The sequence below is a fragment of the Amphiura filiformis genome, chromosome 2, assembly GCF_039555335.1.
Source record: "Amphiura filiformis chromosome 2, Afil_fr2py, whole genome shotgun sequence".
Lineage (NCBI taxonomy): Eukaryota > Metazoa > Echinodermata > Ophiuroidea > Amphilepidida > Amphiuridae > Amphiura > Amphiura filiformis.
This window is the reverse complement of record NC_092629.1, coordinates 36358889-36492305: the sequence shown is the minus strand read 5'-3', so window position 1 is coordinate 36492305 and position 133417 is coordinate 36358889. Positions and strand designations below refer to the sequence as shown.

Genomic DNA, 133417 nt, shown 5'->3' with positions numbered 1-133417 from the left:
TGACATGACACGTCCTTAACATACTAAAAGTTGAAATTAAAAATGTCACGGGAAATCTCTTGTCGAACTATATATTTTTCTGAACAATGTACGTCTTCCAAAATTTCATGACAATCGCCACATGTAAATTTTCAATGGGCATATATTATTGCTATCTTCAGTATAGATAGTAAAAATAATAATCATTTAAAAAAATCATTAAACATAAAGAAAAAATGTATATAATTTATGAAAAGATGTTTTTAACAAATTCCGCTGGAGGCATTTATTATTTTCTTCATAGGCCCTAAATGCTATCTTCAGAAAATAGCAACCCAAAAACATAAAAAATAATAATGTTCCAAAAAACATTGCCTAGCACCATAACACCAAAATTGCTATCTTCAGAAGATAGCAAGCAAAAAACATAAGAAAAAACAAAAAAGAAAAACATTGCCTAACACGCGTTGTAGATGATGATTCAGTACGGCGCGAAACGGCAAAATTGCATTGACCGGGGCTGCGCGCTTAGAGAAAAATCGGCATTAGGCCGAATGCAAAGCTATAAAGAAATGTTAAAATGACGAAGCTGACCAAAACTTACAACGGCACGTATAAAGCAGAGATTATCAGGAACACGAAGGAAAAAAATAAGAAACAAAACAAAAAAGAAAACAAAAACAAAAACAAAAACAAAAACAAAAACAAAAGCAAAAACAAAACAAAAAACAGTAATGATTCAGTACGCAAGAAATTACATTAGCCTTGTATAAACCCGCGTTATTTGCTATCTTCAGTAGATAGTAAAAATAATAATCATTCAAAAAAATCATTAAACATAAAGAAAAAAATATATATAATTTATGAAAAGATGTTTTAACAGATTCCGCTGGATGTATTAATTATTTTCTTCGTAGGCCCTAAATGCTATCTTCCGAAAATAGCAAGCAAAAAACATAAAAAATAATAATGTTCCAAAAACAATTGCCTAGCGCGCGTTGTAAATGATGATTCAGTACGGCGAGAAACGGCAAAACTGCATTGACCGGGGCTGCGCGCTTGAGAAAAATCGGCATTAGGCCGAATGCGAAGCCATAAAGAACTGGTAAAATGACGAAGCTGACCAAAATTGCTATCTTCAGAAGATAGCAAGCAAAAAACATAAAAAATAATAATGTTCAAAAAAAAAAAAAACATTGCCTAGCACGCGTTGTAAAATCAGTACGGCGAGAAACGGCAAAACTGCATTGACCGGGCTGCTCGCTTAGAGAAAAATCGGCATTAGGCCGAATGCAAAGCTATAAAGAAATGTTAAAATGACGAAGCTGACCAAAATTGCTATCTTCAGAAGATAGCAAGCAAAAACATAAAAAATAATAATGTTCCAAATAAACAACAACATTGCCTAACACGCGTTGTAGATTGTGATTCAGTACGGCGTGAAATGGCAAAACTGCATTGACCAGGGCTGCGCGCTTAGAGAAAAATAGGCATTAGGCCGAATGCAAAGCTATAAAGAAATGTTAAAATGACGAAGCTGACCAAAATTGCTATCTTCAGAAGATAGCAAGCAAAACACATAAAAAATGATAATATTAAAAAAAAAACATTGCCTAGCACGCGTTGTAGATGATGATTATCATCGAGCACTACTATAACATCAGAGAAAAATCGGCATTAGGCCGACTGCAGAGCTATAAAAATATGTAAAAATGACGAAGCTGACCAAAATTTAAAACGGCACTTATAAAGCAGATATTATCATCTGCCTGTTTCTCTATTTTTACCTCTTCCCCCCCCTTTTTTAGCGCCATACTGCAGTTACTGTCCGTTTTCCTATACACAATACACAGTGCTCTTTCCCATTGACGCGTGACCTCTACAAATAGCCTACGTTAAAAGTATGGGGATATGCCTAGTTAACGTCGCTGTGTGAAAAATAACCGCCCAATATTAAAAGTACTCTAAAGTTCTAGAAAATATAGTTTTGTAACATGTCCTAAATTTCTAGCTAATTTAGATGTTTGGAAATATGCGTACTTTGGTGTTTTAGTTAATGTTATAAGTAATAGTACATTGCCTAGTTAACGTCGCTGTGTGAAAAATAACCGGCCAATATTAAAAGTACTCTTCTAAAATTCTAGACAATATAGTTTTGTAACATGTCCTAAATTTTTAGCTAATTTAGATGTTTGGAAATATGCGTACTTTGGTGTTTTAGGAAGGATATGTAAAGGACAGATAACACCAAAAAATATGAAGAAATTATTTCCAAACCGTGTTAAGTCTGCAAACCACCATGTTTCTCATTTTCAAGAACGCTGGTTAACAATAAGCACGTATTGTCTCATTTCGTAAACAAAGACCACACACAATAATTCTCTAGCGCTCGCTTTATAATCGTTCACCCAACTGAAAGTATAATCCCAGCGCATTGCTCCATTGTACGTGTAAAAGCAGAAACATATGATGTGTGTATTTAACCAGAGAAGATATGATTTAATCAGTTGAGCTGTTTTCAATGAGTGTTATCTTGGTTTAATAGCTTTTAATGGGGTTTAAGTCCTGCAAAGGTCGAATTGAATTCTACTGTAGACATGACTGCATCATGCGGCATAGGCCGAGTGCCGATTTTTTAATTCGGGCAGAGTAACCGTGCGCGTTTTAGGATTTTTTTCGCTATATCTACTGAAGATAGCATTTAGAATCTCATCCCGATTCATTGCATTTTTCTACTCTGGATGTAATGTTTTACATTATTTTCTCTAACTTTTTACTTCATCATGTAGCAGCGAGTTTTTTCTTTATAATACATCAGTCCCGATCAGAAAGTTTAAAGCGATATTACAGACTCATCACTTTCCGCATCTGCCTGTTTCTCTATTTTACCTCTCCCCCCTTTTTTTTTTTAATGCGTGGCATATAGGCCGAATGCCGATATTTTTTTATTCGCGCAGAGTAACCGTGCACGTTTTAGGATTTTTTTTCGCTATATCTACTGAAGATAGGCCTAGCATTTAGAATCTCATATAGTCCCAAATTAACGCCTATAGTCCCAAATTAAACCAAAACAAAATGTCGCAACATTTGAAATTTTTAATTTTATTCTCAGTAGATATAGCACCAGTAGGCCAATTCGATTCGAACATCTCGCGCAGGGGACAATGAAAACAAAGGCCTGCATTTTATTTCAGCTATACTAGTATTCAGTAGGTAGAACAAAAAAACCACATGCAATTAAAATTAAAACCAAAACAAAATGTAACAACATTTGAAATTTTAATTTGATCTTCAGAAGATAGCACACCAGTAACATGATTCTATAAAATATCGCTTCAGGGTTCATATACCACTAAATCCGCATGTGAAGCGGTTTCTGGTAAAAGTTTATCACGCCTATAGTCCCAAACTTTGCATAAAAATTCTAGAAAATCGGTACAATATTAACAATTTTAGTGTTGAAAATCGTGTTTTACTAGAACGTGTGAATGTGATCTCTACAAATTTGAAAAGAAAATGCGAAAATTTGAAAAAGAATATTTTGATTATGTAATTATTGTTCATGTTCGTTGGGAACTGATGGCTCATTATGTATGTCTTTTCTCCCTCCATCAGTTCCAAGCACAGGGAATTAAAAAAATAAAAATGCGAAAATTTGAGTGATATTTACGATTATGTGCGCATGAACAAACGAGGTCAGAACGCGGTTAGCAGTCGGATGTAAACACGGGAAAATGTGGCCTTTTTAGAGGCCGGTCGACTGCATATTCGTCTTTACACGCTTTTCAATACGGAATAAAGGCTAACCTCTCGTGACATCATCCAAGCAGCAAAGTTCATTTTCCATTGAAAAACGTGTAAAGACGGATATGCAGTTTACCGTTCTGGAGGCATAACACTAATTTTCTCAAAATTTAGTCGGACCTAAAATGTGTAGTCATTTTCAGAAATGTTATGCAGAATTTTGTTCTAGTTAAGATGATATCAAATATATATTTCAAAGTTGAACAAAACTCGACTTATGGCCAAAACGAGTATTTAGCACGTAAAGTCTACGGAAAGCTTTTTTGTGGTATGTACCCTCGTTCAGCAGACAAAAACGACAACCAACGGGCATTTAAATTTGAGCTATCTGCAGTTGATAGCAAAATCACACGAATCCGACAAACACCAAAATGACATAAAACAGATAGAGAAATGTAAAAGCTTTATTTCAAAGTTTGTTTCAGTGTCATACGGTATTCGGTTCTTGAGATATTTCAATTTTAATATTACCCATGTAAATCAATGCAGGAGCTCTATAGACACCGGCACTAGAATCGAGCAAATTACGGCGTGTCTCGCCACATTTTGTTTTAGTATAAAAATCGGCACTAGGCCGAATCGGGGGCCGAATGCAAAGCTATAAAGAAATTAATGTTAAAATGACGAAATTGACGAAATCTTCAGAAGATAGCAAGCAAAAAAAATAAAAAATAATAATATTAAAAAATACAAAAAAAAAACAAAAAACATTGCCTAGCACGTGTTGTAAATGATGATTCAGTACGGCAAAACTGCATTGACCGGGGCGCGATTGGGCTGCGTGCTTAGAGAAAAATCGGCATTAAGGTTGGTCTGAACCCTGGAATTATGGAAACTTTTGGGCCTCATAACTTCTAAATTGTTGGTCTAAAGTATATAAAAGTATTCATGGTTTTTGGCCCACTTCTTTTTTGTGCACCGTAACAAAAAAATTCTTGGGCCAAAATTTTTTGAAACTAATTTTTAAAAACTAGATCAAAATATCTGGGACCAGTTTTTTCATTTTTTTGAATTTCAACTAACTTTGAGAAATTTGCGCCAAAAATGTTCAAAAAATGCTGATTTTTCCAAAAAATCATAAAAAAGCTCGATTTTGGCACACATTTCAAATATTATTGAATTATTTTTTCTTTTTTAAAAAAAATGAAAAAACGGGTCCTAGATATTTTGATCTAGTTTTTCAAAATTAGTTTCCACAAACTTTTGGCCCAAGAATTTTTTTGCTACGGTGCACAAAAGAGAAGTGGGCCAAAAACCGTTATTTTTGGGATTTTGGGCCAAAAGTGCCATTTTGGCCCAAATTTGACCTCAAAGATGAACTTATCAAGTCTTTGCCATTCTAAATATGTATACTTTTATATACTTTAGACCAACAATTTAGAAGTTATGAGGCCCGAAAGTTTCCATAATTCCAGGGTTCAGACCAACCTTAAGCTGAATTTATACTCGATCACTTTTGCATTTATAGGCCTACTTTTTACGGCGATAGCGATTGCAGACTACAATTAAAATATTCTAAATGCCACAAAATACATTTTTAAAACATCAGTTGCTGTCAATAATTATTGCTTTGAATTAAGGGATCTAAAATGAGCGTTTATTGCGTTTCGACAGTATTTTTTGTGGGACATGAGAGCACCTCAGACCTATCAAATTGCATTCTGAATACGAAGCATGTCTTTCTGATATCAAATAATTTTCATTTTTTGAAAATCACAATATAATACAAATTTTATGACAAATTATAAAAATTTGATATTTTTTCAAATTTTGATATATAACAGTCCTCGAAGTAAATTATATAAATCTAATGACATATTCTTAAAGTGTATGTAGCAGGGAGGAAAAGCCGACGGTCAATTGAAAATTTTGACCTTTCATATTGAAGATATGGATTTTTCCCCAAAAAGACCTAATTTTTTTTGTGTTTTGGGAAAAAAATCCATATCTTCAAAACGAAAGGTCAAAATTTTCAATTGATCGTCGGCTTTTCATCCCACCTACATACACTTTAAGCATAAATCATCAGATTTATAAAGTTTACTACAAGTACTGTTAAATATCAAAAATATCAATTTTTAATGATTTGCCATAAAATGTGTATTAAATTGCGAATTTCAAAATTATTTGATATCAGAATGACATTCTTCGTATTCAGAATGCAATTCGATATGTCTGATGTGCTCTAATGTCCCACAATAAATACTGTCCAAACGTTCATACCCCAGCCCTTAATTCAGCCCCAAAAGTTAATAATCGAGAAAGGTAAATTAATTAGCAAAATAATAAATCCAGATGGTTGTATATGATTGGTTAACGCACTCACGTGTCAAGCGATATCGCTGGGAAGTTGGGATTTCTTCAACTTGCAAAAGCGACGTCGTTTTTGCCTCCGCGATTTGAATCGATTGATCGGCTTGACCATATATTAATATATCTGTTTAGGTGGCTGTGTACTCTCAGACATGCATGTAGTAAAAGTGTAATAACTTTGTAATTATTCGCGCAAAACATATAAAAGTATACATTTTTATGAAGGCAAGACATCAATAAATCTTAATATCAATACAGATTTGGGGTAAAAACAACAATTTTGAAGAAAATCACAAAAAAGTGAGTTTTTGGCAATATTTGTTAGGTACATCATAACAAAAAACACTCTTTCCAAAATATTTTATTTTGTTTTTAGCTCAATCTTGAGGCTCCATTCCAAAAACAGTTTTTTTATTTTTTTGATATTGGCCTTATTGTTTGAGATATTGACCATATAAGGCATCAAAATGAACTTTTTAAAATTCAAAAACGACTATTTGCACAAAATGATGCCCAAAATCGGAAATAGACCAAAATATAAAAAATGAGAAAACCGTTTCTTGAGTCGATCATGCTTTTTACGATGATCATATTTGCTTACCTATAGATGCTGTATTTATTGAGTTATCGTGTACCTAAATCGTCATTTTACCGAGAAAATGAACATTGAAATAATGGCCGTTGAAGTTTAAAGTGGTCACATTTTGCACTTTCATCGAATCTCACAGGAGAATGCGTCAGTTTTCGTTTTTGTAACTTATATTACGTGAACATCGGGTAAATCCACAGCCCCTTGAGAAGTTTGAGCGAAATCCATTCATAACTTGATATTTAAATCGGGGAAAGAACTTGGAAAAAACCCACATTTTACGGAGCCATTTGACCACTAGGTTTTTGTGAAATCAGCGCTTCCGTGGTGTTTCCATAAGATGCGCCGCGCATGCAGATAAGCGTCGCGTATGCGTCGCGTATTTGTGCGTTAACAAATTGCGCGATACGCAACGCGATGAGTTGTTGCGCGCGTGTACCTTGCTGGTACAACAAAGATTTTCTTTCCTTTTCAATTTCAAACACGGGTGGAATAGTGAAATAAAATCCTTAAAATATTGCAGTTGGAGTTTACAAATCTGGATTTTCATTCCTTGTATTTATAAAAAACACAACAAGGTACAAACATATCAAAAAAACTCAATTTTGAGAAAGAAACAATGGCTAGAGTACACAGCCGCGTTAAAGTGAGCTTCCTTGTTGGTCAAATATCATTCGCTCACCGCACGCGGAGTTTAAATTCAGCTTATTTTGTAACTCGGCAGCCCGTGATCTATGGCTTGACGGTGCTATTGCAAATCCACGTGATTCGCTGCAGGGCGTATTTATATTTATTGGTTCTTTTACCGCATGTACAAAAATAAAGTTTACCTGGCGTGGACGCTGTGTGTTATGACTTTTTTTAAATCGGTGATAATTTATACACCTGAAACAATCTGATTGGCTAAAGCTTTCCTAGAAACAAGAACAGACTGTCCCTGGTTCACGCGGCATTTTAATGTGATAGCGAGGGAGTGATAAATCACATAAAATCAGCATAAATTGCAAGCCGTATTCAGAAGATATACTTCGTGTTGAGACATCACAATCTACCAGCCCTTTACACATCAGTCGGACCGAATTTGAGGAAAGTTCCTTGCCTGCCCAGTTTGAAAGTGAACTAAACTGGTAAGAATGATCTTCGTATCTTTATCAGTACTTAATTTTGTAAGGCGACGAATAAAAGCCTGTTCTACGGGTGGACGAACCATTCAAAAAGGGTCGGTCGGTCGGGCGTTTTTCTTCTTCTTCTTCTTCTTTTACGTACCTGGAGGCTAAAATTACCCTTAAGCGGCTGATTTTACATGATTCTAGCAAAATTAACTGTGGTCATTTTCTAACAGATAATGGTGATAAGCTGTGATGTTAAAAGAGGCCGAGCATTTTTTTTCAAAGTGTTCGTGACTCATCCAAAAATGAATGAGTGATGATGCTGTAGTACCGTTTCACCAACATTGGTTACAAATATGGTAAAAATCGGCTGATGTACGAGCGTATCTGTATTTTTTCCGAATTGTTCCACGTTAGTGGGGATTATGCACTTTCAGTTTCCCACGCGTTTGAACGGGAATTGGATTGCGTACTTTTTCAATGTCTAGTGAGCAAATTTCTTCAATATTTTGAGAAAATGATGTCAAATTTTCTATTCTATATTGTTTGGTAATAATGTCTTTTGCCAATAGTATGTTTAAAGTTGTAATTTTTTGTTTTTGATCGCAAAGATCGGATATTTTCGTTCCCGATTCGAATTCTGAACCCTTCGCAAGGGTGCCGATTTCGGCAGAACTTTGACGATAATTTTGCCTTAATTTTGTTTCAACCGAGTCTTAAATTAGCAAGCACAATAAGGTTGGTACCACTTTTATATACATTGATGAAATTTTAAAGATTTTTTTTCAAGTTTCTAACCGGCGCAAATCGTTAAGTGTGTATTTCCCATTGACATCCAAAATGGCGTAAGCCAGTCCTTAATATACATAGGTACGGCGTATATAGGACTGGCAAGCGAGTCTAGTGCACGTGCCATTTTTTTTACCTTGCGACTAACTCACTTATTTACAATGTATAAATGTATCTACCAAAAAAACGTTGACAACGTAAAGAAATCAGCAAGTTTAAAAAACCCACCTCGGCTCACTTTTTGAAACTTGGTCCCATTTGTAAAAGGTACTGATTTAAACTTTATCATATTTATATAAATTTAAAACATTTCCAGAAGTGTTATGTATCTTTAATGTGCAGATGCGATATTAATTTGTAAGCTTTCTGGAACGACCTGAAAGGTTATTATCTTGTTCTTGCACGGTAAGCCAATATCCTATTGTGTTTTGTTTTATAATAATCATGATTGATGATTGAATTAAACAAATAACACGTAGGCTTGTAATCTTGTTGGAAACGCTGTGTTCTGTTGAAATAAAATAAAAACACTGATTTGCTGTTGGTGTTTAAAATGGGACCAAGTTTCAAAAAGTGAGCCGAGGTGGTTTTTTTTAAACTTGCTGATTTCTTTACGTTGTCAACGTTTTTTTGGTAGATTTCTTTTCTTTTTATGAATGTAGCCAAGCAGCTCCAAGCTTGGAAAGTCATCAGGTTAGGATGTGCTCCATAAAACAAATAAAACGAAAAATAGATGTTTGAAGTTGCAATTCTGGATTCATGACAATAAATAATTAAACAAAACTTTATCAGTCGTGTATTTTTAAAACTTGCTTGTCACACGTGACTGAAATGTTAAGAGGCGTACACAATGATCAATATACATTTTAATATATTTTAATTATTCAAGGCAACGTAAATATGTAAAGAAAATGTAAATATGAACAACACACACCCAATGTTGACAATGCCAGAGAGACACAGAGAGTAAGTCCGATTTAGGCCTACTTCAAGTCGGAACTGGTAAATGCGCATTATATTTAAGCCTATACTACGGAAGCGTCTAAATGCCCCGAGTAGGCAATATAATCGTGTTTTAATGTTTGTGGTTCTTTGTAGCCCTGCGGGGCAACCTAGTTCGATATTCCTATTAAGCGGCGGTTGTCGGCGATCTTTCGTGGTTTATGGTTTTCATCAAACCTGCCCTCTATCGGGAGCTAATTTATAGTTTAAGCTTGTTGGATATCCATATTTCGTGGTTTCTGGTTCTTTGTAGCCATGTGGGGCAATCTAGTTGCATATCCAAATTTCGCTGTTTGTGGTTCTTTATAGCCCTACGGGGCAATCTAGTTGGATATCAATATTGAGCTGCAGTTGTTGTTGATCTTTCGCGGTTTGTGGTCTTAATTTGTTGGATATCCATATTTCGCGGTTTGTGGTTCTTTATAATCTGGCTTGTTGGATATCCATATTTCGTGGCTTGTGATTCTTTGAAGCCCTGTGGGGCAATAGTTGCATATCGAAATTCCGCGGTTTGTGGTTCTTTATAGCCCTGCGGGCAATCTAGTTGGATATCAATATTGAGCGGCAGTTGTTGTTGATCTTTCGCGGTTTGTGGTCTTAATTTGTTGGATATCCACATTTCGCGGTTTGTGGCTCTTTATAATCGATAGGCCTGTGGGAAATCTGGTTGGATATCCAAATTGAGCGGTTTGTGGTTCTTTGTAGCCCTGCGGGGCAATCTAGTTGTATATCCCTATTAAGCGGCGGTTGTCGGCGATCTTTCGCGGTTTGTGATTTTAATTTCCCTTATCAAGCCCTGCCCTCTATCGGGAGCTAATTTATAGTTTAAGCTTGTTGGATATCCATATTTCGTGGTGTGTGATTCTTTATAGCCCTGCAGGGCAATCTAGTATATATCCAAATTTCGCGGTTTGTGGTTCTTTATAGCCCTGTGGGGAAATCTAGTTGGATAACAATATTCAGCGGCAGTTGTTGGCGATCTTTCGCTGTTTGTGATTTTAATTTGTGACAATTTATAATATTTATTCCAAATATAATTTCAGTCTGAGCTGTGCACATAGCCACTGATAAATGTGTTTTAAATGACGAAGATATCATGATAGTCAGGCATGGTGAAAGCATCTGGATGGTGTTTGTTTGATGAAAAAAAATATAATAATCACAATAGCAATAGCAATAGAAAAAAAATATAATAATCACAATAGCAATGGATGTTCGAAATGGTGTTATTCTTGATTTATGACAATATATTGGTTAATAAAACATTAAAAAATAGGTGGTGGGAAGTTTCGAACTTGGGCAAAACTTCATAAGTGGATTAGAATTCCATGGCCTTAAGGGGGTACTACACCCATGCATTTTTTTTTGCATTATTTTGTGAAGAAATGAGAAAAAGAAATTGGACAAAGTGGTATGCAAAATGAAGGGCAAATCTTCTCGTTCAATTGGTGGCATCAGTATCAATGAAGCGTACATGATTCTAATGATATAAGCCAAAAGGTGGTACATCACTGATGTTTTTAATCCACTTCATTTTGGAAAGCTTACTATCAACGGATTTCGTTAAAATTTTGGATATGTGTTGCTAACACATTAGGGAAATAATGTTGATATGTAAAATGGGAATAAGCGGTCCCTGATCTCTTTTATGACTTCATGAACTTGGTGCTCCACAACTATCAAAAAACGAACCGGTTAAAATGCTTCTATTTTCAATGTTGAGCTATATTTTGTATTTTGAACTTGCGACAATATTTCACTGAAACTTAATTAAGCCATAGGTAACAGGTTACCACAACCACACTACAGCAATGTTGAAAAAGATTGTATTTTTTGTCACCCATACCACCATATTAGGTAGTTTACCGTAAGCTTCATTTTTGTGATTTTGGTAACTATTTTATATTTATTTGCCCAATTCATATCAACTAGGCAATCTAAATTGTACTCACCATTTACATCCCAAGGTATTTTAGTATATCCACCTCACATATTTCCATTATATATCCAGTAACAGACAAAATATCAAAATTGATGCCTCATTATGACATGTTTATATCACAGACTACCACATGTTGATGCCTGAATTTGACCTGAACCAATTGCCCTATACCCTGACCGTTGATGACCTTATAACATTTTTAATCTCTTTTCCTAACACCACATTACATAAGATAAATACATGGTGTACTATTAAATTGTCTATGTGTAAGAGATTAGGCCTATTTAATTTATTCAGTGTTATAATCAGTGAGTACATTTCTATAGATGGTATAACAAAGGATTTAATGTATCCTATTCATGCCCCCTACTTGAACATGTTGAAAAGAATAAATTATGGACAATTTATGGTTTGTTATGAAACAAACATCTGAGTTACCAGGATACATGTAAACAAAAAATATATGGGGCTAAAATGACTTACTATACAATGGTTTAAAACCACCTTTTTTTATTATTATTTTATTTTTTTTTTTATTTCACATGATCCGTGCATATATTGCCTAGCTATAAATGAAAAAATATTTTTTTAGACCAATCAAACCAATACATGGGTGTAGTACGCCCTTAACCACTTCGCCACGGGGACGTCCCGATATAACGACGTGTGAAAGTGGAGTATTTATTAATATGAATGTATGTCCGGAAAGAATAAAAGAATTGTGAAAAACTTGATTTTTTGGCGAATGGGATCCAGAATTTGTATGTAGGGTATCCAGGAAAACGCTAGGGTATATTTTGAAAGTGAATTTCAAAAAGTAGTGTGCCAGTGACAGCCATGTATGGCTGTAGCAGTGACGAAAGATTCTGGATATCAGTATGATTAGCTATGATTTTACACTAATTTTGGCTATGAAATACCGCGTGAAATAATACAAGGATGTTTGTTTATTATCAAACAATCGGATTGACTGTAAGATTGGTGTAACTTTTTGAATTAATGAGTTATTAAAATATTACACTTTGGACATCAAATAAGATTTAGCATGGTTTTAGATATATTTTGTATCCAGCGAAAAATATCACAGAACAATAGCGTTTTGTTTCGTGTAAATATAGTCCGCGGTGCATCTGTTTATTCTTCTTTATCAGTCGTTTTTTTTTAAAACTTGCTGGTCATGCTACCGCTTGACTCTAATTAAATATCACTCTAAGAAGTAAGGTGACCGAGTGGCATGCGACCCTGAACCTATCGGAATCACAGAGTGCATTAGTGAAGCGTGGGTTCGAGCCCCAGACTGTGGATTTCATCTACGTTTTTTCATCCGTTATTCTAGTTCCGTGTACATGTGCATGGAAAGGGATTTTTATTTTGCTGAATTTTTTTCTTTGTTCCCCACAAAATTTTTGTCGATATTTTTTCCTAAACGCCCATTCCGTAAATAACGATCGGTCCCTTATGGGTTAATATTGAAAATATTCGTCATTTTCTTCAGTATAGGGCATGCTGGTATACCGTTTCTCTTTTCGGGATTTCAACATAGTGTACGGTTCTGTTCTCTTACAGATCTAGACATCAGAGATGGAGTTGAAATCAGCAATTATATTCTCTTTGATGTTGACGCTTAGCAGCGCCTCGTTGCCTGGTAAGTACTGAATAAAATGTACACAATTTGTGCTCATTTTCAATTTTAAACAAGTCGAATGTTATTTCTATTCAATTCTGAAACAGAGCTAGAGAAACAATTCTGACCAAATAAAGTGGTCACGGACACCCGACCAGTGGCGTAGCTGGGGGGCAGGGGCGATTGCACTCCTGGCAAAAATTGCCTATTTGGGCCCCGCCCCTAGCGCTATTTGGGCCCCGCCCCCTAGCGTAAGGAAAAAAGAGGAAAAGGAGAGAGAGAGGAAAAAAGGGAGGAGAGAGGGAGAGGAGGGGAAAAAGAGGCGGAGAGAGGAAGCAGGGGGGGGGGGAAGAGATGAGGAATACATTAACTCGCCTACTAATCTTTTTCTAATTCCCTCCGCCCCCCGGAAAAAATCCCAGCTACGCCACTGCACCCCGCGGCGGGGCCTGCAGAGAGAGACGGAGCTAGGGTGTCAAGTACCACTTCAAAAATTGGAAAACGGGTCAACATTTTCAGGGTATTTTGATCATGGTGATTAATTTATGCATTTCACCTACATAAACATAAACTACTTCAACAAGTAAAATTACTGTGAAAATAATAATCATGATAATATATAATGTAGGCCTATTGTCAATTTCACATGAAACGATCATTTGAAAAACACATTCACAACTTCGTAACGATCATCCCTTGGTATGTTGCAACACAAGGTTAACGGGGCGGGGTTTGCAAAAAGGAACTTCGCAGTCAGGAATGGTTGGATTACTCAAAAACTTTTAACCGAATCTTTGGTTGATCATCATCAATTATACTGTCTAGAAAGTTAGATGTTGTTTCGTTATCAATTCATAAATATCATTATGATAATTTTTGACTGCACGTGCAAGCATTACAATGAAATAAAACTTCCTAAGCTTTTACATTTTTTATGGTTACTTTGTTTGATATTAAACGTTCAATATCATAAACTTTTAATGAATTGGTTGAACATCATAAGGGAAATTTGTTTCGTTATCACATCATAAAATATTATTTTGTTATGTATGAAGATAGAACTTTAAAATTTACGATTGCAATTTAAATTTTTGTTAAAAAAGTATTTACATTTTATATTTTTATGGTTATATTGACCCCGGGTATTGAGCGCCAATGTTCTGCTTCTTTTGCAGCCTCTTTGTCACACGTTCATGATAGGCGATAGGTACCTAACGTAGCGTACGCGCCTCTTTACACCTTTACGAAATACTAGCGTTGCGTTGGGGATACTAGAGAGATTGCGAAATTTACATGAAACGTGAAACGTGATACGGGAACGCCAACCACATGCTACATTAGTCGAATATCAGTTAGTATGCCCTCTAGATGGTGAAATCCATTGTTAATTGGTCAATCGTGGAATTCCCGTAAGGCGGTTACGTTGCGGTTGGTAGCAAAAAATGACGTTCCAAAATAACAAAAAAAAAGGCATTACAAAATGCAGAAATATGTTATGTTTGTCGTGTTATGAAGCGAAGCAAAGTATCCAATAGAACAAGTAGAGTCCGGCATGTAATAAAATCCATTTTGGGGGTTACAATTTGACCTAGTATAGAAAAGAAGAAGTGAATAAATTTCGATTTTTTTCGACGCGAATTCGAACGGGCAGATTGCCTATACATTTGTGTGTGGAGAATGCCGTCCAAAAATCATCTTGCAAAAAGGCGTTGTAGGCTAGATCGTGTCGTCTTACGGCATAATGCGGTATGAATGGTCTGTTTTGGACGGGTAACAGAAGTTCGTGCAAGTTCGCCATTGCTACTTCGTTGCGTTAAACAGCTGTCAAAGTGTTTTGCTTATGGATTCAGCAAACACCAAAATGTTTTAACACATTATAATGCATGTGTTTTTGGTTTTAGTTAAAACATTTTGATATCAATGTTGGCTGTATAAATATCATGAAAACTGTTTTTTAAAACGTGTTATACTGAAAAAAATAATACAACATTTTAAACCATTCGAAATGATATAGTAAAATATCTTTGTGGAGGTCACTTCAAATCATCCCCGAATCACATGGTTAAAGAATGTTCTCTGTATTCCTTTTAACCATGTAACTTGGGGTGATTTGAAGTTACCTCCACTTATGATGAGTCTGGTATTTATTTCTAGCTATTGTGTTAAATGAGACACATATGTAGCAGCCGACAAGTGCATCGTTTTGATGTGGATGTACACATTTGGCAAACATTTTGTGTATACTTAAGTCTATTATGTATGTTAGAATGTTTTGCAGCAAGTTTTGAAGAAAATGTTTTTTGAATGTTATTAAAACCGTTTATACCTTTGACCTTCACGTACCCTTTAACCCTACATTTAAAGTTTTCTGTAATATATTTATTTGCTGAGTAGTAAGTGAATTAGGCATATTAAATTATCTATTTTCATTTTGCATATGGGGTTTGTTTCTTGTTGTTCTAATAATATACACCAACGCCAAAATTTGTTTAGGTTATTTGGACAAATATCTTACACGTATATGATATCGCTAATCTGGACTAAATGATTAGAGCAATAGATACAGCCAGTCGTATTTGCATATCAATACCGAGGAAAGTGGGTTCGATGAGAGAAGATGAGAATCTAATCTCATCTTCTCTGGTTCGATGCACCCAAGGCGAATTAATGGGTGCTTCCTATATCTTTTGATATTTTTGTCTCAGCATAGCGCCACCATGAGCTTATTGCAATTGCGTTTAGATGTAGTCTCGGGTCAGACTGTATGCGGCTATCACGAACATACTAGGAATGACGAGCGTTAGGACCGACACAAACTGGCTGTGTAGGAGACTAGTTTGGATGTGAACGGCACTGATGACGTTCTACCACACAATGTCGTAATACGTAACCCGTATGGCGTTAGCAGTGAACGCCTCTTCGCAATCTCTCTACTTACTATTATTTCCTCTTACTTAACAAAAAGAAACGAAACATGTTAGACTTAAAATTCTACCAAATATCGACCGGGTTTCGAACCAGCCACCTATGGATCCATAGTCGAGACGCCGTTTATTTATCATACTTATTGTTTACGGAATAAAGCGCATAGTATATTACCAATGAATACGTATATAATCTACGATCAATAATAATCCTAACTCTAACCTTAATCCTAACCCTAATCCTAACCCTAACCCTGACCCTGAATAAAATAATTCTGCTCCAACAATTCCACCCCATATTATATACCATTTCCTAACAATAGTAACCGAAATGGTAACCTAAGCTTTATTTCTTTTTATTTGAAACCAATCCATTTATGCAGTACGATTTTACACCTCTCCCACTGCAATAAATATTCTTTACATTTCCAAATCCTTCTTTGCTTACTATGCTAATGTTACATTATTGTTTTAAAGGAAAACAATCCAAACGGTGACATTTCAGCACATCACATCAAAGCTCCCATTGAGCGCCCGTTCCTTTTTAAAGGAATTTGTAATTATCTTTTGATCCGCCGTGAAAGAGGAAGCCCCGCCCCCAGAGCAGTTCTTCTGGGGTGAACCAAACTTGCCTGGTTATCAAATTAATAGGTGACAAGGTTATCTCTGAATTTGACAGGTGCTAATTGATATTTTAATTTTATTGCATCAATTAGCACCTGTCAAATTCAGAGATAACCTTGTCACTGAATAATTTGATAACCAGGCAGGTTTGGTTCATCCCAGAAAAACTAATCTGGTGCGGCTTCATCTTTAAGGCTCCTTAGGCAAACAAAATCGCTAAAACGAGCGCTTGGTCATTTGGGCACTGGAGAAAAACACCCCATGTACTATCCTGATGTTATTATGTATATTTGTATTCGCAGAAGATCTCTTCCGGAGTCGCAGATTCATTATTGAATCCGCTGTGGTATGTATTGATTCACAGTGGTAGGATATATTGCGTAATTATTTAAACAGCCGGTGTTTATGGGGTGTTAAGAAGTTTGGGTCAAAGGTCAATAAGGGGTCATCTCCGGTCTGAAACCTTCAAAATGTCTCATCTCCCACAAATAGCACAATTATGCCACTATCACTCACACATGTATTGACATTAGCCATTGTCTATGAGTTGTTCACATGGGATTAAATAATGTCAGTATTGCAAACTAATTTTGATCCAAGCACTTTTTCTCGGTCACGGTTGTTTGATGTATATAGAATTGGCTTCATTATTAACTAAATGAAAACTATAGATGGCGCTATTTATCCTAAATCATATTTCTTTATTTGCAAGGGGCAGGTGATTAATATTGCCATTAAAAAAGCTGGTATAGGTGAAACAAGCAACAAGGAAATAAACAATAAAAGGAGTCGTTTGTATTAAAAGCTTAAAAGAGTAATTTCCAGTAACTAAATAGCGCCACCAATTTTGTCATTAATAGATACATTTTATATCCGAAAAAGCTATAAAAATGCTATAAAAGTGAATAATTTTGTAAAGAGGGAAAATTAAAGTTGAGAATGACTCAAAAGCATCTGTATACGTTAGCTTGATATCACATTTAGCTGTTCAGCAGTGGACTTCGGGTATATATATAAATGCGCATTTATAAATGCGCACGTGACATCTACAAGTCGCCATACCGTGTTCAACGATGTAAGGTACCCGGATGTGCACAAATTCCACACGCAAAAGTATAGGCGAAAATGACAGGTTACAAGAAAAATTGGTTTTGCAAAATAGTGGCATTGATTGCAAAGGGCAAAATAATTTGACCCGAAACATAAACTCTTTATTTGGATTTTCCATCACGGAAAAAAAAAAATTTATGACGGAAAAGCTAGATATAGCTGATTTAAAAAGTTATATTTCATTATTTCCGTGCTAAATGGGCGTGGCAATTGGCCATATTGATGACGAAATGTGATTCTTACTGGCATTAAGGTCAGAACTGGGTAGCTGCCGATGATGTTATTTGATAATGTTTGCACGTAGGGAACTTAGGGGGCTGTCGTTTTCTTCGGAAGGAAGGGGACATGGATTTATTTATTTGGGAGTCAAGATAAGTACCCCCCCCGTAGCGCCGCCAATGAACAAACTCTGACCCTAATTTTAACTCTAATTATAACGTAAATTGAGGAAACTATAACTTTAGCCCTTTTCGGTATAATGACCCTCTCAAACTAAATAGGCTAGATGTCCCCGCCCGACCTCCTCAATTCTAATTTACTCATTCGCTCGCAAATGGACAAAAACAAATTCAAAATGTGTTTTAAGCACCTTTTGTGTCCCCCATGCTAAATCGGTAATCTGTACACCCTTTGTCACCCTTTGACGTACAATTTAGAGTATAAACACATAGATGACTGTACATGATCTAATCATCCCGGCTGGAAGATGTTGATGAAGACTCGTATACTATACATAACGCTCATACGTTATATGACAATGTGACGTACAATCACGTATTGAATGCATGGTTTGAGGTTTATTCAGCTAGTAAAGCGCTCCACAGACTCCGAGTATTGTACGTACAATATTGTATGCAACATATCTACGTTATTTAATCTATTGCCATTCTATTTCCAGTAATGTTTAAGTTCTAACGAATGTTTGATGACGAAAAATCGATAATATGTTACATGTAATATCTAGTAGAAATATATTATCGATTTTACGTCATCAAACATTCGTTAGAACTTAAACATTACTGGAAATAGAATGGCAATAGATTAAACAACGTAGATATTATGTTGAATACAATATTGTACGTACAATAAAAAGTCTGAATACTGCTTTAGTTCGATCTCGTCATACACATTATTGTCATGGTATATTGTAATTGTATACGTCAATTTTGTTCAGTTTGATTCAACCGGCTTATAAAATTTTACTTTACACGGAAGGGGAAAGTGAGCAAAAAACAATTAATTTATGAGTGTAAAAGGGGGGAGGGGTGGTTTTGGTGGAAGGGGGGGGGGGCAAATAATATTTATAAAATTATAAGTAAGGCGAGAAAGAGAGAAACCCTGTTCTATGGGTGAACGGACCTTTCAAGTAGGGTCGGTCGGTCGGTTGGTATTTTTTTAAAAATTTTTAAATAACCCAAAAAATCACAAAAATCTGTAAATAAATTTCAACTTGAGAAAATACACAAAAAAATTGTCCTGAAATTTCCGATTTTCCCAATTTGTTCAAAATAGAACAGGGTTTTCGTTTTTCGTCGCATAAATTAATAAATAAATAAATAAATAAATAAATAAATAAATAAATAAATAAATAAATAAATAAATAAATAAATAAATAAAAATAAATAAACATTAGTTATGTTTGTACATGGGGGGTGCTGTGCAATAATCATGATCCTTTGATATCCATGATTTATCCTTGCAAATTTATAGCATCGAACCTCCAGCCAATGTTCCTTGCCAGTGCTAGCCACGAAACAAGGTCACAACTGTAGCCACTCCTTCAATGGTCGCCAATTCAGTGATTGACAGTGATGTAATGCAAATATGGCGCTGGCCATCTGGTCACGTGCGCATTTATAAAAGCGCATTTATATATACAACCGAAGTCTATTGCACATACTAAGGAAGTCTGATTACCTTTTTGAAATAGCCGAGTGGGCGGCTTTTCAATGAAATATTTTTGTGTAAAAACTGAAGCATCCTATGTATAAAGGAATATATATATATATATATGAATATTAACTGCACATCATAATTATATAACGATTCGTCATACCCAATTGTGGAACAGTTGATTTCTTTCAGGAGGCGGAGAATTTTATTTCAATTTTATATACGCCAAAATATATTTTGAATTTAATGAAAATTAAGACTGAAAAGATAGTGAAAATTGCATGTAAACATTACATTAGACCCCGCCAAAGATTACTGTTTCGTTTTTATGGTAATCTAATCTTTTATTTCCTGAAATAAACTTTGGGGTCTAATGTGGATTTATTTTTATATAGGCCCTAATTGCTGAAAACCTCGAACATCTATACAAGAAAAATGGTAGGCTCCCTATACATTGCACTGAGAAAGACTTTCAGGTACCGCAAGACTAGGACGATTCGCCCCTCTATACCGTGCCCATGTGGATGATCTTGTCAATCAATATGACACTGTGCTGCGGGATCTCCTTGACAGGCATGCTTCCCTTGTGGAAACAAACTGTCATTGTCAGAGCGAACTCACCTTGGTACACGGATGAGCGTCGGTTAGCAAAGAAAGCGACGAGCCGAAAGAAAGTTTGTCAAATCTGGACTCAAGGTAGCAGGCCTACACTGAGCAGTGTAAATAAGACCAAAAAGACTGCTAAGCAAAACTACCATCGCTCGCAGGCTGCAGCAGTAAAGAACTGTTCTGTGTTTTTCAGTGACAGTCTCTGTAACCCGACCAGTGAGCTCTACACTTGATTAATCGGATCCAAAACTTTCATTTACTGAGTCATAATCTGATTGCAACAGCTCTTTCGCGAAGTTTAATTTGCATTGATCTCCACTGATCTGTTCAAGAAATGCGTCGAAAGCCTGCTGCTAGTTGTATCTATAGGATGATCAATCTATCATCAACCCTCTGTATGGGGTCGACGCCCATCGGTTTGTGAGAGACAATGGCACCATCCAATACATCCATTATCCATGTGGCATTTCTCATTACTAGTGCCACCCTGCTTCACCTATGTACTGTTAACAACAACCCCGGCTTTGCCAAGAATCTTTCTGCATGTTCATGTAGAATTTACAAGTATAACATTATCCAAGATCCAGCTATACGTAATGACAATCTATGTGATGGAGTTCACGTAAACATTCTAAACATGAAGTATAAACCTCTGGTGAATGAAAAACATTCCAGAAATCAATCCTTCTATACCTGAGTCTTCTTCTAATTGCAAACTCATCTGACATTGAACTGAATCCAGGCCCTAGATCTCCGAAATATCCATGCCAAATCTGTCACCGTGCTGTTTCCTGGAAACAACGTGGAGTTGCATGTGATGATTGTGAGAAATGGTATCATGTGGAATGCATGCATATGGAAACAGGAGTTTTTGAATGCCTTCAAAATGTGTCCTGGCATTGTGTCAACTGTGGCATGCCTAACTTCTCCTCAAGCCTGTTTGATACAACTACGATAATAGAAACCAGTAATTCTTTCTCTAGTTTGGACACAAGTAGCACCTGTAGCAGTGAGCGGAGTAGTATTAGCTCTGTTAACAGCCCTGGTTTACCTTTGTCATCATCCTCTCCTACTGTTCACAGTAATAAGGGAAAGACCAAGCCCAAGCCATCCGCACCAATGAAAATTCTCAACATCAATTTTCAAAGTGTCAAAAATAAGAAAGAGGAACTTGGCAACTTAATTGACTCTGTAGACCCAAGTATCATCATTGGCACAGAGACCTGGCTTAACAGTAGCGTCTATAGTTCCGAGATATTTCCACCATCGTATGAAGTCATCCGTAAAGATCGTAAGGATGGATATGGAGGTGTTTTACTTGCCATCCGAAAAGATTATGTCTTTGACCGTATAGAAACTGTTGAAGATGTTGAGTCAATTTTGTGAAACTCACCCTTGACAAAAACACTGCTCTCATTGTGGGTTCACTATATCGCCCGCCAAACAACAATCTTGAGTACTTGGAAAAATGTGCTCCCAGATTGAAGAAATTGCCACCAAATTTCGCAATGCTGTTGTATGGATCAGTGGTGATCTGAATCTCCCGGACATCAACTGGACTACTCTGACAATCGACGGACATCAGTACCCCTCAGTCTAAACCAGCGTTTCTTGGACCTGCACTCTGACATCGGCCTGGAACAAATGGTTTTATTTCCTACAAGGAGAGATAATACGCTTGACCTATTTTCTACCAACCGCCCATCCCTTGTTAGCAGATGTACTGCGTTACCAGCACTGGGTGATCATGAGCTAGTGTTTGTGGAATCGAGCGTTACTCCTAAGAGAAGAAAGCCGGTGCCACACAAGATTTTTCTGTGGAAAAATGCTAATATTGACAATATGAAAGAAGAATGCCTTGTCTTTCAAAATCAGTTTACTACCAAGTACACTACCAGTAGTCCCATCCAGCCGATGTGGGCAGACATCAAAACATGTCTTCTCAACATCCTTGATAGAGGTATACCTTCCAAAGTTGCCACTACAAGATACAATCAACCTTGGATCACAAAGCAGGTTAAAAGACTCACCCGGCAGAAGAAGCGTAGCTTTAATAAAGCTCGGCACTCTAAGAAACCAAAAGATTTTGAGAGATACAAGGTTCTTAAGACTACATGCAGATCAGCTTGTAAGAAAGCATACAATGATTATGTGACTAATATCATCTCTCCAGAATCTTCCTCAAATCCCAAGCGCTTTTGGAGCTTTATTAACAGTAAAAAATGTGACAATGCCGGAGTTTCCCCATTGAAAGCTTCCAACGGTATCAGCTACTCTGATAGTACAACCAAGGCAAATATTTTGAATGATCAGTTCTCGTCTGTATTTAACATGAATGAGGATGAAACCACCATAAAAGACAAAGGATCTAGTCCTCACTCAGTCATGGATCCAATCATCATCCATCCTGATGGTATCCATAAACTGCTCGCTGGTCTCCAAATCCATAAAGCGTGTGGACCAGACGAGATCCCTACTAGACTGTTGAAGGTGCTGGCAGACGAGCTTACTCCCGTCATCTCTTTGTTCTTCCAAGCTTCTCTCAACCAAGGGATCATCCCAGAAGATGGGAAGAAAGCCAATGTTGTGCCAGTTTTCAAAAAAGGTGACAGGAACAAAGCTGAAAACTACCGTCCCATATCGCTGACATCTGTCACATGTAAACTTCTAGAACATGTCATCTGCAGCAGTATCATGCGTCACCTCGATAAGCATAACATTCTCAACGATGCCCAGCATGGCTTTCGCAAAAGACGATCATGTGCGACACAGCTTATACAAACCATCCAAGATCTGGCAAAGAGCATCGAGAGTCGAGACCAAGTGGACGTCATCCTGCTCGATTTCTCAAAAGCATTTGATCGAGTTCCACATTTGAGACTTCTTCACAAACTTAAGTTTTATGGCATTGAGAACTGCACATATGCCTGGATTGCTGATTTCCTGAACCATCGCTCTCAGCAAGTGATCCTGGATGGAGCCACATCTAGATCATCTCCTGTCCACTCCGGGGTCCCACAAGGCAGCGTGCTTGGGCCATTGCTCTTTCTCCTCTTCATCAATGACTTGCCTGATGTTATATCACCTCAATCCACGGTCAAGTTATTTGCAGATGACTGCATCCTCTACCGCAAAATCCAGAAGGAGGAAGATGCAGCTGGTCTTCAGCATGATCTCGATCAACTGCAGAAGTGGGAGAAAGATTGGTTGATGGAGTTTCATCCCCAAAAATGTCAAGTGCTCCACGTCACCAAAAAAAAGAAGATCTACAAGATACCATATAACATTCATGGCCATACACTTGAAGAGGCAGACGGTGCTAAATACTTGGGCATCAATATCCACCAAAATCTCACCTGAATCCCCACATTCAGAAAGTTGCTTCAAAAGCCAACTCTACCCGTGCATTCCTGCAAAGAAACATCAATCAGTGCCCTAGGGAGACCAAAGTCCTCTGTTACAAGACACTTCTGCGCCCTGTAATGGAATATGCCGGTGTTGTCTGGGATTCGCACTCCACTACTTACATCAGGAAACTGGAAATGGTACAACGTAGATACGCCCGCTTCGTCTTCCACGACTACAGAACTACCAGTAGTGTCTCAGCCATGCTTTACCAACTGCAATGGCCAACCCTACAGGAAAGGCGTGCCCAGGCTAAAGTGGAAATGATGTACCGCATTGCTTACGGACTTGTTGATATTCCACAGTCCTACCTTGTTCCAACTGTGATGCTACGTGGGCACTCAATGAAATATCATGTGCCATTTGCCAGGACAAATGTTTACCAACATTCATTCTTCCCAGATGGAATCAGGCTCTGGAATGCACTTCCCCAGCAGCTTGTTGACAGCACCTCCCTGGAATGCTTCAGAGGGCAGGTGCAGTCCGTCCAGCTCCGCTAGACGACTTCCATTTTTTATCGCACCTTAGATGTAGTCAGCACTGTAAATTTCCTGCACCCACCGTGCAAAAAAGTACGAATATACGCTATGTGCGGACTGTACTATATTGGAAGAAGAAGAAGAAGAAGAAGAAGAAGATCTTTATCGTCAGGAACCGTGCCATCAAGCTTTAAATGGGCACGTGTAACCCTGCTGGTGTAGAAAGCGACTCTTGACAAGAATGTGCATAAAAAACTCGGAAAGGTGTTGGAGAGATGCTGTTTCGCACAGATTATTTCGCAAGCAACAACTTATATGCTGAAGCGCAATCATCCTACCGCATCAACCATTCAACCGAGACTGCGTTGCTACGTGTTCAAAAGGACATTCTTCAAGGTCTATAGCAATCAGGAAGCAGTGCTTGTCTTGCTAGATTTAAGCGCTGCTTTCGACGCTACCATGAGATCCATCTAAAGCGCCTTCAGAAGCGCTATAGCATAATGTGGTGTTGCACTTTCTTGGTACCGATCTTACGTAGCAAAATGAACCCAAACCTTTGTCTGCGGAGACTCTGAGTCTTGTCAGCACAAACATGTTTATGGTGTCCCTCAAGGTTCTGTGGTAGGGGCACCATTGTTTACGTTCTATAGCGCTCCACTAGCGATATTATCAAGAAGAACAACTTTGACCACCTAATGTACGCGGATGACACCCGTAGCTACCTCTTATTCAAGCCATCTGAGAAAGATTCTGCTATGCGCCGTATTGTGCGTGAAAGACATCAACATCTGGGCTGTTGCAAACAAACTCCAGTTCACGACGAGAAAACTGAGGTTTTGCATGTGACCTCCCGATTCAGAACCACCATCGGTCTTCTGCCTATGACAATTGACAACTTCACTGTAAACCCTTGCACAAAAGCTCGCAACCTGTGTGTGACATTCGACAACCATCTCGCAATGGAATCCCACATTGCTAACATCTTGCGTGATGGTTGGACATGTATACAAACTCGGTAAGATCAGAAGCTTTCTGGACACATCATCAACTGAGAAGTTGATTCACGCGTTTGTGACTTCCCGCATTGACTCTTGCAATTTGCTCGCTGGCTTGCCTGACATTAAAGCAAATCCAACGCCTTCAAAGGCTGCAAAACGCAGCTGCAAGACTTGTTTCTCGTAGTAAGCGTCGTTGTCACATCACACCAATCTTCTTCCAATTGCATTGGTTGCCGGTATGCCAACGTATCCAATACAAGATACTCCTCTGCCGATCTTCAAATGCCATCAAGTGCTTAGCCATCGTATCTGAAAGAACTTATCAAACGGTACGAACCCGTTCGGCCCCTCCGAGCTGCATCACAGAACTTACTTCAACACCAAACTGTAATGTTACACGTACCGTGTCATTATGGAGATAGAGCATTCGCGGCCGCCGCACCTATCCTGGTAACATCTGAAATATCACTTCAATCGAACAATAATTTAAAACAGCTATCAACAGACCATGAGCTATCTTTTCAGCCAATACTAGGTTTGCTAGGCTTTGTTGAACATCTAGCATTTCAGTTTTCTTGAACTCAGTTTCTTGCTTATCATTTTGCATGTTTTGCAAACTCAAGTAAATCGAACTATGTTTTTTTCCTGTTAACATCAAAGCCTAATGCCGAAGCTATCAAAGCTTTAACGGACATGGCTCATTATCATAGATACCACTGGATAGCTCTAAAAATAGTAGGCGACGAAGTGGTCGTCGATGCTGCACATTCCAGAGTGGCTTCACCACCTAGCTGGACGTGTGCTAGTGACGCCTTACTTGAAGAAATGAAACACCTTGATATGCCTGCTTCTGAGCCGAGGTTTGTCGTGTTTCATGGTTGCTTTGATCGCGACGGGGATAAGCAGGGCGCACCAATCCTGGATTTATGGGACTGGTGAGTATGGTGACGTATCACCGTAAAAACAAGATACATACGCACCAATATGAACCTCGCGCCAATCCATCCGTGTTCAACGTATAAACGAATCCAATTTCACGCATTCCTACACCTCAATGACAGCCATTACTGGGTCCCCATTAGGTCTAGCACCTAAAATGTGAAATGATGTGGCCTTGGCGGGGATATTAAACTGCATTCCATCACCGTGTTACACGTAGACAAAAGAATGATGAAAGTTTGCAACACAATACAATTCAACATCGATTTTTAAGCGGATTTAATCCACCCAATTGGGCAGTAACAACATCAGTTTTGTGCAGACGGGACCCAGTAATGGCCAACTGAATTCTGACCATCACTTGGCCCGTTGGATTCGTCTATACGTGACGTATATTTTATTGCTTAATCATTGGAGAAATAGGTAACCCTGAAAATAGGGACCCAAAACTATTAGATGTACGACCCCAAGTTTAAAAAAAATTGTATTCCTCATTTTTTTTCTCATCCATTTGACACCACCCCGGGGGTCATACTAGACACCATTGACTCACCTTAAAACCCTTTGACCCACCATGACATCCCTTGACCAACCATATTAACCTTTGACTTACGATGACACCTCATGACCCACCATGACACTCCTTGATGATCCATGATACCCTTGACCCGCTATGACACTCCTTGATTCACAATGACACCCCGTGACACCCCTTGACCTACTCTGACGCCCTTATCCCACCATGTCACCACCCATTCACCTACCATGATACCCATTGGGCATTGGCCCATCCTGATATCCCATGACCCACCATGACACCCGTAGACCCATCCGTCTTTCCCTTGACCCACACATGGCACCCTGATCGACCATGACACCTTTTTACCCTCGCGAAACACCTTATCGTGGATTCGTGACACTTGAGAATCACGGACCTAAAATCAAAATGACAAACAATTCTGTTTTTAAAGGGCATATCTATTGCAAACACAAGTTAAACTCCATTCGAAGAGAATAATTATTACATTACAAGTTGACACTCGTTGCAATTTTTTAATGCGTCTTTCTCCTGAAAAAAGAGAAATTGTGTTGGTAAAGTTCGGGTTCGTACGGGTCCTTCCCCCGTTCGAAGCGAAATTAATTTTCAAGGCAGCGGGCTGAATGACGTAAGTAAATGAAGAGGAAACTATAAGGGAGAGTGGGGTAATCCCGAACACCTTTTCATTTAAGCATATTACTACACATTAAAACAACGAAAGATAGAATAAACCATACCAGGGTGGGATTACCCGCCGTCCCCTATGTTCACGATAACAGGTCTTTTCATGTTCATTCATGTATAAATGCGCGGCCTTCAATGGTCGACAAAAGGTTAGCTACCGGCCCATTGAAATTGTTTATTTGCATTATTTTTTATTTTTTAATCCAAATATTTCTCATGATGTTGATATATACTGCGCCAATAAAGTATCCTTACACTTGGGAAATTAATCACAATTTCAAAACTGATCAATATTAGGGTAAATTTATAGATGCACTATCTAATCCTGCACATTATGACACCATGTTGAATCCAATGTGACCTCAAGAAGTAAAGTTACAAGCAATTGAATAGACGAAGGTCCAGTTTTAAAAGTGACAAACTGGCCTATACAAGGCGCAAAAAGATTCCAACAAGCGCAACAAAGAGACAACACAGTTTCTTCAATGAAGCGTTATTAAAAGCAGTTTTTATTTCAGTTTTTACTTCTCGGTACTTTCAATAACTTTCATTTTATTTGTCAGTTCTTTTGTTTCAGTTTTCTTTTGTTCCTTTTGTTTTAAATTAAAGCTAAGCGCATAAATTAGCCATTCACCACTCTCAAACCAGATGTCTAGTCTGTGGAGTTTTGAATAGGCCAGTTTGTCACTTTTAAAACTGGACCTTTGTCTAATCAAATGCTTGTAACTTTGTTCTTGAAGTCACATTGGATTCAATGTGGTGTCATAATGTGCAGGATTAGATAGTGCATCTATTAGTGTCATAATGTGCAGGATTAGATAGTGCATCTATTAAAAAACCAAATCTACCCCAATATTGTTCAGTTTTGAAATTGTGATTATTTTTCCAAGTGTAAGGATACTTTATTGGCGCAGTATACATATGAATTGTAATATCACAATAATATTCACTAATATATATAAAAAAGAAGCGGCTGATTTTATCCATATGTTTAAAAACCATTAAATTTGTAATACTTGATTCGGAGTTTTTTTCTGGGAACAACAACAGTATACTTTCTGTGCATTGAGAATGTTTACAGTCCATTCTTTTAATGCGGGCACATCTCATTTCTTGACGTCAAACTTTATCGAAGTAACTCACCGCTTACAGTTGGTTTTTGCGGAATATCAATTTTAAACGTCTTATTTTTTCAAAAAAGGAGTCATTTTTATTGTCCTCATAATATTAGCTTGCCAATGATATGATGTTGTCCGAGCAATATGTATGCCCTTTAAAGGAATTTGATCAATATGTTAATAACTTTTATTTTCAAATATAAGTGACGTTATTGCTTAAGCTTGGGAGAAATGAGTAACCCTGAAAATATGGACCCAAATTTTATGATTTTTCTTATAACTATAAAACTATTAGGCGTACGACTATTATATCGTTTGGACCTATAGGTCTAACGATATATTGAATCCAAAAACGATTTGTATGTTTCAAGACCATCGTAACAGCATTAGTGTCAAGGTTTGAGTTACTGCATATGTTTTAAACATTTTGCTGTGGTAATGTTAGACTATGCCATAGTCGAATTTTATTAAAAATATGTTATTATTAGTCATGATGAACCCATTTCGTTGAACTCAAAATTATACTGATGTTTATTAATTTGAATTTTGAATTTTAAGCAGAACTTTACCCCGGGACTTTGCTCTCTAAAAACACACTGTCAAGCATACTTGTTTATCAGTCCATTAACCACAAGTACTAAGGGAACAAACCAAAAGATCGCTGCCGTCCTATAAACGTAACTAGTTTCGTTTCTCGGCCGACCCCCTCCCTCCCTGCCAGAAACGTAATAATGTGAAATGTTGAAAATTTTGACATAATAATAATGATACATACTTCAGACCGATGTTTTTGTCCAAACGTAATCGAGTATTTTTACCCCTCCCCTAAACGAAACTAGTTTCGTTTATAGGACGTCATCAATCCTTTGGTTTGTTCCCGAAGCATGGTATAATACAAGACGCGCTAGATGTTTGATGAGAGATTAACTTTCGCGTCAACACAAAAGCGCCGCAAATACCACAGATAGTTGTGTACGGTGCAGTTTAATAATGGTAATGGCGCGGGCCCGGAAGATTTAAACCATAGCGAGATATGGGCGACCAATCACAAGGCAGATCCATTTAAAGATGCATTACATCATGGCCAATTTTAGTTAGGCCAGAAATTGGCGTAACTCTCCATAGAGTCCCGTGTTAAAAATCTTAACCGCAAGGCAAAGTCAGTAGTCCACTTGGGAAGCTAACAAACAGAGGGAGTGCGGTGACTGAAAAGATCAGATACAGATGTGAAAATCTATCAGTTGCACACAAATCAATATAAATCAGAGTTTTATGCTTAAATGTAATAGCCAGAGTATGCAAAATGGGCAAGTGGACTACGGAGAAGTCTATGGTAATGCATGTGTAATGAATGATTTGTTGTACTGTAATTTGTGGAGTATAGTGTTTATATCTATCTGTTATTTATTTATTTATTTATTTATTTATTTATTTATATTTATTTATTTAAGGCCAAATTGTCATTTTCACAAAAAAACCCGTTCAAAGTAAAAAAACCCCTGATAATGTCTTTTTACCATTTTGAAACTGTTTACTAGGAAAGTCATATCAACTGTCAACAATAACAGGGGGGGAGGGGTGTGATCAATCTTAATCTGGGATCTTAACATCAATTTGGCCTACATCTTAATATGATTTAGTTGATTAGAATTTTACTACCGGTACAGGCAATAGCCACCCGCTAACGGTCATTTATTATCAATCTGATACATTTAGTATTCATTTAGTATTCATTTAGTATTCATTTTAGTATTCATTTAGTATTCATTTAGTATTCATTTAGTATTCATTTAGTATTCATTTAGTATTCATTTAGTATTCATTTAGTATTCATTTAGTATTCATTTAGTGTTCATTTTAGTATTCATTTAGTATTCATTTAGTATTCATTTAGTATTCATTTAGTATTCATTTAGTATTCATTTAGTATTCATTTAGTATTCATTTAGTATTCATTTAGTATTCATTTAGTATACATTTAGTATTCATTTAGTATTCATTTAGTATACATTTAGTATTCATTTAGTATTCATTTAGTATTCATTTTAGTAATCATTTAGTATTCATTTAGTATTCAGTTAGTATACATTTAGTATTCATTTAGTATTCATTTAGTATACATTTAGTATTCATTTTAGTATTCATTTAGTATTCATTTAGTATTCATTTAGTATTCATTTAGTATACATTTAGTATTCATTTAGTATTCATTTAGTATACATTTAGTATTCATTTAGTATTAATTTAGTATTCATTTAGTATTCATTTAGTATTCATTTAGTATTCATTTAGTATTCATTTAGTATTCATTTAGTATTCATTTTAGTATTCAACCCGCATCACTTAAATACACCGAAAATACGAGATGCGATTGTAGGCCAATTATTGCCTTTTATTCTACTTTTATTTTCAGGAGCCCTGACAGCGCCAGAACCAAGACAAAAATGCAATACAGCTCTACGTCTGCTGCACTAGTGCAAACGATGAAAGATAATCGTCTTCTTTGCCAGTTTCGCGGTGATTTGTAAATCAACTGTAGTTTATTGATGCACTCGTAACCAACATTATTTGTTTCCTCTTATTATAAATGTTGTATGGTACTGATTCTGCCCACCCATGGCGGGGGGCCCCAACAGTTGCCTTTTTTGGTTTCATGCTTTTGCTGGGCTACCACTTCTTATTTTGCTTGCCTTTTTCATCACTCTTGGTAGTGCGCAGCACTTGTTCCTTTTTTTAAACAGAGGTATCGGTTGGGTCCTGTTGTCGTGGTGGGGCAGTATTATTTAAATCTCATTGTCATAATCTGCTGTTCTTGATATTCGCATTGACAACAAAGTTATTGATCAAGTCTCTCACACAAAATTCTTGGGTATCATCATCGATGATAAACTATCATGGGCTGATCATCTTTCATACATCTCAAGCAAAGTTGCCCGAAGCGCAGGTATATTATCTAAGCTTCGTTATGTCCTTCCATCTGTCATCCTGAAGTCACTCTATGACACCCTTGTGCTCCCCCCACCTGAGTTATTGTAATATTGCTTGGGGTAGAGCTGGGTCTTCACGCCTAAACCCTCTCTTATGACTTCAGAAACGTGCAATCAGATATTTTCGAGCACATACTGGGCCTTTGTTTGCCAATCTAAAACTCTCCGTCTGGATGATATAAATGAACTTTATACAGCTATCTTTATGTTCAAAGCTCACAATTGCTTGCTTCCTGCACTTTTTGACAACTATTTTCAATATAGTGCTACAATTCATAGTCATAATACAAGGCGTGTGAATAATTTATATCCGCCTCGTGTTCGTTCTAATCTTGCTGCTAACTCGATTAAAGTGCATGGAGTTAACATTTGGAACTCCATTCCCATTTCCTTCCAAAATGCCACATCCACAAGCTCCTTTAAACATCATTTTAAGAGCAATTTGCTTTCTAAACCGGTTTACCAGTAATTATTCTTTGACTCCTGTTCACATCTTATTTTTTTTGTAAGGTCTTGTCTTGTCCTGTTTGTATTTGTATTTTCGTTTGTACTGTTTGCGGGCAACCCGCACCCACGAGCTTGCTCCCCGCGTGTTGCCCCACAACTTTATTTTAGGTTTTTTTATTGATGCCCCTCATAATCTTGTCTCAGGCTCACTCTTGACCTGTCTCTTGCCTTTTAATAGGTTGTTTGTTCTTACGTGATCGCATTTGACTGTCATCAGTGGGCCTGTGATCGGATTCACTACTTTGCTTTGTATGTAATTGGTTTGAAAATTATGGCATTTGTCATTTATACTATGTATTTTTGAAGTTGTGAAGTAAATGTTTCTTGAATTGAATTGAATTGAATATATATATTGGTGACCGTAATTAAGATGGGGTCTGGTGGACCATGTCTGTATGTTTTTTCCCCTTCCACCAGGTCCAAGTACAGGTGAATAAAAATGAAAAAAAAAAAAAAAAAAAAAAACACACAAAAAAAACCCCCAAAAAAACTGTCTACCGGGTGATTCATTCATTTTGATGCTATATATTCTATGATTATAGTAAATGGCGCTATAGGTTTACGATTTTCTTCTGCTAGGCCTACATGTGGTAAATTTGTGACTATTTTTACATTTTTCTCAAAAAATAATAACACACTGGTAAAAAATTTATGTATATTATTGGGGCAAGGAATCCAATTACTACACTGAAATTTCAGTGACTCAAGACAAGCGGTTTAGTATGTATGATAAGAAATGAGGTACATTCTAGCGGTACCTCTATTCTTATCACAAATAACATACCGCTTGTCTTGAGTCACTGAAATTCCAGTGTAGTAATTGGATTCCTTGCCCCTATAATATACATAACTTTTGTTACCATTGTGTTATTAGTTTTTGAGAAAAATGCAAAAATAGACAAACATTGATCGAGGGGCGTAGTACCCCCTTAAAGGCTTAATGTACGATTTCCTTCCAATTTTAAATTTGTCATTATATACTCAAAATGCTGAAATCATACTAGTAATAATGATCGGGAATGGTTTCTGTCCATTTTGAGCTGAAATAACGAGGTAACGTGAAAGAAACACTGCTTGTTATTTTGGCCGTTTAACACGCAGTTCTATGGGCGGACATAAAGTCATAATTTCTTGAATTATGACTTTATGTCGAACTTTGCTCTGTTTACCTACAAACACAACAAATTTGGCTGATTCCATTTAGGTGCAAGTTGTGACATGTGTAAACATTACAAATATGCCAAAAAATCAGGTTTGAAAAAAATTAACCAAATTCATATTATAAGATCGTACATTATGACTTTAAGGGCTCTGGTATTATGAACGTTTCGACAGTATTTTTTGTGAGACACGAGAGCACATGTCGACATATCGAATTGAATTCCGAATACGAGGAATATCCTTCTAATATCAAATAATTTAAGATTTTTTGAAATTCGCGATATAATACAAATTTTATGACAAATTATTAAAATTTGATATTTTTAAATTTTTGATATTAAACAGTCCTCGAAGTAAACTTTCTAAATCTAATGAAATTGGAAAATTTTGACATTTTATATTGAAGATGTACATTTTTCCCCAAAAGACCTATTTTTGTTGGTGTTTTGGGAATAAAACACATATCTTCAATACGAAAGGTCACAATTTTCAGTTGATCGTCGGCTTTTCATCCCAGCTATATACCCTATAAGTACATATCGTTAGATTTATGAAGTTTACTTCGAGGACTGTTAATAAAAAATATCAATTTTTAATCATTTGTCATAAAATATGTATTATATCGCGAATTTCAAAAAATCTTCAGTAGACAGTAGTGTTGTAAACCCACGCAACGCTATCTTAAATATATATACCAGTAATATAAACCCATACAACATGCTATCTTATCTTAGATATACAGCCTGTCTAAAAAAAATTGTGCAAGTAAAAAGCGCCCTCTATGGCAATTAGAGAATACCGTTGTGAAATAATGCTTACAGCAACGTTACGGGCGCAGTCTTAGCTCTTAAATGCCGTTTGTTCTGTTCAATTTGCTTTTTCCAATTTCGAGATATGTTTAATTAACAACGAAAGGGTAAAATCACAATTGTGCCACTTTTACTAGGGAAGAGAGCTGTACGTGTAAATCAATGATAGCTGCTGTTGATGCGTCTATTGCACTCATCCTTTCGGGGCGCATGCATTAGACGCATCAACATCAGCACGCGTGCATTATTTTGTCCAATATCTCTCCCAACAAGTAATACGCGTTCATTAACCTATAACATGTATAAGTGCACAATATTTGTTTGTCTTTTAACATGTCTTAAGTGACTAAGAGAACAGCATTTACCATGATAAAATCATGATAAAATCATTGACATGCACATGTATTTAATTTTACAGCAGAATGTGAAATATTTATTTATCTTTTAATCTCTTTTAAGTGGAAAAAGAGACTCATCATTCCTGCATCATGATAAAACAGTAAAAACAGTCAAAAATTTTGTATTGTGTTATTGATGCATTCTTTTGATTTCACGAAGGAAGTCTTGATAAACTTGATGCTATCACTGTTACATGTAAAGCCCTCTTCCCTAGTAAAAGTGGCACAATTGTTATTTTACCCTTTCGTCTTTAACTAAACATATCTCGAGATTAAAACAAGCAAACTGAAAAGAACAAACGGCATTTCAGAGCTACGACTACGCCCATGACGTTGATATAAGCATTATGTCACAACGGTTTATTCTAATTGCCAGAGAGGGCGCTTTTCATACAACATGCTATCTTCAGTAGATAGCAGTGATATAAACCTATACCATATACAATGTTCAGTAGATAACAGGTACAACTTGCTGTCATCAGTAGATACGAGTAGCAGTGATGTAATACTATACAGCATGCTATATCTTCAGTAGATATAAGGGAGTAATGTGATTCTCTGATGTCTACAGTTGCTGCACTGGAGAGGGAGGGTTCCCGGGAACAAAGCGCTCAACCCACCACCGCCCGTCCCAAGTCGGGGCAGTGCAGCAGAATGTTAGATTGATGGAACAGGATTTATAATATGTCTACCTGGGCTTGATACAGCAAACAACAACTTGCTTTATCGGTACACGTCCTTAAAAAACGTCGATTGCAGATCAAGCCAGGAAGCAGCCACTCCACGGCTAAATGATATGGAATTTCACTCCTTCCTCAATTTCCTGCGGTTTATCAAAATTTAGCACGAGCAATTGTGATCGGTCACAATTTAGCATAATTTTTCGGCAATTTACTGTAATTTCCAGCAATTGTCGATTTTGGCCAATTTCCCATTAATTCCCATATGACATGGGGCCTACTCTGTAAAAGAGGTTAATGTTTTCTTTTTAAAGTTTTTTTTGTGCAAACATATTAAAGTTATATTGAAGAATACGTGCAGAACGTAACATAAACTTTTGAGCAAAGTTACTGAACCCTTTGCCTTTGCTTCAGAAATTCTTTTGTATGTTGTTGAGTAGAGGTGGCATTGAAACAAAATATTATTTCACAATGCCCTGTCGCTTTGTGCAGGGTAACTCCGAAGTAGGACTTTTATGTCTTTTACCAAAAATGGGCATACATATTGATTCATTCACCTGTTAATGTTCAAATCTTTCTTGTTGGTTCTATTATTTGGGTTCTTACAGTGCACCCATCCCGGGGTAACCGTACCAAATTTTAGAGTTACCATGGTAACATCCTAGGCACATTACATTATTTACTAGAAACTCGTCAACATTGGAGATTTACGTAACTAAGTGTTTACTAATTGGATATTAATAAATGAATGAACAAAATAAACAGTAAAGAATACATGAATTACAAGCTTAGTGATGAATTTATTGGATGAATGAATAGTGAGGTGCTGAGAGAGGTGAAAAAGGAGATGAATGAGTGAATCGGAGTGAGTGAATGAGTGAGTGAATGATATGAATGATGAGATGAACGAGTGAGTGAATGAGTGAGTAAGTAATTGAGTGAGTGAGTGAGTGAGTGAGTGAGTGAGTGAGTGAGTGAGTGAGTGAGTGGGTGAGGGGGTGAGTGGGTGCGTGAGTGAGGGGTGGGGGTGTGTTCGTGATGGCGAGAGGGAAGGAATGAGGCCGGGGGAGATAGAAAAGGAAGAATGGGGATACGGGATAGGCGAGCCCAAAAATGTTTTTAAAACGATATAAACATGTTAAATTGAAAAGGTTTGGCTACAAAACGAGTCTCTTATAAATGCATCTAGGGCCTAAGCACAGTTTTCCACCTCGATACACCCGAGTATGCTACACAGATTTGTCCAAGCACAGCGAGTCTAACCTAAACATGTTTTGGGTGGTCAAAACGTTTTAATAACATTTAAATGTCGGGTTATATAATGGTCATAAAAACATTTTTAAAACGTTCGATATGAATAAAAAAAATTAAAAAAATGACATTTTAAATATGTTGTCAAAATGTTATGTTGCGGCAAACATTTGTGCAGAATAGTTTGACAACACGTAATAACATTTACTACCAAAAAACGTTGACAACGTAAAGAAATCAGCAAGTTTAAAAAACCCACCTCGGCTCACTTTTTGAAACTTGGTCCCATTTGTAAAAGGTACTGATTTAAACTTTATCATATTTACATCAATTTAAAACATTTCCGGAAGTGTTATGTATCTTTAATGTGCAGATGCGATATTAATTTGTAAGCTTTCTGGAACGAACTGAACGGTTATTATCTTGTTCTTGCATGATAAGCCAATATCTTTTTGTGTTTTGTTTTATAATATCATGATTAATGATTGAATTAAACGAATAACAAGTAGGCTTGTTTGTAATCTTGTTGGAAACGCTGTATTCTGTTGAAATAAAATAAAAACACTGATTTGCTGTTGGTGTTCAAATGGGACCAAGTTTCAAAAAGTGAGCCGAGGTGGGTTTTTTAAACTTGCTGATTTCTTTACGTTGTCAACGTTTTTTTGGTAGATTTCTTTTCTTTTTATGAATGTAGCCAAGCAGCTCCAAGCTTGGAAAGTCATGTTATGAAGTGCACCATAAAACGAATAAAACGAAAAATGGATATTTGAAGTTGCCATTCTTGATTCATGACAATAAATAATTAAACAAAACTTTATCAGTCGTTTATTTTTCAAACTTGCTCGTCACGCGTGACTGTAATGTTCAGAGGCGTATACAATGATCAATAAACATTTTAATATACTTTAATTATTCAAGGCTACGTAAATATGTAAATAAAATGTAAATATGAACAACACACACCCAATGTTGACAATGCCAGAGAGACACACATAGAGTAAATCCGATTTAGGCCTACTTCATGTCGGAACTGGTAAATGCGCATATATTTCAGCCTATACTACGGAAGCGTCTAAATGCCCCAGATGATCGTGTTTTAATGTTGGTGGTTCTTTGTAGCCCTGCGGGCAATCTACTTGGCTATCCGAATTTCGCGGTTTGTGGTTCTTTGTAGCCTTCGGGGCAACCTAGTTGAATATTCCTATTAAGCGGCGGTTGTCGGCGATCTTTCGTGGTTTGTGGTTTCAAGCCCTGCACTCTATCGGGAGCTAATTTATAGTTTAAGCTTGTTGAATATCCATATTTCGTGATTTGTGGATCTTTGTAGCCCTGTGGGGCAATCTAGTTGCATATCCAAATTTCGCGGTTTGTGGTTCTTTATAGCCCTGCGGGGCAATCTAGTTGGTATCAATATTAAGCGGCAGTTGTTGTTGATCTTTCGCGGTTTGTGGTTCTTTATAATTGAATAATCGATAGGCCTGCAGGCAATCTAATTGGATATCCCAATTTCGGGGTTTGTGGCTCTTTGTAGCCCAGCGAGGCAATATAGTTGAATATCGTGGTTTGTGGTTTTAATTTCCCTCATCAAGCCCTGCCCTCTATCGGGAGCTAGTTTATAGTCTAAGCTTGTTGGATATCCGTATTTCGTGGTTTGTGATTCTTTATAATCGATAGGCCTGCGGGCAATCTAGTCTTTCGCGGTTTGTGGTTCTTTGTAATCTTTCGTGTTTTGTGGTTTTAATTTCCCTCATCAAGTCCTGCTCTCTATCGGGAGCTAATTTGTAGTTTAAGCTTGTTGGATATCTATATTTCGTGGTTTGTGGTTCTTTGAAGCCCTGTGGGGCAATAGTTCCATATCCAAATTTCGCGGTTTGTGGTTCTTTATAGCCCTGCGGGGCAATCTACTTGGATATCAATATTGAGCGGCAGTTGTTGGCTATCTTTCGCGGTTTGTGGTCTTAATTTGTTGGATATCCATATAATCGATATGCCTGCGGGCAATCTGGTTGGGTATCCAAATTTCGCGGTTTGTAGTTCTTCTAGTTGGATGCCCCTATTAAGCGGCGGTTGTCGGCGATCTTTCGCGGTTTGTGATTTTAATTCCCCTAATTAAGTCATGCCCTTTAGCCCTGTTGGGAAATCTAGTTCGATATCAATATTCAGCGGCAGTTGTTGGCGATCTTTCGCGGTTTGTGATTTTCATTTATAATATTTATATCAAATATAATTTCAGTTTGAGCTGTGAACAGAGCCACTGATAAATAAATAATAAATAAATGTCGGTGTTTAAAATGACGAAGATGCCATGATAGTCAGGCATGGTGATAGCATCTGGATCGGGTGAAAGTAGGCCCAAGGCCTAGGCCTAAATGTGAATAAAAAATCAAACATGTTTGTTTGATGAAAAAAATAATAATATCACAATAGCAATGGATGTTCGAAATGGTGTTATTCTTGGTTTACGACAATAAATTGATTAATAAAACATTTAAAAAAAAGTGGTGGGAAGTTTCGAACTTGAGCAAAAATTCATAAAGGTATTAGAAGTCCATGGCCTTAACCACTTCACCACGGGGACGTCCCATTATTACGATGTGTGAAAGTGGAGTATTTATTAATATGAATATATGCTGTGGTCCGGAAAGAATAAAAGAATTGTGAAAAACTTGATTTTTTGGCGAATGGGGTCCAGAATTTGTATGTAGGGTATCCAGGAAAATGCCTGGGTATATTTGAAAGTGAGTCTGAAAAATTAGTGCGACAGTGACAGCCATGTATGGCTGTAGCAGTGTCGAAAGATTGTGGATATCAGTATGATTAGCTATGATTTGCCACTAATTTTGGCTATGAAATACCGCGTGAAATAAAGCAAGAATGTTTGTTTATTATCAAACAATCGGATTGACTGTAAGATTCGTGTAACTTTTTGAAATAAAGAGTTATTAAAATATGACACTTTGGACAGTAAATACGATTTAGCATGGTTTTAGATATATTTTGTACCCAGCGAAAAATATCATAGAACAATAGCGTTTTGTTCCGTGTAAATATCGCTCATTCTACAAAATCCGGTGCCAATCCACTAAAAAAAATGAAAAAATAAAAGTTGTTCAAAAAGACCTGCTTTTTGTGTTTTTAAGAGTAAATGTATCACTACTTTCAGATGTAAAAATTGCCAACACCACTTGCATATTTTTCTTTCAGGAAGTCATGATGTTTTTAACACTAAAACTCAATGTAATGTGAGCTACGTTACCGACTACAAAATGGGCTGGTTTTACTCAATCCAAGGTCATAAAAAGCAAACTAAAGATCACTTGAGTGAAATGTAAAACAGATTTCACCATTTCATAGAAGTTTTGAAGATGCGTAAATGAGTGTGTAACGTAGCTCACAGTAACGTAGTTCACTGGTTTTTAATGTTTTTAATGTGATTGGCGAACGTTAGAACGTTATGTCGGTTAATTCTAATATAAATGGGGTTCGACCACTGGTAGCTTTCACATATTATTAGGAAGTACATGTAATACAAGTGCATACTATAGAATTCTGGTAACGTAGCTCACCAATCTTAACATGGTCGGTTGAAATTTCAATGTTTACAACATTTCTATGCCAAAAATGCTACAGCATAACGATTTTTACTGTGATTTTTAAAAACCTATGGGTGTTTCCTTTCAAAAACCGCAAATTACATTGATACCTCTGTTTTACTTCTTTCCAATAACGTGTGTTAAAAACGGGTAACGTAGCTCACAGCGTTTTGGTGGAAAGTGCAATTTATTTTAGAATTACACAAAGACGTTTTAATCACTAAAAAATAATGTTGATAAACAATATGATGGTGCGTTATCTAATTAAAAAACAACAAATATGTAAAGAAATCGCATTTATTCAAAGAAAATATTCAGGGTTAGATGTGACACTTGAGCAGTGGAAACACATTTTTAGCAATTTTTGAGCCTTTGCAAGGGTTAATCAGGCTGAAGAAAGCATTTAAAGTATGGAAAACTATATATGTCCGTGTAGATCTCGTTGAGTTCTACCAGAAAAACAACATATTTGATGCCCTAAATGCTCGACAAAGTATTTGTGGACCAAAGAATGGAAAAAAGGCTATTGGCACCGGATTTTGTAGAATGAGCGATATAGTCTCGCGGTGCATCTGTTTATTCTTCTTTATCAGTCGTTTTTTTTAAACTTGCTGGTCAAGCTACCGCGTGACTCTAATTTTTAATTTGTATGTTAGAACGTTTTTTATAAAGTTTTTCAAAAATGTTTTCTGAATGTTATTAAAACGTTTTATACAGTATAACCCGACATTTATGTTTGCTGAGGTATATAGGAGGTGCATGGTCTCAGATGGATTTATTTTGCGATTTTATTCGGCAATTGCAATTTATCATCGGCAATCGCACACTATCGTTTTTGCGCAATGTTTGTCTATTAAAGGCCTACTGATCGGATAGCAATATTTGCATATAGTATTTTTGTGGGACCTGAGAGCACATCAGACATACCAAATTGCGAAATATCTCAGTTACCGGGTGTTAAAAATCGATGCCGAGGCTAGAAAAATATAAATAAACGATCAAAGACGATGTATCCAAAACATTCAACAGACCATAATAATGATAATACTCAGAATACGGAAGTGCAAACCCCGAATAAATCTATTTATAACTGAACTGATCAAGTTCATTGTTAAATAATAATAGACAATGGAGTCATGCTTGATTTGCGCATACATTTGCGCAAACATGGCCAAAAATGACAATCAGTCAAGTTAGTCATAATTTAATCGTGGTATATTTTTACGAGACTGATTTTTCGCGTTGCAAAGTTTTTAGGCTTTCACGTGAATGCAGCAAACAAAACATAAATAGCCGATTTTCACATACATTTATTTTCTTTATTATACTCAAAAAAAGTTCAAAGAAAACAAAATGACCAAAAAAAAATCGTAATTTAATGAGCGTCATTCTTTCTCCAAAATTAAAAATTGGGTCAAATAATAGAAATAAACAAAGTCATCGGTCATTGACAGATACATATCTCTCAATTTTGTTACCATGGGGATGTAAACAACTTGCATGAGGTGACTCAACGATGACAAACATTTTCTCTTTGTTGTTGCCTGAATATTCTACTTTCTTCCAAAAATGGGGAAAACGTTACAAATTCGCAATAATAAACTGTTATTATTTACCACTTTCTTGTTGCTAGGAAGCAGTTTAATAACTTCAATTTATCATGTTTATGTGCAAGACACTTGAATAAGTCAATTCATACATATGTAGTATCCAAAATGGAAGGCACCGTTGTGGATTTCTCATACTTTATGGCCAGTTTAGAGGTTTTGGAGCAAAAAGTTACTCGCGCCAAAAAAATGCAAGATACTTTGAGAGTCCAGGTGTTGATGTTTGAGAATCAAATTGCCAAGATGAGGACATTGTTGAGGGTGATGATGCTGACGCGGCGAAGGTGAGACTGCACTTTTACTTTTAATCAAATGTTCGCATTGGCCTACAAACACATCAAAAAACAGTTAAGGCTAATGAAATTCAATGATTCAGTGAAATATGAGGTCAAGATTTCATTATTCATTATTTTGGAAAATTTCATTATTGTCATTAGTTTCATTTATATGGCTATTACCTATATTGTTGATGAAAGACCATCTCAAAACAGGTATTAATGCTTAGATCATCATTACAGACATTTTGCAACAGATTGAGAAAAGATTTGAATTTTTTAAAATTAAAATGAAAAGAAATTTGCAATTTTACAATTTTACATTGATCATTTCATAGCGATTGTGTAGAAGAATTCAAATATCACAGATAAACTTCAGTAGGTCCTGTGGTTCTTGAGTTATGTTGTAAGGAGGGCTGAAACAACTACACTTTTGTAAAACGTATGTATACATAACTCATTAACAACAATAAATCAAGCAAGTTTTCAAAGTATATGATTTGTAGAATGAACTTTTGCAAAACATCAAAGTGTTATTTTTCAATAATATATTGATTTAGATAATGAAAATCGATTTTTACTGCTTCGACCAACAATACCTGGTCTACCCTTAACGGCACACATTGGAAATGCTTGTTTCCCAGGAAAACGGACAACAGACCAGACTATGATCAGACGGTATACACATGAGTAGGTTTATTTGTCCTCGAAGGCATAGGCCTAGATAATCTTACAAATATGAGCTAACGTTCCCCTGGGCCATTTCAATGTGCCATAGACTGCACTTGAACTGGTATCTACTCAGTTCATAGGCGTAGATCCCTGGGGGATGTAGATAACCTCCCCCCCCCCAAATATTTTGCTAGGGGGGTGGTCCATACAATCATCCCCAATGTTGACGCCTGTATGTGGGTTTCTGACAAAATTAACCTCATATTTGGCCATTTTAGCCTAAAAAGTGCACATTTTTCGCGCTTTTGCGTCATATAACCAGTTTAGCTTCATGTCAAAAAAGACGTTTAAGGGATGAAATCAAAACTCGACCGCCGGTTGACCGCCGGTTACCTCAGCGGTTGAACCGCGTTTAGAACAAGAAACCGGCTCAAACCGGACGGAACAGCCCAGTCCGCCGGTCGAGTTTTGATTTCATCCCTAACTTCTAAAAGGAAATGACTCACGCTACGCCACAACAGACCAGAACGGTCTCGGAAGACGTTTGAGCATTGGATTCGTCTACAAATAACACTTTTCCAATATTATTATTTTTTTCTTACGCAGGACTTCCTCAGCAGATGAGCTGGGAGTCTGCAAGCCGTATTTGGTACACAATATTGGATGGAGCGTCAACAACAACCCGGTGACTTGTCCTGAATCAACTCTCTTTGAAAACGCAAGTACAGACAAGGAACACGTGACTAGGGAACGACTGAAAATGAAGTCTACCATGTCTAAGTCTGACTTGGAACCTGTTGCTACAACCGGCGTTTACTCTTCGCCCAGAGGATCGCTGATTTATGTGGAAAAGGTGTATGGAAACGACTGAAAATAAGACTATATTACAAGGAAATTACTGGAGAAATTTTGGAGAAACAACTTGCCATCATTGATAAGGACGCTGTTCTGAATTTAAGCTGTGGCATTGAAGCTGAGTTATTTGGAGCTATTTGGAGAGTTTGTAAAATATATAAAGAAATGTGGAAGAAGTACTTGAAACTGATGCATTTTATATACACAATAATATTATTCGATATCAAATGGTGATATTCACTACTACTGTAATATTCAACTGCATTAGCCTCAGAGATGTACCTTTTTATGTTTATATTAATAGATATAGCTTTTTAAGTACTTCACAAAATAGAAAAAAAGGTTTGCAAGTTTATCTTTGTATATAGTTTGTGTAATTTACGTTATCAAAGTTTGAATAAGTAAAACGCAAAGAAAAATACGTCATTTTTTCTAACAAAAAGAGATTTGTAGCATTTACAACGGGCGTAATGTTGTTATACAGCGGCTTTTCAACAAAAATATTTGTACCGTAATATAAAGTTCCGTATTTAATAGTGTAAATACTGAGAAAATATTGTATAATTCTGACACCAATAATGGTGTAAAATGGGTGCATCAGATGGTCAAATTGATACCATTAAGAGTGTATGTAGCTGGAATGAAAAACCGACCATCAATTGAAAATTTTGGCCTTTCATATTGAAGATATACATATCACCCCAAAGACATAGATTTTTTACTATACATTTTTGGTGTCTTGGGTAAAAAATCTATATCTTTAATACGAAAGGTCAAAATTACATCCCAGCTACACACACTTTAAGTAGGGGGCCTACATATCATTAGGTTTAACGATTTACTTCGATTCAAAATACAATTCGATATGTCTGATGTGCTCTCAGGTCCTACAAAAAAAATACGTGAAAACGTCGCTATCCGGGCCCTTAAGGCAGTGTTCGAAATATGCCTCAAAAAGTTACAGGTCAGCCGGGCTTGACCTTAAAAAGTTACCGGGCAGCCGGGCCGGCAACTAGATGCCAAGCAGAAAAGTTACCGGCCAGGCCAAAAAGTTACAGGCCAATGGCCGGCTGACCGGCCCTATTTCGAACGCTGCCTTAAGGGACATATCACTACGCTCCAATTGAAATACCTATTATAAGGTAAAATAAGTTTCTGGTTTGAAAGTTACTATTGAATTTCTTTAAAATATAAAGTAATAATCTATCTCATCATGCCTTTTCGGGAAGTCGACTTGATAATGAGATATCTTATGTTACCTTGTAGACTTGTCAAAATATTTTACCGTGTCTAAATAATGTCATCATGTCGACAAAATTATCTCACCATGTCGACATGATTATTTCACCATGTCGACATAATCATTTCAAAATCTCACTATATCAACATAATTATCTCACATGTCAAAATAATTATACGAATTACCATCACGACATGATCATCTCACCATGTCGACATAATTATCTCACCATGTCAACATTATTATCTCACCATGTCGACATAATTATCTCACTATGTCGACATAATTATCTCATCATGTCGACATAATTATCTCACCATGTCGACATAATTATCTCACCATGCCGACATAATTATCTCACCATGTCGACATAATTATCTCACCATGTCGACATAATTATCTCACCATGTCGACATAATTATCTCACAATGTCGACATAATTATCTCACCATGTCGACTTGGCAAGATATCATCTTGCATTCTGGATGGCACTTAAAACGTTCCGTAGCTCCCTGCTGGACATAATTATCTCACTATGTCGACAATTATTTCACCATGTCTACATAATTATCTCACTATGTCGACATAATTATATCACCATGTCGACATAATTATCTCACCATGTCGACATAATTATCTCACCATGGCGACATAATTATATCACCATGGCGACATAACTATCTCACTATGTCGACTTGGCAAGATATCATCTTGCATTCTGGATGGCACTTAAAACGTTCCGTAGCTCCCTGCTGGTCAGTCGGAGGGAATGTTTCCGAGTTTCAAAATGTAAATAAAAATACGCTTCAAACATTCTTCATCATCTTCCGGTTATGTACAGTATTTCATCGTTTTTTTACATGTAACTTTAATACAATATCAACAGTACTATACACAGTTGTGTGCAATAACAATTTTGAGAAAGATTTATAGAAATATATAGTAATATAAACATTATAAATATGTTTTGTAAAGAAAGTTTTGTTTTTGTTTTGTATGCTTCCTTTCCAACAGGGAATAAAGTTGTCGAGAAAACTTCTGAAAACAGAAGTAGTGAGTTTTTAGTAAACTATCGTCACTGGGCGGGAAAACCCTCATAAGTAGGCCTACCTTTTACCCTTGAACATGGATAAAGCAACATCTTCAATATAAAGTCTACACCTACAAGGCTTTATCCATGTTCAAGGGCCAAAAGTAAATATGAGGTGTTTCCTGCATGTACTTTTGGCCCTTGAACATGGATGAAGCAACCTCTTCAATATAATAAAGTCTGCACCTACAAGGCTTTATCAATGTTCAAGGGCCAAAAGTACATATGAGGTTTTTCCCGCCTAGTGACGCTATATTGTTACTCTGAGCTCTTTGATAAAATAATGTACTTTTTCATAAGTTACACATTGTTTTGTTTATTTCTTGGGATACTCAATCACTCACTTGAAAACATAATTAATCATCTGTTCTTCCTTGAGGCCAGTTAATTTCACAAATTAGGCAACATTTTTTATTTCAGTTGAAATCCATACACTCAAACATTGAGACAAACATGGTTGACACACAAGAGGAAGGATATGTGTCCTATAAAGGAGATCCCACCAAGGCTTGATATAAGGGGTATCATTTCTACCGAATGTGCTAAATATAAATACTATTACTGGTTTCCTTGAATTGATTCAATGTCTCAAAGAAGTAGTGCCGTTGATTGGCTAAAACTGCCATCCCACTTGCCTGGAATAAATGGGGGAAACGTTGCCATTTTGAAGCTAATGGTTAAATATGGTCAAAACTGTAACTGCTTCATTTCTTTGACATTGGTCGGACCGGTCCAAAAGGACTTCAGCACCCACTCTTCCACCCTAGAGAGTTGTTGTAGACAGGGTTGTAGACGGAAATCGGTGTCGCCCTCTCATGGCGCTACCCATGCAGTGTCGTTTGTGGAATTATTGGGAGAACATATGTGAGGGCAGGTTTCCCTTTTAAAGCCCGTCGACCCGTCGACGCAGCAGCAGTCTAACGGCATTGTTTTAGCTTGTCTTCAGTAGATAGCAGTGTTGTTAGCCCATATAACATGCTATCTTCAGTAGATAGCAGTGTTGTTAGCCCATATAGCATGCTATCTTCAGTAGATAGCAGTGTTGTTAACACATACAACATGCTATCTTCAGTAGACAGTAGTGTTGTTAACCCATATAGCATGCTAAGTTCAGTAGATAGCAGTGATGTTAACCCATATAACATACTATCTTCAGTAGACAGCAGTGTTGTTAACCCATATAGCATGCTATCTTCAGTAGATAGCAGTGATGTTAACCCATACAACATGCTATCTTCAGGAGACAGCAGTGCATGCAGTATACTATCCTCCGTATATAGCAGTGATGTAGACCCATATAACATGCTACATGCAGTAGATAGCAGTAATTTTAACCCATACAACACGTTACCTTCAATAACTAACAGTGATGTTAACCCATATAGCATGCTATCTTCAGTAGATAGCAGTGTTGTTAACCCATAGGCCTACAGTATGCTATCTTCCGTAGATAGCAGTGTTGTTAACCCATATAGCATGCTATCTTCAGTAGATAGCAGTGTTGTCAGCGTTGATAACCCATATAGCACGCTATCTGTGTTGTTAACCCATATAGCATGCTATCCTCAGTAGATAGCAGTGTTTTGAACCCATGCATCATGCTATCTGCAGTAGATAGCAGTGTTATTAACCCATACAGCATGCTATCTTCCGTAGATAGCAGTGTTGTTAACATATAGCATGCTATCTTCAGTAGATAGCAGTGTTGTCAATGTTGTTAACCCATATAGCACGCTATCTTCAGTAGATAGCAGTGGTGTTTACCCATATAGCATGCTATCTTCAGTAGATAGCAGTGTTGTTAGCCCATATAGCATGCTATCCTCAGTAGATAGCAGTGTGGTGAACCCATACATCATGCTATCTTCAGTAGATAGTAGTATTGTTAACCCATATAGCATGCTATCTTCAGTAGATAGCAGTGTTGTTAACCCATACATCATGCTATCTTCAGTAGATAGCAGTGTTGTTAGCCCATATAGCATGCTATCTTCAGTAGATAGCAGTGATGTTAACCCATACAACATGCTATCTTCAGTAGACAGCAGTGTTGTTAACCCATACATCATGCTATTTTCAGTAGATAGCAGTGTTGTTAGCCCTTATAGCATGCTATCTTCAGTAGATAGCAGTGATGTTAACCCATACAACATGATATCTTCAGTAGACAGCAGTGTTATTAAACCATACAGCATGCTATCTTCCGTGGATAGCAGTGTTGTTACCCATATAGCATGCTATCTTCAGTAGATAGCAGTGTTGTTAGCCCATATAACATGCTATCTTCAGTAGATAGTAGTGTTGTTTAGCATGCTATCTTCAGTAGACAGCAGTGTTGTTAGCCCATATAGCATGCTATCTTCAGTAGATAGCAGTGTTGTTAGCCCATATAGCATGCTATCTTCAATAGCTGCGCGGTTGGTATTTGCTTGTGGACGGGACCAAAGTTCGTCACAGCTTTTGTGTACTCTGCATTGGCTTCCGGTTAAGGACAGAATTAAGTACAAGATACTATTATATATCTATAAATGTCTTCATGATCTAGCTCCTAGCTATCTTACCAATGATCTTGTTTTGTACAATGTTTCAGATGGCAATGATGACTCTAGGCGTCGACTCCGTTCTTCCTCTGATGTTACCAGGCTTGTTGTTCCACGCTCGAGGCGTACGGCTGGTGACAAAGCATTTCACGTGGTTGGCCCATATCTTTGGAACCAGCTTCCTGTTGGCATCAGAGAGACGGCGTCCGTCCATATCTTCAAACGCCATCTGAAAACCCATTTATTCCCTAAAGTTTAGGGATTTGTTTATTATGTGCTTCTTTTAGATTTTTGCTTCTTGGTTTGTTTGTAATTTTGTATTATTGTAAGGCGCTGTGATCTCTGTAGAGCGCCATATAAGTATTCGTTAATAATAATAATAATAATAATAATAGATAGCAGTGTTGTTACCCCATACATCATGCTATCTTCAGTAGATAGCAGTGTTGTTAACCCATAAATCATAGGCCTACTATCTATAGTAGATAGCAGTGTTGTTAACCCATATAGCATGCTATCTTCAGTAGATAGCAGTGTTGATAGCCCGTATAGCATGCTATCCTCAGTAGAGAGCAGTGTTGTTTACCCATACATCATGCTATCTTCCGTATATAGCAGTGACCCATATAACATGCTACATGCAGTATAGCAGTGACTGTAAGTTTAGACTGTAACCCACACAACACGTTACCTTCAGTAGATAAGAGTGTTGGTAACCCATATAACATGCTATATTGTAACAAGCACTGGTATAAGGGTCACTCCATCATATGATATCAAGGAGGCTCCCCACTTGACCCCTCAGCTTTGCTTTATATTTCAGTCATATGTTGTACCTGTAAAAAATTTAAAAACCTGCAAATTTGAGGTCTGTAGCTCTGTGGCAGCCATTTAAACTTGGAGTATGGGGGTCTAAATTTGGACTCAAAAGTTGCCCTTTAAATAAATTTCATTTTTGAGAGTCTGTGCCTTCTTTATAAAGAGAGAGAGAGAGAGGTCTGAAACCTTGTATAGTGTATACACACTAACTGCATGCGCAATTTGTCAAAAAGTAAAAAACAAATTCTGTAATTGCGTGTTGTGTCACGGGGTCATTAAGGGATCTTGAATGAGCGTTTTGAGCGTTTCGACAGTATTTTTTGTGGGACATGAGAGCACATCAGACACATCGAATTGCATTCTGAATACGAAGAATGTCTTTCTGATATCAAATAATTTTAATTTTTTGAAATTCATGATATAATACAAATTTTATGACAAATTATAAACAATTGATATTTTTCACATTTTTGATATCATAACAGTCCTCGAAGTAAATTTTATAAATCTAATGACATATTCTTAAAGTGTATGTAGCTGGGAGGAAAAAGCCGACGATCAATTGAAAATTTTGACCTTTCATATTGAAGATATGGATTTTTTCCCAAAAGATCTATTTTTGTGTGTTTTAGGGAAAAAATCCATATCTTCCATACGAATGGTCAAAATTTTCAATTGATCGTCGGCTTTTCATCCCACCTACATACACTTTAAGTATAAATCATCAGATTTATAAAGTTTACTTCGAGTACTGTTAAATATCAAAAATATCAATTTTAATCATTTGCCATAAAATGTGTATTACAATGCGAATTTCAAAAAATCAAAATTATTTCATATCAGAAGGACATTCTTCGTATTCATAATGCAATTCGATATGTCTGATGTGCTCTAATATCCCACAATAAATACTGTCCAAACGTTCATACCACACCCCTTAAATATGCAGGGAAAAATGTAATGTTTTGTAAACTGGTAAGTTTAGCCCCCCTAAACTCACATTTTCTGTCAGATTAATTATTTTTTGTTGTCACTGATGCTATATGTGACCCGGCAGCACAAACGAGCCGTAAATTCCCTAAATTGTATTCTGTGTTACGGTGTAAAATGTGTACGAAGGTCGTATTCATTGATAACTTAAGCTGGCCCGACTTCCGTCTTATTTTGATAGTCAAAAACTAATCAATAATCCTATTGTTGAAGTGGATAATAAGCTTCTACCTTAGCTGGCCGGCTATAGAACTTTTAATAGCTCTGGTCTTTGTTTGCTTTTGCTAAATCCTTTTAAAGTGGTGGGTTACCAGGCATTGTATTTTGTACAGGTATGCATAACCAACAATTAACAATGAGAGAACTTTCTTAAACCTCGTTGACTTGGGAATGATTTGAAATGACCGCCAATTATGACTGTTTGATATATATTGCCAGCAATGTGGAAAAAGAGACACATGTAAAAACGTAAAAAGCTATAATTTTGTTGAAGGAGCAAAGTTTAACAAACCATAACCTCGCTTCTGGATATCGTTTGAAGTCAAATGATATACCATTTTTAAGTTTATGATGTTTATTTTTAAACACGAAATAAAACAAAATTGACCGGGGAGGAATTTACGGCTCATTCGCCGTGGACGGTCACATATATAGGATAAATACAACATCCGTAAGAGCTACAGACCTCAAATTTGCAGGTTTTTAATTTTTTTACAGGTACAACATATGACTGAAATATAAAGCAAATCTGAGGGGGTCAGGTGGGGAGCCTCCTTGATTTCATATGGAGTGACCCATAAACAAATGCAACATGTTATTTTAGGAACAGTGATGTCAGTATATAAAATATGCTACATTAAGTGGATGTGGAGAGTAGTGATGTAAACCATTAAAAAAACATCTTCATTATAGACGCCCCTTTTTGCTTTAAATTCATTTTCTCGGTCAAATAAAAAACGATAATAATTGTATTTATTTCCGTAATGTCAGATAAAAATCCTGATATAGAAATCCTGATGTTAAAATTAGGCACGAAATTGTGTCTTCTAGTGTAAGATTTTCGATTTTAACAGGCCTGAATTTGGTTCTTGCGCATTTTTTTAGGGTCAACCTTTGTTTTACTCCAGGATTTTAAAAACAAAATCCATTATCAAGCAATATGGAGTTTTTTTTCTGATATTTACGGGAAAAATTAATTCATTGCTTTTCATTTGGCCGAGAAAATTAATTTTCAAATGAAAAGGTGTAGCTCACAATTTTGCTAATTTCAACACCGAATTTGATCGGTTCTGAATGTTAAGGAATATCCACCGAATTGACATTATGAAACAATCACGTATACTTCTGTTCTCAAAACATTTATTACATAAAACTGTGTGTAAAGTACTCTTTATTTTACAAAGTAAACATATTTAAAAATGTAGGTAAAATACTGTATATATGTTACATTTACTTCTCACTAATTACCCGCAACATACGCTAGAAATATTTTTTAAAAAAATTAGAAAACTAATATTCCCGCACTTGTACTGAGATGTTGACGCGTCTGTTGCATTTGATGCATTTCCCCCTGCATGCGGGGCTCGTTCATTAGACGCATCAACATTATTTCATTATTTACAATTTTACTCCCAACATGTGATACGTATTTAGGCCTACTATAATTAAATATGGTAACGCTAAATTACCTTTAAATAATAAAGGCCTTACATTAAAAAGTGGTATAATATAATAACATTGAGCACTTTATTGTTCAAACCATAGAGGCCATGAATATATAGGCCATGAATATAGAGGCCATGAATATAGAGGCCGTGAATATAGAGGCCATGAATATAGAGACCATAGAGGCTATGAATATAGAGGCCATGAATATAGAGGCAGATTTTTAGCAGACTAATTCGTTTAACAAAAATATCGTCAAATTTGAATTACGGTACTGTTTAACCAAAACGAAATTACAACACAACGGAGCAGTGTAATACACATAATCATACATAAGATCGGAATCAACTGAAATTTTGGGAATAAGCTTTTTTCTTAGATATCTACTGAAAAATGTCATAAAATGACGAAATACTCCTTTAATATGGTGCAAACTTAGTGAACACACAGTAACCTCTGACGTCACACACTAACCGGAAGTTACCGGGAATTAACCCAGCTGAAGGCCGTCAGTATTAACGTTGCAGGTTATAGACGAATCCAACGAGCCAAGTCATGGCAGGATTTGGTCGGCCATATTTGGGTACCCGCATGCACCAAACAGGTGTTGTGAGTACCGAATTGGGTGGATTAAACCCGCTTAAAATTCGTTGTTAGATTCTTTTATGTTGTAAACTGTCATCATTCTTTTGTCTACGTGTTACACGGGTGTAAGAATGCAGTTTATAATACCCTTCAAGGCCGCATCATCCCACATTTTAGGTGGGATAGTTGGGTACCCGTCGCGGCTAATGGCTGCCATTGAGGAGCAGGAATGCGTGAAATTGGATTCGTCTATACTAGAGTATGTGGTAAACATGGTAAAATACGGTAGGCAAGATTGAAGTTGATTCTCTATTAACGTAAACTATATAGTGCCCAAACACTCTTAGAAAACAGGTTTCCTGGTAGTTCTGTATGTAGAACCTTCAAGAGAAAATAAAAAATCAACCAAAATGGTTCGTTTTGGGCTTTCCAAAACTTTTTCAGGGTAGATTTGTTCTTTCTTTTCTTTCCAGACCCATTTTTAGTTCATGAGTTGTCTTTCAAAATATCCAGGCTAAATCCTATTGTTTACATAATATTCGTCCACGTCATCTATTTACAAACTCTCCAAATAATCACTGTAAACTCATCTTCGATGTCACATCTCAAATTCAGAAAAGCGTCCTCATCAACATCATAGCAATGAAAATCAGGAAAGGTGTTTAATTCTCCAACATTTCCAGTAATTTTCTTGCCAAATAGTCTTATTTTCAGTCGTTTCCAAACACCTTTTCCACATACATCAGCGAGCCTCTTGGAGAGGAGTAAATGCCAGTGGTAAGAGGTTCCAAGTCAGACTTAGGCATGGTAGTCTTCATTTTCAGTCGTTCCTCGTCTATGCTTGTTTCCGAGTCTTCACAGAGGGATGACTCGGGACAGGTAATGGGGTTATTTTTGACGCTTGATCCAATGTTATGTACCAAAAACGGTTTGCAAACTCCACGCTCATCTGATGAGAAAGTCCTGAGGAAGAAAAAATGATGATATTATTGGTTAATATTTTTTAAATAAAGGCACATTTGTCACACTTTGCATGTTAGATTTTATTTAGACCCCCAACCAATACGAAGAAGTATTGGAGCTGCTAGCTGTAATATTCAGGGCTCGATCTTTTTTTTTTTTTTTTTGGTACTAGCCAAAAATAATGTTCAAATAAATGAAAAAAAGTAGACGATAGACGATAGTCTAGTAAGTTTTACACGCAGCAGTTAAGGAATCGGATAGTAACTATTGCACAGTATTTTTGTGGGAGCTGAGAGCACATCAGACATCGAATTCTGAATACGAGGTAGCCCTATATCCTTCTGATATCAAATAATTTTGATTGTTTGAAATTTGCGATATAATACTAACTTGATTAAAATTGTATGTTTTTTAAAATATTTAACAGTCCTCGATGTACTTAAAGTGTATGTAGCTGGGATGAAAAGTTGGCCAATTGAAATTTTTGACCTTTCATTATATATACATTTTTTTAAAAAAAAGACCTATATACATTTTTTGGTGTTTTGAAAAAAAATCTATATCTTCAATACGAAAGGTGAAAATTTTCATATGATGGACGGCTTTTCATCCCAGCTACAGACACTTTAAGTACATATTTTTAGATTTATACTTTGAGTTAACTGTTGACTTTCAAAAATATAATTTTTTTATCATTTAATTACCATAAAATGTGTAATATATCGCGAATTTCAAAAAATTCAAAATTATTTGATATCATAGGGACATTGCTCGTGTTCAAAATACGATATGTCTGATGTGCTCTCATGTCCCACAAAAAATACGTGAAACGTCGCTATCCGAGCCCTTAAGTGTTGCTGTTAACCATTTAGATGTGAGCTCTGCTCAGTCATGTCAGTCGTGACTTGTTCTTGGTGGCGTATAGATTTCTTTATGACATTAGGGGGCGGGGTTGAAAAGTGTAGTGAATCCAGCACCTTTTCGCAACAGAATAAGTTTATGGTACAAATGCGTGCGAAGCGCGCAAACATTTTTGCCATATTGAAGCTAATTTGCAAAGGAGCCATATGGTGCATAAGTAGAACAAATTCGCGCGAAAAGCTAAAAAATTGGCACTTTTTAGGCTAAAATGGCCAAATAGAGTGGCCTATAATGGGTCAAAATGCCACACGCCAGTCGGGCGTGTATTTTTAAAAAGTTACACGCCCGACAGCGTGTGTAAAAGTCGAGCCCTGGTAATATTGTTAAACACCTGCGACACTGTTTCGTGCGGACCACTTAAAACGGTCCACACAAAACAATTTAGACCTGGTCTAACTAGGGAGATTAGATTTATGGAGCAGGATCTTTGTGGTATGCCCAATGGATTCGCACTAAGCCGTAGGCCTACAATTTCGTTAAATTTGTCAGTGATGTCCCCCTTCAAGTACCTGAATCCGCCCCTGCAGGGCAGGTGCTATAGTAGGCCTATCAGGGAAGTGTCACTACGTGTAGGCCTAGTATAGGCCTACATGGTAATTAAAAAGAGCACTCTTACCTTCGTGGCATTAGCATCATCATCTTCAGCAATGTCTTCATATCGGCAATTTGATTTCTAAATATCAGCACATGTTGCTCTAAAGTATCCAATCTAGCCAAAATGTGAGAGAAACCTATTGTGCTTCTTGCCATGTTGGGGGTAAATGTACGAAGTGATGTTTCAAATGTCTTCCACAGATTTTTAAGTGATTTATATATATTAAACAGCTTAGCAACACATGAAGACAAATAATAGCAAATTTATGAAGCGTCATGGTGTTTCCAACTGTTATGAAATTATATATATTCCCCATGAAGATCATAAGATGATGAAACAAAGATAAATATTTTGTCGTTGTCTCAGTGACACACCTTGTTGTTTACTCGCATAGATGAAGTTTTCCCATGGTTACTTTTTAACATAACTTTATATTCTTAATTATACAATTCCCTGTTAAGTTGTTAACAAAAGATAAGAGTTGGTCATTGCCTGAGTAATGTTTGCATGTACACCCTTGTTGCTCACGTACCCATGGTAACACAGGTACCCATGGTAACACGCGTACATGTACCCATGGTAATAAATAGTGAGATTTCGACAATGTTTTACATTTGCCACTCTTTTTACACGTAACACTTCCAGTCAACGACCCGGTGCCTTTATTTTATATAGACCTATTTGTTCATTTGACTCAATTTATTTTTTTTAAACAGAAAATATAACGCCCATTAATAATTTGTGTCCTTTTTTGAAAGGTCTTATGAAATAAAGAAAATAAATGTAAAAACGTGTATTTAAGTGTTATATGCCTATGTTTACTCTGATTTACACCGCTAAAAATCCATTACGTGAAAATATAGTAGTTAGACCGTTGAACCCGAGTATTATTGTTTAGTATCAGTTTAGGATGTTTCATTGTGTTTGCCCAGTGAATCAAGGTGCTTTTGTCGCTAAACTTGACGTTCAATTCGGGGTTCACTTGCCTATAAATAGATTTGCTACATCCTGTGTGCTATATAGGCTTCTAAGTTCTATTCAACATGAATTAGATTTTTGTTGATTATTTACAATTTCTTCGCCAGCTTGTTAAAGGACTATCCGACGTCAATGAAACGTCATTTTTCATGATTTTTGTCATGGCAACTGATAATACTAGTACTAGTCTCGGACCCAGTCCCAGACTGCATGTGGTTATTTTTACGAACATTCATTTTGGTTAGGAACGACAGAATCTGACTGTGAAGGAGACTAGGCGCAACGGATAGTGACTTCAAAGCATACTCGAATATATAATAATGGCTAAAATTTAGATTTCATATTTTTCTTCCGATGGTATTCATTTGGAGTGATTTCAAAATCAAAACCTTTAATTTTTCAGTTGAAGAACTAGAATGCCTAAACTTTAAAAAAAAAATCATACAAATTACATGCATTGACACTAATAAATTTCTTGATATAGGCCTATCGGTTCATGTCTATGATTAATACCAAGTTCGCATGCCTGAAATGTGGAGTGAACTTATTTTATAATCTTAAGGTGGTATATGAGGATATTTCTGGAAATCAAGAAATGCTCTGAGCATGTTTTCAATAGATTAATTGATGAGTAGGGCAAAGTAAACTAAGTTTCAAGGCAAAAGTGTGTAAAATAAAAGTACCCTGAACATTTATGCATTGATTTTTAGTAAAATATTAACTTTATTGATTATTGATAAAAACAATATCGAACAAAGCAAATATAAATTGATATAGGGCCTATTTTGAAAACCGTATGTTCGATTTGCTTCAAATAAATGGCATATTAAACAGTATGCTTTGTTCTACTCAATAATCTGTTTAAAACATGTTTAGAGCACTTTCATAATGCCTCAAATACCACCTTAACGTTAGCGCCTAAAAATTATTTCTCATTAAAATTTATTCAAGTTCTGACGTTTTAGCTGTAGGCCCTATATTATCCACAGCATCTGTATCCCCACTTTTCTCAAAAAAAAAAGTTGAGATTTTTTTTTTTATACTAGGCCTACTGGAAACCTCTGGCTACATAATGTTTATGTGCAAAAAAATTCTTGCAGATTAGGCCTAATTCGTTAAGCAAAAACATCGTGAAGTTTGAATTACGCTGGTACACCAAAACGAAATTACAACATATTGTCTATGGAGCAGTGTAATACACATAATCATGTAAACACAAAATTCGAATCAAGTGAATTAATATTTTCCGTGTATATCTACGGGAAAATGTCACAAAAATATGATCCTAGGATCACGAAATAGGCCTACTCCTTTAAACTTATCTATATTAATCTGAATGATTTTGACTACTCAGTGCCAGAAGTGGGTAATTGAAATAGCTGCCATGTGAATATTTGTCAATACAGTATATTTTACTCATCTACACATGGCAACTGCACATGGCAGCTATTGCACTAGGCGGGCAATAACATTTTGATAACATTTAAAAATATTGCTGTAGTGTGTTTTCAAACAAAACGTTTTAAAACGTTTCCAGGACCCATAACCTGACATTTAATGTTAATAAAACGTTTTTACCTAAACAAAAACCCAAAATATAATATATTTAAAACGTTTTAAAACAGTTTTGTGTTTGCTGGGACGTGCCTTTAATAAGTTGTTATCTTCCGTAGATAGCAAACAAGCAATGCAATAATGCGGCCCTCTCATTATTTTGTTTACGAATGACATAAATGAGGGCGCTTGGCTACAACATGATGATGCCAGGTGGTGGCGGATGCGATATCGCCATTTTTGACGTCGCCATTGGATTAAGGGTTCATACCACTAAATCCGCCTGTGAAGCGGTTTCCGGTAAAAGTTTATCACGACTATAGTCCCAACTTTGCATAAAAATTGTGCAAAATCGGTACAATATTAACAATTTTAGTGTTGCAAATCGTGTTTTGCTAGAACTTGTGAATGTGATCTCTACTAATTTGAACAGAAAACGCGAAAATTTGAGTGATGTTTACGATGATGAGCGCATGAACACACGAGGTCAAAACGCGGTTAGCAGTCGGACGTAAACACGGGAAAATCGGGCCTTTTATATAGCGCTATTTTTCTCAAAAAGTAGACCTAAAATATGGTGTCATTTTCAGATATGTTATGCAGAATTTTGTTCTGATTAAGATGATATCAGATATATATTTCAAAGTAAGACCTAACTCGACTTATAGCCTAAAACGTGACCCCTATTTTGCACGTAAAGTCTATGGAAAGCTATTTTGTGGCATGTACCCTTTAAGTAGCAATTCCATGCGTTTTCCGCGCGTCTTTATGTATTTAAAATGCACGCGAAGAAAAGAGGAGGGACATCAACAAGCGCGTTCATGGACGCCGCCAGGTTTTTCGCTGTATGTGCGTTTGCCGCGAATAGGCCTGCTTTTATTTCCAATTTAATAAAAGTTCCGATTTTGGTAGAAGTTTGAAACCTTTTGATATGAATTAAGAAGAGTTTCAAAATATTGAAAACATTGTTCATTGGTGTTTAAATTACAAAGAAGTTTTTCAATTTCATTGTTATTTTTTAACCAATTTTTTGTCATTTAAACTCAAGTTTTGGCCTTCAATTTTAATAAAATTACATAAAATATTAGATTTAAGATTTTAAAGTTTCTAGTTTGCTTTATTTATACCACTATCCAGTATTTTAAATAGTTATAACATTCAAAGTTTAATTTATATTAATATTTAATTTCAAATAGCCATTCATTACATTTGCTTTTTGGACAAAACGGGTTAAAAGTGACGCTGGGGGAGTAGGCCTACTTGATTGACATTTCTTGTCTTTTTAAATATTCTGCAGGTACTGAGAATGTTTTAATTTTGAAGTTATGCACTTGTAAAAGATGTTCAAAGAACGTTTACTCTTAACATCAATTAATATCTTCATGAAAATAGCAAATCAGCAACCATTGTGCATTCATGTGCATCAAAATGACGAAAAATGGCAATTGTCGGCTATCATGCTTGTGCTTGAAATCGACATCCTGTCTAAAGTATGAAAGAAAATATCCCAAAATTTCTTACGATTAATTTAAAATGTAGTGAAAAAGATAACAAAATCATTTTCAAGGCCTAAAAACGATGTTTTAGCCTCTTCAAGGGTTCATACCACTAAATCCGCCTGTGAAGCGGTTTCCGGTAAAAGTTTATCACGACTATAGTCCCAACTTTGCATAAAAATTGTGCAAAATCGGTACAATATTAACAATTTTAGTGTTGCAAATCGTGTTTTGCTAGAACTTGTGAATGTGATCTCTACTAATTTGAACAGAAAACGCGAAAATTTGAGTGATGTTTACGATGATGAGCGCATGAACACACGAGGTCAAAACGCGGTTAGCAGTCGGACGTAAACACGGGAAAATCGGGCCTTTTATATAGCGCTATTTTTCTCAAAAAGTAGACCTAAAATATGGTGTCATTTTCAGATATGTTATGCAGAATTTTGTTCTGATTAAGATGATATCAGATATATATTTCAAAGTAAGACCTAACTCGACTTATAGCCTAAAACGTGACCCCTATTTTGCACGTAAAGTCTATGGAAAGCTATTTTGTGGCATGTACCCTTAAGTAATCATGAAACCTTCACAAACATTCTAAAATGTGTCTTGTCACTTATGTGGTGTCAAAGCAAAATCACAAATGAGGGCGCTTGGCTACAACATGATGATGCCAGGTGGTGGCGGATGCGATATCGCCATTTTTGACGTCGCCATTGGATTAAGTAATCATGAAACCTTCACAAACAATTCTAAATGTGTTTGTTTGTTTTGTTTGTTTTAAATGATCTTCCCGTAGGAACTCGACAACGACCCATAATAGGAGAGGGTTAATGGCTCGCACTACCCCCATCCCCGGTCTACGCCAAGCTGGCCCAAGTAGGCCAATTTCGACAAACTTTTACGTCTTTCAGGAAATGCCATTTCGTAAGACTTGCATCTTGACAATCCTTTTTGGACGGTACACTATTTGCTCTAGTCTTTTGGGTAACGAGAAAGGTTTAACTGATTCCAGTCTCTTACACCACTAAGGCACGTGACTTATGTGGTGTCAAAGCAAAATCATGTTATTCTAAAACCGTTCGACAAAGTACAGCACTGTATGTATGTTGTTTTTCAATTTATAACTGCTAACCGTCTGTTTTGAATGGGACTGTCAACCTTGTACTTTCGCCATCCTTGTACGTCACGTGTCGCGTGACCTATACCGCCTGGATGATGCTCAGGGCGCAGTGTGGCCAACTACTACGCAGTGCATTTGTATGCAAAGAAACTTTTTTCCACCATGGTGGGATAATTCTGAATTGACACTTAATTTGGGTGTATTTTGTCTTGGGTCCAATCTCTATCACGGAAAGTTTGCTATATCTTTCTAAATATATGATTGTTTGTTCTAGATTTGGGTTTTGGCGTTTCATATTTGAAAGAACTAATGTTTAATTGCAACATTTCGAAACCACAAACCAAAACTGGGTGCTATGCTGTACAAGATTGGGCTACGAGTATGCATTTTACCAAGTTAGCAATAGGTAATTACTTCATTTTGCATATGCATGACTTTCTTTATTATGTTATAAGGAAGTTGTTTACGTGCATATAGGCTCCTTCACAGCCGGTTTCTGTCGTGTATGTTTGCGAGTGAGCCACAAGCAGACTGGGTTGCCAGGGACTACAGGACAAAATACCTGTTTCTGACTATAACTATTAGCAAGGTCTGGATTTGGCACCCTACCAGCTATACTGATAATGGTTAATTGGAAATCTGAAAATAAACACTTTTGTAAACAGATGATATCTGTGATTATTTATGGATGGAAACTTAAGAAATTGCTGTTAATGGAATAATTGATATATTAAACATACATTTTGTTTTGTCAACGATAAAAATCCATTCACAAATAAGGTTTTTAGGAACCTTGACATTAAATATTTTGAACAATTGCTCTATGAAAAATGATATAAATGCACCCCTGCTGATCCAGGCTACTGATAAGCTGTCAGCAAGTGACCACTAATTCAACAATTATAATGAGCAATTATCTGACCAGACAGGATTGAGTAATCAGTCTTTTTGATTATAATTGTTAAAGGTCATCTGAGCCTGAGGTGGAATAAGTATATATTGTTGGATTGTCAGAATGTTCAAAGTCATGTCATAAAACGTAATCACAAAGTCGTCTGAATATATATTGTTGGATTGATGCGAAACTCGGTGGATGTGATTTCCATTGATCCCTTTGTTTGTACAAGTATAAATTAAGTATAAATTAAATGTAGACCTATTTAACACTCATTTTTCAATTTAGCTTATAGTATGTCATTGGTGGTATTCGTGGTAACAACATTTCCAACCCGGGTAGTTGTGCATGTGCTACACACAAAAAATTACTAGCATTCCAAGTACTTGTCAATGTAAAATTATGAAACATGAATTTCATCCATGGTGTTGTCTTTTTAAAGACATTTCTTGTTACTATTTTAGGCCCAGGGAGTACATGTCCTCAGATCTGTTGGCCTCTTATGTTCCTCCTCATTCAATTGTCCGTCGATTGTTTTAGATTGTTTATTTCATATTGAATTAAATACAGGTGCTTGAATTAACCCTAGAACTACTGGGCCATATTTTGTAACACGGACTACGAGGGGGGGGGGGGGGTGCAACCCCCTAATGTTCAATTATAAACGTTAATCCATGGAAAATGTTAAAGGTAACATAATACCATCTTGGTTGGAGCCGAATTTATTGGAGTCTCTTCTTCTTTTTCTTCTTTTGATTAAGAAGGTAATTAAAGTGCACTATGTGCATGTCATACCAATAAAAATAGAAAAGTTTTAAATTAAAAAATTTTAAATTTTAAAACTATCATTTACAAGTAAATATTTACATTAACCTTGAAACCATGCGTTTTTGTATAAACAACTGAAACAAGGCATACGTGATTTAACTTTAGAAACACACGCTATGTGTAATCTCCTTCTCAGTTAGTTACTGCCATGCAAAACCAACTCATGACAAAATAATATAGAGTGGACATGCGGCTACACTACATTTTCAGGTATACTCGACCGTGCGTAGGCCTACAGCTCGTTTATCGCGTGCTCTGTCAATGTTGCATATCAAAAAGTTGTGGAATAGCCCAAATCCTACGTAAGACGTAAGTCGTGAAGGCCAAAGGTTTTGGCCGAAACGTCGGTGATTCCATCTGACCAAAAAGTGAGTTTTTCTGGTTGACCAGATTTAATTATCTACTAATCGTTTCGGTGGAATTAAATAGGGAAGCATCGCCTGGGGGCGCTTTGATCTCGGCAGTCGGAAATACCCCGAACTTCTAGGCAGACTGCAGCTGCAATTTTTGCGCAACGATTTGTCGTATTTCACGACAATGAGAAGGAATATTAGGGTTGTTTGAGTACTACACACGCGGCGTAGGGTACACAGAGTTGAGCCGACCACAAGATAAAATGTATATCAGAACTTTGAGCAAAAATATGAAAATTTCCAGAATAGAGACAGCTGAGATGCCAAGGTACAGGCCCATCAAACCACCCACAGCACCGCTGATACCCTCAATCTGAAACACGAAATGAAAACAAATTTACGCGATCCATCAATTGTAGGTCAATAAATTCGTATCACTAGTCTTGTTGGGAGTGATTGTACAAAATAATGCACGCGTACTGAGAAGTTATGAGCCGAAGGAAGGAGTGCATTGGACGCATCAACATCTCAGTACAGTGCATTATATTTTGTACAATTTCTCGAGCAAGAAGTGATACGCATTTTATTAACCTATTTCATATACATATTTTTATAACAAAATTGTCACTAAAGTCTTGGAAAATAAAAGCAAATGTATTAAAATGTAATCAACCCGCAAGGAAAATGAACGCGTCCGAAAGCACTGCGCGTCCGTGCATATGTACACAATCAATGCTTGGTTTGCATTTTTCTAACGCTTGCTCTGATTGGTTCTCGCTATCTAAGAGTGTATGAAATCGAGTTCATACTTTTTATATAAAGTGAAGACTTTTTTATGCAAGATAATATGAAAGCATACATTTTTGGAAAGGAAATAGTCATGGCAATCTAAATATAAACACAGATTTGGTTTAAAATATAATAATTTTGGAGAAAATCACACACACAAAAAAAAAAATTTTTGCCTCAAATTTTTATAAACGTACCATAGAAAAAGAAAAAATCCGAAGTTTCGCCTTTGTGTGTTTTTTGTAATCTATTGGCTTTATTTTCTTGAATTATTGGAAATATGCCAAAAAAGTTACTTTTATTAAACAATTGGACTTGTTTGGTCAACGATTCAAACAATATGGTCAATATCCACAGATTGACATCATCATCATCATCATCATCATCATCATCAGCAGCAGCAGCAGCAGCATCAGCATCATCATCACCATCATCATCGTCCTCCACCTCCTCCTCCTCCTCCTCATCATCATCATCAGCAGCAGCAGCAGCAGCATCATCAGCATCATCATAATCCACTTTACTTACACTCCATGCTTTTTGCTGTTCAATCAATTGGTAGTTCAGCTCCTCAAAATATATCCTCAATCGCACAAGGTTTTTTCTAAAAATAAGGAGAATAAAAAAGCAAATCCGTAAAATTGTTCAACTACCATGATATGAAGAGGAAACTTCGTCCCCCGTAACAGCGTAGTTTTAGAGAAGAAGTCATATTGTGCGCCCCACCCTCCCCACTCTATGGGACAGGACCATGTGAACGTTACAGAGCAGCTATTTCATTGTTACCATCTGGAAACTGCCAACCACAGAAATTTTCAGGGATGAAAATGGGACGAAAAATTGAATTGACAAACTAATGGATGCTGGAGCACCTGGTATCCACTACGATATTGAACCTGGCTATCGTCTATCACAAGATAAAGGATATTCTTAAACACTTGAGAACGTTTCTGCAATCTTATTGGTTCGTACCCGTGTGATATGACACCATATCACACGGGTTAACGCGTACTTGCTATTTGAACCAATTATTTGATTAAAATTTGTAATACTTATAATATTTCTATAATATGAATTGCAGTGTTTAAGAATGAGAATAAAGGTATTGTTTTTAGCCGTCGTCGTGCATCTATCGTCTCATATAACACGGGCGGGCGACATCATTATTTTTGGCGTAAAACAACTCGGCTTAATGGGTTCAAGACAAGACAGAACCCATTAAACAATCTGGTATTGTGTATGAGATCACCTGCGCTGATTGTGAGCGTTATATCGGCGAATCTGCCAGGATGTTAGAGAAAAGAATTTAATTAGTGAACACAAATCCACGGCCGGCAGTTCCATATCAGCAGTCAGGGAGCACGTAGTCAGATCAAAAGGACACCAGATTGACTGGGAAAATGTACAAGTTCTAGAACGGTAACAAAAAGGGTATTCCCGCAGAGTTCTGGAAGCTATGCACATAAGAACTCAGAAACCGAGACTGAATCGTGACAAAGGACTCGAAATAGACCCTATCTGGGACAACGTGCTGATGCCCAGGGGGTGGCACTATACATCATAACATCCTATGACGTCATTCTGTCAATCATATGACGTCATCAGTGAAGGATATCCCGATCATAGACAAGATATCATCACAGCATCACCATCTGCTGGAGACGCTAGTCGAACTAGTGAAAACCTTCAAGGTGAGCGAAAAATAGTGTAGTGTTGAAGTTTAACTCTTTAATCATTTTATCTACCACTACTTATGAATATATACTCGTATACATAAATTATTCTTTTAATATTAAAAACTTATTTTATTTCGGAAAAATACATATACCCGCGTCTAGTGCTCGTCTCGACAAGGCTGTGTGATAGACGTCATCCCGAAACCGATGAAATTGAGCGCTTACAGCTAAACCACAGGCACTGACTAAAAATGTAACTTACCTTGTTGACTCAACGTCTGTAAGAGTTCTTGCTGCTTTTACGTTTTCCTGTGACACCTTATGATATAAATGTTGCTGGTGAACGACAAAAAGATACCGAAATGTTGATCAAATACAGTGGCTCTGGCATAAAATCATGATGGCCTTCAAAGGTTAATTTAAAAGGTCATTCGGACGGAAATTTTGAAGATATCATTTTTATGTTTTCATTTTATAGCTTTCTACAAGCTTTAGCTTAGTTACAAGGACTCATTTTACAGAGAGATATACGATTCGTAAGTAAGCTTTAAAGTAGAACTCGTAAATTTACAATTGGCTGCTTGCAATATAAAAAAATTATGAAATAGCCAACAGATCATTTATAACTTTTCAAAACGTTCAACATCGATTATATAACATGTAAAAGTTGTACAACGATTACCTGCAACGGAGAGGAAAATGAATATACCTTTTGTGGAGGACCCAGAATAGACCCTTGTGGTACCCCAGTATAACTGATGTTTGAAGGCAGTTTAATAATCCTGTGAGTACTCGTATACTTACTTCGTATTTATCTGACGGCCAGAGAGCACTAGACACCGACGTTGGGTATATTATTTCACTGTAAAATATAACAATCAATTGTTATAAACAATCATCATCATCATCATCATCATCATCATCATCATCATCATCATCATCGTCATCATCATCATCCGCGTCTCTGCTTTTCTCCTACGAGGCTGAACAAAAATAAATAATACATATGTATAATACTTTCAATTAAACGACTTTTTATCTTTTTTATATTTTGCATTTCCACATCTCATACTGTACAAGACTTACTTGCAAGCATCCGGGCAATCGCAAATTTCGTCATTATTATAAAGTCTCTCTGTTGCCTGCCTGCATTGCTCTAGAATATTGGAATACAAAACATTTACCATTTAAGTGGACCTTTTTTCAAAATTTGGACCTTTTTGGACCAAAAAGGCGTAAAAAACCTCAATTTATTCTTTTGCTACGCTCGCAAATGGGACTAAAAAAAAAAAAAAAGGGGACATTTTGGGCATTTTGGGATGGGGGGGGGCGTCCGCCCCTCGCTACGGGCCTGACTAAATCGAAAGATAATGACCAGTCTGGGTCCTCATTGGACCACTCTCCTTTAATAATGATACTACATACATTGATAAAAATGATACCAGTTTCCTCGACTATATCTATAAATATGTATTTATAAAGTACGCACGTGACCACCTCCGCACTGCCATAGCAGCTTGTAGACAGTAAGTCTCGAAGTTAACTTCTACAAAGCAGGTGGTCTTCCTGCACATTTGAATACAAAGGCGGTAAAGAATGCGAATGTTGTATTATATTGTAAACGTTTCCTCGAGAAATATTTTTTCCGTCAGCAAATACTTTTTGTTTTTGATAGCATATTACAAATTCGGAATCCCCCATTTTGGTACCCAAATTAATACTCAAATTTGATGATATTTATCTAAAGAGTTCATAGGGGGACTATCCTCAATGGCATGAGGATTTGGTCACGCTTGCTGGTCTTTGTTGGTCGTGCACATGGGTCACGTGCCTATTTATAAATACGTATTTATGAAGACAGTCGAAGAATACGTGATATGTTTTGAAAACGTTGTGTCATATACCGGTTATCAATTTGGCACACAGTCTGCTTTGTTCCATTTAATATTGGCAAATATTCTATACCGTCAATTGATAAAGAATTGCGCGTACGTAAATCTATCCTTTTCAATGGCATGAATTGCGTGTACGTAAACCTATCTTTTCAATGGCATGAGGATTTGGTCACGCTTGCTGGTCTTGCTGGTCTTTGTTGGTCGTGCACATGGGTGACGTGCCTATTTATAAATACGTATTTATGAAGACAGTCGAAGAATACGTGATATGTTTTGAAAACGTTGTGTCATGTACCGGTAATCATTTTGGCACATAGTCTACTTTGTTCCGTTTAATATTGGCAAATATTCTATACCGTCAATTGATATAGAATTGCGTGTACGTAAGATGACTTCTCTCTAGTCCGGAGGCTCCTTAGTCTGAAGGTTCGCTAGTCCGAACACGTAATTTACCATTCGCTAGTCCGAATTCTGAAAAAGGTTCGCTAGTCCGAATATCGGATTCTCTAGTCTGAATATAGAATAAGCCTCGCTAACCCTAACCCTAAACCCTAACCCTATATAACCCTAACCATAACTATAAACCTTAACCATAACCATGATAACCCTAAACACTAGTTGCGCTTTGCGTAATGCTTGGTCTGGCTTGTGAATATACAAAAACGGAATAATTTTCTCCAATTATACGCCGAACAAAGTAATCACATGGGTAACTTGGAAAACAAAGGTTGCCTTATGGCGTCGGATAGCAACGTTTGCACAGTATTTTTTGTGGGATACGAGAGCACATCAGACATATCGAATAGCATTCTGAACACGAGGAATGTCCTGATGATATCAGAGAGTTTTGATTTTTTTAAATTCGCGATATGATTTGAAATATATGGCAAATTATTAAAAAATGATATTTTTGACATTTAACAGTCACAAAGTGAACTAAAATTTGTGGGTCTTTTTCGGGGGAAAATCTGTATCTTCAATACGAAAGTTCAAAATTTTCAAATGATGGTCGGCTTTTCCTCCCAGCTATATACACTTTAAGTACATATCATTGGATTTATAAAGTTTACTTCGAGGACTGTTAAATATCAAAATATTATATATGAATCACTCTTTATTCATTAAAAAACACAAAGAATAGAAACATGAAACCCATGGCAGGGTTTGGGAAGATCCAAACCCATGCAGGGTAGACATCAAAAAACAGCACAAAGAACAATTATATAAAACACAGTTCATAATAATAATAATAATAAGAATTTTTTTTAAAAATTAATTTGCCATACAACTTGTATTATATTGCGAATTAAAAAAAATCTAAATTATTTGATATCAGAAGGACATTTCACGTATTCAGAATGCTATTCGATATGCCTGGTGTGCTCTCATGTCACACAAATATAATGTTCAAACGTTGCTCCGACGCCGTGTGGGGGACGCGTTAAATGTACACGAACTTGAATTAAACATACGTTGAGTGGTATTCACGTAGCTGCATTTGTCGCCTTCTATCAGCACGTCCGTAACGCAATTACACATCTCTTTGAGTTTGTTTTGAAGGCATTGTTTCTTACAAGCTAATGAAGAATAGCTATACTCAGGATGGCTGTAGCCTGTTTCAGCACCATCTGGAGTACATTTTGGCTTTGTATATTTACCACCAAGACGCTCAATTTTACTCTGGAAAATAGACAAAACCCGGAAACCAGTAACACATTTCTGTGAGTTTTGCAAATTATGTGGCCCATACACGTTTTATTTTATTGGGCAATAGCAAAGACCTTAAATATCAAAAACCTATCATTGTGCACTATTAATGATCGTGTGTACAGTGCACAATGGTAGATTTTGTATCTAGTGTCTTTGGTATTGACCAAAAAAATTAACGTGTATGGGCCTCATTACAAGCATATTATAGATGAGTTGACCTCAATGTTTATCAACCAAGGAGAGGGACTGCTATATATGCTTAAGCGAACTGCATACAACAACCACAGTTCAATAGCATTATTGTGATGTGGCGGGAGTTTTAAAAGCATGGGCACTGAACAAAATATGATGCGCGCGCATAGTGCCAGGCAAAAAACAATGGAAATTGTGGCGTTGCGTGCGCATACTGCCAGGCAATGACGTCAGAAGTCAACTCATCTATAGTGTCTATTATTTTGCTAAAAGTACGCTTTACCAGAAGTTGGGGGGGTGTCTTCCTAAACTTACCTGTCGCACTCCGATGGACGTTGCCATGCCAGTAGTTGCAGTAATTCCAATGTCTTGCGGAGATGGTTGTACATCAGCGGAGTGAATTGAGACTCGCACCCCCGATTCGTGTGAAAATATACCTACGTACTCCGGCTGTTCTATAAACAGTGTTAGGTGGAGCCCTGATAAAAGGAAGATCCGTGATCAGATTTTGTCAACATTTTAGGAACTTCTGTCATTTTGTAATCAACTATATTATTTTTGTGTATATGGCAATCTAATTTTCTTAAATATGGGATCATTCCTGGATAACGTCTGACCATGTTAAAATTCTTTTAAAAGGAAAAACACGGGTTAGGGGACGAAAAAAGAAAACCCTGTTCTACGAGCCCGACCGACCCAGATTTTGAACAAATTGGGAAAAATTTTCGCCGAGCGCGAGTAGCGACCATACATTACTCATCGTTGTGATGCATGCATATTAAAAATGCAGAATACAAGTTTACTATAAACCGTTTCTAAATCGTGAAGTGCTTGTTACGATTCGCCGAGCGCGAGTAGCGACCAATGCAAAATCGACATTTTAATCGGCAACATTGACTTTGGTATTTCCACGTCAAACATTCATCAACTGTTCACAAAATAATACTCTCCATGTAAAGTTGAAATGTCATTCGACAATATAAAATTGATCAAATCGAATTGATTTAACCCGGTCTTTTTGAGTTTTTATTAAAGAATTCTTTACTTACCAAACTGAGCTCCAGATTTGCTTGTTTTACGCACAGTGTCATTGTTGAATCCGTGATTGAAGGTGTAACAATTCCCGTACTGATTGTTTTGAAACTGCCTGAAGTCACTGAGAAATAATAATAACAACAACAACAACAACAACAACAACAACAACAACAACAACAACAACAACAACAACAACAACATTAATAATGGAATAATTTTCATGAGAATAATTTTTTCAATAGCCATACCGTTAAGATTTGCCTAATGGCGCACACCATGGACAGAATTTAGTGTCCATGCCCTTATTTGCTGGTAGAATATTTACGGGAGCCCATATGCGCCATTAGGCGAATTAGACGGTATTGTTGTATTAAAATGAGATGAGTGTCCAGTGATTCAAACTTTAATGTACTGTAGAGATTAATACCTCTGTATTAGTAGTTGCTCGAGAAATTGAACAAATTGTTGATTCGTCTAATGTAATCCCCGTTGGCATAAACGCCGCGAATATCACGACAGAAAATATATGTATAAATTATTTATGTAATTTTTATCAAGTATACTTTAATAATCATATAGCATGTAACCCTTACACTTGTAAATTGTATTAATGCTATAGACTTGTTTTGTTACTATTAAATGGGTGCCACAACTCTATATGCTCTGCACAGATGTGGCATCCACATCTCACACACCACAATATTACAATATTATTTTGTAAGATTATAATAATAATTTCCCGGGCTTGCATCGCTTATTTCCGATCCTCGCATTATTAATTTGTGTCTCGCATTATCTTACGCCCTGCTAGGGTGAAGCATATTGGCCGCCTCCTTCTTCATTATTTAATATATAATTGAACGCTGAGACACAATGAGAGAGTTATCATGGAGACTATTGCCCGATTACTGACTGTGAACGCCCTCCCTCAAATAACACATTACGTCATTTTACAATACGTGTAAGTTTACTTACGTGTAATTGCATCCTCTTTTATCAAAGGTGCATTGTAAGATGAAATCTTCAGCTTGGTGTCCATACATCTCCAGTTCCTCTCTGGTTGGGTTAGCAATATCAGCAATGTCACTATAATCACCGGTCTTAGACTGTGCGACGAAACCTTCCCAATCGTTGTCTCCTTCTACATCCCAGTTTAGATAGTCATCATAAACGAAGGAGTAAGCAACTGAATCAAAATAAAAGTCGTCAAACCAAGATGCGTCCCACCATGGTATGTAGTCATAACTTGACCATCCTCCATATGCGTCTCCGCTACTGCTTCCAGCACTACTGCCAGCACTGCTGCTCCCAGCGCTACTAGTACTACTCAACCAATTATTATAGAAATCGGACGAAAAATCCCAGAACCAGGAATAGTCACTGTCCAGATCGAACCCGCCATCGACGTCAATGATTCCCTGATATCGCGTACCTACTAGTTCGGATCGTCTCATACGATTCATATTACACACAGTAACTGCTGGGAATTCAACTTTATACTTGCTGATGATATCAATTTTTGTACTATAAGGCCACGTGAAGAAGTCAATTAACAGCCAATAGCCTTGATAGCCGAAGAGTACCGCTAAACCACAACTAACGATTAACCAAAATAGCTTGGCCCACCAATGGTTAGTAGTAATGATTCTTGGAAAAGCATGGGCAGATCCTGTTTCCCCGTATTCATTTACAATATCGCATAGGGTCGTTTTCGTTTTCACGGGTTCTGGTTCATGCTGTCCCCACCCACTATTTTGTATATCTTGATTTGCACGAGAGCGACCTGGTAATGAAGTATCCGTGGCAGCAACATTGGGACCGTGACCCACTGATATCCGTTTGGATCTGTGAAGTAGGACACATATAGCATCAATACGCCCAGGCGCATATCGCATCTCGCCTTCGTACCTCACCCACGCATTTCACATCTCGCCCTTGAATCTCGTCTCTCGCTGTCGGATTCTGCATGAAAATGCAGATTGCTCATGACATCTCACGCGACCACAGTGAAATTTTAGACATGAAATATGTTTCGTTTAGCATGTTTCTGGCGATATTAACACAAACATGATCGTATATACGAAAGCGAGATACGAAGACGACATATGCGTGGGCGAGATTTGTCTCGGTCCCAGCCGGTTTGTGTTCGTTACTAGACAAACCATCTGGCCCTGACGACAACCCGACACGTGAAATGACGATCACTGATTGGTTAATGAGTTTCCAAATAAAAAGTTTTTCAATTGGCTACGGAACCATATGACTGCTGAATTAAGACGTGACTTGTGTACGTATAGGTTACATACCACTAATGAGCCTGGGCGATACATGGAAATACGACGAGTAACTATTTGTTTGCATGGCATCTGAAAGACTGCATTAAAATCGCTGAAATTGATCGAGTTATATAGCCAAAAAAGTACTTTTTAGGGTTTGATGCTTCAAAATGGTATATTTTCTCTCATTATATGACATTTTTGTTGTAATAGTACCAAAATTCATACGCACGGCTTCGGTTTTTAGTACATATTCGCCCTACCATATTGTAACTTTCAGCTTTGAGGGCGCACTGCCATTTTAAGGTGTTTACGGTTCAGTGCGTTAAAACAAGAAAAATCTCAGGTCAGCTTGTTTAGTTTTTGATCATTTGGCATCTAAATCATATAGTTTCACCTGATATTAGTGGCATTTAACTGTGAGAGTTCTGAATATGAGAAAATTCCACCCGAAATTAGCCATTTTCCCATTGAAACCCGTGTTATACATAATTAGTGGTATTTAACATATAGAAGTGACACTAAACATCATACTTGTAGATACCGCAAACGCAAAATGTCCGCAGTTACAGACACTGAGGCACCAATCATCTAATATCGCCTTTCATGTCAGCGACTCGCAGCGCGTACTCAAGCGCATTGTGTGATTTTATGTCATGCGCTCAAGATCAGCGCTTGATTGATAGCCAATTTTTACCTCGCTCTTTTACCGAGTTGATGTTCAGCCAATCAAAAAAAAAAGTATTATGAGGTTGTTGCCAGACGATTTGTTTAGTACCGAAGGAGCACATATTATAGACTGGGACCGAGACTACGGCAAGATACGAGAAGTCAGGATGAGATACGAAGACGAGATACAGGGTGCGTGTTAAGTAAGTAACTAAGACAGGAGGTGAAAAGAAGGACTCAAGGATCGAGTTAAGGCAGGAAATGAAGGAAGGACATCTTGAGCATCTATTCGGTCAAAAATTACAAGGCAAAACTTTACTCACAGCATAGCGAATACGATGTTTATACTAATCTGCTAAAGATGATCTGCTCCGTAGTAATGTTAGCGATCAAATAAATAAGTAAATAAATAGAAAGATACATAAATATACAAATACATACATTGATGAATTAAGTAATTTAATTAATAATTAATCAATTGGAAAAGATCGAAATTACCGAGTCATACATCATTTTTTCATCGATTTTAGCAAATAAACGCTTGTATAAATGTTGCCAAAAGAGATTACATTATACTTGGTACACTCAAATGGTATCAATAAAATGAACTACACTACTTTGTATAATAGTGCAACACCCCACCCCTACACACGCCTCACCTCCAACAGCAAACCTGGCGCGGCTACACTCACAAATAGCTATCGGCGTGCTATCCCGGGCGTGCTATTCGCTGTCGAAGTGACGTTATAATCAGATTAACTATCATAGCAATATTCATCTATTGCTATGGTAGTTAATCCGATTATTACATAACTCCGACGGCTAATAGATGAATACAGTTTTTAAATATAGCGTCATGCACTACATGCAGGTTGTACTCATCACTTGGGCCTGTCTGCAATTATAGATTGAATACAATACCACTTTTTTCAAAGATACTAATCTTACAGGTGCGAGTGATCAGCATTTGCTTGACATCTATGGTTCAATGCATATATACCGCGTGAACGTTGAGGTACAGGGCGATCTATTCAAAAATTGTATTCATCTATTGCTATGGTAGTTAATCCGATTATTACGTCACTTTGATAGCGAATTAGACCGGGGGAATTCGAACAATACCTCACGCGGATTGAATGGCATGTTTCACAAGGGGCACTTCGTGATTCACAGTCTTGTCCCCGACAGCACGAAAATACAACACTGTAGCCTATGATACTGAGTACGAGGCGCTGTATTAATACAGGTAATTATGCATAACTCACAAATTGATTGTCCAAATCAACTGTTCGTCAGTTATTCGTCAAACTTACCTTAATAAATGCGTCAAACTCCAAAAATAAACAATACGACTAGTTTGTTAAATCATTATTTTGATAATACTCTATCATCTGTTGACGAAATTAATGTACACGTTTATTGGGTGGATTTACATAGGTATTCCATTCCATAGTTGCTTGTCGCATAAATGATTTATTTCCCCGGCTTAATTCTCGAAACACTCTAGACATAAATTATTTACAAAACACTCTGATATTCATCGCTTACAGATTACCGTATGAAAGGTGCGTAACCAGTTCGACAACATCATCTCCATTTTTTCCTCAGATGTGTTTCGTTTAGATAGAGTGAAAATTTTCAATTTAAGGACTCGGATAGCAACGTTTGCACAGTATGTTGGACCTGAGAGTACATAAGACATATTGCATTCTGAATACGATGAATGTCCTTCTGATATCAAATATTTGTCATGTTTTGGAATTTGCGAAATAATACAAATTTTATGGCAAATTATCCAAATTTTCAAAAATACGTCCTCGTAAGAAACTTTATAAATCTAATGATATGTACTTAGAGTGTATGTAGCTGAGATAAAAAGCCGACCATCAATTAAAAATGTTGACCTTTTATATTGCAGATATAGATTCCCCCCAAAAGACTTTAAAAAAAATCAAAAATTATTTGATATCATTAGGACATTCCTCGATATGTCTGTTGTGCTCTCAGGTCCCTCAAAAATACGTGAAAACGTCGCTAACCCAGCCCTTAACTAAAAATATCCGACTAGGTTATTTGAACAACTGCTCCTATTCTTAAGAAATTCTTACATGAATTATTGAACTGTTCAAGTCACTGGAGCATTTCCGCATTCAATTAAAACCCAATACATCTAATGCACTGTAATCTGCAATAACAATTATGCTCATTTACACAGAACACTCTACCACAATTATACATACCAAAAATGACATAATAATATGTTGGGTATTATAACTCATACCGAACCACTTGAGGTCAATCTTTATGCATGGTTATTGAATAGAGGTCATTAAACTATGCCATAGCAAATGATACTAACATTGACATTTTCTAATGTATGATAAATAATTTGTATAAGGAATGGTTCATACCAATCTTAATGGCATTTTAGTCTGGAATTGCCACTAAAATAATCATCGAAACCTTTTAAGTAAAAAATAATTGTATTTACGTGTTTGTTGGATGTGTACTTCCAATGGCATATTTGATTGCTCAGTGCCAACAGTGGGTAAGTGTAATAGCTGCCATGTGTAGTTGCCATGTGTAGATGAGTACAACTGTGTGCAAATGACCAAATGTTCACATGGCAGCTATTGCACTTACCCACTTCTGGCACTGAGCAGTCGTATTATCATGCTAATGCGTCTTTGCTTCTTTAACAAAGGCATCACGATAACCCATAATAATATCATCCCCAACAGCATAGCTCAATGAACCCCATTTAACAAGTAATGCTTAAATTTTGACCTCAAGTTGTGGAGTATGAGTATTTGTACCCAATACATTCAGAAGTCATTCTGTGACTGAACACACATATATTGGGTTTAAAGCAGTAGCGTAGCCAGCGGGGGTAGGGGGGTAGGGAGCAGAGTGCCCCCTGACAAAAATGAAAGAGAGGGCAAAGGAAAAGAAAAGGGGCAAGGAGCCCCTTTTCTTCCAAAATTCAACCCGATCATGAGCCAAAATAGTGTAATATACAAAATGTTTGAAGATAAAGCCATTTCCATCCTGATAATGGGCAAAAATAGTGTAAAATACCAAATGTTTGCGAGCACATCGTCCCAATAAAGCATTTTTTGAAAGACATAGAGACATATGATGCAACTGTAATATTATTCGTCTGTGCCCCCGAAATTTTATTTACCAAAAAAAGCTGGCCACGCCCCTGGATTAAAGGACTTTGTCCTGATAGATGAGCATGTTTTCAATTTGGCATATATATACTATAAGCCATGACGATCTCATCCCCAACGGCACAGCTCAATGAACTCCACTAAGCATGCAATGCTCAAAATTTGTGGAACATGATAGTTTGTAGACAACACATCCAAAGCCCATTCTTTTGAGTGTATAAGTTAAGTGCAGGTCCTAGTCAACGGGCACAACAAGATATGGGTATTTTGAATTATAAAGTTTATTGTTCTTGAACACTAACAAGCTCGAAAATCTCTGAAGCTGTGAAAATCAGCATGAGCAATACCTGTTCCAAATACCTACATGAAAATGTATTGTTGTTAGGTACGACAAATTATCATTTGGATATTATCCAATAAAAATAAATATGCAAATGAGGTACATTTAAGTAGCTGTGTGTCGTCATTAAATGCTCATGTTAAAGGGAGTCTCAGGCAATCATAACATTATGCGTTATATATTAGACAAATAATTATCAAGCACTCATATTGATCATGAAAACGAATAAAAACAGCCGGATCTCAACACGCGATATTCAAAATTGCCGCGCCGAAATTGTATAAGTGCAATGACGTAATAGTTATTTGTGCTCAATTGTCGTCAGCCTTCATTGTATACTGGGATGTCATTGCACTAGACAATTTTAGCCCCGGGAATTTTGAATATCACGTGATGAGAGACGGATGGTTTTTATTCGTTTTTATAGTCACTATGAGTTTGTTTTAAATAAAACCACGTGATTCGTGCTTGGTAATTATTTTTCTTACATATAATAAGGCATAATGCTGTGTTTACCGGGGACTTCCTTTAAAATACTACCAACACTACCTACATATTAATGAAAATCACCTGCGTATTCCTGCAATCATAGATTGAATACAATATCACTCTTTTCTTTTTACCACATACACTAGCAGGTTGCACTCATCACCTGCGTATTTCTGCAATCATAGATTGAATACAATACCACTCTTTTCTTTTTACCACATACACTAGCAGGTTGCACGCATCACCTGCGTATTGAGTAAGTTGACAAGTTGAATTTATACACGAATTGTGCGCTAGCGACTAGACTACTCCGTAGTCCACTTGCCCATTGTCATGATTGTGCATACTCTGGTTATTGCATTTAAGCTTAAAACTCAGATTTAATTAATTTGTGCACAATTGATAGATTTTCACAACTGATCATCTTTTCAGTCACCGTACTCCCTCTGTATGTTAGCTTCCCAAGTGGACTACTGAGTTTGGATTGCTGTTAACATTTTTAACATGGGACTCTATGGAGAGTTAGGCCAATTTCTGGCCTAACTAAAATTGGTCATGATGTAATGCATCTTTAAATGAATCTGGCTTGTGATTGGTAGCCCAGATCTCGTTATTGTTTAAATCCTCCCGACTTGTACCATTACCATTTAACTATACATGGTACACATCTATCTTTGGAATGCGGCGCTTTTGTGCTGGCGCGAAAGTTGGTGGATGAACATACGCATCTAGCGCGTACTGTACCACCATGCTTAGTCTTGTGGTTAGATTTGATTGATAAACAAGTATGATTGACAGTGTGTTTTAGAGAACGAAGTCCCTGGGTAAAGTTCTGCTTAAAAGTGAAAGTCCATAGTCCATTTTTAACTCGTAATAAACTGGCAGATTCTAAAATTCGAATTGTTCAGTATTGAAATGCCATTATAGTTATGCCATTTATATGATATGTTGCATTCAGTAATATAAGCCTACGTATATTTTACTTTTACTGTCACAAATATAATTATATAAACTTTTTCATAACCATTTTATACTAGTATTTTGATGTAATAAATATCAGTATAATTTCGAGTTCAACTGAATGCGTTCATCATGATTAATAAGGTATTTTTATTTATCAAAAATGGACTATGGCATAGTCTAGCTAGCGACAAGCTATTGAATATTGAAGTGGATTGTTCTTCTTTTCAAAAACAATAAACGACCATGTTGATTGGTCATATCTTAGCTGCTCATCGCTTACGACTTATAAGCAGATAAGCGAAGAAGGAATACAACAGGAAGCTTACCAGCATTTATCAAGATATTGATCAGGTTTTATAGGTGCGCGTCACGAGTTTATGTTTAGAATAACGTGAGAACAGGCCACCCTAAACCATACATAAATTCGCCTAACCCGATTTCCCTAAAATCCTGCATATAGTCCATATACCAATTTACCAAAACATAATTTCAAGAGATGATGTTCAGTCTCCATGTAGGTACGGTATTTATTAACATTTATCTGCTGCCAAGTAAAATTACATACGACATGCATGAAACCCTACGAATTCGACTACTTGTTGAGTCGATAAACATGAAGAAACAGTGATAGAAACTCACCTGCACTTGGTATTATTTGTTCTTTTTTCTTGTCTTTATTTTGCCTATTATTTTGCCACACTCTAGGATCATAATAAAGGAATAAAACATGATAATAGAGTTCATGGCGATATCGCCTAATGTCAGGTGGGTGATAAAGAAGTATACATCGACAGCTAAAGCCTCCTTTATAGAGTTCAGACACGTACAAGCACACATTTGGGATACGTGAGAACAATGGTACCACTTAATCAAGTAATGCGCTTAGCCGCTTACATCATTGTGGTCACTTATTGATACTCGCCTGTTGTGTAAAGCATTAATATGCTGCCGGATCAGTGACCAATTTAATGGCGGAACCCCTTTGTTCAAAACAATGCATAGCAGTTTACGCCATTGGCCAAGTGTTTCGAAAATACGTAAAAACCAACTTGATTTTAATGCTAATTATTGCACATGCTGAGGAGGTCTGATTATCTTTGTGAAATAGCCGAATGGGCGGGTTTTCAGTGAAATATTTTTGTGTAAAAACGGAAGCATCCTATGTATCAAAGTATATATGAATATTAACTGCATACCATATATAACGATTTGTGATACCAAATTGTGGTACAATTGATGTCGTTTAGGAGGCAGAGAATTTTATTTCAATTTTATATAAGACCAAAATATTTTTGAAGTTAGTGAAAATGAAGACTGAAAAGAATGCAATACGCTTAAGATGATTGGTTGTTTGGGATTTCTGGCCCTGTGATTCGTTGATTCAATTCTACCGCGAAATTGTTAGTCGTTTAAGATTGCATCTTAGGCGTGTAAGGTTAGGCGTATTATCTTAGGTTTATATTGAAGGTATCCGCCATCCATAAATAACTAGTAAAACGTCTATACAAGAAAAATGGTTGGCTCCCGGGGTTGGCTCATATACTGATCTATATAGCCCGGGATAGCCTATAGCCACGTGTAGTCTGGCGAGTCAAAATCGATATGTATTGTGCATGTATATATGCCCATGTATATTGTCGTATTTCTGTATGTAGAACACGCAATTATCAACAATTTAGCGCTATAATACACATTAATGTCTTTAAGCAGATAAAATTCCAAAATTCTGTCTTTGCTTGTCACCTGTTGAAGTTGCGATTATATGTTCAAATTCCAAGGATGGCTACCAAAAAGTCATGTAGGCGAGCGGTCTAAAGTCCTGGAAGTATACTGTATCAACTTTTATCCACTTTTATTAATAGCCTGTCGGCAAATCAAATCGACATCAAAGGAACAATGCGTTACGTAATCTATCATTACTTCTCCTTCTATATCAATCCTCCTTGGTTAAACCTCAATATTGAATGCACGTTTACCATGTTTACGTCAACACGCGCATGGCTATTAAGAGCCCTTTAAGTAGGTATAGCTTCGCTACCTGTGCATTTAGATAAAAGTCATCCCGCCTGTCACAATAAATTAATATATTGCTTATAGCAGGCCATAAGTGGTAACACTTCTCTACTTTAATTTGAAATCTTGTATTGGTAAATTCATCAAAGAGGGAGTTAATATATACCAGCGGTATCGTATTTTGAATAAGCAGACTTTTCAATCGCCTTTTTGTTTGTGTGGAAGCGGCTGAGTGTAATTACAACTACATTACATCTAGGCCTACTAATACCACAGGTGCTTTTGATAACCGATTCAAACGAAAATGACTAAAATTCATGCACCGAATGAAATTGTGGCATTGGATGTTACATCCGTTTCAACTATATCTAACGGGAATCTGGATAAGCCAATAGCTGCTGATAAGAATGTGGATAATGTTAATCTGCGATATGAATTTCGCCATATATTCCGTACCATGGCTATTTTCGGACTGTATCACACACCTAATAGTTGGAGGAAACAAGAAACTTCTGGCAAATCTAAGTTGGTTGATTTTCGTCAACACGCGCATCGCTTCTATTGCCTTATAATCCAATTACTTGCATTTCTTAACGGAGTCAAATCAGTTGTTGGATTGTGGTACATGGATAGTAGCACACTGCCATTGCAAATAATTTTAGGTGTTTGGTGGTTGTTGTGTTGCATTAACGGTGTCATTTGGTACTATATTTGTAATACAGACAAACTGCCGAAAATCTTCGACTATTGGCAAACATATTGTCAGTCGTCGTCAATGAGTCGAATGTTCGATACTTCGATCAACATCACATGGATACGCAGGAGAATATACATCATCTTTGGTGCGGCAATTTCCTTTATTGTATCTGATACCTTATTCCCTATCTTTGCGCGATTTGGCCCAATTGAAGCAATCCGAAATGACACAATTTTCATGGCAACTCCTGGAACTGACCCCGTTATCGTGTGGGATATAATAGGACAAGTATCATTGGTGTTTGGAAATGTCGCTTTTGCGATGCCACCAGCATTCCTGCTTATTCTTTGTTCCATTATTTCCCAACAATTTATGCAGTTCACGGACAGATTTGAAGATTGCATCACAGATGAAAGCAAATTCAAAGGGTGTTTGATAGCTCTACGTCGCCAGCACCAATATCTTTCAAAATTCGTGTTTGCTCTCGATGATGCGTTCAGTTTTTATCTTGTAGCATCGTTTGGAGTGTTAATAATCATGGCGTGCTTTCAAATGTACCAACTTGTTGTGGCCCAAAATTTTAGCAGCTTCCTAATGGTATTCCTTACCGTCTTCTGGTTCTGCATGACTTCAGCAAAATTCGCATTAATTGGAATTCTTACGGCTCAGGTTCATGAAGCGGTAGGTAGCTGATACATTTTTGTCTTTACAAAACAGAAAAGGACAACCTTTTATCCATCGGTCCACAAAATATTCTTTATAAAATTACGCGGGCCTCTCATGATTCAATTACACCCGAAAACGTTCTGTAGACACACTAAAGTGATAAAGTGCGCGCGATTATGACATGTTTTAGTAGATATCCACGAAAAAAGCTTATTCTCAAAATTTCAGTTGATTCCGATTTTGCGTTTGCAAGATATGCATGATTATTTGTATTACACTCCTCCATAGACAATGTGTTGTAATTTTGTTCTGGTGTACCAGAACTTTATTCAAATTTCACGATATCTTGGCTGATCTATTTAATCTGCAAGAATTCTTTTGTACATAAAGATTCTGTAGCTTCTAGTGGTTTCTAGTGGTATAAAAATCTCAATAGTCCATGCTCTACATAACCAATTGCATTATTTTTTATCTAAGTAACTTTCTCATTGTCTCCTTTCTGTTAGACAATTTAGTCTTATCAAAATAATTACCTTTTTGAATCTTACAGGCACATGACATCGTTAACTATATCCATGACATCGGTGCATTTGGGTTTAAAGAGCATGAAGAAGTCACGCAGGTAAGAAATATTTAATCGATCTGATTATAAATGAATTATGTTGGTGATAAATTTTGAATTAATTTTATATATAGTTGCAAGACGGATATATATGCAATGTATACCGATTTAAATAATTTAGGATACAACTACTCGTATTGTACCTTCTAGGCCAGTAAAATTAAGGAAATTACCCACTCCTAATTGCAACGGAACTATTTCACGTGAATGTATCTCCCAATAGCTCACACACAAACAAATCCAAGCAGTGGAACAGTGCCTAATTTGCAAAAATCCAAAATGGCCGCTTATGCAGGGATGGAATTTCAAAGATCTTTGACCTTTTTGCCTGTAACTCGAGAACTGTACGGCGGAGACACGTCAAACTATACTTTTTCTGAATCCTTATGATAAGAGCAATACGTTGGCATGGGTTTAAAAAATTGACCAACTTGTTTGAAATTTTACCCCTGCATATGCGGACATTTTGTATTTATGCAAATTAAGCACGGTTCCACTACTTGGATTTTTGGGAACATCTGATGTGTTTTTAAATATGCTTTTCTGAAATGAATGGTGATTAAATGGGTTGTGTTGAAATTAGTGATGAGTTAACCGCTTATTTTTCTAGTCTATTAATTCCCTTCTAATTTTCGTCGTAACAAAATGGTGTCCACTCGATGTTAGCTAAAATAAGCCACCAATTGCCTTGGGCTAATCTTTATACCATCCATTGCGTGCATATCCCAAGGTATCATATGGTGTTTAACTTTGAGTAAAGTGAAAGCTAAAATATCCAAGACAAGGGCTTGGTTCTACCTATATTTCCGCTTACCTAGTTTAAATTTTATTTCAGTTTAGTGTAACACAAACATTTATCAAACATATCCTCTTCATGATACCTTGTCGTAAAAATGTGGAGCTATTGATTCTCCTAATATCAAATACTTAAGGGCTGGGATATGAACGTTTGGACAGTATTTTTTGTGGTACATAAGAGCACATCAGACATATTGATTTTCATTATGAAAACGAAGATTGTCCTTTTGATATCAAATAAAATTTTGATTAAAGGTGAACCTCATTGAAAATAAAGTTATATATCAATGGAAAGCTTATGATGTCAGGATACTAAAATTATTTTTTCTGATTTTTTTATGGCCAATAAAGCTGAAAAATTAAAAAAATGAATGAATTTTTGGTCTTTTTTTTTTTTTTTTAAAAGCACCCAAATCAATCATCTATGACCTTGAGAATGCTCGTGACGTAAGCTCAGGGTTCGCAGTCACGTGATCCTACTCGGAAACATGTAAACAAGACTTGCTTCCTGTACTTTGCAAGCTGCCCGGCAAGTCTGATTTTGACAATGAAGCTTGAAATTAGAGGAATCTTCAAGTTGCTAGTTCCTTCTATATATATTAGAAATAATAGAATTATTGTCAACACATAAATTTTCCGTCCGTAACTTTTTGACAAAATCAGTCATAACTCTGGGTATAACTGGGTAATTGAGTTTGAATTTCGCGCTGGGATCAATCCCATGCGCAAATGCTTGCTGCTACCGTTCATGTCATGGACTGAATAAACATGATCGAATAACAAATTAAATACTTGTTTGTGACATTCCCTATTCTTGATTCATTTTAAAATATCTGATTTAAAAAAATATCGTCTTGAAGTAATCAAAAAATAATAAAAAACGCCGATTTCATCAAATCCAGCCCATATGAAGGTTTTCATATTTAGCGCATTGCGGTAATACATTCTTTCCACACAATCGCGATTGAAAGAAACAGATACTCGGCAGATACTTTATTATAAAATAAATACAATTTAGGCTTAGTAGACCGTTATTTGATGGAATTCTGAAATCTGAATAAAATTAAAATATTGTCACTTGTGTCACGATTCTTTAATGATAGTACAATCAGTGTACGGTACTGAAAAAGTGAAACATTCATGTTTTATGGATTACCGAACACGATGCGTAAATTGCTGCTGAATGCTGAAGAAATGGCAGGGACGGATATGCACAAACACAGCGACTCGGTTCGGGGCTTCGTCCTCGTAGCACTTGCGCTGTCAGGAGATTTTGATCAATCGTTCCCTTATATTTGGAACATTTACAGGAATAAATTTTGCTGATGAAGTAGCAATAAGTTGGAAATATCAGAATGTGAATATCAAATCGGTCATTTTGTCTGCAAGTACAGTACAGTCGCGGATACTGAACACTCGGCGTAGTGAGACTCAGTCAGTCACTGAGCTGAGCTCATCCCGTATATACGAGTTCGCCTATCATACATGACCGGCTATGACCGGTTGTAAAGCTAAGAAATAATTAAAAAATCCTGTACATGTACCTTATTCTATGCCTTAATTTTCTCATTGTGATAAGTTCATCTCAACTTGGTGTGACGATCTGAACTGGTAGCACTAGCAGTTATTTTTTGCAATCTGTTTTCATTCCGGTTCTTCGGCGAATCTTCGCTCTTCGTGCTTTACTGTAATATTCCCTATGCATATCGTGGATGGCTTGGCCTATCCCAAATCACCCCGGCCAGCACTTTTCCCATTTTTAATCCACACACTTTATTCAGGAACTTCATTCTTGATTTGATCATGATATTTCCTTCATGTTATTCTTATTTTATTGAAGATATTTTTCATGTAAAGTAAGTTGACAATGACTGAATTCGTGCATTGGCCCGATGCATGCCACAGTAATACACGGACATTGTGTTTACAATCAAACCCGGAAGTAACTGTGTGTCCCCGTGCTGACGTCATCATCGAAAGCACCCAATTTGAACGATTTCGTTTTGTAATTTAGGGGGGGTGCCAATATCCAATCTTTGCATGGAGATTATGTCTATCCTGGTGCGTTAGGCAAATAAAAAATATTCTTTTCTGCTTCCTGGCATCATAAGCTTTTCATTGATATATAACTTTATTTTCAATGAGGTTCACCTTTAAAAATCCCCCCAAAACACATTTTATGGCAAATGATTAAAAATTGATATTTTTGATATTTAACAGTCCTCGAAGTAAACTTTATAAATCTAATAATATGTACATAAAGTGTATGTAGCTGGGATGAAAAGCCGACAATTAATTGAAAATTTTGACCTTTCACATTGAAGGTATGGCCCCCCACAACACCAAACAAAATAGGTCTTTTTTTGGGGGGGGGATGTATAATATGAAAGGTCAAAATGTTCAATTGATCGTCGGCCTTTCACCCCAGCTACATACATTTTAAGTACATACCATTAGATAAGAAAGCTTATTGTGAGAACTATTATCAAAAATTAAAAAAATATTAATTTTTAATCATTTGCCATAAAATGTGTTCCCCCCCCCCAAAAAAAAATCAAAATTATTTGATATCAGAAGGATGTTCTTCGTATTCAGAATGCAATTCGATAATTCTGATGTGCATTTAACTAGTATGCAGAGAGCCATGAGAATTGCTAAACCCCTTAACAGAATAAATCGTTTTTGTCCTAATATTTCACATACATTGTTCAACTGTTTAATTTAGTAGGAAAACCGGAAAAAAAAGTGCGGATAGTGAAGTGTGAATAGGGTTTTGACAATATTTCTTAAATTAAAGCAGTCGCGTTTAATTGGTAAGAATATTATTTTGAAATACAAAATCGATGAAGTTGTTGCATCTTCATTGAACTTCGTGAGTGATTTATTTTGCTTAGTAATATCATAAAGTGCCCAGTCCATTCAATAATGGCCGGACATGAAAATGCTTTTAATTTTTTAAATTCGTGTCATCCATTAGTGAATACGTCAAGATGACAACATACACGGCAGACTGATTTTCCAAGAATAATTTCATTACTACGACTTGCGCAAACAATTACAAGACTCATACGACTCTATGAGCTAATTATCATTGATACAGGGTGTTACACAAAAAAGTTAAAATTTATATATTTCTAGTGTTGTCGAAAGTATGTTTTATTGGCGGTGTAGCATCATGTTAAACGTTTTTGGCACACTTTGTGAGGCCGTTTAATTAAAATGGTATGAACCACGTTTTGTGTTTGCTGGGATAGATAGATTTGTTTTAAAAGACTTCGTTGCCATTATTGTCAGCAATGTATTTTCCCCTTTTCAATAAATTGATTAAATTAGCCGCTCAGTTTGGCGAAAAACAAAAACAAACGGCAAATCCCTTTTAATAACGACCTGCTTGCTATTGAGAGCTAATGAATTACATTATTTACTTATAATTGATATTCAAAGTAAATTTACATTTTTCACAGTATGCCAAAGTAATTGTGCTATTTGAAATAGTTATCTGAGTAGCTGTTTAAAAAACATTTATCTTTTACTGAGTAGCTGTTTAAAGCAACATTTTTCTTTTACTGTATAGTGAATATACAATTCGTAAGACCCTGGCGTTGGGTGTCTATTGTCATGAAACTTTAATCCGGTTGCAGGTGCCACACACTCACCTCCCCGACACATACTCCACCACACCCCCACCCCCACACACCTCACACACCTCACGCACCCCCAAACCACACACAAAGCAATAACAACAGCTGAACATAATACCAATACCCACCAACCCCACAAAATAAACAACTCGCTTCCCCCCACAAAAAGCTGATGAAGTTCATTATAATTATTTTTAAAAGTTGTACCCGTATTGTAGTCGATTTGATATTCTCATCTTTTGACTTAAAACCGTTATTATATATTTATGTTTTTTCAGATGAATATGTTCATGGCCAAATTGAATGGTCCTCCTATTGCATTAACCCTATGGGGCATCGTACCTCTCACCAAGGAATTCCTGTTGACGGTAAGAATTTAGAATTATCTGTTTTTGTACGGCGAAGATAGCCATATAAATGATTTTGATAATTATTATTGTCGAAGGTTAGTGAAAGAAGGCTTATATGCAATAGCTGCCATGTATCATTGTGTACAATGTAGAATGCAAAAATGGCCAAAATGTATATATATAGGGCAGCTATTACAGATAAGGCTTTCTTGCACCAAACCCTTGTTATGGCTGTTGGGAAAATTAAAGGTGTGTAGCCCCACCCCACATTTTCTTCTAAAATCCAAACAATAGGATTTTTGATTGGTTTAAACGCTATCAAATAAGAAAGAAACATGTCGCGCCTAATTGAGGTACCTATGAATACGACCTTCACACACATTTTACACTGTATCTCAGAATACAATTTGCCGACTTTACGGCTCATTCGTAGTCTACGCTCACACATGTGCGATAAACGATTGTAGCATGTAATTATTCAATTATGTTGTTTATAAATCTTCTTATTTATCTATTTTTTGCCTTTAATCTTACAGGTTGTTGGGGTGTACATTACCTACTTCGCTTTGGTGGCTCAGACGTTTTAATCCTCTGCGTGCTCCCCATAGGCTTCCACATAAAAGGTCCAAGTTTTGAGATCTATGTTCTCTTGTCCGGCAAGGTCCGCAGAGCTGGCTTAGTTTTTGTTCGCGGGCAACTCAACCCAAACCTCCACGTGGTGTCGGATGGATAACGCTAACTTGGGCAATGGGGAACAGGCTTGGATGCGAGAAAGTCAGCTAGCGGAGGATCATGTATGAGTTTTGGCCACGTTTTAGCCCTTCCCCGGCTGACTCAGCCTGGTGTGGCTCTGAAGAGATACCGTTTGGTGTTTAAACACGCGTGCATGGAAATAAAATCGCCGTATGAGTTTACAGAAAGAGATATATCATGATATATAACGTGGCATCAGGCGGATGTAAGTTCATAAGGGCAATGTCGGGGATTATAGGTCACAATCGATGGGAAGAGATGAGGTCCGACCAGGTCCGACCAGGTCCGACCGAGTCTCCTACACAGGTTACGCTCCCTGTGGAGGGGCGGAACCAAACTCTGGCTGATGTGGAGACTAAGCCAGTTTGCGTCGGTCTGATACTCGTCTTTGACCATGCGCAGATCTGGCTGGTCAGGAAAATATTTAATATCCCGAATTTATAATATGCCTACCAGTTCCATCTATAACCGATTTGCTAGAGAATATTTGTTACCATGTTTAATAAATTCCTATTAATCGTATAATAAAATGTGGCCAAATGTATATTTGTGTACATCCACTGTGTGGATCCACTCTTCTACGGACTTGGCTACTAAGCATGTCGGGAAGGATATGGCGGTATGCTGACCTGGGTCAATATGTTCTGGGCAGATGAGGTCCAACCAATTGCCTACGACCTTGTGTGCGATCATGTGTGACAGGCAATTCCCGATAATAATAGAAGTTCCCTGGTGGCATCAAGCTGATGGAAAATAACTAAGATGCAGTGAAGCATATAACGTTTTGTAACTGAATGAAGATATACAGATGCAATTTGACAAAGGAGTGAGTACTGTAGTCTGTCCACATAGAAGTACAAAGTAAATGGACCTCGGAAACTGGAGGTATGAGAATAATTATTTCAGTGCAATGCTTCTTTGGCGCGCCAACTGCTGCGCGATTTGTGCACCACGCTCTTTACGCGTCGCGTCGCGCGCGCGTATGACGCAAAGCATCGACCCCGATGCCACATATTTGGTTTGTACTTCTAAGTGGACAGACTGTAGCGCAAATAACCTTATGAGTTGAAAGCGCCATTCAAATCTACAAAAACGAAAAACGAAAAACGATCTATGTTCTCAAAATATCGAGAGCTATAATAAGAACCAATACTAGGCTTGTCTGTACTCATTTTAATTTTTTTTAAATTCTCTTTCAAGCTGATTCCAAATATGGTCATGAAAATTGAATTTTTAAAACAAAATTTTAAACTTGTCGTCTGTCGACACCCGCGTGGAGAGAGTTAAGGTTATTAATTATTTTAAACTGTTGTGATTTGGTAGTTCACAGCATCTTACGAATGGTATTGAGCTTTGGCAAAAACTGCATTGCTCAATTCATAGCGAGCGTGCAGAAGAATTAAAATATCACAGATATACTTTTATAGGTGCTGCGGTTCTTGAGTTACGTTGTAAAGAGGGCTGAAACAACAACACTTTTGTAATATGTAAATAACTCATTAACAACAATAAATTAAGCAAGTTTGCAAAGTATACAATTTGTAGAATAAACTTTTGCAAAACATCAAGGTGTTAATTTTCAATAATATATTGATCTAGATAATGAAAATCGATTTTTAGGTTGCTTCGACCAACAATACCCCGTCTACCCTTAATCAACTCTGTTCAATAAATCATTCTATACTTGAGGATAAAACCTACAGAAAGGAATTCGACAAAGTTAACAGACAGTGCAACACTTCCTTTCCTTCCACATGCTTCGATGCTTGATACAATCTTTTATATTTTTTTAAATAAATTTTATTAGTTTCAATTTTCTGTAAAAATTTCAGAATTGAAATTGCATTAAAATGAGTACAAAAAGCCTAGGTTCAGTGGTTCTTAAGATAATTCTACAGAAAGGAATCTGACAAAGTTGATAGACATCATGTTGCAACACCTACTTTTCTTCCACATGCTTCGATGCTTGATACAAGCAAAATACCAATTATAAACAAACACTGAAAAGACTTCCTTTTGTTTCCATTTTGAGGCAAAAAATGTAAAATGCCATCACTGTGAATAATATATAGTTCCTGAGCTAGCTGTTCAAAAGCTACAGAAACACTAATGTCAATGGAACTGTAAAGTCTTTGAGCTGCAAATGATGTTACACATGGTTCAAGTTCACAATGCTCATCTCACTATAAACCGCTGCCGCTGTAAGGAGACAACCTGTCCAATGAGCAGTGAATGAGTGCGTCTATTTAGTCACAATCACCAATTTGGACGTCGAACAGTTTCACTTTTATCATTAATTGTCTTTCGTAACTGTAAACTCTTGGATGTTTTGTTGTTTAGCGCTTAGCGCCTTCAGAAATGACTATTAATTAAATATGATTCCTCGTCATATAGGAGATTACTGTAGCCTACTTAGAAGATGGATTATGAAACTTGAATGGAGTTGTTTTTAATGAACCTTTACATTTTACATGTAAAGTTCAGGGTCGGGGGTGGGGGCGGGGGGGGGGTGAAGATTAAAGAAGGCTGGAAAGGGGGCTATAGCCTCATTATAGGTCATTTTAGGCGCTTAAAGAACCCCATACAATTGTGTAACACAATTCGCATCGAATGATACATGAGCAAGTACGAATATAATTAAATACTCCTTGAAGAGGGGTATATAGCCAAAAACAAAAGTGGCTAAGATAGTGGGTACCAAATCTTAATTAGTCCGTTGGTCACGAAGGAGAGAAACAGGTTACTAATACTTTATGCACAAGTTTCCAACAATCAGTTCCTTGAAAACCGAATTGATATTGATATATGAACATCTTCCCCATAATTTTCACATTTTGGGATTAAAATAGCTAAATTCTAGGTACCTATTGCTTACAAAGGGAATCTACCTAAAATAGAGATAATGTTGAGGTCAACCTGCGCCAATAAAAGGATTAGGGATTAATCTAATGTGATAATCACAACCAGGCACATGTAGCTTCCACGAGTGCAGAGACAGAGAGAGAGCCCATCCAGGCTCAGTGCACCTTAAGGGCACACAACTATGAATCAACTGGCGTAACTACCTCTTTCTCTCTTTTTGTCTTTTAAAGAAAAAAAAAAGGATCACTTTCCTCACAAGGAAGTGAGGATAACACTACTAAACAACTACTACTAACAACTGACTTGCAGAAACCAATCTAACAGCTTATGTGAATGAAGACACTGTTGGTTTAGAACACTCAAAATAGGCAATGTGCCAACAGTCAATAACATCAACAGTTCAAGAGTCTTTTTGTCTGCAATGACAAACTGACATTCAACATGAATGTAAAATGGTTCAAAGTTCAAAGAAGTAAACGTCAGTTCCAGAGTTTTCTTTTAGAATTCCAAATGACATACGTAAATCAGTTCAAAGTTCAATGAAGTGACCATATAGGAGGACACCGATGATGGATTAATGTCATAGTACACAGTGACCTGTCCATTTAGTTTAACACATAGTCTTTCAGGTGCTCAGGAAGTTTGTGAGGGCGCGCGGAACGCCTTTGTGTGAGCAATGGTGGCATGATCTCAGGGCCAACCATACTAGCTTGGGGGATACTTTCACTAACCTCACTGCTGTTACCGGTACATGGATTAGACTGTGCAACCAAACCGGAGGTATTGCTGGAGCTATGACCGCTATCGCGCAAGGGATCGCGAGGATCTGACTCAGAACTGGGGTGCGAGTGATTAGCATTCCTGGGCAGGGGGTCACAAGTAGCAGGTGTGGACAACTCGCCAGGTATGAAAGGAGGCTCTGGAGGAGTACATTCAGGGACCACTTCAACAAACTCGGAATCCTCGGTGGGTGGAGACGACTTGGGAAAGGGACGAGAATCCAGGTCAGGATAATACTGGACCTTAAAGCACTCAGATTTCTTTATACGATAAGAAGTATTCCGAAGCTGAGAACCCACAAATTTGCGGATGTTGCACCATGGGCCTTCGATAGTAGTGACTAAGTAGCGATCTCTAGCATGAGATTTCTTGCGATCTGAGTAGAGGTAGACAAGATCACCAACCTCCAACTCTGCTGCTGGGGAGGCAGAGGCTAATGGGGCCTTTGAATGAGCACTGTGTGGGTGGTTGGCTTTTCGCAAGGCATGCTGGGCCTGAATCATTTGACAATCAGTGAAAGGAACCTGCTCATTGGTAAACTGGTCTCGCTGAAACCACATCTCACGGGCTGAAAGACCTCGGGATCTGATGCGAGTATTAAGGGCTGCAGTAGCAATGGCAAGTGATAATGCTGTAGCCGGACCACCTGTAGAATCTTGTCTGAGCAACTCATCTTCAAGCTCACGAATGGCTTTCTCAGCAACAGGATTCTTGTTATTATTTTTAATACGACCGATCTCAACCGATAGATGGTAACGTGTGAGAAGTTTGTCATTGGCGAGTCGAACAAACCCTGGTGCTGGGTCAGTACGAATGACTGCAGGGGGCCATCAAGTGGACGAAGTTCAATGCACAATTGAATCAGAGCATCACGCAACGTGCCATGTTGTTCATTCTCGACAATGCAAGAAGCTGTGTAGGACGTTGAGGTTTCACGCAGCACAAGGACTAGCTGGCGGCTACGCTTCAGGATATCAGCTGCAAAAGAAATGCCAACTGCATCGGGAGGGTCACTTGAGGACTGCTCGATCAATGTCTTAGGGGCATTGGACAGAGAAGCACACTGGTGACAAGTTGATGTCACTTGATCAATAGCCTTGTCCATATCAAGAGCATAAAAGTAACGCTGGGTCACCAAACTGAGCTGATGTTTGGAGGGATGGTCAAGTTGGATGTGCAGGGCAGTGAGAAGACCATTTAAGACCTGTCTGGGAACAACAATACAATCGCGAGTTGGGGACAATGGTTGATCACGACGAACAACAAGTAGGCCATCTCTAGCGATAGATGCAACCTGCAAATAGCGCTTCACATCTTTGACAGAAGTAGCTTTCTTTGAAGGGCGAGTGCCCTGAACTAGATGAGCATGTGTTCGTCGCAGATCCGGGCATTCCTGCTGAATAGCATGCCAGGCTGCTTTGCTGGCAAAGGGGAGCTTAGCTTTCCCGGACAAAATGTCATGTGCGGAAACACGAAGGACAGTTGCTTCCTCTTCACGTTTGATAAAGGAGCATATTTGACAAGTGGGCTCAGTGCAGTCAGGGGCATTACGACTAGCAAAGTCTGAGGGGGGTGTTAGCTGATCCTGCAAGATGACGAACAGATGCTTGGAAACGACTGACAGTGGAGAGGAATGTGGACACGCGAGGACTGGCTGAAAACTCACCCCGGCAGAGCTTTTCATATGCCTGAACACAAGGTTTGCTGTCAGTGAGGATACATGTCTTGTGTTTGGACTGAATAACATAGGGACTGAAGTGCTTGGTGGAGGCAGAAATAGACAGCGCCTCAATTTCGCAGGGTAACCATGTTGGCTGTCGATCACGCAATTTAGCACTGAAGAACCCGGCGAGGAAGAGTTTGTCATTGCGGGAAATATACAATGTCGACCCAATGCTATGTTTCTTCACGGATCCATCAGTAATGATCCAAAGCTGATCATTGGGATGGGGAAGTGTGACTGCCCTAGCGGAAGACAGTGCTGCTTGAGCCTTGTGAAAAGCAGTATGCAGACTATCAGACCATGTAAGCTCTTCAGTTGATTGGTGCCCTGCAATAGCATCATCTAATGGGGCTACCAGACTGGCACAATTCTGAATGACACGGGCCAGAACCTTGTATGCACCGATGAAGGACCGCATGCCACCAACTTTGCTTGGAGGCGAGCAGCTGGAAAGTGTGGCGATGCTATGGGGCTAGCACAAAGGGTTCCATTTGACCAAATCCAACCCAGAATTACTGTCTTTTGGGGGCAAATGACTGTTTTGGAAGCAGAAAGACGTAACCCAGACTTAGACAAAGCTTGCAAAACTTGACGCCAATTCTCAACAAGTTCATCCACAGTATTACCACCACAGTACAAGTCATCAGCGAGTTTTGCTACGACACCTTTCTCTAAGAGGTCACCAAGGACACGACACATCAGTTCCTCAAGGGCTGTTTCAGAACCTGGCATACCCATGGCACACCGTGTATACACACGCACCCCACGAAAGGGAGTTGCAACACCACAGTATTTCATGGACTCATGGGATAAAGGGATTTGGTAGAAAGCACTAGTCAAGTCAGTGGCAATCAAATACTTCCATTTGGCAATTGAACGCAATGTTGAGTCCACATTGGGCATTAGAGAGGGTTGTGGCTTGCTATATCTACCGACATCAGCAAATGCAGTAACCAGACGAAAGCCTCCATTAGGCTTCTTGACAAGAAAGGACGGGTTAAGGTATTCGACACACACACCGAAATCTTCAGGTCTAGCAAAGACGCCTGCTTTTTCAAGCTGATCAAACTTTGATTGCAACTCTTGGAGTTTATCCTGTGCATACAATGGGAGACGACCTTTGCGTTGGGGGGGTTGGACCGGTCCCATATTAACCACCGATTTGAAAGGGCCGACAGCACCATTGTAACCTGGGAAACTAGGGTCAAAAACCTCATCGTACTCATCGAGAAGACTGCGGAAGTTGGATTGCTCACAAGTGCCAAGTATACCATCTGGGTCAAGGGCAACAGCAGCTGAGTAGTTAACCGGTGAACTGGGCTTTGGGACATTGACTGATGCTGCTGCAGCAGTGTGTGATGGCTTAGAAGTTAGTGATGGTGAAAAAACAGTGTGTATCTGGCCAAGATGTTCATGCTTTCTGATGACAAGTGGCACACCAGTATTGTTGGGAATGCGAACCCTGCCTGCAATACTTGTGATTACATCAGGCTTGGGCCAGGCTTGTTTGGGCGGTAGGAACCTACCGAGCGGGGTATCAACACGGGGCTCAATGGCAAAAGTAGCATCTGATTCAACGATGTCTGCAGGGAGATTTACCTCAACGTATGAGCCTGGCCATATGGTAGTGTTTTGAGAAGGTCCACGAAGTATATGGGCACGACGAACAGTGTGCTGGGATTTGGGGCTCTTGTTGGCGCCATAAGTGATAATTGTACCATCTGTCAAGATGATTTGGTTCTTAGCAGGGCGAATTGCGACATCATTGCATTTCATGAAGGGAATACCTGCAAGGATTTCTTCGTCAAGGTCTCTAACAACTAGACCTTTAAAGACAAAGGAGTGTCTGTCACGAGTAAAGGTGAGGGTTGTTTCCCCAACTACCTTAAGAGGGATGACCCATCAGCTTGACGGGCAGACTGCGAACTCTGATGAATGGGGCATCCTAATCGTTGGACAGTGTTTTCGCGAATGAGATTACCAGTGGATCCACTGTCAATGGTGATGCGGACCGCATGGTGCTTGTGGAATGCATCTACATAAGGAGACTGATCAACATGAATTCGCAGCGCTGTTACTGAACATTGGGCTGCGCACTAAGGTCAGATTGGTCAACAAAGGCGCATGCTAAATCTGAGTCGCTGTCACAATCATCAAGGATGTTAAGCTGACGAGCGCGGGCCAGGTATTTTCTGTCCTTTTCAGGGAGGTACGAGCACTCGCTTAAGAAATGCGCATGGTCATGCCGACCAGCTTGCTCACACAGAGATGGCAGGATTTACCAAATGATTTCTTAGCTTTCAATTTAGGCATCGGTCTACGCTGACTACTAGTGCGCATGCTGCGAGCAGCATCGTTTGAGCTCAGCTCATCCAGGAGCGAATCCAGAGCTTGAGAAATTTCGGCTTTGATAGAAGCCAAGGTGCGGGATCTTGGCTCTGTACCGTACCGCTGCTTTACTAATCGGGGCAGATCAGGGTTTATAAGACGCAACCACGTTAACACTACAAAGTTTTCGAGTGTAGGCGTAATCTCCTCATCTTCATCGATGACTTGGTCATGGTGACTGATGCCGCCTCCTTCACGCATGAGGTTGTCTTCGGTGAATGCTACTAGACGCTGGTACAAGTCCTCTGGCCGTTCATCAGGGCCAAGGGTAATATTGTTGAACTCTAGGAAGTGGCCACCTGTTGTTTGGAAGCCAAAATGGAGACGGATGGCTTGCCATATCTTTTTTCAGGCTGGTGCAGTTTTTGAGTATTGTATTTCGTGAGATAATTGGACAATAGTTGGCTATTTGTCCAAGCATAAGCTCAATGCAGCATTTTTCTGGACTGCTGTTTTCCTTTGGGCTTCCTGTATGTCCTCACCGTCGTTAGTGAGACCTCGAAGAGGGAAGTTTTTGACTTTTTGCCCCATACCGCTCCTTCAACCAAGTAGGGAGAAAAGCTTGGGTCTAATGACAGTGTATACTGGAGGTTATGTTTCCAGCTTTCAAATGAGTTTATTGTTTCGTTCTTTGTTAGAGGCCATTGCTTCGGCGCACGATGTGTTGTGGCCATTGCTGATTGTTTTTACACTCGTGTATGTGAACCAGAATAAAAGCTAATATGCAGCCTTGCAGGCTTAAGCTTACTGTTTTAAGCTTACTGGTCGCTCACAGTCTTGTGAAAGATCACACAATTAGGGTTCAAGATGACCACCAATTTCGTCAGGAAGGTCAGCTGAGAGACTTCAGAGATGACTGGTTTCGAATCCAAGCTGCCACCACGCCAATAAAAGGATTAGGGATTAATCTAATGTGATAATCACAACCAGGCACATGTAGCTTCCACGAGTGCAGAGACAGAGAGAGAGAGCCCATCCAGGCTCAGTGCACCTTAAGGGCACACAACTATGAATCAACTGGCGCTGCGATACAAGCTTCGTCACTTGCTTTGAGTGACGGCTGTTTTTGGACTCTACTATACACATACACCGAAAAGTCGGATTTAAACACAGGGCCAGGTAGGTCCCGGCCCAGGGGTACGATCTAAGGGGGGGTGTCTCTGTGTGTGATTTGGACCAAATGTATTTTACAATTGACAATTTCAGCTTAAAGGAGAATTTGTTTTCATATTTGAACATTTTAGCTTCAATATTGAGAAACAAAAGAAATGTGTACCAACCAGCCAAGGGTTGGCAGAGCATCCACTGTATTGTCTATTGGTTCCAATACTCCTCTTCCTTAAAGGCGCACCAAAACCTTTGTAAGTAACTGCTACATTGATGAAAGTTTCACAGCATGCCCATTGGTCATATTAGACATTGGATCCAAATTGGTTCAATCTTTTGATCGACCATCCATCGATGCTTGGTTGATCCTTATTATTTATGAAATATTATTTAGGTTGCAATATGATAGTTAATTGCTATAACATTTATAATCTTTTCTATGCAATGCATTGTCCAATACAATTTTACTAATAATAAGCATCGAAGCAGCATCGACGGTCGATCCAAAGATCGAATACATTTGGCTGCGGTGTTTATTGAATCCAAGGCTCAGCGAACTGTTGTATTTACACAGCCGTGACGTTAGTCTTTTTTCTTACAGGTTCTTTCTTCTTCTTCTGTCAACCATTACATTTGCTCTAGCACTCACATGCTAACATCGATTTTGACCTAACTTGGTCACAATGATCATTGACCATGCCCCTACATGTCACATGAAACTCGCGGGTCAAAGGTCACGCAGGGGTCACAGGGATCAAAAACGTGATTTCAACTAAAAATGCATCTCCTACCACTTACGTACGACAGCAACCCCACTTGCACACATGCATTGTTATTACCCAGTGTCTATGTGGTGTACACAGATTTGTGGTCAAAGGTCATTAAGGGGTCACTTCCGGTATAAAACGAAAAACCTTCAAAAATGTTTATTAGCTAAGTAAAACATAGCACAGTAACGGTATGTTCACATATGATCTGCAGTCACCCAATGTATATGCGGTATTTTTTTATTTGGGGTCAAATCTCACTAAGGGGTCACTTCCGGTATAAAACGAAATACCTTTAAAATGCATCTTCTTCCACAGATTCTGTAGGACAGTGACGCCACTTGCACACATGCATTGTTATTACCCAGTGTCTATGGGGTATACACAGATTTGGGGTCAAAGGTCATTAAGGTGTCACTTCCGGTATAAAACGAAAAACCTTCAAAATTTTGTATTTGCTAAGAAAAACATAGGACAGTAACGGTATGTTCACACATGAATTGTGGTTACCGAGTTTATATGTGGTATTATTTTATTTGGGGTCAAAGGTCATTAAGGGGTCACTTCCGGTATAAAACGAAATACCTTTAAAATGCTTCTTCTTCAACAAATTACGTAGGACAGTGACGCCACTTGCACACATGCATTGTTATAACACAGTGTCTATATGGTGTACACACATTTGGGGTCAAAGGTCAGTAAGGGGTCACTTCCGGTATAAAACGATATACCTTCAAAATGCCCCTTCTGCCACAAAAAGTATAGCAAAGTGATGCCACGTGGACACGTGGATTGACATTAGCCAATGTCTATGGGCTTTTCATATATTTTGAGGTCAAAGGTGATTAAGGGGTCACAACACGGCTGTGTTTGTGGTCTTAGACCACAGCTAAGTCTAGTTTATTCTATTATTCAAGGGACATAGGGCTATTCCAGTTGAAATTCATACACCTAATGGAAGACATGACCATAATTTTCCATATAGGGAGTGTGATTTTCAAACCAACCCAGATATGTAGTATGATTTTGAATCCCAAACAGGGAGTGTGATTTTCAAATGGGGTTATCTGAATGGGTAACTCCATTTGAAAGCTACACCCCCTGTGTGGGAGATTACAGTCATAACTTTGTCACCCATTATGGGGTGCTTGGGTTTCAACTGTATTTATCTTTGGCTTTATATCTGTTCATGGATGATGAGGTAAACACCACTGTTTGGTTGTAACATTATTTAACTAGTGTACCTGTAGCTGTAAGAGCACCTGTAGCCGTGATAGTGCTCCTGTGATATGGAGAATTACTTTCACCAAGTTTAAGCCAATTCAGATGAAGTTTAAAATGTAGCTCCTGGATGACATTTGACCTCGGATGACCTCGATTTTAAGTTTTACGTGTTCCCCTCATATCAAGGATTACACCCACCAAGTTTGAGCCCGATTGGACAAAGTTTGAAATTTGAACCCTCTGTGATGACCTTTGACCTCAATTTTATTTCAGGCATGTATTCCCCTCGTATCAAGGATTCCACCCACCAAGTTTGAGCCCGATCGGACAAAGTTTGAAATTTGACCCCTCCGTAATGACCTTTGACCTCGATTTTATTTCGGGCATATATTCCCCTCGTATCAAGGATTCCACCCACCAAATTTGAGCCCGATCGGACAAAGTTTGAAATTTGACCCCTCCGTAATGACCTTTGACCTCGCTTGACCTCCATTTTATTTTGGGCATATATTCCCCTCGTATCAAGGATTCCACCCACCAAATTTGAGCCCGATCGGACAAAGTTTGAAATTTGACCCCTCCGTAATGACCTGTGACCTTGATTTTATTTCGGGCATGTAATCCCCTCGTATCAAGGATTCCACCCACCAAGTTTGAGCCCGATCGGACAAAGTTTGAAATTTGACCCCTCCATAATGACCTTTGACCTCGCTTGACCTCGATTTTATTTCGCGCATTATATTCCCCTTGTATCAAGGATTCCACCCACCAAATTTGGGCCCGATCGGACAAAGTTTAAAATTTGACCTTTGACCTTGACCTCCGATGACCTTTCAAACCACCCCATAAACGTGGAATGCCCGATACCTATCTATATCCGAAATATCGGAACAATGCGTCGAAGCGCAGCGAAACGCATAGCCGGATAGACAGACAGAGCTCATTATTTTATTAGTATAGATATGAAAATCAAATATCAAATTGAGTCTTGGTTAATGATAAATAGTTTTCAAATTCATGTTAAACTGATATATTTGTGTTATTAATGCTGCTAATTTTTCTCCATTGACGTATTAATCTACGGATTTATCTATACATTTAGGCCTATTCACAAATTATTAATCTAATTTTATTGAAATTGAGGGCGCTAATCATTTTAAAAACATTAATTGTATTATTGTTTTTAATTTTTATCATGACTTAGCCACTTGTCCGTGTTCTTTATCTCATTAATATGATGTTTCCTTTAGCAAATGAGTAGGGTACTTGTCTTTACCACCTGTAAATATGCAATTAGGCTTAAAATAAATAGCGCCCTCAAATGATCTAACTTAGTTAATAATGACACACTTTTCTATATGACCAAATAGCGGTGACAGCACAAAGAGTACAATGTAAAACTATAGAATTCTGATTAGGTCGTCTTTCTGAAGATCAGCAAAGTGAAATAGACAATTTTATTTATTCGGTAAACCATAAACTGTTTACGTAAAAGCACGCTTACTTTTTGCGGGCAGCTTTCTTTTTTAAAGTTTTTCTTTCTTATCTATATGAAGTAATCATATCTTTTAAAATCAGTATTGTTTATTCGCCAATAAAGTACACATTTTATGAGTAAAATCGGTGACGGTGGTTCCGACGATGTATAAAATAGTTTGAAGGCATTTTCACTTCTGAAAATTATGTAGCAATTATGCAAAATTTTAAGTGGGTGTCAGCAGACCGAATTAATTCTTTCAAATGAAATTACATTTGGGGAAATTTCGCCTCAAAAGCGACAAAACTATAGGTGCTGCCTGTGAAAAGACGGTATATTGATGGGTCGTAAAATTTACTTTTGTATAGAGATGATTAATTTTCCAACGTCCACGCAAACAACCCCGCAAAATTAATTTTAGCCCACCTCCCGCTTCAAGGAATAAGCCAAATCGGCATTAAAATTCCAAATTAAATGTGGGACAGTTTGTGCAGTTTTGGTACACGTTGAACTCTGACCTATTGGGAAAATGTTTTTTGTGCGTAAAAATTCTTTTTTTTAATTGCTACTAGAATAAATAAAATCCGATAATAAAACATGGTTATCCCACAAATTGATTATTTATAATTTTTTTAATGTAAACTCTCACTCTCTCTCTGGGTCAGATTTGCAGGATTGAGCTGCTGTGGTCTTCACAAGAGTACGCCATCTACTTCTATCAAAAACAAAAAACGACGATGGACGTCCCCTTCCACGATGGCCTTCCACGGCTCCCTGAAGAATCTGCTTCTCAACTCTACCATCCTTTTTACAATGTGGCCAAAGTAGTGCAATTTCCTCTCAATGATGGACTTTCTGATGTTTAAGTCTGTACCAATCTTATTCAGGACCCATAAACAAAATGAATGAATATATTTTAAAGCAATCTCCCCGAAAGGTCAAAATGCAACGTGCCTATAAAACTGCCAAACCCGTCCCACAATGCTTTAGGATTTTATAATGGCGATCTCGCTTATTGCTCACGCATCAGTTTAGTCAAATAAAGGTCCAAATTGTGACATACATGTTGAATTGAATTGATCTGTCCCCAATTTTACAAATAATATTTAAAATACTCTGCAGTATTCAAATCATTAAAAGTTGCAGGATGTAATGGAATGGTAACTATGTTGTCTATTATGAAAGTACCTTTACAAAACAAGATCATTTGAAAGCGCCACCATGAAACCCTAGTTGCACACTGATGTTCAATACTTGAAGTCTTGGAGATAATCATTTAGCTCATTACATTGTGGAATAGTATCCGGAAGATTATCGAGATAATTCGCACAGTAATCAAGGCACTCAGCTTTGCCTAACCACACATCGCGCTCGGCAGGATAATATGATGATGATGACGAATAGGCGGCATACCCCCGGGCTTCCAGTGGAACGCATTCCGAGCATCTCTTTTTGCAGCGGGTGGATTTACTGGTAGCATATGATACCGACACCGCGACGACTAACACTACAAAAACGACGATGAGTTGACGATTCATTGTAAATAGGTAAACTTCGAATACTATGACAAAAATAGAAAGTAACGTACGTCAAGCTTGGCTCTAATATGTAATTCGATAAAAAAAAAATGTATTGTGTAATTTTACATACATGTATTGTGTAATTTTACTTTGCTTTTTGATGTATTTTAGCCGAATTTGTAAAAAAAAAATTTAAAAAATAAGTCAATAAATATAAATAAAACTCGGAAATATTGATATTGAAGTAAACATTTCCCTTTGTTTTGGAAACACTTTAATTGCTCATATCTTTGGTTGTTCAATTTCAATGGGGTTTTCTGCAAAATGCAGCTTTTCTTTCTTTCTTTCTTTCTTTCTTTCTTTCATTCTTTCTTTCTTTCTTTCTTTCTTTCTTTCTTTCTTTCTTTCTTTCTTTCTTTCTTTCTTTCTTTCTTTCTTTCTTTCTTTCTTTCTGTTTTCTTTTATGCTGAAACATAATTTGTGATAGATTTCAAGTCATCAGAGCATGGTCAACTGCGAGATTCAGGTCAACAGCTTTTAGACTGCCTCCACGAGTGGCCTACGCTGCGCTATAGTTCGGCACATATAAAATCAGATTTTTTGTCAGTTTTGAGCTCAATACGCACGCTTCTTTCTCAATACGCAAGCTAACGGCTATCATATCCTTTCAACACATATGTTCAAGTGCAAGCAAACAAAAAATTGCTTCTTTAGAATACAAAAAAAGTACGGGAGATATTCATCATTTTCTACCCCGGTATCCAAAGATACGTCTGAATATCAAATCGTGCATAGCACATTCACGTGCATCGATCCCGGGTATTCATTTTAGTGTCTCTGCTGTGCCAAGTAATTATTAACCAGGCGATGTCGGTGTGCCCCATCGGGTGTATACTGAACATCGCTATCTCGACATGTACACACATTATGCACTGATAGACGTATTGTAGTACAGTACTGCCAGTGCGTACGGTACGTATATACGGGCGCTGAAATGTCAATTCCAATGTTGACAAACTAATCTAGTTATCTAGCTAATGAACCCATAAATATCCATCTTTAATGTCCCAGAGAAGCCCATGCATAACGAATCTCGACTTTGGTTCAAGCTTGAATGACTCAAAACCTACCTTTTTGAATGAAGTTTCAGGAAGCGTTAGCAACACGATCCACACACATGTGTGTTCGCCATTGCTTTATGTCATTTTAAACAATAATTGGTTAAATTACGCGACACGCGATGCTTTAACTTGCGAAAAGTTAACGGATCTTAATCTTTTCTGTTTAGCCCTTGTTTTAACCGGTTAAACCAAATTGTTTAAAAGAAAATGTGTGGATTTAAACAGATATTGCTTAAAGTCGTAAACTATTTATCGTAAACAGCGCAATCTTAACTTTTGAAATAAGAGTGTACTAACTTACCAGTTGATGTTTCCAAAGTTGTCTAAAAGTCTTTTCAAGGTTTCTGGCAGCCTCTGTCACAGCCCTATTGTACAAGAATCGCTTGCAACCACTACTTTTTATAGCCCCGCAAACTGTTTTGCGTCCTTAATAATTATATTGTTAGTTTAACCAATGGAGAGATATGCTTTCGCATAACGCGTCTGTTGCAGCTCAAAGTAGGCGTAAAACATGAGTAACATGTATGACATTATTTCGGAGGCGTGGTCGGAGACCAGAAGGGACTATCTCTTAATGAAACACGAACCCACTGTATTTTCAGTTAATGAGATCGAGAATCAGATCACGGAGCATGGATTAGTCAATCGTAGCATTATTGTAAGTTACTCGTATGAACCATTTTGGAATTTTGTATGATAAGTGGCGTAACTTTGGGCCAGGGTGCCGGGGGCGAAAGTAGATCGGGTGCCCCTGACCAGGGATGTGCATATTTCGACGTGTAGTGGTGTGGCTAGGGGCTGTGGCACCCACGGCTAAGGATACATAATGGCACCCCTCCCCAATTCTTGGAGCGGAGCGCGCAAAAAATTGCACAAATAAGACCAATCACGCACTAATTTTGGTCATAATGAAGTTGAATATCGGTCTTAAATTGATCTTTCAAATAATTTTGACTTTCATCGCTGGAGGGGGCGCAGAATCGACGCTGAATTGGTTAATTCGGCGCGTCCCTTCTGCCCTCCCCCGTCGCTACGCCTTTGGTGTAGGACTTATTTTCTAAGTTAACAGAACTTGCATGTATGCTCAGCTCAGGCTATGATCACTATCTCACATGGCGCAAGAAAGACGAATCGCGAAATTCCAGTGACCGTACCGCGCCACCCTGGCCCCAAGTTACGCCACTGCGAGGCTTTCTTCCATGTTAGGGAAGGCTCCACATGAGAAGCATCGGTATCCTCAGTAGGCCAACCAAACTATCCAATTATTGAAAATGTATCTTATTATCAAGTCAGAAGTCATTTTCCTTTTTCTTCTTTTTCTTCATGAATGCTTTATGAAAATTATTTTACACCAAATTTGCAGTAGTATGTTATTGCACGACAATCATCCCAATGTAACTACAAAATTATATGCATCATTTTGACGAAACCGTTACACTTGATGCTAATTGATTTGCACTTATTGGGACCTTCTTCTTAATTGATTTTTAGTAACTGCTCACTATTCTTTCGAATAGACTATGAAAACCAGTTCGAGGAAGTTTTTATAAGCTAAAAGTGCTAAGTAATATAAATATCGTTCGAGTTCGAGGAAGTTTTTTATAAGCTAAAAGTGCTAAGTAATTTAGCTATCGTTCGAACAAAAGATTCAATGAAATGATTTTAATATCGGAATTATTAAGTGCAGCTGTTTCAGAATTGCACAATAAGCTTCATGTAATATGCATTCGGTAAAATAGACTGAACGTTTTGCCGCGGGCAAATTTAGAAATCAAATTGTACACTATACATTGCGAACACAAATTATATATTTTGTAATAACTTTGATGATTTTAAGGCACGGCGAGTGGGAAAGCAGGCGCCATATTAAAAAAAAAAAGCAACAAAAACAACAAAAAACAAAAAAAGAAACCCAAACAAACAAAAAAAACAAAACAAAAACAAAACAAAAACGCAATGTACTTCTTTATTTTTATACCAAACATTGGTAAAAAACAAAAAAGGCAAAAAGACAAAAAAGTCTAGAGTTATGAATTAGACAGTAGTAGGGTGCATATTGTCATTATTGGATTGTCATGAAACATGGTAAGCGCGAAAAATTTTGAAGGTCAGGTCAAGGTTATCCGAGGTCAACGGAGTATGGATAGTCAGAAACTTTCTGGATGTGATTACAATTCAGCGTCAAATATGTCAAGGTCATATGAAGTCAGCAGAGATAGATTGTTAGATTGTCATGAAACTTGGTGGATATGTGAGCACAATTATCGCAAAAATGTTCGAGGTCATGACACCGTCACTGCAGCAATATCAGGAAACTTGATTGATTTGATTACCCTTTAACAACGAACATTTTTAAGTTCATTTCAAGGTTATTTAATTGTAGGCCCTACCTGAAAAAAGATTGTTGGATTGTCGTGAAACTTGGTGAATGAGAACTCGATTGAGCTTTTTGTTACTATTCTGAATTACACATATTTAGCATTATTTTAAATGAAATTCAAGTTTCAACATAAACATTACATTTTTCACGGTAGTGTCCTTGATGTGGTATCTACCAATGAATGCCGGTATTACCCACCCGGTTCACACAAAACAAATTATCAGCATTTCAGGTACTTATCAATGCAAACTTATGAAACATGATCTTCATCCATGGCATTGCCTTTTTTAATGACAGTTCTTGTTCATAGGTGATAGAAAACACTCTTAAACTTAACTTAATGTTTTCCTGAAATACGGTAAAAACTCGATAGTTTTATACATATCTGCTTACCGTGTATCAACCCCATTAGATCAGTTGGCTAAAAAAAACCAAAAAAAAAAAAACCAAAAACAAAAACAAAAACAAAAACAAGTTAAGTTTAAGAATTTTTACGGTAACTAGAAATATTTTTTCTTCTTATTGTTTATATCAAATAAACTTCCCATTTAAGGTTATTAATTAAACACGTCCACGACTGTCATCTTTGTATCAGGCTTCAGAGCTTTTATTTCTTATATAATCTATAATAACATGGATTTGTATGACTATAATCTATATTAACATACCGTACTTGTGTATGACTTTGAATTAAATATCTTGCATTTCGATTTCTTGAGGTTTTGCCCCTGCCTTAGTAAGTAAAAACGCATTGCAAATATACAGAGTGTATCAAAATGATTGGTACCCGTTAATATCCAGTGAGCCTTGCACTGCCACATCAAAATACAGGATTATTTCCACCTTATTTGTAGATATACAGCCTGTCTCAAAAAAAAATTGTGCAAGTGAAAAAAAGCGCCCTCTTTGGCAATTAGAAAATACCGTTGTGACAAAATGCTTACATCAACGTCACGGGCGCAGTCTTAGCTCTCAAATGCCGTTTGTTCTGTTCAATTTGTTCGTTCCAATTTCGAGATATGTTTATTTAACAACGAAAGGGTAAAATCACAATTGTGCCACTTTTAAATAATAATAATAAATACTGAACTTATAACGCGCACAAATTTCCAAGGGATGCGAGGCGCGAGAAGAAGACAGAAGGAAGGAAACATCATATTTGGGGAAGAGATGAGTTTTAAGGAGACTTTAAAAGTCCCAGTGCTATGGGCCATTCTGATGACTATTGGCAGCTTATTCCAAAGACTGGGGCCAGCCACAGAAAAGGCAGTATCCCCAGCCAGTTTGAAGGTTCTGGGGATGACAAGCGAGTTACCAGCCGATCGGAGATAGTATGAGGACTGGCGGATATGGAGCAATGAAGAGAGGTATTCAGGAGAATCCAGATTGACACATTTGTAAGTGTGGACAAGCGTACGAAATTTAATTCGTTCAGCCACAGGAAGCCAGTGAAGCTGGGCAAGTAATGGGGATGTGGAAGTGAATCTGGGCTTCTGGAAGATGAGACGGGCAGATTTGTTCTGGATACCCTGCAGACGTTGAATGTTTTTCTGAGGGATGCCATTGAGGAGGGAGGAACAGTAATCTATCCTAGACAATATAAGGGCACGCACAATGTTATTACACGTGTTGAAGTCAATGAAACGTCTTATCCTGCCAAGATTCCGTAGTTGCCAATTAAGGGACCTACAAAGCTGAGTGACATGGTCGGACATCTTCAAGTCACCATCAAATACAACGCCAAGATTTTTTATTGAGGCGGAGGGTTTGATAACATGCTCATCGAGGTGAAGAGTGTAAAACTTCACCAATTCATAATGAGTAGCAGAGGCGGCAATGAAATATTCAGTTTTTGCCATATTGAGCTTGAGCTTGTTACTCTGAAGCCACACCCTCAACTCATTGATGCAATTAATGAGTTTAAAGAGGGCACAAGCCGCATCACCAGGTATAGCAGGATCAAAGACGCCGAACAACTGAACATCATCCGCATAAAAATGGAATTGAACATCATGGTGACGGATGATCTGACCCATAGGAATAGTGTAATAACAGAAAGCCTGTGGCCCGAGAACAGACCCTTGGGGTACACCATGTTTGAGAAGAGCAGTCTCGGAAAACGTGCCCTTAACAAAAACCTGACTAGTTCTGTTGGTCAGGTAGGTCTTGAAAAATTCAAGGCAGTGTCAGTGAGACCAAATTCTTGACTCAACCGCCGCAATAGAATACCATGATCAACTGTATCAAATGCGGCGGTCAAGTCAAGTAACACAACAAAGACAGCTTTCCGGCCATCAACAGCTCTCATTATTTGATCGTGAACATGTAGGAGGGCTGTCTCAGTGCTATGACCTGTCCGGTAGGCCGATTGGAGTGGCTCGGACAGGTCATGGCTGTTGACATGGTACGATACCTGAGCAGAGACAGCTTTCTCTATGAGTTTCCCCAAAAAGGGCAAGTTAGAGACGGGACGGTAATTAGATAACTGTTGATTGTCAAGGGATGGTTTCTTTAACACAGGCGTGATAACAGCTTTTCTTAGGTGAGAAGGAAAAATACCAGTGGTTAAGGATGAATTAACGATCTTCACGAGCACAGGTAGGAGCAAAGTAAGATGTTGTTTTAATAGCCAAGTGGGCATAGGATCAGAGACACTAGTTTTGGATGGACATTTCATTATTAATTGATGAAGATCATCATCAGACAGTGCACGGAAAGTAGAGAGAGAAGTACCAGGGAAGAGAGCTGTACATGTAAGTCAATGATAGCTGATGTTGATGCGTCTAATGCACTCCCCCCTTTCGGGGCGCATGCATTAGACTCATCATTATCAGCACGCGTGCATTATTTTGTCTAATATCTCTCCCAACAAGTAATACGCGTTCATTAACCTATAACATGTATAAGTGGGCAATATTTGTTTGTCTTTTAACATGTCTTAAGTGACTAAGAGAACAGTATTTACCATCATTGACATTCACATGCAGAACAGCAGAATGTGAAATCCATTTTTACAGCAGAATGTGAAATACTTATTTATCTCTTTTAAGTGGAAAAAGAGAATCATCATTCCTGCATCATGATAAAACAGTAAAAACGGTCAAAAAATTTTGTATTGTGTAATTGATGCATTCTTTTGATTTCACGAAGGAACTCTTGATAAACTTGATGCTATCACTGTTACAGGTAAAGCCCTTTTCCCTAGTAAAAGTGGCACAATTGTGATTTTAACCTTTCGTCTTTAACTAAACATATCTCGAGATTAAAATAAGCAAATTGAACAGAACAAACGGCATTTGAGAGCCAAGACTACACCCTTGACGTTGATGTAAGCATTATTTCACAACGGTATTTTCTAATTGCCAGAGAGGGCGCTTTTCACTTGCACAATTTTTTTTGAGACAGGCTGTATGTTATAAAAAGTTATAAAACTATAAGTCATTTCAAGAGGATCTAATGTTGAATTTGGACGAAGCAGGCATTTCATTAGACAACAAACTAATGGATACCAATCATTTTGATACACCCTGTATAAATAAACATATACTGCCTTCATACTTGGGAGACAGGTGGTTATGAGAGTCTGCTCACAAGGTCAAAATGATGTATCTACAAGTAATAACATAGCAGATACTACACTTTGATTTGGGAGGCAGATTTTGTGAATCCGTCTTATGCCAACATTAAAAAAGCAGTGTCTGATAGCAATGCACAAAATACAGGGTGTCCCTGAAAGAACTGTATTGTCGGAAACTTTGTTTGGGTCTTTTAAGGTGGTACTACACCCTTTGATAAATTTGTGACTAATTTTGCATTTTGCTCAAAAAATAATAACACACTGGTAACAGATGTTACTAGGGCAAGGAATCTAGTTACTACACTGGAATTTCAGTGACGCAAGACAAGCGGTACGTTATTTATGATAAGAAAAGAGGTACCGCTAGAATGTACCTCATTTCTTAACGTATGAACCACTTGTCTTGAATCACTGAAATTTCAGTGAAGTAATTGGATTCCTTGCCCCTATAATATACATAACTTTTGTTACCAGTGTGTAGTTATTTTTTGAGAAAAATGCAAAATTAGTCACAAATTTTATCAGGGGGTGTATTACCAGCTTAACGCCATAACTAAACAGAACTAAATAACTGGTGTGGTGGAGGAATAAAATCATCACATCACATACTTTTTAAATTTTGACAATTGACCACAACGTCCTTGAAATATAAAAATGTTACGAAACTCCGTCATTTTTACACCTTTCCATGGATTCAATATCAATCGATGATCTGTATTCGGAGTGCTAATCACTGCGCATCATCAGCGCATGAGGCGTCTTTGTCACTGATTTGACTCCGTGGAACGGATTGAAAATGAGGTAGTTTCGTAAAATTCTTTAATTCATAAACGGAATGGTCAATTGTCAAAATTCAATCAGTTTCCGACGATACATATTATCTTTTAAGGGACACCCTGTAGATACTGTAATGTAACTCTCACCACGCGGGTGTCGACTGCAGACAACATGTCTCAAATTTTCTTTAAACATTCAAACATTTTATAATTTGAAATCAGCATGGAAAATGTATTAAAATGAGTACAAACAAGCCTAGTATTAGTTCAGTGGTTCTCATCTTATCTTATTTACTCAAGACAGAAACGTAAATCTGTGCGATCAAGCAAAACGAGTCGTTGGTCGAGCAAAATCAAAATTCAGTTTTTAACTTCATTATATGTGTCATTTGCAGAGCTGTAATTTGATGAAAACATCGTCCCCATTAATCTTACGGTTCCAGAGATAATGGTCATTTTAGTGTTATTCAGAAAATAAAACACAAAGGAAGTTTAACACTATTATTGGTTGTATGTCAAAATCAATGTTAACGACAAACAACTCGTTTAGCTTGATCACATAATAGTCCTGTTATTTTCTTACTATTCACAATACTCAAAGGCTAGCAGTGGCAATTCAAAATTGAAAATGTGTGTTATAATGTTCCGTTCTGAAGACTTGAAGCCTGTCTGAAGCCTGGTGAACATTTGACATTTTATTACCCTCATACCATAGACTTTAGTCGTGTTCACACAGTCGGACATAAATCACTTATTACCGGACCTAAATTACGTCGGTAATAGTACCGGATATAAGTGGCAGTGTGAACGAGCGTCGGAAATAACTTAATGTGCCTTAAATCCGACGATTTAAAGCCGAAGTTGAGCATGGTTAAGACCGATCATAACGTTGCGTCCGGTAATAGTAATTACGTGTGGACAGCATTATTGGGCTGTCGGATATAACTGTGACCTTTCACCTTGGTGCGTGAAGAATGTATAACCAAAGCCGGCTTCTCGTGCCTCATCTAGTTGAGAAGAGCTGCATTATTCATGTAATCCAAGAGCAGCAGAGGTGTTATTTCATCTACATCGCCATTCGCTACGAAATATTGCCGCAAAAGCATGAAAACGAAACAAAACCAAATTGGCAAAGTCATTTTGGTAGCGATTTCTCGTTGTTTACAAGTAGAGAGGTAACCGTATTTGCCGGAATGGGTTTGGGTTAGGGTTTGGGTAAGGGTTAGGGCTTCCGGCAAATACGGTCATCGTCACTCTCTTTGTACAAAATCACATTTCGTGCGATTTGGGTCAACACGATTCCAGCTTGTCACGCACCATTTCCGGTTAGCTGTGACCGGTAATAAGCTTGGCGCACATAAAAACGTCGGATCTAGCACTATTGCCGACTAATGTGGACGCGCTGAGGGATTATCGGAAAAATTTTAATTGCATCGGACATAAGCCTAGACAAAATATTACCGGTACCGGTAATAACTGCATGTGCGGCGGTCAAGTCAAGTAACACAACAAAGACAGCTTTCCGGCCATCAACAGCTCTCATTATTTGATCGTGAACATGTAGGAGGGCTGTCTCAGTGCTATGACCTGTCCGGTAGGCCGATTGGAGTGGCTCGGACAGGTCATGGCTGTTGACATGGTACGATACCTGAGCAGAGACAGCTTTCTCTATGAGTTTCCCAAAAGGGCAAGTTAGAGACGGACGGTAATTAGATAACTGTTGATTGTCAAGGGATGGTTTCTTTAACACAGGCGTGATAACAGCTTTTCTTAGGTGAGAAGGAAAAATACCAGTGGTTAAGGATGAATTAACGATCTTCACGAGCACAGGTAGGAGCAAAGTAAGATGTTGTTTTAATAGCCAAGTGGGCATAGGATCAGAGACACTAGTTTTGGATGGACATTTCATTATTAATTGATGAAGATCATCATCAGACAGTGCACGGAAAGTAGAGAGAGAAGTACCAGGGAAGAGAGCTGTACATGTAAGTCAATGATAGCTGATGTTGATGCGTCTAATGCACTCCCCCCTTTCGGGGCGCATGCATTAGACTCATCATTATCAGCACGCGTGCATTATTTTGTCTAATATCTCTCCCAACAAGTAATACGCGTTCATTAACCTATAACATGTATAAGTGGGCAATATTTGTTTGTCTTTTAACATGTCTTAAGTGACTAAGAGAACAGTATTTACCATCATTGACATTCACATGCAGAACAGCAGAATGTGAAATCCATTTTTACAGCAGAATGTGAAATACTTATTTATCTCTTTTAAGTGAAAAGAGAATCATCATTCCTGCATCATGATAAAACAGTAAAAACGGTCAAAAAATTTTGTATTGTGTAATTGATGCATTCTTTTGATTTCACGAAGGAACTCTTGATAAACTTGATGCTATCACTGTTACAGGTAAAGCCCTTTTCCCTAGTAAAAGTGGCACAATTGTGATTTTAACCTTTCGTCTTTAACTAAACATATCTCGAGATTAAAATAAGCAAATTGAACAGAACAAACGGCATTTGAGAGCCAAGACTACACCCTTGACGTTGATGTAAGCATTATTTCACAACGGTATTTTCTAATTGCCAGAGAGGGCGCTTTTCACTTGCACAATTTTTTTTGAGACAGGCTGTATGTTATAAAAAGTTATAAAACTATAAGTCATTTCAAGAGGATCTAATGTTGAATTTGGACGAAGCAGGCATTTCATTAGACAACAAACTAATGGATACCAATCATTTTGATACACCCTGTATAAATAAACATATACTGCCTTCATACCTTATTGGGAGACAGGTGGTTATGAGAGTCTGCTCACAAGGTCAAAATGATGTATCTACAAGTAATAACATAGCAGATACTACACTTTGATTTGGGAGGCAGATTTTGTGAATCCGTCTTATGCCAACATTAAAAAAGCAGTGTCTGATAGCAATGCACAAAATACAGGGTGTCCCTGAAAGAACTGTATTGTCGGAAACTTTGTTTGGGTCTTTTAAGGTGGTACTACACCCTTTGATAAATTTGTGACTAATTTTGCATTTTGCTCAAAAAATAATAACACACTGGTAACAGATGTTACTAGGGCAAGGAATCTAGTTACTACACTGGAATTTCAGTGACGCAAGACAAGCGGTACGTTATTTATGATAAGAAAAGAGGTACCGCTAGAATGTACCTCATTTCTTAACGTATGAACCACTTGTCTTGAATCACTGAAATTTCAGTGAAGTAATTGATTCCTTGCCCCTATAATATACATAACTTTTGTTACCAGTGTGTAGTTATTTTTGAGAAAAATGCAAAATTAATCACAAATTTTATCAGGGGTGTAGTACCAACTTAACTTTACCATAACTAAACAGAACTAAATAACTGGTGTGGTGGAGGAATAAAATCATCACATCACATACTTTTTAAATTTTGACAATTGACCACAACGTCCTTGAAATATAAAAATGTTACGAAACTCCGTCATTTTTACACCTTTCCATGGATTCAATATCAATCGATGATCTGTATTCGGAGTGCTAATCACTGCGCATCATCAGCGCATGAGGCGTCTTTGTCACTGATTTGACTCCGTGGAACGGATTGAAAATGAGGTAGTTTCGTAAAATTCTTTAATTCATAAACGGAATGGTCAATTGTCAAAATTCAATCAGTTTCCGACGATACATATTATCTTTTAAGGGACACCCTGTAGATACTGTAATGTAACTCTCACCACGCGGGTGTCGACTGCAGACAACATGTCTCAAATTTTCTTTAAACATTCAAACATTTTATAATTTGAAATCAGCATGGAAAATGTATTAAAATGAGTACAAACAAGCCTAGTATTAGTTCAGTGGTTCTCATCTTATCTTATTTACTCAAGACAGAAACGTAAATCTGTGCGATCAAGCAAAACGAGTCGTTGGTCGAGCAAAATCAAAATTCAGTTTTTAACTTCATTATATGTGTCATTTGCAGAGCTGTAATTTGATGAAAACATCGTCCCCATTAATCTTACGGTTCCAGAGATAATGGTCATTTTAGTGTTATTCAGAAAATAAAACACAAAGGAAGTTTAACACTATTATTGGTTGTATGTCAAAATCAATGTTAACGACAAACAACTCGTTTAGCTTGATCACATAATAGTCCTGTTATTTTCTTACTATTCACAATACTCAAAGGCTAGCAGTGGCAATTCAAAATTGAAAATGTGTGTTATAATGTTCCGTTCTGAAGACTTGAAGCCTGTCTGAAGCCTGGTGAACATTTGACATTTTATTACCCTCATACCATAGACTTTAGTCGTGTTCACACAGTCGGACATAAATCACTTATTACCGGACCTAAATTACGTCGGTAATAGTACCGGATATAAGTGGCAGTGTGAACGAGCGTCGGAAATAACTTAATGTGCCTTAAATCCGACGATTTAAAGCCGAAGTTGAGCATGGTTAAGACCGATCATAACGTTGCGTCCGGTAATAGTAATTACGTGTGGACAGCATTATTGGGCTGTCGGATATAACTGTGACCTTTCACCTTGGTGCGTGAAGAATGTATAACCAAAGCCGGCTTCTCGTGCCTCATCTAGTTGAGAAGAGCTGCATTATTCATGTAATCCAAGAGCAGCAGAGGTGTTATTTCATCTACATCGCCATTCGCTACGAAATATTGCCGCAAAAGCATGAAAACGAAACAAAACCAAATTGGCAAAGTCATTTTGGTAGCGATTTCTCGTTGTTTACAAGTAGAGAGGTAACCGTATTTGCCGGAATGGGTTTGGGTTAGGGTTTGGGTAAGGGTTAGGGCTTCCGGCAAATACGGTCATCGTCACTCTCTTTGTACAAAATCACATTTCGTGCGATTTGGGTCAACACGATTCCAGCTTGTCACGCACCATTTCCGGTTAGCTGTGACCGGTAATAAGCTTGGCGCACATAAAAACGTCGGATCTAGCACTATTGCCGACTAATGTGGACGCGCTGAGGGATTATCGGAAAAATTTTAATTGCATCGGACATAAGCCTAGACAAAATATTACCGGTACCGGTAATAACTGCATGTGTGAACACAGCTTAAAATTAGTATAGCCTCCTTTGAACCATAAAGAATTGGCGTATGTACGTGAGTAGGCTTACCATTTAACTATTTTTACATTTTATTATTTTCATTATTATTTTATTTAGAGGCACTGTAACAGCCTTTGGTGTTGACCAAAGTTGTGAAAGTGGGAAGTGGTTCCAGTATAGACTGTTTACCCTTGAAATAGGTTTATAAAGTTGGGTTTACAATTTGAAGGAATGTTTGGTAGTGGAACAGTATGAGCACAGTAATTAATGCAATCATAACGCGGCCAATCAGAAAATTTGCTGCCACAAGTAGCACATTTTACAAGGCATTTTTCTCTCTTCGTCGCACCATAGGATACCGACACCGCCACGACTAACACGACAAAAACGAAGAGGAGCTGGCGATTCATTGTGAGAATGAATACCCGGGTTGAATACTGTGAGTGATGTGAGAAAAAACGGAAGAGAAGAGTTAACATATTATTTATTATGTGGTGACCTCCATACTTGGGCCGAGTAAGAGTTGATGTGAATTCAGCATCGAAGTGGTTACGTAATTCTCTTGGTTACCGGATCACGCTATTTTGGTATGCCTTCGAGTGCTATACTTTGTGTGGTGATTGTTTGGATCGTGGTTCCTTACTCAAGTCCGTGATCCCGTTGACATAGTAACATTACGTAACTTCGATACAGATTTATTCATAACCAATCGATTCCTCACTTTGCTGAGAACAAACCAACAAAATTCGTCATAGGTTTGCGTTGCTAATAGAAAAACTGCAAATTTTATAGTGTCAAGCCCCTGCCTGTTGCTACTGAGGCAATTAATAAAATGTTTTGCGGATGGCAGTACTGCAGTAACTTGTTCACGTCCGGTTTATTTTTACTTCCGTGACCTCGTTGACTACACTTGAACAAATGGACTATGTATATCGAACAAATCACGAAGTCGCGAATACCTTTGGTCGTTCAAAAACTACGGTTGATGTTGGGTTTGCTGTTAGGCAACGTAAATGATTGTGGGTACAACAGGCACCGCAATGCAAGACCTTGAAACATCAGGCTGCATAAAACCATATCGACCATTGGAAATGATTGGCAAAATACAGCTAGAAATAATATTTAGTAAACATTTCAATAAAATACTGTTGACAACATGTTGCTATTATAACGTCATGTCTCATTTACGCATAACGATATGCCTACATACACACAGAACGCTAGTCACTCGCTTACTATTGTTATACGAGGCTCACTCAGTCATTTAATTAGGCACTGGAACCGATCAAATTCGGTGTTGAAATGAGCAAAATTGTGAGCTACACCTTTTCACTTTCAAATTAATTTTCTCGGCCAAATGAAAAGCAATGATTTTAATTTTTTCAGTAAATATCAGAAAACCATAATGCTTGATTATTATTATTTTTTTCAATCCTGGTGTTAAACATAGGCGTGAAATGTTAGTCTTCTAGTGTACGATTTTTGATTTTGACAGGCTTGAACGTGATAGTCCGGTGGCAGACCAAGGTGGGTTGGTTTTGCCACTTAAAATATTTGAACCCAGCAAACACAGAAATGTTCTTAAAATGTTTTTTCAAAACCTTTTAATAACATTTAAATGTCGGGTTATATAAAGGTCATGAAAACGTTTTTAAAACGTTATTGGAAATATTTTGGGCAAACATTTTTCGCAAAATATTTTTCAACTCCCAAAATAACATTCTGTTTAGAATGTTTTGTATCAAGTTTTCAAGAATGTTTTTGGAATGTTATTAAAACGTTTTTATACCCTTTATATAACCCGTCATTTAAATGTTTTCTGTAAAACATTTTTGTTTGCTGAGCAGTAGATTATCAAAAAATGTTTTTAAAGGTTATGAAAACGTTTTATACTCTTAATATACCCTTTATATAACCCGACATTTAAACGTTTTCTGACAACCTTTTATAACCTTTTGCGAATGATGTCGAAAAGTTTTGTGTTTGCTGGGATGTTAGAGAGTTACAGACCATGTTCAAGTCTGTAAAATTAACAACCTATGCAATAACAATAGAGGGTGGTCTGAGTTCATAAGCCTAAATAATAACAACTGAAAAATTAGAACAGAACACTTATTGTTAGGAAGCTACGGAAAAAAGTTAACAATTAAAGAATTGGCTCAACTGTTTTTAGGTCCAACACATGAAACGGGAGCTTTATTTACTTAATGGATGAAATGTATATTTCTTTCGTTTATAGACCTAATGCAAAATTGATGAAAGTACCAGTATCCATCATCGTGTTACATCATGAAAATTCTGGCTGTATCAAAATCAATACGTTTTGGTGATGTTGATGAACAAGACTGCCCAATCAAAATCTAACATGCATGTGATACACCCCAGCGTGGTACTTGCTGGAGGTTTGCTAACTCAACTCCATCAAAAGAAGGTTTAAAACTCCCTAAAACCAACTCAAAGGAAGTTTCAACCCCATAACCTCCCACAATAATGTAAAATTGAAAATTGGCCAGGTAAACACAAAATATCTTAACTCTGGAGACGTTATTCGTACATTGCACATAAATGTACAAAACAAAAATTAATGGATGAAATGTATATTTCTTTCGTTTATAGACCTAATGCAAAATTGATGAAAGTACCAGTATCCATCATCGTGTTACATCATGAAAATTCTGGCTGTATCAAAATCAATACGTTTTGGTGATGTTGATGAACAAGACTGCCCAATCAAAATCTAACATGCATGTGATACACCCCAGCCTGGTACTTGCTGGAGGTTTGCTAACTCAACTCCATCAAAAGAAGGTTTAAAACTCCCTAAAACCAACTCAAAGGAAGTTTCAACCCCATAACCTCCCACAATAATGTAAAATTGAAAATTGGCCAGGTAAACACAAAATATCTTAACTCTGGAGACGTTATTCGTACATTGCACATAAATGTACAAAACAAAATGAGATCTTCATGCCAAGTCGGGAAGAGGGAGAATAATTGGAGAACGTCATGCAATAAATAAACAAAAATTAACTGCAATGTACTTACCAATAACGTTTCCGAAGTCTTCAATTCCAAAAAAGCTTTTTCAATCAGGGTTTGTCAGCGTCTGTCTCAGCCGGTTGCGTGATACAAGCATCGGTTGTTACAAGGGTTATTTATAGCTTCGTAAACCATGTTTCGTACTTTTGCGCATGTTTAATGTAATGTTAGTTTAACCAATAAAAGACATTTTTTACACCACATCTGTTGCAATTCATGCCACGAATTCCGGAGGCGTGGTTGGAAGGGCAGAAGGGACCAACCCGTAAAGTACAGATGGAATCTAAGGGAGTGTTCATTAATACTTTGGTAGAGGGGCTGGTCTTTATCAAATTTTTCACTCGAAAACTTTTTTGACCCCCCTCGATGGACCGCTAAACTTTTTTGACCCCCCTCTTTTGACAGACAAAACTTTTTGACCCCCCCCATTATCGTATAAAAAACATACTTAATAGTGTTGTTTCTAGTGATGTGGTATCTGGGTCACATGTCATTGAGGGAGGAAAATGTTTGAAACATTTTTCCGGTGGGACAATTGCGCATGAAATACAAGCACAAGGAAATGTTCATTTTATACTTAATTTAGATTTGTCCCAAATCAGGGTGTTTATCTGATTTTACTGAATTATTAATTCAAGTCCTTTACTTTGTCTACTGTATTCAACACACAAAATAAAGACCAGACAGGTCAACTAATAGCTCTTTTAACGTGGGTCTACTTTTCGGCGTAGTGGTAAAAGCCTAACATTTCCCGCCTATTACGAGCTGATCAAACTATAGCTCTTCTCCTGTGGGATGCTGGCCGCCAGAATATTATATATTTTCACGCCATTTGTGACCATTTTAGACACCCTTTGCCGCTTTGTTTTATCCCTGGAAAATTCTGTGAACATGTTAGTTGCTTGGAAGGCGAGCCTTCCGAGCGACTAACATGCGAACCATACCTCAACAAGACACCGATTATCTATGGTAATGGTCTGTTTTGAACCGTTTATCTTACATATACGGCGAGCCAAAATAAACGAATTTGTTGTAATGGTGTATTCATTTTCCAAAATACAAAATGGAAAAAACTGATGTATTATTTTATAAAAGTTGTGGGTTTTTCCAAAATAAAAACACCCCGAGATAGTGTAATATTCTTCCCATGTGTCCTGCGTGCGAGTCTATGAGTCTATTTAATGACAAATGCAAGTGATTTAATCAAATCAATACAGAATTGATCTCAATTGATATCTCAGTATTTGAAGTGGTTTGGTAGGTTATTCACTTGCATAGTTAACCCGCTGGAGTGTATTCACCCTGTGACCATTGTTATTCAAATGTTAATGAATAATGCAAATTGTATAGAGTTGTCAACGTTTGGACTACGATCTATTTCAACACCATGAAATTTATATCTTAGAAAAATGTGAGTATAAGCAGATATTTGAAAATCCTAGTAACGTTGTGTCCAATGGTGCTCCCCATTACAGGTCACAGGTAGGCTTTGCACCCCCAGCCGCGTGACTTGTAATGAATTGCAATGTTTTTGAGAAGGGTATTGGCCTTTCATATCTTTCGTTAAAAAAAACCCCTCGTTTAGAGGCATATATGCTTCTAGACGGAATTCTACGGTATTCCACTGAGTTTTCAGTTTTATATAATAGTGGCAACATTTCAGGACGTTCAGGTTTCATATATATATTTCTTCTAATAACTCAGGACCCAAGTGTCTCCGCACGGAGCGACTATTTAAACAAACAAATAAACATAGAAACAAACAAACAAACAAACAAACAAACAGACATGTCTATGCTAACATGCGACAACAAGTGAACAGAACACTCGAATATAAATTTAGAAAATAAACACGTTCTCGAATGTCATCTTAGTATCAGGCTTCAGACTTTTATTTCTTCTATAATCTGTAATGACATGGATGTGTATGACTATAATCTATATTAACATACATGTGTATGACTTTGAATTAAACATCTTGTATTTCTATTTCTTGAGGTTTTGCCCCCGCCTTAGTAAGTAAAAATGCATTAAGCTATGCAAATATACAGGGTGTATCAAAATGATTGGTACCCTTTAATATTCAGTGAGCATTGCAAAAAATATGGGATAACTTCCACCTTATTTGTAGATTTATGTTATAAAAGGTCATAAAACTGTAATTTGTAGTCATTTCAAGAGGATCTGATGATGAATGTAGAAGAAGCAGGCGTCTCATTAGACAACAAAGCTGATTGGTAGCAATCATTTTGATACACCCTGTATTACAAAACATATACTGCCTTCATACTTGGGAGACAAGTGGTTATGAGAGTCTGCTCACAAAGTCAAAATGATGTATCTACATGTAATAACATAGCAGATACTACACTTTAGGCAGATGTTGTGAATCCGTCTTATGCCAAGTTAAAGAGCAATGTCTGATAGCAATGCACAAAGTAGATAATGTATGTAATGCTGGTTTCATACTTTCCTGACGCTTGCCGCTCTGACGATGACTTTGCTTCACTACGCAGTTGCACCAGAAACGCTAGCGGTGACCAGCGGCAAGCCAATATATCGATCACTTCACCGCTTTGCCCAAGCAGTAGCATCGCCAGGAGTTGTATTCAAGTCAACTCGGGAGCGGCACCGCTCTGAGTATGAGAACAGGAAACGATGTTTGGAGGTGCTGAGCGGCAACATTGGCTTTCATAGTCATGCCGTTGCTGCCACTCAGCGGTGTGCCGCTCCGCTTGCAGAAAAGTACAACGCCGCTCAGCAGCAAGCGACAGAAATAATGAAACCAGCATAACTTTCTCCACGTCGACTGCAGACGACAAGTTTAAAATTATTTTAAACATTCAAATATTTCATTATTTGAAATCAGTATGAAAAATGTATTAAAATGAGTACAAACAAGCTTAATATTGGATCAGTGGTTCTCATCTTATCTTAGGCACAACACCTTTTTTGGTCCTATAGCGCTATCCGTGCCCGAAAAGGTAACAATTAGCGTACCCTGAACATTTTTACAGTGCATTAATTAACACTATGCAACTGTTATTATTATTATGCTTGGTACAATTTATTACATCTCCAGGGAGTGATGTTACCTAAACGGGCACCTTTATGACCAAATTCAAATTTACTGAAGACAAAGATACAAATCTGTGCGATCAAGCAAAACCGTAAAAACGAGTCGTTTTTCGAGCAAAATCAAAATTCAGTTTTGAACTTCATTATATGTGTCATTTGCAGAGCTGTAATTTGATGAAAACTTCATCCCCATTAATCTTACGGTCCAGAGATAATGGTCATTTAGTGTTACTAAGAACAATAAAACACAAAGAAAGTTTAACACTATTATTGGCTGTATGTCAAAATCAATGTTAACGACAAACAACTCATTTAGCTTGATCACATAATAGTCCTGTTATTAGTTTACTATTCACAATAGGCTAGTGGCAGTTGGAAAATCAAAAATGTGCATTATAATGTTCCGTTCCGAAGATAGGAAGCCTGTCTGAAGCCTGGTGAACATTTGACAGTTTATTACCCTCATACCATAGACTAAAAATTAGTATAGCCGACTTTGAAACCATAAAGAATTGGCGTATTTATGTGAATCTCTATAAATACAAGTAGGTTTACAATTTAGCTATTATAAAATTATATTATTTTATTTGATTTAGAGGCACTGTAATAGTCTTTGGTGTTGACCAAAGTTATGAAACAGGGAAGTGGTTCCAGTATAGAGTGTTTACCCTAGAATTAGGATATTCAAGCCTCTACAGGTTGTAGGCACCGGTGGCCATGGTAGTGGAGTAGTATTAATACAGAAAGTACTGCAATCCAGAAGAGAAACTTTCGTGCCACAATAAACACATCTGTTAAGGCAAGTTTCTCTTTTCTGATCTTGCGTCTGACCATAGGATACCGACACCGCCACGACTAACACGACAAAAACGAAGAGGAGCTGGCGATTCATTGTGAACAGGTAGAGATGAATACCCGGGTTGAATACTGTGAGTGATGTGAGAAAAAACGGAAGAGAAGAGTTAACATATTATTTATTATGTGGTGACCTCCATACTTGGGCCGAGTAAGAGTTGATGTGAACTCAGCATCGAAGTGGTTAGGTAATTCTCTTGGTTACCGGATCACGCTATTTTGGTATGCCTTCGAGTGCTATACTTTGTGTGGAGATTGTTTTGATCGTGGTTCCTTACTCAAGCCCGTGATCCCGTTGACATAGTAACATTACGTAACGTCGATACTGATTTATTCATAACCAATCGATTCCTCATTTTGCTGAGAACAAACTAACAAACTTCGTCATAGGTTTGCGTTGCTAATAGAAAACCTGCAAATTTTATAGTGTCAAGCCCCTGCCAGAGGATGATTTAAGCAATTCCCAACATTCCACTATGTTACTTACGGTTAGCATAGCTGTGTGAGCGAACGTGACACCACTACTCGCCCACTGCGTATAGACGTTATATGTGACCGTACAGCACGAATGAGCCGTAAATGTCCTCAATTGCATTCTGAGTTACAGTGTAAAATGGGCATGAAGGTCGTATTCATAGGTACCTCAATTTGGTGCTACGTGTACCTCACTTAATGAGATACACGTAGCACCAAATTGAAATACCTATGAATATGACCTTCATGCCCATTTTACTGTAACTCAGAATACAATTGAGGACATTTACGGCTCATTCGTGCTGTACGGTCACATATTATGTTATCTACAGAAGGTGTGAATTATCCTTTAAACACACATCACTTTTGTTCTGAAATCGACCACGTAATAATGACACACGCACAATTCTAAAACAACATCTTTTGCACAGAGTTCAATGGGATTTGAAAAGTATAGTGGCAGTTGAAACTCTAGTGATAACACTTTTGCAGTGCATGATGAGGCTTCCTTAAATCATCCTCTGAGCCCTGCCTGTTGCTACTGAGGCAATTAATAAAATGTTTTGCGGATTCACGTCCGGTTTATTTTTACTTCCGTGACCTCTTTGACTACACTTGAACAAATGGACTATGTACAATCGAACAAATCACGAAGTCACGAATACCTTCGGTCGTTCAAACTACGGTTGATGTTGGGTTTGCTGTTAGGCAACGTAAATTATGGGTACAAGAGGCACCGCAATGCAAGACCTTGAATGCTTCAGGCTGCATAAAACCATATCGACCATTGGAAATGATTGGCAAAATACAGCTAGAAATAATATTTAGTAAACATTTCAATAAAATACTGTTGACAACATGTTGCTATTATAACGTCATGTCTCGTTTACGCATAACGATATGCCTACATAGACACAGAACGTTAGTCACTCGCTGCCTAAATACGAGGCTCACTCAGTCATTTAATTAGGCACTGGAACCGATCAAATTCGGTGTTGAAATGAGCAAAAATTGTGAGCTACACCTTTTCACTTTAAAATTAATTTTCTCGGCCAAATGAAAAGCAATGATTTTAATTTTTCACTAAATATCAGAAGAAAACCATAATACTTGATTATTTTTTTTCAATCCTGGTGTTAAACATAGGCGTGAAATTTTGTCTTCTAGTGTACGACTTTTGATTTTGACAGGCTTGAACGTGATAGTACGGTGGCAGACCAAGGTAGGTTGGTTTTGCAGTGTTTTTGTTTGTTGATTATTGGTCTATGGGTGGTACACAATCAAATTCCGAGGGGTGTAAATCACCCCTGGGCAATTCGAGATATCCAACGTCAAAGTTTATACAGGGGTCAAAATTAAAAACTTGTCCAATTTTGTACAAACCTATGTCAAATTATTCCTCTCCTCATGAGGATTTAAAAAATATGTAGTTTCACAAGGTTAAATAGAGAAATCCACAGGGGTTAAAGTAGACAAATGCACCAATTGTGATGAAAATTGTTTGAAATGGTTCTTTCTGTGACGACAACTGTAATAAAAAATAGTTTGAACCACCTGTTGTCTAAATAACACCGCAAAATAGGTCATTTCCAATTGAGTCCTATTGAGGTTGACCTACTGGTACTTCCCTGAATGGTTAACATAGATTGATGTTTCTGCATGCCGCAATAAAAATATCGATTATTTCTGCTGGTTTTAATTGTATTCGAAATAAAGTACTGAGTTGGACATTTTGGCAGTCGGAAGTGAAAAATGATGAAATCAAACTACGGAAATTCTAACAAAACTGTAATATGTGATGGGATCAAGAAAAATCAGTCGAAAGTCGGAAATATTGATTTTCAGATATAGCCAAAAAAAAGGAAGTATTTCCATTTGTTTCCTTTGTTTTGGAAATTCTTTAACTACTCGTGTCTTTTGAATTGGTTGTCCAAATTCAATGGGGTTTTCTGCAAAATGTAGCTTTGCAAATGTTGCTTAAATCCTATAAGAAACTGAAAATTGAATATGTCAGACTTCAGACTGATTTTGCTTGATCACACCACATATACGATGTTAGAGAGTTGGGAAATATCTTTAGCGAAATATTATTAGTTTGAAACACCAAAAAGTAAACCCATGTTCAAGTCTGTAAAAATAAAAAAACCTTACACCAAATTTCATGCCTAATTTTAACACCAGGATGGTATATACTAGTACCAGCACCACTAGAGGGTGGTCAGTGGCGTTCTGAGTGCATAAGCCTAAATAATAACAACTGAAAAAATTTGAACAGAACACTTCAAACTCTTAAATAAAAATTCCTTTAAAAAAGGAATGGGGCGCCCAATGTGAGCTTGGACGTGATATGGTGAATTCCATTGTGTGTAGATTTGGTATTATAATGATTTTTCTAGGGAAGAGTAGAAGATGATCAAATGCAAGAGAAATGTGTTTGATTGGGAAGGTGTATGACAGGACCGTTTTGGATGAAATAAATGGGAATGAAGCTTTCGTGTCAATTTGCGATTATGTGGGGTGGGGGAGTTCTGTTTTTGGGGCCATCATCTACTTGCTAATACACTGAAAATCAAATAGAGAAGGATAAAAACAATTACAGAACATTCATTCATCATAAAGCTATGGGTATACAATGTTTACAAGATAAGAACGTTAATGTTTTGTACATGAACGTAACGTCTTTGACACATAGTTATTAACACACTGAAAATCTGACTATAAATTTACAATTTGATGATATCCAAAAGAAAACAATTACATTCTTCATAAAGCTATGGGTATACAATGTTTACAAGATAAGAACGTTAATGTTTTGTACATGAACGTAAAGTCTTTGATACATAGTTGTTAACACACTGAAAATCTGACTATAAATTTGCAATTTGATGATATCCAAAAGAATACTTAGCATTGAAGAATTTAAAAAAATTACAGAACTTTCATTTGTTAACATACACGTATAGCAATGATTAACAATATTGAAAATACAAACGTAACGTTTTGTTTATAAAACGTAACATTCACGACACATCTATACATCCTCTGGAACATCCTCGATACACTGAAAGTCTAGAGATTCTACAATGTAATGATATCTAAAAGGATTCTTAGCATTAAAAAGTAACAAGAAATGTCTTTAAAAAGACAACGCCATGAATGCAAGTACTTGGAATGCTATTGCTAGTAATTTTTTTGTGTGTAGCACATGCACAGCTAAGCGGGTGGGAAATGTTATTACCACCAATGACATACTATAGCAAATTCTCAAGAATTTTTATGTTGAAAGCTAAATTGAAAAATGTGTGCTAAATAGGTCTACATTTAATTTATACTTGTACAAACAAAGGGATCAATGGAAATCACATCCATCGAGTTTCGCATCAAATAAGAATGTTTACTGCCGGTGATCATAACCAGCCATGAAAATCCAAATATCTATTATCAGTAACTGCTAACATTGATACGACCTTGATGGTTTTAATGCTTAATTGTGATTACGTTATGACACGACTTTGAACATTCTGACAATCAAAATATATACTTAGTCCACCTCAGATGACCTTTAACAATTTTGGCGCAGAATTGTGATCGACAATACTTAATTCACCTCGGATGACTTTGATCTGACATTCAACATTTTCGCGCTTACACCAATCATGTCCATAACAATTTAACTATTACAACTTCCTGTCAACTCTCTAATTTAAAACTCTAAATTTCTGTCTGTTTGCCTTTTCTGTCTTGTACCATTTAGTACACTACAGTTTTTTACAATTAAGATAAGCAAACATTGCTGGGTAGATAACAGGATTTAGTTACAAGCACATTAAATCAAAAAGACCATCTTGCATTTTCTGAATGAATTGAATTGTCAAATAATGTCCTAAAACTTTATTTGTGAACGGATTTTCATCGTTGACAAAACAAAATGTATGTTTAATATATTAATTATTTCAATGAGAGCAGTTCCATTAACTTTCTTCCATAAATAATCACAGAGTATTATCTGTTTACAAAATAAGCGGTTTTTTAATTGTATATATATTCAGATTTAATTAGTGTGCAATTACTGTATTTTTGTATCAGTACTACAAAAACATGGTCTTGCTCATGTTTACATTGTATAGTCAAAATGTCTCGTTATTAATCTTAGGCCAATAAAAAAAAATTGTTTGCTTGCCCTCAAATGAATTTTCAAAACTGGGTCGGTCGGTCGGGATTTCTTTTTTTTTTCCCTCTTTTTATTACTAGCAAACTCTACTATTAGTATTAATTAAGGCCGCCCCAAAAATTGGCTCAACTGATTATAGGTCCAACACATAAAACGGGAGCTTTATTTACTTAAGTTAATGGATGAAATGTGTGACTTCTTTCGTTTATAGGCCTAATTCAAAATTGATGAAAGTACCAGTATCCATCATCGTGTTACATCATGAACATTCTGGTTATATCAAAATTAATTTGTTTTGGTGATGAATCTGATGATGAACAAAACTACCCAATCAAAATGTAACATGCATGTGATCTACCCCAGTGTGATATTTGCTGGAGGTTTGCTAACTCAACTCCCTCAAAAGAAGGTTTAAACCCCCTAAAACCAACCCAAAGGAAATTGCAACCCCACAACCTCCCCAATAATGTAAAATTGAAAAATGGTCAGGTAAACACAAGATATCTTAACTCTGGAGACGATATTCGTATCGCACATAACTGTACAAAACAAAAAGAGATCTTCATCCCCAAGTCGGGAAGAGGGAGAATGATTGGAGAACGTGATGCAATAAATAAACAAAAATTAACAAACTGCAATATACTTACCAATAACGTTTCTGAAGTCTTCAATTCCAAAAAGCTTTTTCAATCAGGGTTTGTCAGCCTCTGTCTCAGCCTGTTGTGTGATACAAGAATCGGTTGTTTCAAGGGCTATTTATAGATTTGTAAACCATGTTTCGTACTTTTGCGCATGTTTAATCTAATGTTAGTTTAACCAATAAAAGAAATGATTCTGTACACCGCAACTCAGACCACGAATAATACTATTCCAGAGGCGTGGTCGGAAAGACGGAAGGGACCCACTCCGTAAAGTACAGATGGAATCCAAATTGCCATGAAACTTGAACCCACGGGATTGTTAGCCAATCACATGCAATGGGCGGAGCATGGACTGATTGTTAGCCTATCAGATGCAATGGGCGGAGCATGGACTGATTAATCGACGTGTTATTGGGAGCAATTGCCGAATAGGGTGCAACTCTACTAGTCTTATTACAAGACTGCCCTTCCCCAACCCTAACCCTAAACTCTGTAAACGAGGACTGGACTCAAGTCTAGCAAGTTGCACCCTATTTTGTAATTGTATATGTTATTGTAAACATAACTGGTATGAGCCATTTTGGTAATTTTGCCAGATAATTGTTTTATACATTTCACATTCATCATGTAGTAAAAAACATACAACGGGAGTAATGTCGTTACTATTCAGGTGTATATCTAAGAATTAAAGGATTATTTCGTGATCCTAGCATCTTACTTTTAATATCATTTTTCAGTAGATATCCACGAAAAAACTTATTCCCAAAATTCCAGTTCATCAAGTTTTGTGTTTGCGACTTATGTATGTGTATTACACTGCTCCATAGGATAGTGTTGTAAATTTGGCGATATTTTTGCAAAACGAATTTATTTGCAAGAAAGTTTTTGTACATAAATATTATGTAGCCTGAGGTTTCCAGTGGTATAAAAATCTCAACTTTTTTTGAGAAAAGTGGGGGATGGGGCTGTGGATCACGAAATGCCCTTTAAGATAAAATGAGTTGAACTATAAATTTATCTTTAATATTCTATTCTATTTATTTAGAGAAGCTATTCATTGGTAGAACACAGCGCTATCACATTCGGAACCTTATTTCACCCTTTAATATGATGAGCACTCCATTGTAGTTTCCTCTTGTGAAGGTGGCTTGGGCATAGTTCCTTGAACTGAACTTCTTCTCTTTGCTTAATTACAAACAAAATCAGCGTATACATAATGCTTTGTTTTGACGGCATAACCAGATAACGTAGCTAGCTCCGAGTGCAATCTTGGAAGCTGTGTCCATGATGATTTTTCTCTTCCCACTTGGAACTCCCAAAGCTGCAAGGCATTTACTCAGTGAGGTATTGTAAAAGCCTCTGCTTCCTACTTCAATTGGGAAGTAGTGGGTGTACCAACCTCTATTCTGGCACTCTGGATATTTGCACTTTTCTCCGGCATATCCATTAGACAGGTTCTCCTCCATTGGAACAGTGAGTTCAATTATAATTATTGTTCTTGTCCTTTCAGAGTAGATGATAATGTCAGGACGTTTAGCTGTCTCTGCTATTTGGGCAGGGAACACTATTTGTTTGTGTTATTCATCCATTCGGACTTCCCAGTCGTTGACCTTTTGTAGGATGATTGTACATTCCTTCTTTGGAAGAGGCAGGCTGTGTTCCTGTAGGCTGTACCATCTGCAATGCGGAATGCGTTAGTAGTGATGTAGTTTGTATTGTCTGGCATACCATGTTTCCTTTGCCACATCGATGAAGGGCATCACACCAGATGCTAATGGCTTTTAAGGTTTGGTCATGATGCCAGTTGTATTGACCACTTTGCAACCATTCAGGGGCAGGATCCTAGATTGGTCTAGCCCCATAATCTCAGGTTCGTGGGGGTTGGCAGTTGGTCATGTGTGACGTTGATATGGAACGACAACAGCACGGGTGTCCATTACAGCAGCTTCTTCCATGTGTCAACTTGCATGGCGACCTCCCACTTGAGCCACTGTTCCTGCTTAGCACAACCATACAGGTAGACAAGCATATCATCTTCATCCACATCTTTGACAAGGTACCCAAGGTGGCTGTGTTTATCAAGCAGATCAATACCTAAGTTGACGACAGCCAGAAGTAGGATGCAGGATAGTGGACACCCATGGAACACACCAATACTACAGTGTATCCAGTCTGTTGTCCAATCCTTTGTCTTTACACGAATGTAACTCTCATCATAGTATTTAAAGATCAGCCTCCGGATGTTATCTGGGACATGGTACCATTCTAATGCGAACTAAACCAAGTTGTGTAGTACAGTGCCGTACGCATGTTGGAGATCAAGCCATGTTGTCACAATAGGATTTCCATTTATTTTGGCTTCCTGGAGCATCTCGATTAGTGCATCCTTATGTTCTACACAGCCGGATACTTTCTCCATGAAGTCTTCTGAATGGATTTGTCAATGTAGTTGTTTTCAGTCTGGTAGGTGATGGTTATTTAAACTAGGATTCCCATTCCAAGATTACCATTGGAGTTCTTCAGTGTGATTGGTCTGAAGTGGGAGGGATCGGATGTCTCATCGCCTTTGGAAATAAGGATAGTTTCACCGATTCTCCAACTCAATGGTATATTTCCAGTCCTCCATATACTGCATATTACTTTGTCCCGAAGTTCTGCTGTTTAGGGCACTTTTCCCATAATAAGTAGGGTATGCGGTTCTGAGACAAGTATTCTTTCGGTTAAGACACGATCATGGAACATCATCCGTCTGATGATTGGGTACCCAATGAGCGAAAGTGAGGGTATGCCTTGAAACTCAGAGTATAAACGGTTGCCTTTCTAGAGGTAAGTACTTTGAAATTTGTATTTATTTATTTATTTATTTATTTATTTATTTATTTATTTATTTATTTATTTATTTTTTGTTTATTTATTTATAAATAAATATTTATTTATTTATTTATTTATTTATTTATTTTTTGTGATCAAGAAAACATTACGGCAACATCTATTTCGGTGCCTTATTTGTTTTGTACGTTTGTATGTTTTCTTGTTTCGTTTGACCTTTTGAGAACTATTTTGATTCGTAATGCAAAGTACAATGCAGAGATACAAATTAAATGGGTATTGCTGAATAAACGTATAGATATTACTGTTTGTTTGTGATATTTGAAATCAGGCATACGAATTCGAGGAAAGTTATAACTATAAAGTACGCTTAACATAGTATTTGATTGAAAAATGAAGCAATGTGCAGCCGTTTCAGCATTCATATCCACATAAACAATGAACACGATGAAAGCATAAACCCTCTAAAAATACAAAAGTACAACAGATTAAGAGATCACATTGAAAATACAATAGTACAAGAGTTGGACATCCATGTGACATGTAACATCTACAATAGAAATGAAATTTCTACTCAATTTATTTTAAAGTTACAGCTATTTTAATATTTGACATTTTTGGGCAAACATGGAAAAAAATCACGAAAAACACATTTTTAACCCCAAATAACTCCTAAATGTGCCAAGTAAAACGTGGGAACTTTTTGGATATTAATTCAGACATATATTTACTCTTGATTTGTTATGTTTTCATGTTCTGCCCAAGAGGGGACTACGGAAGTGAAAGATAAATGCTCATGCCTCATAGTCTAATTGAAATCTAAATCTAAATAATACGAGGGTCATTCAAAAAGTTCTACCTACATCGTCACACATCTCTCTTATCTCTGTAGCAGGAAGTTGAAATTACCCATGAAAATACTTTAAATCTTGGCTACAAAATAAAGGTTATTTGATTTAAATTTTATTTAAACATGTTGGTTAAAGCAAATACAGATTTGGTAAGTCGAAAACGGTCTGAAAATCTGCTTAAACCTATGTAAAAATCATTGCAGATTTATTTCTGAAAATGATTAAATTGCTTTATTTTTGTTCGAATAATATAATCAATGTCTAATGCTTGCCGATAGTTCAATTCGTGTCTTTACACAACAAAACCGATACATGTTTTCCATTATAGGTTATTGAGTTCGATCGGATGAGCACTTGTTGGTTCAAGACTATCAAGGGACTGTTCATTATTAATGCCGGAGGTGGGGGGGGGGGGCGGGAGGAATGTAGGGGGTATGTGATTTTCTCTTTGACAAACAGGGGAGGGGGTTATATGATTTTATTTTTCCTGCGGGGGGGGCATTTGAAATTTAATAGCCATTCACTATTATTTATAATAAGTATAGTATCCTAGAGGGTCTTGAGTAGACACAATATTCGCGCAAAATTGTTTCAATTTTGCACTATATTTTGCCATTTTATCTTCAATTGAGCAAAATAATTTGCGCGCTCCGGACGCATTTCTACCATAAATCATAGTCTGTCGCCAAAATGTAAATTCACTATACCTCAAGAAATTTTTCCTGCTCCATCCCCCAATGTCAAAAAAGAAATACCTGTATACGGCACTGCCAAACATACGACCCACTCACTCAATACCACCACCACCAAGCTCAGTTAGTGCACTCCTATACATTTTCTCACCAAAAGTAGTGATGTAGATGCACATTTCTCGGAGAATAAAGCATTTTATTGTCTTGTCATACACTATATCGTTGTAACATTGGCTAACCCTAAATCTATATGTTGGTGAAATAAATGGATTGGAAGTTCAAAATTGATGCTGATAATGAGAAAATGGGGCTTTTTGTATGATATCAAAATCACATCAATTTTCGTTAAAATTTTGAAAGATGCATTTAACTGCATATAGACTAATGGTATGAACATACTCTTTTAGAGTTAATCGGAGTTCCTGAATATGCTTTATACTAATATTATATTCAATGCCAATTGCCTAATTATTAAGTAACATCATTTTTGGTGAACATTTATTTCAAGTTAGGTTAAAGCTCGTATTGAATTGCGCGCTTACCTCTACAAGGGCCATATCAATTTGTAAGCGCTCTTTAGCAAAGTCATAGTTCATTGAATTTACAACCGTATGACAAAACAGGCAAAAATAATAACTTTTTGCACAAGATTTGCAATTTAAAGAGAATTGGCCATTGCTCATTTTAGTGACAATACACTTATAACACATTATAATGACATAAAATTTGACAAATATTGTAAGGGACACTTGAGGTTTTGACTTTTAAAACCTACATTTTGGTCAAAAATTGTGCTTGGATAGGTAGTTTTCAATAGATTTACCAAATCCGTCTTGCTATAACATTGCGTTATCTGTTGACCTAGTGACAAGAATTGTTTATAGGGGGAAGTGTTAGCTTTCGTTTGATATAAAGAAAAAATCTGATTGGATGAAGGGAGCACTTGAGGTTTCGACAGTATAAAAGACTGTGTGGAGACAATTCACTGCTTGCTGTTCTCTGCTTGGAAGCTCTTAAAACGAAAATGTGTGCTCAGGTGTATCGAGGTGGAAACTGTGCGTAGATGGTTTATAAGAGAATCGTTCTTGTATAGAAACCTTTCCATATGAATTTGTCAGCAAACTTGCGGGTTTAGACATCACTACTAAAATCTAAGTTCACACAAAGACACAAAGCATATAATTGTTAATACTTTGAAAGTATATGCTGTGATATGCAAATGACTATAATTATATACATTGCATACTCTGGACCAAATTATGTATTAGAACACAATCTCTGTGTCCCAATCTCTGTGATTGAATTAATATTGAAATTTGCTCGGAAGGGTGGGGGGGGGGGGGGATTTTGTTTGATTCAATGGGGGGGTAGTAGGACATTAGCTGCATTGAATCACAGTATTGTACAATTTTTGGCTATTTGCCCCACAAAATTGGGACATTTTTGGGAAAATGCTATAAAATTTGTATCCACTTCAACAGTTCAGTAGTTTATTGAACTCCTAAGATAAGGTTGTCAGCCTCCAATCTCCTTCATTGACCAATCACAGATGCTGTTATATATAAAAGCCTTTGCAAGTCCATACTTTGACCCAGTTCTTCTTGTAAACACATGAAGCAACTGACCTTATTATACTCTAATCCCACATGGCTTACCGTATTGCTTACATTTTGACTATACATTGAAAATGTCCTAATATTCTTAAATGTTTGTGGACCAATGTCATCTCCATTTACGTAAGTGTGTGTTTTAATCAATTTTAGTACGAAATGATACTGTCTAGAATTTAATATTTTATATGTCAATTTTTGACAAAGTTAGCTCACATAAATATAGATATGGTATTAGTAGTTAACCCCTTAGCTACAGATGTTAAGCCATTAGCTTAGCCATTTAATTCAATACTAATTAATTAATTTAATATAAACTTGTGTTGCCTTTTTTAAAGACAGTTCTTGTTTGGAAATAAATTCTAAGGCACACGGAAAAGCACGTAACGTTTATTATTTATTATTTCACAGATATAAAAGCACCTATGTATGTTGCCGTCTGTGTAAGGTTTATCATTTTATACAAAGCAGGGAGAGGAGGTGAGGAAGAATATAATAATTTATTCATTGGTGGTGGAAGTGGATAGTGTACTTCTGTTATTATTTATAAATGCGCTTTTATAAATACGCACGTGACCCATGGGCACGACCAACGCACTGAATGGTCTATTGTTCTATTGTGTCCGATTTGAGCGCTGACATATTGGAAAATGTTGCCAATCAATATTCATGAGAGTGTACATTCAACGTCCAATTTTCGAAATTGGGTGACTTGTGCTTGGCAGGTGTAAAATACATCTGACTGGGCGTTTTAAATACGTAACGCATAAAGGCATTCACACCATCGAATGGCTGCCTATAGTGCTGTTAGTGTTAGGCCTATGTGGGGGGCTGTGTTTAGTTTCTATAATAATTATTTTAATAATTAATACATTTATTTGTCATTCCTTTCTTTTCCTTTCTCTGTACTTATTCTTTCCTTGCTAAAGTATCACTCCCTCTTCTTATCACCCTTCCCTTCTCCATCCCCTCTTACTTTTTGTCCCCTCTCATTCCTATCATTTTCCTTACCTTTCTATTTATTTACATCGATTTATTTATTTCTCTTCATTTCTTCCTCTTTCTCTCTTCCTCCAGTCCTCCTCTCATTCTTCATATCCCCTCCTCCACCTCTACCTCCCTCATCCCCTCCCAAGACCTCTCACAGAAGAGCTCCCCCCTTCAGTACGCCACTGTTTATGACATTCTCCTTCTTAAAATAAAATAAAATGTCAATTTGTGAAACAACTTTTATATATGCCTATACCGGTATTACCATTATACAGTACTATAGACATGCAGACATGGCAGCTTTGATGTGTAATCATTCAATTTATTTAAATGAAGCACCTAAATTCAGTAGGGTGACAACGAACTGTACTTCAGCGGCTAATGTGTGCCTTTTGTGCTTACGGCTACTCAATCACACCCTTGGGTTTTATGGTAACAATAGGTACTTTTCGTTCCAATAGGCGCTTTCACGCGACTTTCGTTTGATCACTTATTGACAATAGCCTGCTAGGTAAAGCGTTAATACACTGTCGTGCCAGCTTACCGATTTCAGTACCTTTCGATGAATAGCTTGTCAGATTTCAATGGGCACGACATACCAAGACCAGCAATACTTTAAACCACAAAGGCTACCAGTTGAGCATTACTCTTTGCTAAACATTGACAATAACGCAACCCAAAGTACTAGTTTATGTTTAGTGACACTTTTAAGCATGTTAAAACATGATTAACGACTTCAAAGATGCTTGTAATTGAT

The 133417-nt window shown here is 37.3% G+C and overlaps 3 protein-coding genes and 4 long non-coding RNA genes across 8 annotated transcripts; 3 read left to right on the top strand and 4 right to left on the bottom strand.

Moving 5' to 3' along the window:
* The first annotated feature begins 7636 nt into the window (after positions 1-7636).
* On the top strand, positions 7637-32420 carry LOC140146154 (uncharacterized). The gene is made up of 5 exons (XM_072167912.1): positions 7637-7812; positions 13094-13172; positions 17002-17045; positions 25854-26128; positions 30886-32420. The coding sequence occupies exons 2-5, from the start codon at positions 13109-13111 to the stop codon at positions 30998-31000; spliced, it is 498 nt and encodes a 165-aa protein (XP_072024013.1). The 5' UTR covers positions 7637-7812; positions 13094-13108; the 3' UTR covers positions 31001-32420.
* A 9101-nt stretch (positions 32421-41521) lies between these two features.
* LOC140135974 (uncharacterized) lies at positions 41522-45821 on the top strand. The gene is made up of 2 exons (XM_072157679.1): positions 41522-41749; positions 43019-45821. Exons 1-2 carry the CDS (start codon positions 41574-41576, stop codon positions 43281-43283), a joined length of 441 nt encoding a protein of 146 aa, XP_072013780.1. The 5' UTR covers positions 41522-41573; the 3' UTR covers positions 43284-45821.
* A 16193-nt stretch (positions 45822-62014) lies between these two features.
* LOC140135959 (acid-sensing ion channel 5-like) lies at positions 62015-72552 on the bottom strand. 2 transcript variants are annotated; one of them, XM_072157667.1, is made up of 10 exons: positions 72471-72552; positions 70178-71047; positions 69217-69323; positions 68483-68646; positions 67738-67945; positions 65457-65526; positions 65175-65232; positions 64633-64706; positions 63223-63298; positions 62015-62278 (listed from the first exon to the last, which is right to left on the bottom strand). In XM_072157667.1, the coding sequence occupies exons 1-10, from the start codon at positions 72473-72475 to the stop codon at positions 62120-62122; spliced, it is 1791 nt and encodes a 596-aa protein (XP_072013768.1). In that variant the 5' UTR covers positions 72476-72552; the 3' UTR covers positions 62015-62119. The 2 variants fall into 2 exon arrangements, with proteins under 2 accessions (XP_072013768.1, XP_072013760.1); XM_072157659.1 differs by lacking the exon at positions 72471-72552 and having other exon boundaries at positions 70178-71368.
* An 8485-nt stretch (positions 72553-81037) lies between these two features.
* On the top strand, positions 81038-86523 carry LOC140135952 (uncharacterized). The gene is made up of 3 exons (XR_011856589.1): positions 81038-81110; positions 85828-85917; positions 86436-86523. It is a non-coding gene; the product is annotated as an uncharacterized lncRNA (long non-coding RNA).
* A 12388-nt stretch (positions 86524-98911) lies between these two features.
* On the bottom strand, positions 98912-102206 carry LOC140146152 (uncharacterized). The gene is made up of 2 exons (XR_011858196.1): positions 101923-102206; positions 98912-100541 (listed from the first exon to the last, which is right to left on the bottom strand). It is a non-coding gene; the product is annotated as an uncharacterized lncRNA (long non-coding RNA).
* A 2378-nt stretch (positions 102207-104584) lies between these two features.
* Positions 104585-125854, bottom strand: LOC140146150 (uncharacterized). The gene is made up of 3 exons (XR_011858194.1): positions 125695-125854; positions 118590-120474; positions 104585-104844 (listed from the first exon to the last, which is right to left on the bottom strand). It is a non-coding gene; the product is annotated as an uncharacterized lncRNA (long non-coding RNA).
* Positions 112564-116849, bottom strand: LOC140146151 (uncharacterized). The gene is made up of 2 exons (XR_011858195.1): positions 116476-116849; positions 112564-113867 (listed from the first exon to the last, which is right to left on the bottom strand). It is a non-coding gene; the product is annotated as an uncharacterized lncRNA (long non-coding RNA).
* Positions 125855-133417: the final 7563 nt, after the last annotated feature.

Bases quoted from the DNA above. Each gene is read 5' to 3' on its own strand.
- LOC140146154 (XM_072167912.1), top strand. From the start codon at position 13,109: ATGGAGTTGAAATCAGCAATTATATTCTCTTTGATGTTGACGCTTAGC. The intron at 13,173-17,001 runs GTAAGTACTGAA...TTGTATTCGCAG, and splicing joins TAGCAGCGCCTCGTTGCCTG to AAGATCTCTTCCGGAGTCGC. The intron at 17,046-25,853 runs GTATGTATTGAT...TTAACATCAAAG, and splicing joins TCATTATTGAATCCGCTGTG to CCTAATGCCGAAGCTATCAA.
- LOC140135974 (XM_072157679.1), top strand. From the start codon at position 41,574: ATGGAAGGCACCGTTGTGGATTTCTCATACTTTATGGCCAGTTTAGAG. The intron at 41,750-43,018 runs GTGAGACTGCAC...TTTCTTACGCAG, and splicing joins ATGATGCTGACGCGGCGAAG to GACTTCCTCAGCAGATGAGC.
- LOC140135959 (XM_072157659.1), bottom strand. From the start codon at position 71,097: ATGCGATATGCGCCTGGGCGTATTGATGCTATATGTGTCCTACTTCAC. The intron at 67,946-68,482 runs GTAAGTTTAGGA...TCTATTTTCCAG, and splicing joins CGTCCATCGGAGTGCGACAG to AGTAAAATTGAGCGTCTTGG. The intron at 64,707-65,174 runs GTAAGTATACGA...GTCGTTCACCAG, and splicing joins GGCCGTCAGATAAATACGAA to CAACATTTATATCATAAGGT.